At 46.9% G+C, this 144,179-nt stretch overlaps 3 protein-coding genes across 4 annotated transcripts; 2 read left to right on the forward strand and 1 right to left on the reverse strand.

Moving 5' to 3' along the window:
• Positions 1 to 3,643: 3,643 nt before the first annotated feature.
• Positions 3,644 to 4,600, forward strand: LOC135372467 (uncharacterized). Its single transcript, XM_064606075.1, has one exon. The coding sequence runs from the start codon at positions 3,644 to 3,646 to the stop codon at positions 4,598 to 4,600; it is 957 nt and encodes a 318-aa protein (XP_064462145.1).
• An 18,407-nt stretch (positions 4,601 to 23,007) lies between these two features.
• On the forward strand, positions 23,008 to 23,850 carry LOC135372469 (uncharacterized). Its single transcript, XM_064606076.1, has one exon. It carries the CDS (start codon positions 23,008 to 23,010, stop codon positions 23,848 to 23,850), a length of 843 nt encoding a protein of 280 aa, XP_064462146.1.
• A 26,115-nt stretch (positions 23,851 to 49,965) lies between these two features.
• LOC135372413 (phospholipid scramblase 2-like) lies at positions 49,966 to 109,745 on the reverse strand. Of its 2 annotated transcripts, none has more exons than XM_064606027.1 (7): positions 109,617 to 109,745; positions 86,082 to 86,300; positions 84,551 to 84,628; positions 73,720 to 73,871; positions 56,775 to 56,945; positions 54,521 to 54,679; positions 49,966 to 50,204 (listed from the first exon to the last, which is right to left on the reverse strand). In XM_064606027.1, exons 2-7 carry the CDS (start codon positions 86,266 to 86,268, stop codon positions 50,139 to 50,141), a joined length of 813 nt encoding a protein of 270 aa, XP_064462097.1. In that variant the 5' UTR covers positions 86,269 to 86,300; positions 109,617 to 109,745; the 3' UTR covers positions 49,966 to 50,138. The 2 variants fall into 2 exon arrangements, with proteins under 2 accessions (XP_064462097.1, XP_064462098.1); XM_064606028.1 differs by having other exon boundaries at positions 86,082 to 86,349.
• Positions 109,746 to 144,179: the final 34,434 nt, after the last annotated feature.

A 144,179-nucleotide genomic window follows, 5' to 3' on the forward strand; every position in this document is an offset into this window, starting at 1 on the left:
TCATTGTGGGGTCCAGCTGACCATTTTACACATTCTCTGTACATGCCCTTCTTTTGAGGAGCAACGCAAGAAATACTTTCAACAATTTTATAAGTATTGCCTGCCATTCCACCCGACCTTGTTAATCGGTGACGAACCAGTTGTGCCATTCCAAAAAGTCTTGCAATTTGTAGAATACATTAATATTCTCAATAGGCTTTGAAGTTTTAACTTGTCCATTTTAGACTACCACAGCTTGTTTTATTTACAAACCTAGTTTTTGTTTAATTACATCAGTATAGTTTTAACTCAGTTTTATGTACTCACCAGCATTTGGCCCATTATGGCCATAGTTGTCGATGCGCCATAAAAATCCTAATCATCATCAGATACGGCACGTGCTTCCGGAGGTGTGGCCATTCTCACAGCCGGAACACTTCCCACAAATCTTGAGGCCATTGCTGTACAGATCTGCACTCACCGTGTAGTGACGGTATGCTCTTTATACCTACCGCTATCCGTCAGGGCCGAGCAGAGACAGCTTGATGATCTTATTAATCAGCTCCCATCGCCTTTTCTACTACTGGGAGATTTCAATGCGCATCATTTGCTCTGGGGTTGTTCCAAAGTTGACACCCGAGGCAAAATGTCTGAGAAATTATTAGCATCCTTGCCAATCTGCCTGCTCAATGCAGGAAACGCTACTCATGTTAATGCTGCTTCGCAGTCCTTTTCAGCCATAGATATTTCGCTGTGCAGTGCATCTGTATTTCAGGACATTTCATGGACAGTGGACGAAAACCCCCATGGTAGCGATCACTTCCCTGTCGTTTTAGAGATCAATCGACCATCAGCTGCTATTAGAACCCGCCCACCTCGTTGGAAGATACAGTTAGCAGACTGGAACCTCTTTAAACAAGAAGCCACACTTTCTATAGAGTCCCTCCTTGGGCTGAACATTAATGACTCAAATAACTATGTAACAGACACTCTTGTAAAAGCAGCAACCAAGTCCATTCCACAGTCATCAGGTCAACTGCCCAGGCGTTGCAAGCCTTGGTGGTCAGAGGACTGTGGAAACACACGAAAAGAGCAGAACCGTGCTTGGGGCAAGTTCCAGCGGTATCCAACCCCAGCAAATCTACTGGCGTTTAAGAGAGCTCGACCAAAAGCTAGGTGGACACGCCGACAAGCAAAGAGTGAATCGTGGAAGTGTTTTGTCTCCTCCTTGAATAGCAATACCTCAACTAAGGTTGTGTGGGATCGATTAAAGAAAATAAAGGGCAGTTACACAAGCTTCTCTATTCCTCTCTTGGAGAGGAATGGTACGGTGTGCCAAACTTTAGAAGAACAGGCAGATGTGTTGGGAGAACACTTCCAGAGCGTTTCTTCCTCCTCTCACTACACCAGGGATTTCTTAAAAGTCAAAGATGATGCTGAGAAATTCAAAATTACATATGGTACCAATGACAGACATGCTTTTAATAAACCATTTTGTTTGATGGAGCTGCTGCGTGCTCTGTCGTCTCCAAAACAAACAGCACCAGGGCCAGATCGAATCACGTACAGCATGTTGCAGCACTTATCGAAAACATCGCTAGAAGGTCTTCTGCACTTTTTCAATTCAGTTTGGAATCAGGGTGAACTCCCATCTCGTTGGAAAGTGGCGACAGTCGTTCCACTTTTGAAGCCAGGGAAAGATCCTTTCAACGCATGTAGCTACAGCTTACAGGCCTATAGCCCTTATAAGGTGGGTAGAAATTCAGCGAACCGGTAGAATGTAGGAAGGGAGTTGCCTCAGGACAGAAGCCGCCGATATTTCGAACAGAGACTGTTCTTCTTCTGGGCACCGTCCTCATCATTGGCATGTTATTTAAAGGGTTAGGTGTGACGTGTTTAAAGGTTCATGCGAATTGTGGGTCAACAGCCCGGAGGGAAGAAAGGTTCCGTACGGGCTTCTACGGCCGGAGTGAATGGCTGCTTTGTTAGAGTGTGGAGAGGATTGTTGGAGGGGACAACGTTCACATAATCCCCTCCACACTCTAACAAAGCAGCCATTCACTCCGGCCGTAGAAGCCCGTACGGAACCTTTCTTCCCTCCGGGCTGTTGACCCACAATTCGCATGAACCTTTAAACACGTCACACCTAACCCTTTAAATACCATGCCAATGATGAGGACGGTGCCCAGAAGAAGAACAGTCTCTGTTCGAAATATCGGCGGCTTCTGTCCTGAGGCAACTCCCTTCCTATAGCCCTTACAAGTTGTTTAGGCAAAACCTTCGAGCGCATGGTTAACTACCGCCTGATGTACTTCCTCGAAGAAAATGGATGTCTCGACAGGTATCAGTGCGGATTTAGAGCCGCCCACTCAACCACTGATCATCTGCTGCGGCTGGAAACTGTCATCAGGGAAGCGTTTGTCAGAAAACAGCATTGTATTTCCATGTTTTTCGATCTTCAAAAAGCGTACGATACAGCATGGCGATATGGTATCGTTCGTGACTTGTACAATTTCGGTGTACTCGGTCGTATGCTCCGCTGCATCGCAAATTTTCTACAGGACATAACTTTTAGAGTCCAGTTGGGCACATCACTCTCTCGTTCTTTTACACAGGAGAACGGTGTGCCACAGGGTTCCGTTCTGAGTGTCACACTCTTCATAGTCAAAATGAACTCTATTGTGCACGCTATTCCGCCATCCGTCATGTACTCACTATACGTTGACGATGTTCAGATATCTTGTTCGTCTACAAGCATTTCAAGATGTGAGAGACAACTCCAGCTCTGTGTGAACAAATTAGCAAAATGGTCATCTGAGAATGGGTTTAATTTTTCACCTGAGAAAACGGTTTGCGTACCCTTCTCAAGAGTAAGGGGTATGTTTCCTGAGCCAGAATTTAAATTGAATGGCCAAGATATTACGGTCAAATCTGAGCATAAATTCCTGGGTATACTTTTTGACCGCAAGCTCACTTTCAACCCTCACATAAGGAACCTAAAAAGTAAATGTGGGAAATCGCTGAACATTCTGAAAATCTTGTCACATAGATCCTGGGGTGCAGACCGTGAGGTTCTGCGTCGCATCTACACATCTTGCATCCGTTCCAAGCTTGACTATGGATCTGTCGTGTACGGCTCTGCACGAAAGTCCATCTTGAAAGCTGTAGACCCTGTCCACCACCAGGGACTGCGACTGGTCTTGGGAGCGTTTCGCACATCGCCGGTCGAGAGTGGAGTGCAACGAGTGGTCATTAGAAAGGCCCCGCAGGGGGCACCGGCTTCGGCTGGTGTTTGGTGAGTGGCGCCACCACGGACCCCAGCCCCCAGTCCCAATGTGTTAACCGTACCGTGCCGAGGGGATTTAAGGTGAAGGGTGGAAACCTTGAACGGTGGCGGTAGGGGTCTTGGTCAAACCCCGGCCGATGGGTTTTCTTTAAAACTCCGGGACCCTCCCACATGAATGAATGTGAAGTGTGGGTGACCATCTGGAACATTCGTTTACTTAAACTTTATATGGGTAAAAATTCTATTCCTTCCTCGATCGCGGGCGGAAAGCGCCCGCGGACCGAAGTTTTCAAGCAGGCGTTTGACGCCTTTCAAACTAAATACATTGTTGTAAGCAGTGTGAACACAGAGACTGAAAAAAACACTCCACTCGGGAAAATGTCACCGTTCTTCATCGAAAAGGCGGTGGCATCTCTGTCAAAGAACGTGAAAGAAATCAAGCGCCTTAGATCAGGTGACTTACTGCTGCAGTGCACTTCTGAAGCCGACTGCGAGCGTATACTGAACACACAGGAGATGCACGGGATCAAAATACCAGCAACCTTGTATAGGACCCTTAATACCTGCCGTGGTGTCGTGTCACTAGCAGAACTCATTGACGTTCCATCAGAAGAGATACTGGAAAATCTAAAAAGCCAAAAAGTGATTGATGTCAGGAAAATAAAAATCCGGAAAAACAACGAGTATATAATCACGCGCAACACAATCCTCACGTTCGACTGTCCGACTTTACCAGAAAGGCTGAAGGTAGGGTATCTGACCGCAGAGGTGCGGCCATATATCCCTAATCCACTCAGATGCTTCAAGTGTAACCGCTTTGGCCATCCTTCCGATGCTTGCAGAGGTTCTGCGTGCTGTGCCCGCTGCAGCAAGCAGGACCACGACTCTAAGGAGTGCAGAGGGCCGGATCACTGCGTCAACTGCGCGGGTGACCACCCTTCGTACACTAGGTCTTGTCCAAAGTGGAAGTTCGAGAAAGAGGTGATGCACATCAAAGTCACACAGAAACTAAGTTATCCAGAAGCCAGGAAGAAGGCATCTCCGTTCCCGTTCCAGAAATCCTTTTCATCTGTTGTTAAAGAGAAACCAGGGATGATGTCATGTGCAACACAGACAGAGAATACCATACAAAGTGAAGTAACATGTACAACTCTTTCTCAAACACCAACTCCTGTAGCAGTAACCACAGTTTCGCAATCCTCTTCCGCGGCGTCATTTTCACAGACGCCGCCTTCGTCATCGCAAACTGTGGAGGCAAGCTCCATGGAATGCGATGACGACACGAGCTCGCAGCTCTTTTACGAGCGTGAGCTCACAAACACAAAGGAAGCCTAAGAGCAGTATGTCGGGGAGCGGCTCACTCCCCGATATATCACCTAAGGAACTTGCGGCTGCTCGGAAGAAAACTCCGAGGTAGCCCATAATGCCCCCAAAGAAGAAATAATGAAAGGTTCTTTACACAGTACACTCTTTCCAATGACGAAGACGCCTCTTGTGCACACCTTTTTCATTTTCTATACTATGGCGATCCTTCAGTGGAATTGTCGAGGGCTTCTCACTAATCTTGATGATGTCAATGATCTTTCGGACAGGTATGATACACTCTGTTTTGCACTACAAGAGACTTATCTTAATCCACAACAGATACATACACTACGGAGATGGAACTTGTTCCGAAACGATCGGGTTGATGCAACACGTACATCTGGAGGTGTTGCTATCCTTACACCAATAACCCTTCCTACAAAGCACCTTCCACTGAAAACAGCACTTGAGGCAGTTGCCGTTCAAATATGTCTTCAGGGGGTCATAACTGTATGTTCCTTATACCTACCGCCATCAGCTGTGGTAGACCAGAACACACTGGAAACTTTAATTGACGAGCTCCCACCGCCTTTCCTCTTACTGGGAGATTTTAATGCCCATAACTGTTTATGGGGAAGCTCGAGAGTCGACAGGCGAGGAAAAATGTTGGAAAAGATATTACTTTCTAGAGCTATCTGTCTTCTTAACAAAGGAAGTCCCACTTATGTAAGTAGCGCTAGTCAGTCTTTCTCCGCTATCGACCTCTCTTTGTGCAGCCCATCAGTGTTTCAAAGCATTGACTGGGCAGTGGACCAGAATCCTCGGGGTAGCGATCATTTTCCTGTAGTTCTGAAAGTGCATAATGCCCCAACCACCCTAGGTACACGTCCACGTCGGTGGAAACTGTCACAGGCTGATTGGAATCTCTTCAAGGAAGAAGCCAATCTCCTAACACCATCTTTCCAAGGGTTAAGTATAGAATATGTCAATAATCTTATTACGGACACCATTATAAATGCTGCTCAACAGTCCATCCCACAAACATCCGGTCGCCTCCCTCAGCGCTCCAAGCCTTGGTGGACAAGCGACTGCGAGACTACACGCAAAGAACAAAATCGGGCGTGGGGTGTGTTTCGAAGGCACCCCACCACACCAAACTTAGTCGCATTCAGGAAGGCACGTGCAAAAGCACGCTGGACACGAAGACAGGCAAAAAAGAATATTGGAAAAGTTTTGTATCTTCTTTGAATTGTAACACTCCTTCAAAACTTATATGGGACAGGCTAAGGAAAATCAAAGGAGACTACACAAGTTTCTCTGTCCCATTACTGCAGGTAAATGGCGGAGTTTGTCAGAATTTGGAAGAGCAGGCCAATGCCCTTGGGGAACATATGCAACATGTATCCAGCTCAGCTCACTATAGCAGGGATTTTTTGAAAATAAAATCATCTGCTAAGAAACAGACTATTCCAAGTGAGGTCGGTGACAAGTAGCCATACAATTCACTCTTTACAATGACTGAGCTACAAAGGGCTCTGTCATCCAGAAAAGTTACAGCCTCAGGTCCTGATCGCATTACCTACTCCATGATCCAGCATTTATCATCCACATCTTTAGAATCCCTTCTTGATTTCTTTAATCTTGTCTGGCGAGAGGGTTGTCTTCCGTCTGGCTGGAAGGTGGCAACCGTTGTCCCATTGTTAAAACCTGGGAAAGACTGCACAAACCCCTCCAGTTATCGACCCATAGCACTCACAAGTTGCCTAGGGAAAACTTTTGAGCGTATGGTTAATGATCGCCTGATGTATTTCCTTGAGGAAAATAAATGCCTAGATAAATTCCAGAGTGGCTTCAAAGCTGCGTGCTCGACAACAGATCATCTGTTGCGGCTGGAGACTGCCATCAGGGAAGCATTTGTCCGAAGGCAGCATTGTGTGTCCGTATTTTTCGACATTGAAAAGGCCTATGATACCGCCTGGAGGTATGGTATTCTGCAGGATCTGCACACTCTGGGAATAAGCGGCCGCATGTTTCGCTGTATTGCCAATTTCCTTCAAGGACGATTATTCCGGGTCCCGGTTGGATCGACACCTTCTCGCCCATTCATACAAGAGAATGGTGTACCTCAAGGATCCGTCCTAAGTGTAACTCTATTCATCGTAAAGATGAACTCTATAGCAAGTGCCATTCCTCCTTCAGTCAGGTATTCACTCTATGTAGATGATGTTCAGATTTCTTATTCCTCTTCCAGCGTTGCTAGGTGCGAACGTCAACTCCAACTCACAATAAACAAGTTGGTCAAATGGTCGCACGAAAATGGTTTCAAGTTTTCTCCGGAAAAGACAGTATGCGTCTCTTGCTCTAGGATACGGGGAGTGTTTCCCGAACCAACACTTAAAATGGGCAGCCACGACATTAACGTAAAGGCTGAGCATAAATTCCTTTGACTTATATTTGACCGGAAATTGACTTTTCTTCCTCACCTCAAACACCTCAAGGTAAAGGCCATTAAATCTCTAAATCTTCTGAAGGTGCTTTCTCACCGGTCCTGGAGAGCAGATCGTGACACACTCAAGAAGATCTACGTCTCCACTGTTCTTTCCAAATTGGATTATGGGTGTGCTGTGTATGGTTCAGCACGGCCATCTAAACTCAAAATCCTCGATCCAATACACCACCAAGGACTGCGTTTAGTACTCGGAGCATTCAGAACTTCTCCGATACAAAGTCTATACATAGAAGCGAATCAGTGGTCTTTAGAGAGACGTAGGTTTTACCTCGCTGCTTCATATGCACTTAGAATCAGGGGTCACCCCGAGAACCCAGCATATCAATGTGTGAAAGATACACAATTCAGACAGCACTTCTTGAACAGACCTTCAGCTGTGCCTTCTTTTAGCGTTAGAATGTCACAAGCAGTCGAACACTATGGCTTTCCAGAAGGCTCTATGATTCTTGAGACAACTAAGAAAATCTCTCCATGGCAGCCCCATCCAAAATGCAACGTATCCCTTCCCAGATACAACAAGCGTGATACTGCTAACACTGTACTCCAGCAGGAATTTGAGGTGTTAAAGGATAGCTTTGGCAGCCATGTAGAGTTGTACACTGATGGCTCAAAGACCGTTTCTGGGGTATCGTGCGCTATGGTCACTGGCACAGTTACAAGGTCACATCGCTTGAAAGTCACCATGTCTGTTTTCACAGCAGAAGTGTATGCCATCATTTTAGCCCTCAATTATATTTTACAAAATCGTATCAAATCATCGATCATATACACAGATTCTTTGAGTTCCTTACAGACTATCTGTAGCATTCATAGCACAAAAGATCCTATAGTTCATCGTGCAAGGAGCCTAGCAAACACTATAGCTAACAGGGCTTATCGGTTACTGTTCTGCTGGGTGCCCAGCCATGTTGGGATACCCAGAAACGAAAAGGCCGATCGAGCAGCTGCGGCTGCCCCAACAAAAGATATAACGCCATTCGACATTCCATCAAAAGATCTCAGGCTATGTTTAAAAAGCACCATTAGCAGACACTGGCAAAGCTTTTGGGACCAACAGATAAGTAACAAATTACACACTATAAAACCTAAGATAGGTCCTCCTCCATCTACATCCAATCGACTGTATGAGGTGCTATTTTGTCGGCTCCGCTTGGGGCACACCTACTTAACACATGGATATCTCCTACGTGAAGAAGACCCTCCTGAATGCAGTCACTGTGGGGAACTTCTCTCAACCCGCCATATACTCATTGTATGCCCAGCATATCAGCATCTTCGTGAAAGGCATTTTGTTTTATTCTATAGAAACTTCTTACCACTCCACCCGGCGCTTTTGCTGGGCGATGAAAGTTTCGTACCTTTTGAAAAGATCTATATGTTTTTTAGAGATACCGGGTTTTTAAAGGATCTGTGATTTTAATTACTAACCCAGCACTCAACACTGTTTTAGTAAATACACAAATTTTACACAGATAAAACTTACACTGGTATTTGGCGCATTATGGCCTTAGTAGCTAATGCGCCAGAAAAACCCAAATCAAATCAAACCTTGACCAGTACCAGTGTGGGTTCAGATCCTCCCGTTCTACCTCAGATCACCTCCTGCGCTTAGAAACTACCATAAGAGAAACATTTATAAAGAGGCAACACTGTGTTTCCATATTTTTCGATCTCGAAAAAGCCTACGATACAACCTGGCGATACGGCATTCTAAGGGACCTGCACTCCTTGGGAGTACGAGGCCGGTTGTTCCGTTGTATCTCCAACTTCCTTCAAGGACGTATGTTCAGAGTCCAACTGGGAGCTATACTATCTCGCCCATTCGTGCAGGAGAACAGGGTCCCACAAGGCTCCGTTCTCAGCGTTACACTGTTCATAGTGAAAGTGAATTCCGTTGCAAGCGTTATGCCGCCATCAGTCAAGTATACCTTGTACGTTGATGATTTGCAAATGTCCTGCTCAGCTTCAAGTCTTGCTGTTTGTGAGCGACAGCTTCAACTGACTCTTAACAAGTTAGACAGGTGGTCGTGTGAAAACGGCTTTAAGTTTTCACCGAGCAAGACGGTCTGTATTCATTTTACAAGAATTAGGGATGCATTGCCAGAACCCACACTCAAAATGAGTGGTCAGGATATTGCCGTTCGTAATGAACACAAGTTCCTGGGAGTAACTTTTGATAGAACGCTCACCTTCTCAGCGCATATCGAAAACTTAAAAGCGAAAGGCCTCAAGTCTTTAAAGGGACAGTCGCATTCTCCGAGGTCAATTTCGAAACTAATGCGAATTCTAATTCCTTGCCGACCACTGAAATGGGCCCGAAAATACCATTTCGATCCGCGGCGTACTTTTCGCGCAATCCAATGAAAGAGGAACCGGAATCCTTTCGCCCTCGCTCTCTAAAAGTGGGAGCAAACGTCACACGGATAAGGCCAATCAGCGCGCGCCCTGGTCGAATGCGAGCCGCGCGCTTGTTTGGCGATCGCGAAGCGAAGGGAGCGAACATGGAGTCGGAAAACGAGAGTGATGTTTCTCTGCCTGGGGGGAATTCTGACGAACATGTTAGCGGTAGCAGCGACGAGTTAATGCTGGATGATGACCCATACTCTACGGACCCAATGCCTCTGGAACCCGCCGACCATCCACGAGATGTGGCTACGGCTAACCCGCGGGGTGACATTTTTAGGTGACGTATCTCTTTGCATGGTTGCCGTCGGATGTGCGAAACAGTTTAGAATGTTGAAATCGCCAGGTGTCTGTGTGGAGTGTGCGACCCACGGGAGCCCGACGAGCGCCTGTGTTGCCATTCTGTTGCCAGGGTGGTAGGAATGTGCAACAGTGCCGCCGTGCAGTGCACAACACAACACCCATTACTCAGGGACATGCCTCCGTAGAGAACTTCTAGTGGTGTACGCGCCTCAATTCTGCCGCTATGATCAATATTTTAGGCGACTCAATCCCGAGGACCACAGGTAAGCCTGCTGCAGTGCTCTTCCGTTTGCTATATGGTTAGAGTAAGACAGATATCCCACATTGGACACGCTCCGATCTAACCCTGGGAACGAGGCTTTGACGGAAGTGAGCACAGTCTCGAAGAACTGCGGAGGGGGGGATACCCCCCCCCCCGCGCGTGTAATGTGTACTGACGTAACCTAACCTCACTAAGGAATCTGCAAATTACAGCGCAATTTATCACTAGCGTACGCGCGACATCCGGTTAGCCTTGTTCCCAGGAGGGGGGTCCGATACGGGAATTTTGCAATTTTGATATGATTACGACCGTAATGATTTTTTCGGTTTAAATGACCCCCATCAAGATTATGAAGGGTAAACTCGGGTGCTAGTCGGGTGTTGTTGGTAACGCAAATTGTCGCACCTAAAGTGGACAAGGGCTGTATACAAAAGGGCAGTAGTATAGACATAGACTGTATAATTTTGGAGCGGCATAAGAACCGAGCGGCATAAGAACCGAGCGGCACAAGAACCGAGCGCTATAACGGCATCTTTTTTCTAATCCAAGATGGCCGATTCTAAGCCAACACAAGCCAAATCCAAAGCCATCTGATTGGCCGCCATTAGCTCCGCCCACTTCACACGTTGATTGGCCCATGCTAAGCCTACTGATCTTTGATTGGTTGACCGTAGCTCCTTCATGCTAATTAATTGGCTCCGCCCCCACTTCACACGCTGATTGGCTCATGCTAAGCCTTGACTGAGCATTGATTGGTTTACCGTAGCTCCACCCCTTCATGCTAATTACTTGGCTCCGCGCGCGCGCCCCCGTTGATTGGCCACCGCTACTGATCGCGCGTTGATTGGTTCACCATAGCTCCGCCCCCCCAGCCTGTTTATGTTAATTACTTGACTCCGCCCCGCCCCCCGGCTTCACGCTGATTGGCCGGCGCGACCGCTGATTGGTCCAGGCGCGGCGGCAGCGACCCCGCTGCGGCTTTATCTCAGATGTCCAAACTTACCCATCTGATTGGTCAATTCTAAGCCGGTCCGCGCACTCTCCCAGCCCCCTCTGATTGGCCGCCGCCACTGCCTCCACCGGCACACACCAGACGGCCCGTTGCGGCCCTATCTCAGATGTTCAAACTTACCGATTGGCCCGCCACCAGACGGTGCGCGGCGGCGGCGGCGGCTTCAGATGGTTCTAACCCAATGTCTCTATCTCATACATCCAAACTTACCTCGTGCCACCAGACGGCAGCGGCCCCGCTGCGGCTTTATCTCAGATGTTCAAACTTACCCGTGCCCCGGGCTAGCGGGTGGCATAGCCTTCACCGGCGCCCGCCAGATGGCAGCGACTCCACTACGGCTTTATCTAAGATGTTCAAACTTACCTTGTGGTGTGCACCCACTTCATGCTGATTGGTCTGATTCAGACGTCTAAGCCTACTGATCACCCTTCCAATGTAAGCCTGCCGATTGGCCCGTTCTAAGCCCACTGACACCGGACTTTACTGGCTCCGCCCACTTCACGCTGATTGGCCCATTCTAAGCCTACCGATGGCTGGCCCTGATTGGTCCATGCTAAGCCTACTGAACGGTGATTGGCTTACCTGTCGCTCCTAAGCAGCTTCAGATAAGACACACACGACAATTGTTGATTTCAACCTTTATTTGGTACAACAGCCTCTTGGTTCAGCTGTGGGTATAGGTTCAGCTGCATCAGAGAGACCATTGGTCTACGTGAACATCTCTCACGCTCACTCAGCTCCCTCGGTAGATTCCAACTGTTATTGGTTCATCTGACTGCACGTGGCCGCTCACCCAGCTCCTTATTGGTTCTAGTCGGTCACCGCTCCTTCATAGGCTCCAACTCCGATTGGTCCATCTAACAGCAAGTGGTCACTGCTATTGATCCATTGAACCGCAAGCCACTCATTGGTCACTCACACTCATCTCTAGACGAGATAAATTTAACTGTGGAACTTTTACAATAAGATAACTGCTGGTAGGCTCCAACGGCTATTGGCCCGTGCCTCCACCCATTGGTTCACAACGCGCATGCTCTGACGGCGCCGAAGAAGGTTCCCTACGCATTTAATAGAAATTATGCTATTGGTCCAGCTGCGTCATAGGGCACGGCTGTGGCTGGCCCTGATGCTACTTACTTCGTGGCGCAACTCTTTAATGGCTCCACCCACTTCGCATTGATTGGTCCATTTTAAGCCTACTGACTTCTAAGCCAGTCCACGCTAAGCCTACTGATCACTCTACCAGCGCCCTGATTGGCCGCTACCAATTGGCCCTCGTTCTAAGTCCACTGACACCAGATGGCGCAACTCTTCACCAGCTCTGCCTACTTCATGCTGATTGGTCCATTCTAAGCCGAACCACGCTAAGCCTACTGATTGTCCCTTCACACCAAAGCCTACCAGTGTCTGGCCCTGATTGGTCCACGTTAAGCCTACTGAACAGTGATTGGCTAGCCTGTCGCTCCTAAACCACAATGCAGCAGCTTCAGCCAAGACACACGACAATTGTTGATTTCAACCTTTATTTGGTACAACAGCCTGTGGGTAGGTTCAGCTGCATCAGAGAGATCCCGGTCATCCCTTGCGCTCATTGGTCACTCAGCTCCCTCGATAGACACCATATGGCTCATCTAACTGCAAGTGCTCATTGGCCCATCTGACTACAAGCCTCTCATTGGTCACTTATGTCTAGGGCTCCCTAACAGGCTCCAACTGCCCATGCCTCCATCCGCGGCTGCTCACTGGTTCACAATGGAACTTTTTCACATGCTCTACCCTACACAGACAAGAGATGGCGCCGCTTGTCTTTGCAAAGATGGACAGCTGCCATTGCATTGGTGACTCATTTCTATCCAACTGGTTCTAGAGAGCCAGCGTGCTGAACAGCTTACATGCCGCCGCCTGTTCACACAGCCACAGTTGGAAATGGGGAAAAAATTTTTTTTCAGGGTACACATCTCAAAACACACTCTACACGAGTAAAGTTGGCTTCCCCCGGTTGCACGCGGGCGTTAGGTCAAGCCCACCCCATGAGAACACGCTTAGGATCGTTTAGGATGTGTGTGTGTGCTTTGCAGTTCAACCTAAAAATTGTTTCAATCAAGCAGAATGGCAAATGATGCAATGGAGCGCGTTCATTCTTGAGAACGAATTGTGTGACAGAACATAAACAAAACAAAACATTTCAATGTGCAAAAAACTCATCGTGATGCTAATCAGGGAAGCCAGCACGCGTTCGAAATAAGCAAGAAGAAGCACATGATCGAGAAAACAACGATAGTTGGTGCTGTGCAGAGAAGCTGGTTTGAGGGAAAAACAGCTTCTATGATCAATAAACCCTTGGGCCTGTTTTTATTTTAGACAGCGCGCATTCAACACGCGAAATTAAATAAATCGAGCAGAATGACAATAGCATAGTGGCGCTATGTGGTGAAGCTCAAGACGCACTGACACTCCAACGCTTATTAAACAATGCTATGCACGCACGTACTGAAGCTAAAAAAGAAAAAGGCAGGCTCAACCCAAGCTGAGTATGAAGAAACACACTGCTCCCCTCAGAATACCCTGTTCAAACATAGCCAGTGTACACGACACAGCTCGCAGTCCTGGAAGCACTCTTAGAAATATAAGTCCAAGGCACAACGTCGCACTATGAACGAGTTCATCTCGGAAAAAATGCGCGCTCACCTTCGCAGACGGGTCACGAGCACCATACCGCAATATCTGAAACATGCGGCGCGTGGACAGCTCACGTGACTTTAGCCAGCCCGTGCAGTTTTAGACTTCAACATAAGAAATTAACTAAATCAAGCACAGTGATGCTATGTCGTGACTGACGCTTATTAAACAATGCTATGCAGTGAAGCTTCGCACGTACTCAATGTTAAAAACGGACACTCAACCCAAAACTGAGTATGAAGAAACACAATTTCAGATTGCTCTCTCCCCGAACATCCCGTGCACCTCCGCGTTCCTTCTCTATACTGGAAGCAGCAATATTAAGATCGTCGCACTATGAACAAGTCCGGCTCATCAAAAAAAGAAAGGGCTTACCTCATCACACCGGTATTACGCACGTAGACTCTTGTCGCATGGCGCGGTACAGCAGGGTAGGGAAACACGGCCGCGTGGACAGCTCACACGATTTCAGCCTGCCCGCGCACACCTCACAACATGCGCCGACACACCCAACATGTCGACCACTTACCGTGCCAGCCGCACGGAAAACTTGATAGCCGAAACACAGGCGCGTAAACACCCCTCTGGTTGGGACCATCTCTTTTATATCAGTGCTCGCTCGTTTCCGCAAGGTTGCAAGCCCGAGAAATTGGGTCACCTTGAAGATGAGCCATCTGTTTTATATCAAAACGCACTTCATGGCCAAACTCTGCGGCGGACCCTAGCGGAAAAAAATGTTGCGTCAAGGTGATGTAACGAGAAACTGGGTCACCTCGTAAATCATGTTTTCCGAGGCCGCACGTATTAAAACCAGTGATCACACCACGCTATGAGAAGGAAAAAAAATATCCCTATGAGTCCACCTGCTCATTGCCGAAACAAGCACCGAGAACAAAGGGTTCGCTTATGCAGTTTCCAAATGTCCCTCGCAGCTAACGGGCGCGCATCACGGGCACGATTGTGTAAACAAAATCGCACCACCCTCCAAGGGCGCATTTGAGTTCCGTCCGTCGGTCGACTCTGGGTTAAGCGCACAACGAGGAAGATGAGGAAAGTTTTCAGTTCATTCGGCAGTATTTCCTGTTTTTAGGAGGGAAAATTCTGTGTTGTGTGATGGAGACGCTATATAGATAGGTGATAAAGAGAAGGATTATATAGCACGTACTCATCGACTAAGCGAGTATAGTTTGTGGAGAGCGCCACGCTATTTTAAAGTAATTTTATATCATATCCCAAACGTTCTGCGCGATCAAACGGAAAGAAGAAAACCGTTTCACGCATCACGGTGCGTGCGTGTGCTCAAAACAAGTTCTGGCTATTAGTAAAAGAAGTAGTTTTGGGTTCCCAGGCGGGTGTTTCCTGCGCATCAGGCAACAACGTAAACTGTTCTGCGCGATCAAACAAGTCCCGCTCCAACGCGCGTACCATATCATAACTTGTTTCAGCGTGCTCAAACAAGTTCTGGCTTTTGTGGTCGTATGATGGTGCAGATTTGTAAGAAACACTGAAGAGAGTCAAGGATGATCCTCCGACATGAGAAAAGTGATGAGCAGCGACTTGACAACCGCGAAACTGCGAAGCCTCAGTGTGTCGTGTGAGATGGATCAGTTCGTATGCAAACGCATGCTGGCAGATTTACAATGCCTACACAACTTTTTAAATGGACACGGAGAAGAGAGTGATTTTAGTGACATTTTGAGAGCTATTCCCGTGCGGAGTACTCATAAAATGAGACAGTTTGTGAGATACAAGTTGGAACTGCTGGAGCGATATAGAAACGGAGAACCCATCGACGAGACAATCATAAATGCCGGGTTTTCCATCCCCGTGGTGCGCGACTACTGGAAAAAGAACCACACGAGCTTGGACATTACCGTCATCGAGGGAAATGAACGTGTTGTCTCCACGTTAGAAGACATCCTCGCTAAAGTGTTGTGAATACAGTGTTTAGCAGTACCGCGGGATCTCTATGAAGCTTTCATCGGGAAACGATTCACCACCATCGACAGGCTAGATGATGCCATGGACGAGATCCTACGAGTATACCACGAAATTGAGCTAGAAAAAGGAGATGCGAACCTATTCATGATATCACGCGAAGTCCTAAAGAGATACGGCTACAGAGACATCGCGGGCATAGATATTCTTCAAGCTCTTCATCTGCTGCACGTCTTAGTTTACCTCTGGAATGAATGCTGTCGTATCATGTACGAACCGGATGGCTGTCCCCTAAAGATCGAGTGAAACAGAAGAAGAAAAGGCGTCTTTGACGAGCAACCGATTGGAGTGCGGAACAAAATAAATAAATATTTTGTCAACACAGTTGTCCGTTTGTATGACTGGATAGGAAAAGCACGATATTTCTTGCATTTTTCTAAAGATATAGATTAAAAAGTTGTGCATATACTCACACATACTATACAAGATATATGATTGTGGATTAATTGCTACAATTTATCGATCCACATTCAGGAGAAGTGGTGACTACCACGCATCAGTAAGAGTTTAATCACAATTTGAACAAGTGTTGCGATTTATGATCAGTGTTGTAGAATGTGTAATTTCACAATACGCAAGCTTTAATTCGCTCACTTTGACGAGCACTCTTTCACGATGACAGAGAATTTAATCCAATGGATTGATATTTTCTAAATACACTATAACATAATGCGAATTCTTTATGTCGTGGATATTAAAAGTTACGAATATTTTCCGAATGAAATTTACTTAAAACTCGAAGAAAGGGTCACCCGCTTCGACGAAGACGTTTCGGCAACACGCCGGGCCGCGTTTCCCCAATGCCGTACCCGAAACCGAACGCGATTCTGCGCCCGACGCGTTAACGCGGTACCGCACGCGTGCGTGTTGCTTTTTGCCGAAACGTCTTCGTCGAAGCGGGTGACCCTTTCTTCGAGTTTTAAGTAAATTTCATTCGGAAAATATTCGTAACTTTTAATATCCACGACATAAAGAATTCGCATTATGTTATAGTGTATTTAGAAAATATCAATCCATTGGATTAAATTCTCTGTCATCGTGAAAGAGTGCTCGTCAAAGTGAGCGAATTAAAGCTTGCGTATTGTGAAATTACACATTCTACAACACTGATCATAAATCGCAACACTTGTTCAAATTGTGATTAAACTCTTACTGATGCGTGGTAGTCACCACTTCTCCTGAATGTGGATCGATAAATTGTAGCAATTAATCCACAATCATATATCTTGTATAGTATGTGTGAGTATATGCACAACTTTTTAATCTATATCTTTAGAAAAATGCAAGAAATATCGTGCTTTTCCTATCCAGTCATAGAAACGGACAACTGTGTTGACAAAATATTTATTTATTTTGTTCCGCACTCCAATCGGTTGCTGGTCAAAGACGCCTTTTCTTCTTCTGTTTCACTCGATCTTTAGGGGACAGCCATCCGGTTCGTACATGATACGACAGCATTCATTCCAGAGGTAAACTAAGACGTGCAGCAGATGAAGAGCTTGAAGAATATCTATGCCCGCGATGTCTCTGTAGCCGTATCTCTTTAGGACTTCGCGTGATATCATGAATAGGTTCGCATCTCCTTTTTCTAGCTCAATTTCGTGGTATACTCGTAGGATCTCGTCCATGGCATAGTCTACCCTGTCGATGGTGGTGAATCGTTTCCCGATGAAAGCTTCATAGAGATCCCGCGGTACTGCTAAACACTGTATTCACAACACTTTAGCGAGGATGTCTTCTAACGTGGAGACAACACGTTCATTTCCCTCGATGACGGTAATGTCCAAGCTCGTGTGGTTCTTTTTCCAGTAGTCGCGCACCACGGGGATGGAAAACCCGGCATTTATGATTGTCTCGTCGATGGGTTCTCCGTTTCTATATCGCTCCAGCAGTTCCAACTTGTATCTCACAAACTGTCTCATTTTATGAGTACTCCGCACGGGAATAGCTCTCAAAATGTCACTAAAATCACTCTCTTCTCCGTGTCCATTTAAAAAGTTGTGTAGGCATTGTAAATCTGCCAGCATGCGTTTGCATACGAACTGATCCATCTCACACGACACACTGAGGCTTCGCAGTTTCGCGGTTGTCAAGTCGCTGCTCATCACTTTTCTCATGTCGGAGGATCATCCTTGACTCTCTTCAGTGTTTCTTACAAATCTGCACCATCATACGACCACAAAAGCCAGAACTTGTTTGAGCACGCTGAAACAAGTTATGATATGGTACGCGCGTTGGAGCGGGACTTGTTTGATCGCGCAGAACAGTTTACGTTGTTGCCTGATGCGCAGGAAACACCCGCCTGGGAACCCAAAACTACTTCTTTTACTAATAGCCAGAACTTGTTTTGAGCACACGCACGCACCGTGATGCGTGAAACGGTTTTCTTCTTTCCGTTTGATCGCGCAGAACGTTTGGGATATGATATAAAATTACTTTAAAATAGCGTGGCGCTCTCCACAAACTATACTCGCTTAGTCGATGAGTACGTGCTATATAATCCTTCTCTTTATCACCTATCTATATAGCGTCTCCATCACACAACACAGAATTTTCCCTCCTAAAAACAGGAAATACTGCCGAATGAACTGAAAACTTTCCTCATCTTCCTCGTTGTGCGCTTAACCCAGAGTCGACCGACGGACGGAACTCAAATGCGCCCTTGGAGGGTGGTGCGATTTTGTTTACACAATCGTGCCCGTGATGCGCGCCCGTTAGCTGCGAGGGACATTTGGAAACTGCATAAGCGAACCCTTTGTTCTCGGTGCTTGTTTCGGCAATGAGCAGGTGGACTCATAGGGATATTTTTTTTCCTTCTCATAGCGTGGTGTGATCACTGGTTTTAATACGTGCGGCCTCGGAAAACATGATTTACGAGGTGACCCAGTTTCTCGTTACATCACCTTGACGCAACATTTTTTTCCGCTAGGGTCCGCCGCAGAGTTTGGCCATGAAGTGCGTTTTGATATAAAACAGATGGCTCATCTTCAAGGTGACCCAATTTCTCGGGCTTGCAACCTTGCGGAAACGAGCGAGCACTGATATAAAAGAGATGGTCCCAACCAGAGGGGTGTTTACGCGCCTGTGTTTCGGCTATCAAGTTTTCCGTGCGGCTGGCACGGTAAGTGGTCGACATGTTGGGTGTGTCGGCGCATGTTGTGAGGTGTGCGCGGGCAGGCTGAAATCGTGTGAGCTGTCCACGCGGCCGTGTTTCCCTACCCTGCTGTACCGCGCCATGCGACAAGAGTCTACGTGCGTAATACCGGTGTGATGAGGTAAGCCCTTTCTTTTTTTGATGAGCCGGACTTGTTCATAGTGCGACGATCTTAATATTGCTGCTTCCAGTATAGAGAAGGAACGCGGAGGTGCACGGGATGTTCGGGGAGAGAGCAATCTGAAATTGTGTTTCTTCATACTCAGTTTTGGGTTGAGTGTCCGTTTTTAACATTGAGTACGTGCGAAGCTTCACTGCATAGCATTGTTTAATAAGCGTCAGTCACGACATAGCATCACTGTGCTTGATTTAGTTAATTTCTTATGTTGAAGTCTAAAACTGCACGGGCTGGCTAAAGTCACGTGAGCTGTCCACGCGCCGCATGTTTCAGATATTGCGGTATGGTGCTCGTGACCCTTCTGCGAAGGTGAGCGCGCATTTTTTCCGAGATGAACTCGTTCATAGTGCGACGTTGTGCCTTGGACTTATATTTCTAAGAGTGCTTCCAGGACTGCGAGCTGTGTCGTGTACACTGGCTATGTTTGAACAGGGTATTCTGAGGGGAGCAGTGTGTTTCTTCATACTCAGCTTGGGTTGAGCCTGCCTTTTTCTTTTTTAGCTTCAGTACGTGCGTGCATAGCATTGTTTAATAAGCGTTGGAGTGTCAGTGCGTCTTGAGCTTCACCACATAGCGCCACTATGCTATTGTCATTCTGCTCGATTTATTTAATTTCGCGTGTTGAATGCGCGCTGTCTAATATAAAAACAGGCCCAAGAGTTTATTGATCATAGAAGCTGTTTTTCCCTCAAACCAGCTTCTCTGCACAGCACCAACTATCGTTGTTTTCTCGATCATGTGCTTCTTCTTGCTTATTTCGAACGCGTGCTGGCTTCCCTGATTAGCATCACGATGAGTTTTTTGCACATTGAAATGTTTTGTTTTGTTTATGTTCTGTCACAAAATTCGTTCTCAAGTATGAACGCGCTCCATTGCATCATTTGCCATTCTGCTTGATTGAAACAATTTTTAGGTTGAACTGCAAAGCACACACACACATCCTAAACGATCCTAAGCTTGTTCTCATGGGGTGGGCTTGACCTAACGCCCGCGTGCAACCGGGGGAAGCCAACTTTACTCGTGTAGAGTGTGTTTTGAGATGTGTACCCTGAAAAATTTTTTTTTCCCCATTTCCAACTGTGGCTGTGTGAACAGGCGGCGGCATGTAAGCTGTTCAGCACGCTGGCTCTCTAGAACCAGTTGGATAGAAATGAGTCACCAATGCAATGGCAGCTGTCCATCTTTGCAAAGGCAAGCGGCGCCATCTCTTGTCTGTGTAGGGTAGAGCATGTGAAAAAGTTCCATTGTGAACCAGTGAGCAGCCGCGGATGGAGGCATGGGCAGTTGGGGGCCTGTTAGGGAGCCCTAGACATAAGTGACCAATGAGAGGCTTGTAGTCAGATGGGCCAATGAGCACTTGCAGTTAGATGAGCCATATGGTGTCTATCGAGGGAGCTGAGTGACCAATGAGCGCAAGGGATGACCGGGATCTCTCTGATGCAGCTGAACCTACCCACAGGCTGTTGTACCAAATAAAGGTTGAAATCAACAATTGTCGTGTGTCTTGTCTGAAGCTGCTGCATTGTGGTTTAGGAGCGACAGGCTAGCCAATCACTGTTCAGTAGGCTTAACGTGGACCAATCAGGGCCAGACACCGGTAGGCTTTGGTGTGAAGGGACAATCAGTAGGCTTAGCGTGGTTCGGCTTAGAAGTCAGTAGGCTTAGAATGGACCAATCAGCATGAAGTAGGCAGAGCTGGTGAAGAGTTGCGCCATCTGGTGTCAGTGGACTTAGAACGAGGGCCAATTGGTAGCGGCCAATCAGAGCGCTGGTAGAGTGATCAGTAGGCTTAGCGTGGACTGGCTTAGAAGTCAGTAGGCTTAAAATGGTCCAATCAATGCGAAGTGGGTGGAGCCATTAAAGAGTTGCGCCACGAAGTAAGTAGCATCAGGGCCAGCCACAGCCGTGCCCTATGACGCAGCTGGACCAATAGCATAATTTCTATTAAATGTGTAGGGAACCTTCTTCGGCGCCGTCAGAGCATGCGCGTTGTGAACCAATGGGTGGAGGCACGGGCCAATAGCCGTTGGAGCCTACCAGCCCCCGCTAAAGTTATCTTATGGTAAAAGTTCCACAGTTAAATTTATCTCGTCTAGAGATGAGTGTGAGTGACCAATGAGTGGCTTGCGGTTCAATGGATCAATAGCAGTGACCACTTGCTGTTAGATGGACCAATCGGAGTTGGAGCCTATGAGGGAGCGGTGACCGACTAGAACCAATAAGGAGCTGGGTGAGCGGCCACGTGCAGTCAGATGAACCAATAACAGTTGGAATCTACCGAGGGAGCTGAGTGAGCGTGAGAGATGTTCACGTAGACCAATGGTCTCTCTGATGCAGCTGAACCTATACCCACAGCTGAACCAAGAGGCTGTTGTACCAAATAAAGGTTGAAATCAACAATTGTCGTGTGTGTCTTATCTGAAGCTGCTTAGGAGCGACAGGTAAGCCAATCACCGTTCAGTAGGCTTAGCATGGACCAATCAGGGCCAGCCATCGGTAGGCTTAGAATGGGCCAATCAGCGTGAAGTGGGCGGAGCCAGTAAAGTCCGGTGTCAGTGGGCTTAGAACGGGCCAATCGGCAGGCTTACATTGGAAGGGTGATCAGTAGGCTTAGACGTCTGGTGGCACGAGGTAAGTTTGGATGTATGAGATAGAGACATTGGGTTAGAACCATCTGAAGCCGCCGCCGCCGCCGCGCACCATCTGGTGGCGGGCCAATCGGTAAGTTTGAACATCTGAGATAGGGCCGCAACGGGCCGTCTGGTGGGTGCCGGTGAAGGCAGTGACGGCGGCCAATCAGAGGGGGCTGGGAGAGTGCGCGGACCGGCTTAGAATGGACCAATCAGACGGGTAAGTTTGGACATCTGAGATAAAGCCGCAGCGGGGTCGCTGCCGCCGCGCCTGGACCAATCAGCGGTCGCGCCGGCCAATCAGCGTGAAGCCGGGGGGCATGGGTGGAGTCAAGTAATTAACATAAACAGGCTGGGGGGGCGGAGCTATGGTGAACCAATCAACGCGCGATCAGTAGCGGTGGGGGGCGCGGGGCACGGAGCCAAGTAATTAGCATGAAGGGGTGGAGCTACGGTAAACCAATCAATGCTCAGTCAAGGCTTAGCATGAGCCAATCAGCGTGTGAAGTGGGGGCGGAGCCAATTAATTAGCATGAAGGAGCTACGGTCAACCAATCAAAGATCAGTAGGCTTAGCATGGGCCAATCAACGTGTGAAGTGGGCGGAGCTAATGGCGGCCAATCAGATGGCTTTGGATTTGGCTTGTGTTGGCTTAGAACTGGATTGTGTTGGCTTAGAATCGGCCATCTTGGATTAGAAAAAAGATGCCGTTATAGCGCTCGGTTCTTGTGCCGCTCGGTTGTTATGCCGCTCGGTTCTTATGCCGCTCGGTTCTTATGCCGCTCCAAAATTATACAGTCTATCTCTATACTACTAAGGGCGACTATTCTCAGCGGCTTTTTGGCCTAAACAATTTTGTCCCCCATAAATCGTAAGAGTGGACGACAGCCGTGGAACAATCCAGAGCATCCTGGTCCAACAACCCCATTAGGAAAAGTGAGCAACACCGCCGCTTCAGCTTGTCTCGACATGCTCTCAATTATGCCAGTTAGCCATGGCCTGATTGGCAGCACAAAAACCCTAATTGATTGACAGATATCCAGTGGGAATTTTAAACTCTGAATGAAAGTCTTACAAGTCTGGAAACAGAAGCATTTGAGGTGCCAATGAAGGGGGGAAGCATGTTACTGAAGAATGTGTAGCGACCCCGCCAGGCACAGCGTCATCTGCGCACGCCGATCTTCGTCGGCCTCTGCGCACGCTCCCCGCTCGCTGCGCTCTTGCAATTAAACAGTTCTCGTTCCACCCTTCAACTAGAAGGTTCTCTCTCTTCCTTCACTGGTGACCCGAATCGTAGAACACAGCTGCCATGACCTCTCCGGCGCCGACGATGCCGGACCCCGCACCGCTGGCGTCGCAACCTTCCACTCTTGATGCTGTAGCCGTGAAGATTCCGCCTTTCTGGCCAGCGGACCCGGCTCTGTGGTTCGCCAACATCGAAGCGCAGTTTGCCCTCCGAGGCATATCTGCACAGCAAACAAAATTCTTTCACGTCGTTGGAGCGCTTGGCCCTAACGAAGCGTCAGAGGTCAGGGACGTCATCACCAACCCCCCAGCAGCCAACCCTTTCGACGCGTTAAAAGACGCGCTCACGAAGAGAACGACAGCATCTGAACAGGAACGCCTGCGACAACTGCTCACAGCTGAGGTCCTCGGCGACAGGAAGCCTTCGCAGCTGCTGCGTCGGATGCAGCAGTTGTTGGGCGATAGGGCCTCATCCTTGGACGAATCCATCCTGCGCGAATTATTCCTGCAGCGTCTTCCGAACACGGTTCGCATGATACTAACAACGTCGAGCAGCGTTTCGCTCGAGGCTTTAGCGGAGATGGCGGATAAGATGATGGACATTGCGCCGCCAACTGTTTGTGCCATATCTCCACAACCCTCTGCACCATCACCGTCGGACTTCCAGGAGCTGCGTGACGAAGTCAGCCGCCTTTCCGGCTTAGTTGCATCAAGCCTACGCTTCGGCCGATCGCGAAGCCCAAGACACCGCAGCCCTCGTCGCGGCAACTTCCGTCGTCGCACACCATCGCCTCTCCAGCAGTCTGCAAATCCCGATGAGTGCTGGTACCACCAAACTTTCGGAGACCGTGCCCGGCGCTGCCAGCCTCCCTGCTCCAGACAGGGAAACGGGAGCGTCAACAACTGAAGACGGCCAGTTTAGTTGACGCAGCCCCAAGTCGTCCACGCCTCTTTTACATCACTGACCGCGGCTCTGGCGCCCGCTTTTTGGTTGATACGGGCACGGAGGTCTGCGTCATCCCCGCCTCTCGAGACGATCAGAAGCGCACCCCACCTAACGCCAGTCTTCAAGCTGTCAACGGATCCCCTATTACGACTTACGGCGAAAAACTCGTTACACTCAACTTTGGCCTACGCCGCGTTTTTCGGTGGATTTTTGTGATTGCCAAGGTACCCCAAGCCATCATCGGTGCCGACTTCTTGGCTCACTTCGGGCTCCTGGTCGACATGAGTCGAAGAAGGCTAATTGACAGAACCACCAGCCTTTCGGTTCAAGGGGTTGCCGTCACCTCGCCACTTACCCCAACCATCCGTCGACTCGAACCGAAGACTGACTTCGAAGCTATTTTGCACGACTTTCCAGACCTCACTCAACCACCAAACTGGAAGCTCCCGGTCAAACACCACGTCGTGCACCACATTGTGACATCGGGCCCGCCAGTGCACGTTCACCCTCGCAGGCTGGCGCCAGAAAAATTCAAAGTGGCTAAAGAAGAATTCGAGCACATGCTCGAGCTCGGAATTATCAGGCCATCATCTAGCGACTGGTCTTCGGCTCTCCACATGGTCCCAAAAAAAAACAGGTGACTGGCGGCCATGTGGGGACTACAGACAGCTCAACCGGGTTACTGTACCCGATCGCTATCCGATACCACACGTCCAAGACTTCGCGGCAAATCTGCATGGCGCAAGACTATTCTCGAAACTCGACCTAGTACGCGCCTACCACCAGATCCCGGTGGCGCCCGAGGACATTGGTAAGACCGCAATAACCACGCCGTTCGGGCTGTTTGAATTTTTGCGCATGCCCTTTGGACTCCGGAATGCGGCACAAACTTTTCAACGGTTCGTCGACTCAGTCATCAGAGGATTGCCGTTCGCATTTGCTTATATTGACGACCTGCTCATCGCTAGTGCCACCCTGGAAGAACACGCCGACCTTCTTCGCACACTCTTTGCCCGCCTCAACGAGTTTGGTATCATCGTGAACGCTGCCAAGAGCGAGTTTGGAGTGGAAGAACTTGATTTTCTGGGCCACCACATCAGCCGCTCAGGCATCACTCCTCTCGCGTCCAAGGTGAAAGCCATCCAAGAGTTTCCGCAGCCGACTACCTCACGAAAGCTCCGCGAGTTCCTCGGGCTAGTAAATTTTTACAGAAGATTCGTGCCGCACTGCGCATCCACCCTCCAGCCTTTGGAAGCGTTGCTAACGGATTCAAAAGGCCGCAATGCCTCTCTTTCCTGGACATCGCACGCCACAGATGCCTTTGGCCGTATCAAGCAGGCTCTCGCTGAAGCCACCTTGCTGAGGCATCCAGTGCACGATGCGCCCACGGCGCTCATGGTGGACGCCTCGTCGTCGGCCGTTGGCGCTGTGCTTCAGCAACGGATCGACCACGCGTGGCAGCCGCTATCATTTTTCTCTCGGAAATTCAAAGACAGGGAAACTCGATACAGCACCTTTTCCCGTGAACTGCTTGCTGTCTTCCTTTCGGTGAAGCATTTCCGCCCGTTTCTCGAAGGTCGCGTCTTCACTATATACACCGACCACAAGCCGCTGACCCACGCGTTCACTTCATCCGGCAACAGCTACTCACCACGGGAGATTCGCCAACTTACCTTCGTGTCCGAGTTTTCCACGGACATTCGGCACGTCAGCGGTCACGACAACCCCGTGGCCGACGCTCTCAGCCGCATCAGCGCACTGTCACCACGTCTTCCTCAAGACATCAGTATTCCGCTCAGCCTAGAGACATTGGCTGACCTGCAACGCTCAGACGAAGACCTCCGCATGCTCCGCGAAAGCTCTACATCGTCGCTTCGTCTCGAAGCCGTCCTTCTTCCCGGTACCGCCACCACGCTCGTCTGCGACGTATCCCAGGGGCATCCACGACCCTTTGTCCCAGCAGCCCTGCGCAGGCGGGTATTTGATACCCTCCACGCACTATCGCACCCAGGCATACGCGCAACGCAGAAGTTAATCAGTGCGCGCTACGTGTGGCCCGGCATGCAAGCCGAGATCAAGCACTGGACACGTAGCTGCCAGCGGTGCCAGAGAGCTAAGATACAGCGACACACTTTTGCTCCCGTGCACCCCTTCCTTCCACCTGACACCCGCTTCGAAAAGGTCCACTTGGACATCGTGGGCCCCCTCCCGCTTTCTCAAGGTCACCGCTATCTACTCACGGTGGTAGACCGTTTCACGCGGTGGCCTGAGGCGGCCCCCATGCCTGATATCTCCGCCGCAACTGTCGCCGCTACCTTCACGAGCACGTGGGTTGCTCGCTTCGGAGTGCCCTCCACTATCACTACTGACCGTGGGCGGCAGTTTGAGTCGTGTTTATTCAGCGCCCTCACCACCTTACTGGGATCTCAACGCATTCGGACCACTTCCTACCATCCGGCGTCAAACGGCATGGTGGAACGATTCCATCGACAACTCAAAGCCGCCCTCAAGGCACACCCCAACCCCACCTCTTGGACGGAAGTTCTTCCTGTCGTCCTGCTCGGCCTCCGTTCAGTCTTCAAGCCGGACTTGGGGTGCACCGTAGCAGAGCTCGTCTACGGGACAACTCTGCGACTACCTGGAGAATTCCTCGTGTCCCCCAAGGCTACTTCCCCGCCAGATCCAGCGAACTACGTTTCCCGGCTCAAAGCCATATTTGACCAGCTTCGCCCAGCACCCCCTCGTCAGCCATCTTCCTCCAGGCTTTACGTGCACGACGACCTGGACACGTGCACACACGTTTTCGTACGCGTCGACGCTGTCCGAAAGCCACTACAGCCCCCTTATACTGGTCCCTATCAAGTCGTCAGCCGCACTTCCAAATTCTTCTCCCTCATCATCAACGGCAAGCAAGAGCAAGTCTCCATCGACCGATTAAAGCCTGCATACATTGAGGCTCCTGCTGCTGACCTCACGGCTGCTCTGGTCTCCACCCCTCACTCCGCTTACCAGCCTGCCGTTCCCCATGCAGCAAAGTCCGTCCACTGGGCCCCTGTCCTGGTGACGCACCGCTCTTGCGTTTCACCAACGCGCTAAGGGGGGGAGCAGCTGTAGCGACCCCGCCAGGCACAGCGTCATCTGCGCACGCCGATCTTCGTCGGCCTCTGCGCACGCTCCCCGCTCGCTGCGCTCTTGCAATTAAACAGTTCTCGTTCCACCCTTCAACTAGAAGGTTCTCTCTCTTCCTTCAAATGTAAGAGTAACATATTTTGGGAGAAATTGGATTTTGCCGAAATTGGAGGGAAGCTGGTTTGGGAGGGGGTTAGCAGTTGGAACCGGGCTCATCCTGAAGTAGTACAATGTTGCACACCTGCCAACCTTCCATATTCAAAATGCGGGAGACCCTGGAACAAAGGAAAGAATGAATAGGCTTTGAACTCCAAAGTTGGGATAGTGTCTGTTCTGGCCATTGTCATCGCAACACTGCAGGAGATTTGGCAGGTATGCAAATGCCAACAAGGTGTGATGTTAAACAAAAAGAAATGTCATGTGGAGTTGTCTTTTCCAGCTGCCTGAGGTTCACGGCATGCTCGTCATTCACAAGATGGGTCTGGGTATACCTTGGTCCAAGGAACAGACGACAGGTTCCTGGATGCGTTGTCCGAGCAATCAGGTGGGAGTTCCCGTCATCGTCTTATCAAGGCTATCAGCGTTAGGACCATCGAAACAAGGGTGTCTTGACAAGAGAGACAAGCTGGTGCATAGTGATGTCTGGAACTGGAGACATGTAGTGGCAAGATATTCCCACCTTGGGACTAACTTAGTGCAGTACAGTCTGGATTTAATGCCAGAGCTAGTTCCGCCACGTGTAGTAGTTTTTGCTGTACAGACGGGTAGACAGTCTGTTGACTGCAACTGGAGATACAGAATGACAAGACAAAACAGCCCCCACACTGCAATGACGAAAATTGCTGCAAGACGAAAATTTTGCTGGCATAGGCACACTTCGTGTAAATGAACACTTGGTCATCCCCCTTGCCTCCCATCAGAGGTTTTCGAGGATACTTTATCCGTATACCACATACCTATAGTATCCTCGAAAACCTCTGATGGGAGGCAATGGGGATGACCAAGGGCTCACTTACACGAAGTGTGCCTATGTCAGCAAAATTTTCGTCTTGCAGCAATTTTCGTCATTGCAGTGTGGGGGCTGTTTTGTCTTGTCATTCTGTATCTCCAGTTGCAGTCAACAGACAGTCTACCCGTCTGTACAGCAAAAACTACTACACGTGGCAGAATTAGCTCTGGCATCAAATCCAAACTGTACTGCACTAAGTTAGTGCCAAGGCGGGAATATTTTGGAACTCTGTGCACATTGTCAATGCGCTGTGGTGACGGGAATAAAGAATGACCCTATAATTGTATCGATTTATTGTACAGTGGAGTATGACGGAGTGGGAATAACAAAATAGCCTTGGTTTATTTGCCTCCTATTATGTATGGGAGGCAAATAAACCTAAGCAATTTTATTACGTTGTGCTGTGGTTCTAAATTAATGTGGTGTGAAGTCTGGGTGGTTACAGGTACACTGACACAGGGATGTGAGGAGGGTTGATGTTGGCAGATCCATATGTGGTGTACTAATACGCTATGCAAGTCAATGTCCTTTGTGTTCCTCTTCCTGGAATCAGGGAATAACAACCCCCTTGTGAGATGCGCCGTGAAGTGGGTCCCCAGCACTTGCTTCAGCCATGACCCCCGCATCTGAAATATGGCCTTGAGTGTTAACACTCAAAAGAATACGTTGAGGGCCTAGCGGGTACAATAACGAACATAAAAATGACTCTGCAAATAAATCTTCCCCTTTGCGGTCCCTGTTTCACTGGCACAGTTATTTTCCTGTCCACATTACGTTATAAACACTGGCAGCCGCATCACACAAGATTCCTTTCACAGAACTCGACAATTTTCAGGGCTTGTACATATCCATTATTTTGTGGGACGTGCAAAAAGAATTGCAATTTTTTCGTGGCTTGACAAAACATACCAAATCCAGTTGATTCCGTTGACGTGCTTGCTTCCGCCTGAAATAGAGCCAAAAATTAGCAACAAGGCTGCAGTAGAATACTGATGCAACATGAAGTGTCTCGGACGTAGCCAAACACAGATTGCGATGTTTTCACATCCCCGAATGCTGCCATCAGGCTTACACTATGAACTGTAGCAACTTTCACTAGCTGCAATAACATTAGAATAACGCTGTCATGTGGGAGTGTTACGTTACTCCTGCATAATACAGGCGACCATTAGCACAGCAAAAACACACCAATCTTTTTTCTCGAGAGTACGCGTACTATTGCGTCAGGATGCTGCAATCATTGTAATAATTTGTGTACATTAGTAGCCGGTGCGACTGTGACGTTACAATCGGTGGCGAGGCCAGGTGTTCGCGATGACGTTTACTGTGGCAACTGATACTTTTCATCGCAGCGTAGCTGTGACCACGCAGGATTGTCACTTACCTCCGTTACCGGTTCCTGCCCTTCTTCCTGATCGAATATGGTAGGCACGGCGTCAATCTTCAGTCGCTTCTCGTTTCTGCCGTAGCCGAACTTGCAATACATCTTCATCAAAATAGGCGTCGTCGGCGAAAGGACAGGAACAGACGCGTGAAACATTCAATCCTTGGGCCACACCACAGTAGTGGCTGGCGATCGCTGCCTCCCACTTTCGTTTCGTCTCGCCATTGCGAGGTCGGTGAGATGTAAGCTCGGGATTCGCGTTATAAGTCTTTGTGCACCCGGGCACGTAGCACCGGTTTCCTGGCTGTGACATCTCACGTCAACGGCGTGAAATCCTAGGGCACACGCTGTGGTTCAAAGTACTTCAAAGCAAACGCGACAAGACAACAAGAAGGGTCAGACGCACGCTCAGACACACACCGACCTGCGGCGGGAAGGAGCGCCTCCTGATGGTTGGTTTATCCGGGTGACGTCATCCAGTGTCGGCGCCCTGCGGCGATAGGTGGTGTCGGTTTCGCGGATTAGTAACGTCAGCGCTCCGTCGTCTGCTACTTCCGGGTCGAACTGCTGTTGTCAGTCGTAGCACCACGTTGTATTTGGCAGCTGTTATTCATCGTTTGCGGACGCAAAAAGACGCTTCGAAATGGGTGGATGCTGTGCTTTAAGTGTACAAACAGCACTACAAAAGGCCATCGCATGTTCCGCGTTCCCTGGAACGCAGAAATACAGAAGCAATGGGCGGTTGCAATCAACCGACTGGGCAAGGACGGCAAGCTTTGGATGCCATCGCTCAACAGGCGGCTCTGTAGCGAGCACTTCACCAGCGGTAATTGGCATGCTTCAAGATCTGCCTGTGCATGACTTGGCATTGTGGACAGCATATATGTTGTACGTGATACGACTTACACATTAGGATCTAGCAGCGACGACCGTGGACTACGTACCGAGCATTTTCCGCCACAGCCAGAAGCTGAGCGAGAAATGCGAAAAGGCGATTGAGAGGTAAGTTTGCCTTGTTGTCGTGGTGTGCAAAATGGTGTCTTACTGGTATGAATATGACATCCACAAACGCCGATGCCGCGTCGCCGAAAAACGGAGCACCGCTGCGGCGGCCGCCCCTGAACCAACCGCTTTGGAACAACATCCCACAAAGGATGGAACAGAAGTGGACATGGACGTTGGTTAGTTTTCTTCAGTAACTAGTCAAGTGCATTCACTGTATGGTATGGTGTGCGCAATTCCATCACGCTTTTGAACCACTACAGATACGACGCTGTCAGATCTGACGACAAACCACGTTGTGGACGCAGAAGTGCAAACTGCTCTGTGTGGAGCGCTATGCACCTCCTGCAACATTCTGCAAAAGGGTATAAAGGGAACCGTGTGCCCTTGAGCAGCTGTCAGCAGATGTCCTGTTTTCCGTGAGTTATTCTGTAAAGACAACATTCTTCCTCCAGTTTGAGCTCAAGTGGGAGAAGGTTGCTTAGTACTGGGAGTACATAATTTGCAGTTGTCTCATGGGCTCTCGATATGTTCACTAATGGTAGTCTTTCGATAGATCAAAGCTTTCTGAGAATATGACCGCTATTTTTTTCTTTGTACCAGGCTGGAGCTGCGTATGTTATAACTCTTTCAATTACCTTAATATAAAGTTCTCTAAAATTATCACTGTTGATTCGATATGTGTTATCATATATGGATGCTAGTTTAGTGGTTAATTATATAACGCTCCTATGTGTATTGTTTAAATGCGGGAGAAATGTTAATCCTTCGTCTCTTGTGACTCCAAGAATTTTTAATTGGTACCTAATACGTATATTTTCCCCATGGTTTTTACGATTGGTGGCCAATTTTTGTTTTTTTGTTGTTGTTGTTTTTTTCATTTGGATATCCCGGCGTCGGGAAAGTGGCGCCCCCATCGCCCGGCAGCAACCGCAGTAGCCCCCTCCTGCACTCACGGTTGGGTCCCCGCAGGAGGGAGACCCCCACGTATAGCTGTGCGTGGCCGTCCCGTGTCTGGGGAAAGGCAGATCCTGGTGGTTGAGTGGACCCGGAGGTTGTTTTGGACCCTTCGGGGCCCCGCTGGGAAAGCAATACACCACTTTGGCCTCTGCTTCCCATAGACAGGTGGTCCTGGAAGGCCCGGCCAGGACTATTCAGCTAGTCGCCATCTCCTATATTTTCCTTACTTTGTCTTTTCATCTCCTCCTCCCTGCTCTGTTTTTCTTATTCACCTTCTTTGGTGGCAAGGGTCAACCTTGGTCAAGGGTCAACCTTGGGCAGTTCTTTCAATCTCTCGTTGAAGCTGCACTTGGGTATAGTGCAGGGGAAGTGCTAACGTGCAGACCGTACGTTCCCCCGGTTGGTCTCGGTGGTGGGCGGCACCCCACTGCACTGAATTACACACATCTCTTCATGGATTCAGCCAGCACAAAAAATCATGATCGGCCCTTGAAAAGGGGTTGTACTGATAGAGTTAGACTTAATGTCGTAGGTTTGAACCCGGAACCCTGGTTCCCCAAAGTACTTGTGATAAAATCTGACAATGAATCCAGACCTCTTGCGAAAGTATCACCATTTCTAGTAGCAAAGGAACTTGAGAAACTTCTAGGCAAGTATTACAATGCTAAAAAGCTAAACACTGGGGATCTTCAGGTTGAAGTCCACACAAAACAACAGAGTACCGCACTCCAAGCAGTGAAACAGGTTGGTGACATCAAAGTTACGGTCACAACACACCGCACCTTAAACATAGTGAAAGCACGACCATCTCTATAATACACGACCATCACACTCGCACCTAGCCCCAGCGCCACTAATGTAGTTTCGCCAAGCGGCCGCCGCGCGTTTGTGGCGCTGAATACGGGACCCTCGGCAGACGACGCATGCTATGCGGATACCGTTGATGCCGTCATTCGCGATTGGTTTTTGCTATCTTCACGCGGTGGACACTGTTTGTCTCCAGTGCATGGTTTGTGCATGGTGCAAACGTGGTGGTGTACTGCACCGTCCCGCTTTGCAAGCCGAAGAAAGCCGTGTCGAACACAAGTATTTCATTCCACGAGTTCCGTGCTCAAATGCTGTCTTACGGGAGAAGTGGCTCGAAATATATCGCGGCGTCTTGACACAAGTAACTTCATTGCGAATTGCGATTGTTTCATTTCATATAGGGTGCACTTTTTGGATGGCAGTGTGTACCATAAATAGTTTTATCTAATATAGCTGAGTACCTTTTACGCATCTCTCTGAAAAAAAAAAAAAAAAAAACGAATAATGAACCATGGCCTCCGACCAGGGGTGGACATAAATGAATATTTTGAGTATTTAAATATAAATACAAAATACTTTGTTGAAAGGGGTGTTTAAATACTCTTCATAAATACTTTTCGATAGGAGTATATAAATATAAAATATACCGTATTTAAATGCCGTAACTAGTACCATAAATACTGTGGTGAAGATGTCATCTGGGATTACAGAAATAACGATGAACATAACAACAAGTCAGCAAGGAAAAATAGCATTTATTTGTTAGATTATCACGGTAATTTTAATATTAGAAGTTTTTGACTGCGTCACTTAGGATTCTTGTGTTCGGCCGTACAATCAGATTCGCAAAGGAGAACAGCATCTTCACTGGTGCCGATGAGCAAAGGCTTGCATTAAATTTGATGAAGATGCTTCGTACAACAAAGTAATCAGCCGCGACCATTGTCTGCAACAACAGCGAAAAACTCTGCATCTAAAATCGTTTTTCGCCTGCGTGCTAGCTCGAACTCTGCGTGTTCTCGGCATTTCAAGGTCGAAGACTTTAGCATCGGCGCAAAGCGCAACATTCTCAGACGTGGCACCCTGGCTACGGTACCTACGTTTAGTGATCACGAACTTTACACAGCCTTGCATCTCCCAGGAGTGCAAAACGAACACAAAAAAGGCACCAAAAGGTAGCGTCGCAGAAAAGCCACCATCAAGAAAAATTCTCAGAGTGGCTTCTATCCGAACAGCATAATAAAGGTTAGCAGAGCATTGTAATGGCAAACCGCAAAAGAAGGGAAAAAAAAGTGTAAAAGTAAAATAAAAAGGGACCAATAAGTAGGAAAACAAAACAAGCAACTGCTGATTTAAAACTGAAGTGCTTGCTTATACAACAAATTTTGTTGGACGTCGTAACATGTGTCAGTTATCTCTTTGCCAGGAACAGTTTCTTCTTACGGTCGCATTCACCCATTCTCTGTAACTGCCCTGTATGTTAACACGGAACGTCTCTCACGTGAAACGTAAAGTCTGAATGCGCTTGCGTCTGACAATCATAAACGCATGATAACTGGCCCAACACACAAGGTGCTGCTGCCAAGTTTATGTGTACGATGTACGGCACATAGTGCGCGAGTTTCACAGTTTTACATGCCACCTACGCTTCAGAGCACAGCCTATTTCTGAGTATTTAGTTTCAGAACTCTTAGCTCTACATGAACAGAGAACCTGCGACAATAGACAAACGTGTACGCACGAAGAATTAACCACAAGGACCACTCATATTGCACACAGCTGAGCTACAACAGGCGCTCTTCTGGGTCCCGCAAGTGGCGCGACCCTAGCGGGCGCTCCGCGCGTAAATACGGCACTTCCGCTTCTCGAGGCGCGGACGGAAGTCCCATAGGCGAACGGGCGAGTGTTATGGTCGTGTATTATAGAGATGGTCGTGAGTGAAAGGCGTGACCTTCGAGGATGAACTCCTTTCGTGTTCTGAAGCGGAGATCGAGGAAGGATTGAAGGATCAAGGGGTTGTATGTGCAAAGCGCATTGTGATGAGAAGGGATGGTAAGGAAGTCCAAACAAAGCATCTAATACTCTCTTTTCGGTTACACACACTCCCATCCGAGATCAAGGTTGGCTACATTAACTGTCATGTACGAACATTCATTCCGAACCCCCGACGATGCTTTAAATGCCAACGTTTCGGCCACAGCTCCCAGATGTGTCGTGGACAACAAGTTTGCCCAAAGTGTGCCGATAATGACCACACACCGGAGTCATGTGGCAAAGAATTTCACTGTGTTAATTGTCAAGGCAGCCATCCGGCCTCTTCGAGGTCATGCCCACGCTGGAAGGACGAAAAAGATATACTTAGAATCAGGATCGAACAAAAACTGACATATAAGGCAACAAAAGCACAGCTGGACTTTCAAAAACGAATGTTTTCTGAGGCGGTGCGTAGGGGAGTGGCACCACTCAGAGTATCCGTGGAGACCCAGACTCCTGGGCCTCCACTCCACACTTCCCAACCAGAACAGAGAGAGACACAAGTGTCCTGTCTGGTTGCTTCGGTTGGCCTAAATGCCAGCCATCATAATGCAGCCACAACCTCTTCAGAGGCTGGTGGCTCCCTTTCAGTTTGGGATGGGGTTTCCAAGGATCCCTCCCAGACAAACACACTAAACATGTAAGTCGATGATGACGACCACGCATCGCAGAAGCCGACATCGAGTCTTCCAAGCAATAGAAATATTGCGGAGTGCCCTGTACGATAAAACTCTTGTTTTCGGTAAAATCTATTAGGATGACACCTTCTTCAGGAGGGACGGTATCTTTTAGATGCCGTAGGAACCCTGATTGTTGCTTTGCCGTGCAGTGGTAGTATTTCAGTGATTCCAATTTATGCGTCACGTGATCGACAAAGTCGTCCCGACACTTGACAGGGTCTGTCCTGCGAGCCACAGAGCAATAAAACTTAGACACGTATGCTCACGTGTCGTTGGGATTTGCATCCCAGAGAAGAGATTTGTATCTCCCCGAGAGTCGCTATCTCCAAAAGGTTCCCATCTTACCATATATTTGCCTTTTACGAGCGCAATAACCAGGCGGCATATGCAAAGCTGACCAACGTGTAGAGCCTGCGGCATGCTGCCACCTGTACCGCAGGCTACTGTCTCCAAAAGCAGGCAACTGTCAATGGAGGACTAGGAAAACAACGCTTTCCCAGTGATAAATTTTCAACTTTGTAGGCTACGTATATGATCCTCGCAACTACGGGATGTCATATTGGGTTCTTTGCGCATGCTAGGGTACTGAGCATGGCCATTGATTTGCGTTGCAGACGTTTTGTTTTTGTATAACTCGTATGAAAATGATAACAGGAAGGTGTAAGTAAAAGTGCTTTCACGCGGCTAATAGTTTCCGTCGGGTTTGTAATGCAAAGCATGCACTCCCGTTGCTATACTGGTGGCGGCAGTTTCCCTCCCTGTCTCGACATTGGGGTTGACGTTGGGGTTGTGCATGCACTAGACCGGTGCACACAAGTTCAAATTATCGTTTTTGGCATCGTGCGACAAGCAGCAGCGTATCTGAGCTGTCGCGTTGCAGCGCGCATGGCCCGCGATCCTCACCAACGCTCTCCCTCCACCAGAGAGTGCGTGCACCTCCGCGTACTATGTTAATCGAAAAACAATATTTTCTCGCGGTTATCGAAAGGTACCAGTTTAGTGTTTTACATGTTTTGGCTGAGGGTTTCCGTTACCTAATTTGTACCAACTTGCTGTTCTGTGACGACCGCTTCCTTTTCAAAATTGGCCATAAAAATGTCAAACTTTGCGAAAATCGCTAGGTTTGAGGTGTACTATGGCAAAAACTGCTGCATTGAGGGCGATGAAAACCAGCTGGCTCGTAGAATGGGTCCTCGTGAACGGCCACAAAGTTTTCAAGGATTCCAGCTGTTACGTAAAGTATATTTGAAAAATCGCAAACTCGAAAGAAAAAGCGCCTATAGCTGGGGCGTTTTAGGGCACTAAAAGTGGAAATTTCCCAGAAATTGCTCCTTCAGCACATTTTCTGAACCCAGTCATCCGTTTGACCACCATAATTATGCGTGTAACGCGAGCGATGCACCCGTCCGATTATTTCAAGCATACTATGGTTTTCGTGCTTAGCTAAAACTTTGACTCCGCGTAAAATGACAGGGGCTCAATATTCCCCAGTAAAGCTTTGAGAAATGTCTGTTAGTACCATAGGATATCCACGATAATTTTTTGGTCCAGAAGTGCGGGGGGTCGAGCAGGACCTTTGGATCATTTGGCGTGGAATGACCCAGCTTTCATTTTCACCGCAGAAGTCTATGGCATAATCTTGGCACTAAATACATACTACAACTTTCCATCAGGTCATCAGTTATGTAGACTGATTCGCTTAGTTTCCTGCAGGCTATACGTAGCCTGTAACCACCAAAAAACCTGCTCGTTCTGCGAGCAAAACACCTGTCTAGCCGCATAATAAACAGAGGTCTTTCCTTGGCACTTTGCTGGGTGCCCAGCCACGTCGGGATACCCGGTAACGAGCTCGCGGACACAGCGGCTACCAAGGCATTGCAGAGGAAGTCCAGTAGCTCGAAGCTACTGATACATATCGGACCTTACATTCCCCCCAGATGTAACTTGTATGTATGTTTCGCCATGCTGCCAGCAGACAGGCTTTTCAACAATTATGTTGCATCCTGCTCTTCCTGTGCTCTGATGTCTGTATCATCGGCCTCGTAGACAGACCTTTCCTCTTCCTGTATCTCCTCGCTTTCACACTTGGTGCGTTCCTGCACAGAATAAGACAAGGCGTATTGCCTTTTTATGCACTTACAGCATATGCTTACCATCCATTGAATTTTGACCTCCACTGCGTTGTAGGAATCATTACCAGAAGTGAGAGATGAAATATGACCAGATAAAATAATTATAGTACGTGAGATTCAATCAAATCGAGCAGCCGAAGGGAGTCACAAAAATAAGCAATCCAACCATCTAAAGAATGAAAAAATGGCTAGGAAGCAAGCGAGCTGGTGAAGATGATGCATAATGTAAAAAACCCCGAGACTAGGGAACACGAAGGTCACGTTTGTGTCTGTCCCTTCGTGTTCCCTAGTCTCGGGGTTTTTTACATTATGCATCTAAAGAATGATGTGAAAAGAGGGTAGCACCGTGGGCAGGTTTGCTGACATGAATGGAAGTAGCATCATGCTGTGTAAACAAAGGCAAAATCAAACCTACCATTACTTCCATGTGTCGATGGGATTCCTCCCGCTTCTGCCTCTGAAGGAGTCGTAGATGACGCTATTGCTGCAGGTCTGATTTCAACCTCTCCTTTGTGGCATCCGTGGGTGGACAACAGTGGCAGGTTCTCCGAAGGCACTGTCGTCTTTTTCAGCCACCGTTTCTGGCTTTGAAGATCTAAATGTTGCAGAGACACAGGCAGACGAACACTCAACTATCCAAACTGGCGATTCCTTAGCGCTAATGGGCAGTTGAACACATACTACGACAACACGACAGATCGTCACAAACTAATTCAAATCGTAAATAAGTGCCTACCTGGGAGGAAGTAATCACCCTTCTTGAAATGTCTTAAGCAAACCAGCATTGCTTTATTGACCTTCTTCCCGATCCGCAAAACGCGAACCCATTCGTTCCGACGATTGATCGTTTATAGCCAACGATAACAGCGCGCCCACGCCGAATGCGTTTCGCTATGGTTTCAGTGTACCGCTGCACCGGCTGTACTCTTTTCGCTGGTTCCACCCGTTGACGCAAGGGGGACGCGCATACTCTGGAGGGGCGATATTCGCCCCTCCAGAGTATGCGCTTAACTACCCACGAGTAAAGAGTGGAATTTCCACAAGTGACCCTTTCCCTCGTACTCCCATGGCCTGTACTAACCTCTCCTTTGCTTTTCCTTGCTGGTTTTGTGAGCTCGTGTACCCCAATAACGGAGTGGCAGCTGCAGCCTGACAGTGACGAGTTTATAGCGCGCAGTGGCTTAGCCAGGGGGTTTTGGGTGTTCAAAACCCCTCCCCCCGAAAACATACCTTTGGTAGCCAGTTTGGGGGAGGGAAACGACGGGAATCCTCCTCTCCTACGTAAAGTCCCCATAGAACACCTCCCGAAATATTTTTTTTTCCGGCTACGCTGCTGATAGCATGTAATGTGGTGCGACGTGCGCATGCTGTGTGTGTTACGAAACAAGCTATTTATTTGCATCGTGAATGCGACTTGGGTCTTGTTCGAGAATGGCTTTGGCTATCACTTTCCTGTGTCAACCGGAGGTAACCCGGCGACGTCCACCAGTGACACAATGCTGTGAAGGTCGTCAAGGGAAGGAGCATTCCTGGCTACCCGAATCTGAGCGCAGTGTTCAGCTCCACGAAAGCTCTAAGTGTCGCACCGGTCAACAAAAGAAGAAAGAAAAAAAAGCAGACAGCAGTGGGACCCGCACCTGTACGTCATGATTCCCGGTCAAGTACGAATGCCCTGCACAAATACGAGATTGTGCAGGGCTGCTGTCCCGTTCTGTTTGTCCGTCTGTATGTTCCATCATCGGGGCAGCTGCTTTTCAGCAAGTTTTTTCAGATTCTGCACGCATCACTAACCGGCGGCTTGATGAAACCCCCATTCGTCATATTAAAAATGAAATTGTTGTTGTTCTCGTTGCAACCGGCGGGATCTCTCCGTGCTGATGGTGGCTGGTTATTGTGCATAATGTTTTTCCACTAGGACAATCAGGCGATGGAAAAGGCCCTGACAACGCTGAGGGCCTCATAGCGACTGTCACCACATCCAATCGAGGTGTCCCTGCAGCAGCGCTCGTGTCGTCCCCTTTCCGTTTCGCATGATCTGCTGCTTGGCCTTCACCCAGGGGCTTTCGATGCGCTGGGTGTTGGCGCCCGTCGCGGGACACACAAAATTCACGCTGTGGTTAAGAGTAGCGTGCTGCAGATTCATGTGTGCCCCGTTGACCTCACGCAGGTTGCTTAGGCACCTGTAGGCCCGCAATTCGTCTGTCGCTACTTTCGTGCCCGGTGCGACATTCCGCCGAATGAGTGGACCAAGTGTGCTCGCGTCCCTCTGCCCCACGATCTTAATGCGGAGCTCACCCGTGCTGGAGGAAACCATTCCAGCCACCCAGGGGCCCCGATCACCCCGTCCCCGTAGTTTCGCGACCGCGGCTGGCTGTCGCCGCTGAGTGTCCTGCCTCTGTTGGCTTCCCGTCTGCCACGAAGCAGGATTTCGTCCACTTGTACTTCTTTCCTAGGGCCCTCTATGCGTGGCCGTCTGGCCAGTTCGGAGCTGACCAGCTGCCGGACAAAGCAGGCCCAGTCCTCGAGCGCTTTTCGGTGGAGCAGCATTATGGGGTACGCCAATTGTGTAATATCCTTCTGTGCCATGCCTTTGGCAATAGCGTACAGTAGCCAGATAATGGCCTCCCTGGACATCTTAACATTTGGCTGTACAGAATGATCCACATAGCAAGAAAACGACCTTCTCGTCATGCTCTGGTGCTGCGGCAACAAGGCAGCTGAGCTGTTCAGCTGTGAGAGTGTCTTGCGCGGTCTGTACATGATGAAGCACGGTCCACCATTTTGTAGATATAAGTGCATATTAAACTTTAAAACATTCACGTTTTTATCAATCGCTTTTATTAAAGGGACCGAAAAGTGAAAAATAACCCCCATATTTTTGCCCACTGTCGTGCACAACATCATTGTTTGATAAGACACAGAAAGCATTACTTCTCAATTCGGCATATTTTTTACGTATAAATATTTTGAACATTGCCGGAACATGGACGGTGCTGCCAACAAACGGCGAAAAAGAGAAACTTGGGTTTCGGCGGTTTCCGGTCCAAGGCTCCCAGGGATTGGTCAATCTTTACCACGTGAGAGCTAATTTTATAGAGAACAAAGTTGACGCACAGGATCTTACAGCTAAACGACATTTTAAAAATGACGCTCACTTCCATAGTTTCTACGTTAATAAAGCATTCAGCTACTTCGCCGCTACGGGCTACGATCCACCGCGCCATCTGCGAGGCCGTCTGTGTTATCGCGTTTATTGTTTACGTCGAGGGTGGTCATGTTGGTCTCGCGAAATAGTAAGTGGAAGTGGATGACATGTTCGTGGATGCTGTGTCACGTATTCAGGATATCTACATCTGCCTGGTGTAGTTTTGGTGTTCGGGGATGCTAAAATCAAGTTCGTTCATCTTCGTTTTCTGCCACAAGAGGAGTGAGCGGGAGAACGAATGTGGTTCGAAACACTCGGCTATTAGACACAGCAGTGGTGTCGTGTGTGCTGAGCTTATTTTGCTGCCGATGACTACGAAGAAGATGCCGTAGACGGCGAATTGCGAAGGCGTCCGAAGCAAATTGCCGTTCATTAACCAGTGATTTTGCTTCACCGAAGTGACGAGTTCAACACAACTCTTAGGTATGTACAGACGTCACACACGTATAAATTATAATATAACGATGACGTATTCCATTTAACTTATGTTATCCTACTTGTCCCAATATTGTCAACATCAACAAATTTAATTTCAGGGGCCTTCTAGTGTTGGAGTGGCGCCAGACTACTACGTATTGCGTGATTCAGGCACTCAAGTTGACATTACAGAAATAGCTGAAAGCAGGTATGCAAAGTCCAGATATGGAAGCAGTAGATTTGTTAGGTGTTGCAGACTTTGTGACATTTATGGAGTCTTTGGACAGGTGCAGAACGTTAGTACGACGTCAACAGTAGGAGAAGAAACCGATGAGAACTGCTAGCTTGTTTGAATGGTAGAAGAATACTTCCTGTGTGAAGAGGTGTTGTTATATGATTAAGGAACGCGAATTAATTTTCTAGAGATGCATCCTCTACACTTGAATGACCATTGAAACAGTGAAATTTCATTGTCTTTTAAGCCCCACTACTGGAATTGTTCAGTGTGTGTAGTGAGCCATGCAAGGTTACCACATCATATTGGTCCTAAATCTGTAGGATCTACTGTGTAGTCACTGTTGGCTCTGCAGCATTATTGTCCCTGTAATCTTTTCACCAACAGAGAATACAAAACTGCACAAATGGTAAAATATAACTAGCTTGTTGAATTCGAAAGGGAAAGACGAAACTGTTTATACTTCTCTTGTTTATTTTGTTGCAGGTTTTAGAACTCTATCAAGTACGTCAAAACATCAGAGGGCAGGAAGTCCTACTCTGTTTCCTAAATCCCTGGACAATAAAAAAGAGAGATATAGTTTGGGTTGTGACAAAATGTTGCTTCTACTCTTATATTATATTTCAATTAAATGTTACGATGCATTTGTAGTGTACACTGAAGCCAGTTTCAATTTGCATGACTATCAAAAGTACTTTACAAAAGTACATCTCAATTACAGTAACAGAGAACTTATGCTATAAATTATGTAGCCATTTTGGAGTACTATGCACACCAATGGTGTATGATAAACTTTGAACCGAGATCAAGGGTTAATAATACTTGAAGTCAGCCCTCAAGTCCTTTACAAATTTTAGTTGGTGACGTGATAATGAATCAGTTACTCCGTTTACCAAAACAGAGCTAATTAAGTGTTAAATCCCAATCTTGGTTTAAATATTAATTGACATTTGGAAACGTAGTCACTAAGAAGTATACTAAAAGGTTATGAACACAGTTGAGCTGAATGACACGGATGAAAATTATCTTACTTACTCCTCACATATACAATTGAGACTTGAGTATAACCTGAAAATACATCTATGCCCACAGGTTACTTAACCCTCCAGGAACACACTAGTAATTATAATATGCTGTGACAGCAAAGAAAAAGCAATGCGAAAAGTCAGCGCACTGATGGGAAAGCATCCCTAATAGCATGCATGACGCAGATCGAGATCCAGTGGAGTACTTTCTATTGTATTTTCTCGGAGCACCACATATCCATCTTGTGAATGGCCGACAGGTGGTATAACGGAATTTCCTGCAGAAATAAGGGTTTTCCGTCCAGTTTGCCGTTCAGGTAGCGCGTAAAGACAACACGGCGCTGCCGTGTACGTTGCCATGCTCTTCGGCTTCTCGGATGTATGTAAATGACACTTGCAGTACTTCGGTGTCAAGGCACAGTATATCGAAATATACGGTAGTTCTGATGCAATTGTCTGTCTGCTTTTCACACGCATTCTCTACCTCTCGGCAGCAAAAACCGTAGTATCCGTCGGATTGCATTTCACACATGAACACCTCCACGACGAAAAAACAGCGCTTGTTGCGGCTTACACAAGTGCTTTTCCCTGATACATGGAAATTTCACAAAGCAGTCGATGTTCACGGCACGGTGAGCTACTGCTGAGGACGAATGTGACTCCGATTAATCTCTGGACGAGGAATCTTCTGCCGCGAAGAATACACTTTCCAGCACGTTAACGCATGAACCACAGTTCTGTGTGAGCGACAGTTCTCAAATGCGGAATTCCAGCGCACTCATGTTCAAGAGGCTCGACGTTCTTGACGTAGAAATTGGTCACAAATGCCCACTCCCATTTTCGTTTTCGCCGGATTAGTGCCCGGAAGTGCGCGTATTACATGCGTCCTCGACAGATGGCGCGGGGCCATGCAATTGTTGACAGACTGCCCGGTTTCCTACTAGGTCCCTGGACATGCAATTATGGAAAATTCGATTACAGAAAAACTAAAGCGATTTCAGCGGAGTTCTTTGATATTTGAACTTTTGAAGGTTCAAGCTTTTCGCTGAACAGTTTCGATAGGTTTATATTCACTTTTCGGTCCCTTTAAGCAATCACCACTTTTTGTTCTTTTTCAGGGGCTGAAGATGAGCAGTACAGGTATAGAGGTCAACATTAAAGGGGAAGTACCGGCCTTGGTGGTTCAGTCGGTAACGTGTTCGCCTTCTGATCCCAAGGTCGTGGATTCGAACCCTGCCGAGGACGCCAGCGACTTGGTGGCAGGATACAAGTTGCTTAGGCACGCAGTCTTCCGCAAGGGACGTTAAATACCGGGTGCGTGTGATGAGCTTTCATCGCTCGTTAAAGAACCCTCAGTTGGGCAAAAACAATCCACACACCGACCGCTGTGGCGTCGTTCATGTTCTCAGCTGTCTCGCGACGTAAACACCCAATTATTATTATTAATTGAAAAGCAATGCATAAGGCAAGGACAGACATTTAGATAGACATACCTTTGATTCTACAAGGGCTGCAACAACCTTAATACACTTATGCTTAATGACAAACACAGAACACAGTTTATTGTGTACTACATGCAGACAATCATTAACAACACCTATATGCAACTCTAGCCTAAACATAGATACATAAATCATACAAATAGCAGCAGATAACAAATCATACTCCAATCAATAATTCAAGTTGAAATTATATAGAGAAACACACATAGTTGTTTAGGTGCCCTTTCTTGAACAGGCTGCTCCTTTAAAGTGCCACTACGGACAAAATGTCGTATTTTCAGAACCCTACCGAAGTTGTGTCACTGAAATCTTCTTGTCTCACTTTACATTCCTGCAAAATATTTTGGCTCTACGTGACGCGAAAGCTGGAGAAAGTTGATTTTTAATTTTCAGAATTGTGACGTCATATTATTAACCGACTGAGCGCCCGGCTCTCACATGGCAACGTTGTTGCCCTTCAGGTCTTCCGGGGGGCTCACTTTTTGCACTCCGTTAGCGGAGCCCCACGTGATATGTCCTCCGACCTCTCCAACCTTGGAGAAAACACAAAGGAGGGAGAAGACATCTCTCCCATTTTCCCCTCCGTCGGTCAGCATCACGTGACTTATCCACCACGTAAACCTCCCCGGAGGACGCCGGCGTCGTTGGTAGGAACCACGGTCACTCAATACTCTTTCTGGTCAGGAAACTCGCGCGAGAACTTCAGTTCGGCGGCCGAGCGGAGAGTGGTGGCTCGGCGATCGTTCGGGGGGAGACTTTCGTGTCTGCCAGTGCCTGCGCGTATGACTTGCAGAGTGTTTCTATGAGTGTTTGGAAGTGTACGCTCTTGCTTTCTTTGTGCTTGCGTTTTGAGTGCGTAAGCAGAGGTTCTTTTTTAAATATCCTTGACGTTTATTGCGATCTTTGCACTCTGTTCGTATGTAAGAATGATCTGCACATGCTTTGTCTGCATAATACTTTGTGACCTGCTAGCGTGTCGCTCTGAGTAAGGAATGTGGCGGCGAGCGTGTTCCATAAACTTTTGTCCAGCACTGTACTACTAGCAAACGCCTTGGAGGAGGCGTTGGAGTGGCATACACCCGTAGAGTAGCGTACCCAGCCACGGAGCAGGGGCATCGGCAGCTCCTCACACCAGGCATATTATCTAGCCACCATACCATTAAGCTTGGTTGTGTGCAAATCTATGCATGGTTTGGTTATAAGCATAAGCACTTCAGCATTTTTTTCTTCAGCGTCTCTTTAAAGTGTGACCGTTTGCACTCCGTACAGGTATAGTACTTTACGTGTGCCATCTATGAGGGTTGTGACGCGAATGAAATGACGCCAATAAGGCTGCAAAGTCGCGATAAAAAGACAAAGGAGAAGATAAAATGGAAACCAATTCTATGTGGTATACTCTGCCACGACAACCAAGTTAGTGTGAAACAGAGGCAACTTGCCGTAAAGTTTTCGTCCTTCTCGCTGTATCGTCCCGCCGGTTCCCGCCAGTCAAATATTTGAAAAGAGAGAGCGCTTTCACAGCAATCCATCCAACTTCCTGCTCAATCTGTTGTTTCTAACTTAGAACTCATTCCTTGCATTTAGTATATTTGTCAGTGACCAGTTGAGCAGCGCGATGCGGGCGATACTTATAGCGATACTTATAGCACAGCAGCTGGCGTGAAAAAGTGGTGGTGGTGGTGGTGATGGTGAAAGGGCTTGCCGTTGTCGGCCTCACGTATGTGGGCAACGTCACGACTGACACCCTGGGGAAATGTGCGTCCTGGGCCGACTTCTAGGGGAACTGTGCCGACATATGTCTGAAAGCGTCTGAGGAAAACCCAGGAAAAACCCGTGAAAAAGTTCTTGCGAAATACACCAATGAATGACCAATGAACATGGTGGAGCTTGGCTAAATTTAATGTCTGCTATATGTCGTACAGTACTGTAACGTAGGAAAAGACGAGGACGAGGAAAAGCATGGGACATTAGGAAAAACAATAAAGTTATGCCTAGTGTCCGGACCAGGAGGTCGGTTTCGGAGACTGGAACGCTACAAGTATGTATCTCTTTTACTCGGACCCTAATTTTGCGGCGTGTCGTCGAAGAGTGGCTTTTGGACCTGGTCTTCCTTCAATATACAGCTTGCATGCGAACACAGGGGAATATGGGAATTATTTGTCCTCCCCGAGCTGAGTTTCGCAACCCGTCATCATTTTATGTAGGTGCATTATGTCCCTATGATCTTATTATAGTTGCCAAATCTTGCGATCTCGGTTTACAAGTGGTTCTTTGCTCCTTCCTATTCGTCCACACACACACACACACGCGCACAAAAGCAATCACGCGTTTGTCGAACAGCAATTATATGTTTCTTCTCTTCTTCTCTTCTGTCGTGTTTTTCTTTTGTATGGTATTGCTGGCTGCTTCTGTGTTGCAATTTGCGACAATGTGTCTGATGTACACCTATACTAAGGCCGCTGTGGCCGTTCTTTAGCACTAATAAAACGTTATTATTATCATTACATATCCGGTTTCCAACAAACCACTTCCACAAAAGTAGTCTCACGGGTTAATGAGGCCAAAGTATAGTGAGGCCACGTAGCCAAAGCCCCAAAGCCGACATCTAAAATTCGGGAAACCACCCGTATAAGCTTCTAAGCTATATACGCGAAGGCGCCGATGCGGCGTCAGTACCAGACCGTTACGCGCGAAATCGCCACGGGTGGCGATTTCGCGTGCCGATCAAGCGACCGCAGCGTACTCCAGCTAGTGCACGGCGCCCATGAGCGGCGCCCTGTGAGCCATAAAAGCTCCAGTCATCATCATCAGCAGATACCAACAATTAGCCTACGTAAGATTTCTTGCATTCGGTTCCTGTTACATTAATTGGTGATCACAGTTCTCTCGCGAGGATCCAGGACAATTGCTCACCGGACAATTGCTCACCACAGAACCGCTGAAGCCGGACAATTGCTCACCGCTTCTTTCACCGCACGAATGCATCCCTCGAGTTCCACATTGTTAGCCTCCAGCGATGAAGGGTATCTTGGTTACAGGCTACAGGTCACTCATCACGTGTGTTCGGGGAAATAAGACAATTCTTATTTCCATCCCCGCTTCCAAGACTGAAGCAAGGGGGTGGCGATGCATTCGCAGATTGTGCTGTTTTCTAGAAGGACGGAAATCCCCGAACACACGTGATGAGTGACAATTTGGGAAAGATGTGATTCGTAACCCCCTTGCGTCACTTGACAAAGCCTAGTGGCTTTAGGGGCGTTAGGGGCATTCACTGGGAACCCAGGACAATGACTGCAGCGCACAGGACAGTCTTTGACGGGGAGTTTTTCACTGTCGTCGCTGAAGATGGAAAGTCGAAGGAGGCAAGCAAGCTGGTGTGTACGATTGAACGGAAACATCACCTTGAGTCCGAGGAGCAGCCGGGGGGGGGGGGGGGGGTTAGACACGACGGTAACGGGGCAAGAACCGCGGACGACTCAAAACCAGCTAATGAACTCGTTATCATCAAAATGGCAGACTGGGCCTGTTGGTACATGACTGAATAAAACCGGAGCAGAAAACACGGACAAGAACACACATAGACGACACTTGCTCCACTATCAACAGATTCTTTAATGGCAGCAATCCTTAAATAGGGGTTGCCGAGGGGAAAGGGGAAAACAAAACAAGTCACTTTTCATGTTCTACATCTGCCTTCTAGATATTTAAATTCTTCACGTGTCAGTGCCACAGACGGTTCGTTAATCGAGAGATTGCGCAAATGTAATTGTGTCAGCGAACCGTCTGTGGCACTGACACGTGAAGAATTTAAATATCTAGAAGGCAGATGTAGAACATGAAAAGTGACTTGTTTTGTTTTCCCCTTTCCCCTCGGCAACCCCTATTTAAGGATTGCTGCCATTAAAGAATCTGTTGATAGTGGAGCAAGTGTCGTCTATGTGTGTTCTTGTCCGTGTTTTGTGCTCCGGTTTTATTCAGAACTCGTTATCGCTTCTTCCACTTTCTCTATGTTGAATAAAGTGTTCATTTGCTGGTTTTGAGTCGTCCTCGGTTCTTGTCCCGTTACCGTCGTATCTAACCCCCCCTCCCCCCCCCCCCCCCCCCCGGCTGCTCCTGAGACTCAAGGAGACGTTTCCGTTCAATGGAAAGTCGGTCCACGCAAGATGCTGCAATCATCTCACTGCATCACGGAAAAATAAATATGTGGGCATTGTGTGCAGCAGAGTTGCATCCGTAGGCGGCTCCATTTATTATATAATTTAAAAGGATAATGTGCCTCGACGGCTCAAGGTATTTATAGAAGTAGTTACAATATTTAAATAGTGAGTGAGTGATTGAGGGTTTTCTGGCGCATGAGCGACTACGGCTTATTTAAATAGTCTTAATGTATTTATATTTTGTATTTAATTACTTTCATCATAAAGTATTTATAGGCAGTATTTAGGCATGTAGTATTTTGTATTTATATTTAAATACCCGAAAAGTGTGTTTATGCCCATCCCTGCTGCTTCGTCACAAAATATCTGTCGTTGTCCTTTTGCGAGCTGCTGCGTATGTATCGATTCCTAGACCTGTAGACCGGATAGATTCCTATGTGCGTCGCATAATCTCTTCCTACATCGCTGACAATTTGCGTTTCCCCATATTTCTACTGATTTCGGCGGCAGATATACGACGTCGTTGTTGTCCTATCCGAAACCATACACTAGCGTGGTCCCGCAGGGTATGCGCTCCCAGTCGTCCAGAATTGGCTGAGAGGACTGGACGTCGATGACCTAAGTCCGCTTCGAAGGGATGTATCCGGCGGTCACGCCCCGCTATTTTTGCACGGCTAAACGTCGATGTGTGTATGATAATGAAGGATCATGACAACCGCTTCCGGCAGAGTACGCGGTATTCGCAAAAATGATTTCATGGTCCTGTAGAGGAGATGGTGTTCCTCCGCACGAGCCCTGATCGGCGGTGGTGGAATCTCCCAGCGGGTCTCATGCTATGCGCGGCCTCACGCTTAGACTGTGCCGGTAGAACTGGCACCGTCCCGCGCACTCCCGTGCCGACTGCAGCACCCCAGGCCATGACTCCAACGCCCGACAACGACTTCGCCACTTATCGACCTCATCCTGCAACGTGTGCTGCGCCGTACCGTGAACGAATCCAGCTGTGCACGTCCCCCCATCCACGGTCACTCTTGCTCTCTCCCTCCGGTGTAGACGTGGTTCTTCGTTCTTTCTCGCCGCTCGCTTCTGAGGGGGAAACACTGTAGCGGACCTTGGACAACGACGAAGATGGCCACGCGCCTCGAGCACCGGCCTCAGTTCCACCGGCGCCCGGCTATGGAGATAGGCCACCGTCATCACCTCTCCGTGGCGTACCATCATCGCCGGTTGGGACTCATGTTGAGGAACTCCACCTCTTCTACAGTCCCTTGAAAAAGGCCGTTTAACGGAGGCTCCGGAGCGAGAGGGACAGAGTGGATAGAGTGCGCTGGGTACTTAACGCGCCCTAATGCTTAATCATACGGCAATCATACGGCAATCATAGGCAATCGTCCCGCCCCAAAGGGGGCGGGACGATTGCCTCAGGATCTTCCACTGTCATGGCGGGGTACCTTAACTATGCTACGCAGCATATGCTCGTAGCAAACTCCTAAGTGTGCATCTTAGCTGGTCATTTACCTGTCGGTGGTGGTTCTGTAACTGTGCTATTATCTACCAGTTTTTTTTTTTTTTTCACACGTTTCATTTCACTGCACCCCTCTTCCAACACATGTAAAATTGCTTTAAAAACGAGACTGTGCGTATTGCATACGAACCCATTTCGGATCACTTCATATTGTCAGAAATCCTTACTGCGGACTAAATTTCGTGCCTCGAGGATCCTACCAAATTGATATCGTAGTTCAACCGTGCATTCTCCCAAAATATTGTGTGACTCGGAAGTATTATCAAAGTGATTCGATAGTTTTGGAAAGTATCAGGTCATTGAGTGGCCAGTCTGCCGCGCGCATGGCAACATTGCTCCTCGAAGGTCTTTTCCCATCCCCTCAGCGCGGCTACTCGCACTCTTTCGACGTGGTGCGGGGAGCGGAGGTGCGGTGTTGCCTGGAGACATGCTGGAGATCCAGGTGGCGTCTCCCACTCATGGAGGATCCGACACTATTAGGTTTTGGGAGTTCTTTAGAAAACTTGTGAATGCACTAATTATTGACTGACAGATTTCCCGTTCTGAGTCTTTGAACGAGGTTCGTTTAGAACCATTTACAACAAAATAAGTGGCAGTTCAATACGGATCTACGCTTCTGGGCTCTCAGTTCCCTCCGGATACTTTTGATGTGACATGGAGTTCTAGGCGTCATTGTATGGCTCGTTCATGCGATTAGGCAACGTACAAGGCATTCCGTATAGAAGGAAGAATACACTAAAATCCGCGGACGACGCATAGAGTGTAACACGGTGGAGCGCTGAATCGTAATTATTAGACTGAAACGTCCGCGTCGTAGGGAAACAGCTTCGAAAGATATAATATGGACGCGCAATAATGTATTTTAGTAACACGTTATGGCTCCAGAATTAGTTTACGTCCTATGTCGAAGCACACGCGATCATCTATGGCAGCATCTTAACCAGGGAGGGCATTACGCCGAAATAGCGGTCTTTACACTGTGGCCGCTGCGTCAAAGTGCTTGCGACCTCTCTCGACGATGAAGAACACGAGGATGACGGCAGAATTTAAATGGGGTTGAGTCGTCTTCGATATCTTGGAGTATCCGTCGTGTTTTCAAAATACATATAGTCCTGCGGAAGAGCATAGAAAGCAGTACTAAGATACTACAGTAGGCGTGGAGTGTGTAAAATACAGTGAAAACACATTTTGCAACACAAAAAATGAGCGAACAAACAGCATAGTGAGCCTGCAGCTGTGCGATTTTCATTGTCGCGCTTGAAGAATTAAGTTTCCGATCATCCATAATCCAATACCACGTTTGTGTGTTTTAAATGCTTCCAGTAGAAAGTTCTACATTTAACAAGCATTCCGGGAACGTGAAGCTTCTTTTATTTTTTTATTTTTTCAGCGTTCGAGAAGAAAAAAAAAAGGCGTGTGTTTGTTCTCGTTTTTCAAATATTGCCTAGAGCGTACGGTATAATGTCTCAGATGGAAATTTTAGAGACTCGTAAGCGCATCCCAAAACCAGCTGCAACAGGTCTTGCGCGTGGGATACAGAGGGGCCTTCGAAGTGTTCAGTGAAATAACCGTCTCCAGATGGTAGAGCCGTAGCGTTGAAGGGGGCGAGAGAGGCAAAAACTAGCACAACCAAATAGATGCAATTTTGGCAGGTAGGTTATACGGCCGGGCGAACATCCTGTAGGATAGCGTTTATGCAAGTACTCGACGACTAATTAGCTAAAATTCATTATTTACTTATGAATTACATGTTTTATGGGAAATGCGAGATAACAGAATTGGAGCCAATCATTATTCAAATTCACCGTCCTCATTCAACACCCTGTGAAGCGAACGTACCTAGATATAAATTTCCAGATTTTGCTATGCAAATGAGCCGAAACCAGAACTACGCCCCACTCCAGCTCAGAAAGAGCGACAGGCAATCCATGTGAGGGGGCCACATGCTTTGGAGCGATGGAACTGGTTAGAGCAGGCGCTAACCTGTTGGTCCGATAGACCGCTATCAGTCTCAGATAAGGCGAAGGTCGCGTTCCTTCTGCGCTCCAAAAGCGTGTAGTTCTCGTTTTGGCTCATTTGCATAGCGCAATTTGACAATTTTATCTTTACAAAGTACGTTTGCTTCACAGGCCGTTTTATAAGGACTGTGTGTTTGAATAATGGCTGGCTCTAATACTTCTATCTCGCATTTCCCATAAACCATCGAATTAATAATTTAATTAATGAATTTAAGCCGATTAGTCGTCCAATTGTTGCATACGCTGTCCTACAGGATGTTCGCCTCGCCGTATAATCCACCTGCTAATACTGAATCTATTTCGCTCTGCTAGTTTTTTCTAAAAATTCCGTAACGAACAAAAAAAAAGATAAGTGTATATTTATTACACTCGCAAGGTGGATTGCAAACCTGAAAAGGAAAGTACAATGCGAGCAACCTGTTGGCATGAAGGGCGCGACTGAGACGTCGCCGGGCAACAATGATGTATTCCTGTGCATCGCTTGTTTTCATATAACATGGGCGCACTCCCTCTCATGACAGTTAAGGTGAATGAATAAAGTTTGGTTCACACCACTACGTTTCATAGCGTGCAGATGCGTGCCTACTGCCTACGTACGTGCCCAGACAAGCCACCCCCAAACTGTTCACACACATGTGGGCCCTGCAAGTAGCACCAAGTACGCGTCTTTCGCGACCTCCGTCCACGAAGCGGTATAGCAGGAACCTTGTGTTCACGTTTGAGCTGGCGTGACAGACACTGGTGAAAGTTCGAAGAAAATACAATGTATCCTGCATATTTTTTTTACTTACACCCACCACGCGCCAAATGTTTGCAGCCACCATGTATGAATTCGTCTCACGCAGAGAAGACCCGCCTCAACACGCATGCGCGGAATGCGGCGATTGGTTCTTCGTTTGCGGTTCGGTGCGGGCGTCGAAAAAAAGTTCAGCTCAAGCGAACTCCTTGCGCTCTGCTGTAGAAGGCCTGGTACGCGTGTGTTGCCAACTTGCCACTGCAACCAACGTTCGCCCACGTCCGCATGCAAACGCAGTAGTGCTTAAGTGTCACAAAAGACGTATGTCTCCCGTTTGCAACAAATCGGGGGGGAGGGGGAGGAGGAGGAGGAGGAGTGTCGTTGGGAGGAACCCGAGAGGTCTGCCTGCCTGATTAGGCGGCATGTTTCTCGGGAAGGGAAAGGAGGTGGAGAGGAGGAGAGGAAAGGGTGAAGTGGAAGACCGAGCGGAATCCGCTCGGGGGGAGGATAGCTGCGTCCATGGGCCGACTTCAGGGGAACTGTGCCGGCATACGCCTATTACACATCTGAGGGAAACCCAGGAAAAACCGCAGACGGCACAGCCGGCCCGGGGATTCGAACCGCGGACCTCCCAGTCTCCAAGCGCACGCGTTACCGCTGCGCCACCGGAGCTGGTGGGGGGGAGGGGGGGCATTATAACCGAGGATTATGAGCCTGTAGTATAGCATTGTAGGGTCTCGATTAATCTACTCTCGTTTGTCGCTTGGTTCTTCAAATAGAAGTACGTAAGTCCCTTCAAGCGATGTGAATTTCAATCAATGGATTTCCGCCATAGATTGGATAGAATGGATAGAATGGATTTCCGCCGCAATCAAGCGGTGAATTTCAGCGAATCGCAACGTGATCATCTCATGCTGGGCCATTCCAGCCAAAACCAGCCACAGGTATAGCTCGACCCGCTTAAATTTTGCTGAAAAAAAAATTGTGTGCATTCCTTTAGGGGTGTGTATGTAGGATATAAACTTTTTTGCTCAAGATTTTGTTTTCTTGAGCGTTGGGGGAGCCTCGAACTTGGCCCAAACATGAAAAAGTGTTGTCCGTTCCACGCGTCCTTCTGACACATACAGACGACATTTCTGGGCTTTCTTAGATTGGTGTTAGAGGAGAAGGGTCGATCTACCTTACCGAAGTCCATATGGAATAAGAACGAATCTGGTGACATGGTGAGAGTTTAAGAACGGAGCGCGTTTTGGGCCATCTTTACGATTAATTTTCAGCAAGTTAGCATTCTCGCAGGATCCCGAAATTATTTATGCTCAAACTACTGTATGGAGATTAGCTTCACGTAAAAATATGACGCTGATCTATATTCATTGTTGAACTAAGCGACTGTGAATATCCACGATTCGCAAAAAAATCACTTTTCAGGTGAGGTCGTCTAGGAAGTGAAACAAATCGTGCTATTTGCAGAACAAATCGCCTCTTGTAACATAATCAAAATCTACAGGCGTATTGTTTCTTAAACGACAAAAAATATGTTTTCCCTACCCATACTCCGCTGCAGCTCATTCGTTAGTTGAGGTCGTCTAGGAAGTAAAAAGTGATAACTCAGTCATAAGTCACCGGATTTATTCTCGTTCCATATGCTCTTTGGGAAGCTAGATGGACCCTTCCCCTCTAGCACCAGACAAAGAAAGCGCAGAAATGTCGTCTGTATATGTGTCAGAAAGACGTGCGGAACGTACAACACTTTTTAATGTCTGGACCAAGTTCGAGGCGCCCCCAATGCTCAAGAAAGCGAAATCTCGAGAAAAGGAGTTTATATCCTACAAACACATCCATAAGGGAATGCACACAATTTTTTTCAGCGAAATCTAAGAGGGTCTAGCTACACCTCTGGCTGGTTTCGGCTGGAATGGTCCAGCTCTAAAAACCAACCGTGACTGCGTAGTGCGCTCAATAGCATTTGGAACTTATTCCTCTGCCTTCTAATTGCTGGGAACGGCGGCATACTTTCCATATACACGCTGTCTTACAAAACACGCTTACGGTACCCCACCTCGGTAAATCAAATCACGAAGAAAGGCGACATCCTCGACATCCTACGGGATTATCTACAGCTGGGGTTCCGCGTTTCCGGTTTCTATTTTTGGGCGGATTCGGCGGATGTTTTTTTATGTCTATTCGATTTTCACGAAATCGGCTGTTTTCGATGTCTTTCTTGGCGTGTACACGGTTTACCGACAGTTATCGTCGAATAGAAATCACAATGTAATTTCCGCACGACGGTCAATCAATATGGCGTTGTTCGCTGCGGTGGCGTTCTACGGCGAACGAAAAAGTAAACGGACATTTTTCAGAACCATGGTATTTCTGTATGGTTTTCTGATCTGCATCAACAACTTGCTGGACATGTGCAGCAATTTATCTGTGTCGTGTCCTGGAATGTCCTGTATTCCGTGTGTTTCGATTAAAACCGAATGAGGGAAAATTTACCCCGCGTATGTTTTTCGGTGTCCTTCGATTAAAACCGAAAACGCGGAACCTTACCTACAGCGTGTTACGCGGCGAAGGTATCCTTTGACACTCTACATGTTCTCTGTAATGGCAGTCCGTGTTCTACTACCGTTGGTATGAAAGTGAGCTCTACCAGCAGCATAGCACGAGTACGTACGATCAGGATTGCGCATCCAAGGATGCAGGCTTTGACATCAACGTCCATATCAACAGGGAACGTGACGCTGAATGTGTCCGCGTCCGTGAACGCCTCCTTGATAAGTCCTGACCACTCCTTCGCGATGACACCAATCTCTATGTCGTGCAGCGACCTAATCTGCAAACATATGGCGAGGTAAGAGTAGTGCAACGTGAAAAAACGTGGCTCCACCATTTGTAAGTGATACTAAAGCAGGTTTTGTATTATGGGCACCCTTTTTGGAGTTCTGGCCTTGCAACTCTTACACTCTTGTAGAGGAGATGGTAACTCTTCACAGGAGTCCCGGTCCATGGCGATGTAAGGTCCCAGAGAGTCCGATGTAGTGGGGATCTCAGCTAGTTGCTGCCCTGCAAGCTTAGTCTGTAGTGCTAAGTAGCTGACGCGCGATGGTTGTGCCCAAAAAGGACATTCCATCACCATTGATCAGGACTCATGTGGTACACCGTCTAGTCTACGGCTAGTAACCATCGTTTTGATACTGTACAGCAGAGGTGGGCACCCTCATCTCACGTATATTGAGGTGAGAGGAATTTTTTCTAGATGCACGGCTGAGGTGAGGTGAGGAATTTTTTCACAAGGACGTTGAGGTGTGGTGAGCGAGGAAAAATGTTCTCTTCGGGAGAACGTCCAACCTTGGAAAGCATGGCACATAACTAGCCACGGTTAGTTGAGCTCTGTGTAAAGTTGAAATATGGCAGTCGTCGAGAAAGCCAGACAGCGGCGCGGTATGGACCACGCATCCCTCGATTACCGGTCGAGCGCCTTTACCAATTCGACCACGCTGGTATCCGCGCTCCGACAACTTGCCTGTGGGCCACAATTTGACTAAGGGGGCATGCATTTACTCTCACGTTCTCTCCTACAGTTTTCTTTTCATACAGACGTTCTGACCCCCAGGCTCCATGAGGCTTGTGTTGTGTTTGTGTCTTTGTATGGGGGGGGGGGGGGTTCGAGCCTTAGAACAATTAGCACTATGCGATAAATAACATCGGGAATGGGGTTTTGACATCCGGACCTTCTACCTAGATCGGCGCCTGGTTGTATGTACAGTCGACCCCCGTTTATCCGGACGGTGCCGTTCCCGGCGAAATCGTCCGGATACCGGGGCATCCGGATAAATGAAACGGCCGAATAGAAACGTCCTACAGAGCAAGGTTAATTAAAACACAGAAATCTCGTCAATGACAGTTACATAGTAGTGTAGGCACTCGATTCCTGCAAACTTTTGCTAATTGCATGGAGTTGAGCCACGCTGTTGCGCTGCTCGAAGAATGTCAGTGCGGACGCAAAGTGTCAATGTGGGCGCCTTGTTTCTCACTGATGTCATCGGGACCGTCTTGCTGCACATCATCGGAGGCAACAGCAGCAATCACAGCGTCATCAGTCATAGCTGCACACGCGTCATCATCCTTATCAACGTCAACATAGTCAGAAATCGCAGCATCATGTACGGCAGTCGCAGTGAGCCTCTGCATCAGGGATCGCAGCTCAGCTAGGGGAATGTCTTCATCCGCCAACGGGCCGTAAGCAGCAGGCTCTCGGGTTGGAGTTTTCCCCTCTAGAACCGGACAGTTGCTCGAGATATTTCCAAATGACTGGACTGGTCAACGTGACCCAACGCACAAAAAGAGGAAAGGGGGTCATCGTCCACAGTTGTCTCCCCTACGGAGGAATGTAGGTCCCTGACGTGTAACGGGAACAACCCCAACACAGCGAAAAGGGTGACGAAGCGGGGTCAGCGTCTCCTCTTACTCACCGTAGTCCGGATAACTGAAGCTGGATTACAAGAATTTTCGACTTTCGTTCCCTGGAATTCTTGTCCGAGTCCGGAAGCTGAAGTCCGGATAAACGAGAACAAAATACATGGAGGAAAATCCGTTCCTGTGCCTTTTGTCCGGATACCGCGGGATCCGGATAAATGGAGTCCGGATAAACGGGGGTCGACTGTATCTATGTGTACATTTGGACATATATACGAGAGGACGTGAAGGGAGTGGCTGCGTCTCCTGTTCGTTGCCCTTGTCAAGTCGCCGGTAACCTGCGTCAATGTGGCGTGATTGTTAGCTCACTTGAATGGTGATCAACAGATGCGTTTTCAGTTCTTGCCTCTGTCTGACTTCTACGAAGAACGACTGCCATATTTATTTGGATACTCCTAAGATACCCACCGGCTTTCCGCACCAGCGTTTACTGAACATTTCGATATACTCACGGAAAACTTCACGTCCGTGGCGCATGGCGTGCTGCAGGTGAACCATGGTCCTTGCACTCGCATCAGTGGCTTCATTCTTCTGTCACAGATGGAGTACGACGTGCGGAAGATGGTACACTCTTCAAACACAAAACCGACCGTTTGATCCGGCGGCACTTGCACTTCGATTTCCTGGAATACCAGGAAGGCGGTAGCTAATCATTTTTGTTTGTGCTGTCAAACCTGAGAGTCTCGTAATAATCTCTACGTTTTTCGTACTTTATACTAACGAACACCTTTCATCGTCACAGTGTTATTAATGCGTAAGCGTTAGAAGGCTCAATGTCAAAGGAAAAACGGCGGTGTCCATCTGCGTACACGAGAAAGACATGAGACGGAAGGGGATATTATCACAGGAGCAGCTCGAACGCAAAGCAGCGAAGATGGCGAGAGACGACACGCGTGTTATGTTATCTTTAGACTCAGACTGCGTTTGCGACTCTCAGAGACTGCGACGAATCCAAATGGGCCCATCCAGATCAAGGGCTTCTCCTACATCACTGGAGCGAAACGTCCTGGAAACCGAAAGGCCGGAGTTGCCATCTACTCTAAGTATGGCATCAGTGTTACACTTCGAGAGATTCGCAGCAACGTTCACGAATACCGTGAGTCCTGTGCCGTACGCCTTCCCACAGATCTCAGCGTTGTTAGTGTGTACCTCCAGCCAGGGATTACACACAGACAAGCCCCAGTAAACCACCGATGTCCCATGGACGTCCTGGAAAGATCCCAAAGTCCTGATCCGCAAGAAATGTCCCGATGATGTAAATAAGACGTCATTCGAAACGTCCTAGCGATGTCTAGCCAGGACGTATTTTAATGATATATCACTGCGACTTCGAAATTGCGTCCCGATCGGATGTTGATTTAGAAGTAGAATACAAACATATTTTCGATCCTCATTATATTTTTGCATCCTTATGATAACGTTCAACAGCGTGCAGCAAGAAACTAAAACAGTGACACTAATTTTTATCCGTGTTACCGAAGTGGCAACACACAAAAATTATTCATCTGAATTTACAAAGAAACTTCCGAAATGGTCTGAGCTTGGCAGATGTACCACAGTATCTAGCTTCTGTTTCCTTTTACTGTAGTGCCAATAAAGGTAGTTGGGAAGGCCGAGAAGACCTCGATATCTCTTGCAATATCTCCATGTAGAACGGAGCACACAAAACTACATCTCCAGATGTGCTTCCCTGCCGGAACGAGAAGACATATCATCGTTGAATTGTCGCCACAATTCCTACGAGATCCAAAGACAAACCAGACAGTCAATTCGTTCATTATGTAGCCGTCAGGTACAAGTTCCTCACTGACAGAATCAGGGTTTTTGAAGAGAAGCTATACCTTCGCGACATCATGTTCCACTATGCTGTGTGGCGAAGACCGTACCCACGGAATAAAGAAGCAATTCAATGAATTGGCTTAATGGATATGGGTTAATGCTAAACGCTGATTTCCACTTGATTTAATGTCATCCAACATGTTTTCTACACACTACACCAGTTCAAAGAATGCGAAACCAATTGAAGGAATTGGCCTAGAGTATCAATAAAACAACAATAACTTTATTTCTAAGGTTAATAATGGGGAGTTTCGTCGCTAGAGGGGATACCCGAGCCCACTGGCATAAGGGGCGATGAAATGTGCCCCTTCACCACAAGGGTCGAAGTCCTGACGTGTCTAAAAAGACCAAAAAAGGTCTCATCGCAGAGTGTTGATGGGCTGGATTTCACCAGGGGCCAAGCAATTTTCATAGAGAGAAAGGGTCAAATTCCAACTGACTAAGGATCTCAGAGAGCGCGGTTCGGGAAAGTTGGTAGCAAGGACAAATAAGAAGAATGTGCCCAGGTCCCCTACGGCACCGTAGTGACATCATCGGTCAGAATAGATCAGATATGCATAGAGATTCCAACTGAGCACTGCACATGCCACTTGAGGTGGCGTCTTTTAGCCATCCAGTGATGGTTTAACCCCATCAGAGCGACATCGGGTGTTTCGTGATGGGTTCCCCTGTCTAATATCTTGGCCTGCAGCGGCGATATCGGGATGCTGTTTCTTGTGACAAATTCCCCTTCCATCCCCCTACGCGTGCACCTTGCGGCTTGTGAGAAATCCTGGCGGTTGTCCAGATATTTGAAAATTCTAGGCAACCGTCGGTGCTTCCGACACCTTCAAAGTCTTGTAAATCCCGCCCGGATTGTCGGATCGAGACCAAAATTCATGTCCGAACGGGCCTGGAATAGCTCTGTGATCGCGCAAATCACACAGGAACTGATCTGTAGTGGTTTCGAACTCGTAGGCGGAGACGCGTTAGTCAAAGTCGTTTTTCCAAACTTCGGGGCCCTTGTTGGAAAGAAGGTCGCCTCGGACAGGGTTCATACTTGGAGAACCCACTGTTCTCGACACGGAGCACGTGATAAAATTCACCGCGTCTCTCTAAATTTAGCAGTTCTCGAGTTAGAGGATTCCGCGTTCACACTCCTCCCAATACATGGGTCCAGTGGCTTCCCCGTCCCCACCCCCACCCCAAAAAAAGCCTTCCCGTTGCTGCCACATGGTCATGTTTGCCTTCGTTATGAAGGCAAACATGTTGCAATGCAAAGGTTGTTGCCTTCGTTCTCTGATCTTTTGCCGCCTCGTGGGTGGAGCCTATTTTGACGTCAGAGTCATCGTTGCGCCGCCCAAAAAGCCTGAATCCAAGCGGAATCCGCTTATCAGCCATCTAGTCCGCGCCATAATGATGCTTTCCGCCAGCTGGTCGACAGCTTCGTGGTCGCGCTGAATGTAATCTACGGGACTAACCGGCTTGTGACCCACAGGCGCCATTGATAAGGGGGGCTTTGTTGCCAAACAGAAAGACTTCAAGGGTGGAAGGCTTTCGAAGCAAGAAGTACGGACGTGTCTTCTCCCCTTGGAGTGTAAACAACGAACAGCATCAATATGGCGTTGGCGACCGGTTGACGACTGGATAACAATAGAGAACCACCAGGGAGGTCATTCAGCCGTGACGCCACATGACGCACTTTATGTTAGGCTCCTCCTAATGGCCAAACTCTCTCTATAAACGGCTCTGACCAGCGCTATTTCGCGGGTTAAAATTTTTCCAACTTTGTGACCTTGTATCTCTTGAACGAGATGTCCCAATTGCACAGTTTTTTCTTTCTTTTTTTTTTTTTTTTGCTGACAGTGTGGACGTTCCACCGTGGGCTAACAAATTTTTATGGTCAAGAGAAAAGTCTAGGGGAAAAAAATCCCGAAAACGCAACAGAGAGCCCTTTTACCGCAAGTTTAGAAGGTCATGGCCGAGGTCCTGGATCTCCGACTGATGTTCTCCGCATGAGCAGAGAGATCATTCTTTGCTCTTTCATTTGACGTTAAATACATTGCTTTATCTTCAGCCATTATCCCGAAACAATGCCGTCAACACCGGAAGGGTAGGGGAAAGTTCTCATTTTCGCGGGAGTTTTTACCCAAAAAGGATATCTTCGAATTTCCCGATATTTTGTACTAACATAGCTGAGACATAGCACTTTCAGGATATGCAATACAATGTTTGCTTATTTTGGTCCCACAGTGCGCGCAATTTTTTTTCGCACCCCTATTGGGCAGCGCTCGCAGGGGTCAAACACACGTACAAAGAGTTGACTTCTACCCCACCCCTTGTGCTATTGTTTTTTTTTCGGTGAGGGTCATGCCGAATGCCGACTATAGTATGTAATATGCACAGATCACTGTGATGTCCGCAGACAAGCAGAAGTTGGTTGCTTAGGCTTTCCCACCCGGTTAGTCCCTTCAAGGTTACGTGCTTGAAGGAAATCGGACGTGGAAACATGGCATTTGTAAATACTCCGGCTTTGCCGAACCGACGCGCGAGACGTCTGTTCTCTTATAATTTTGTCTTGTTATTTGCAGGTTTCTTCTACTTATGAACAAAGACGGAATTTGAAACACTCAGGTGATGTGCCACGATGCCGAGAGATCGCCCAATGACTAGTCGTCTGGTCTTCCTGGGAATGATAGGACATGTCCGGTCCCTTATTTCTTCAAGGTGAACTCCTTTTAGAAATATTATTTGAAGGAGTTAGCCTTCCAATGGGTGAGAAAGTCATGGCGCTGCGTGAGAAAACACGGTCTTTAGGCGTCTACGGGGTTCCCGCCGCTGTCCACATTTTAAGACAAGGGCCTTGCTTTCCTCGATGTTACTATGGATTTCGTTTTGTCGTTGGCGTAGCGTGTACTTCTGCGCTCCCCATGGCCAGCCGTAGCCACACCAGAAGTCGACTATACTGCCCGGACTACACTCAACGACACAAAAAGAAAACAAAAAAAACCTGGAACAAGAATTTCAGGCCGGTATCGTTGATAAGTTTAGGGCTTTTGAAGACCATCTTGAGCACCTCGGAGGCAGTCCATGTCCACGACACCGACGAAATATGTGTGAACTGCTACAACACGTTTCGACTGCAGTTTGCTGAGGCAGGGCCTTCAAGTGAACAAGATTCTCCGACTTCAAGCTCTGACGACGCTGACTTCAGTGACCCCACCGAAATTGTGCAGACTGAACAGGAGCATATCAAAGCAAGATATTGGTATGATCCCACTGAGGCACCTGTTGTAGGACGAAGTAGAAGAAAGTAGCGGATAACAAAACAAAATTACAAGATAATAGACAACGAGAGGATAGAGAGGTAGCAAGCGAGCTGGTGGTATAGATCCATAACTTAAAACCCGAGACTAGGGGACAGAAAAACGACAAACACAGACAAGATCTCAAACACAGCTGAAAGTTTACTTAACAGCACAAACATGTAAGGGTTCAAGTGGGTGAGAATGAAGGGTGAGGAGAACATAAGAACGTCCCCAAAACCACCGGGAAGGTCAGGGAAGACTTGCTGACAGAGTTCCCAGCAGAGATAATGGACAGCGTTTCCTTCATAAGCCTTTTGTTGAGGTCACTTTCACTGGACATTACAAAGGTTTCATGCCATCTAGGCGCACAACCTCTACAGACTTGTAGGTGTTTTACCAATTCGGAAGAACAATAGTTATTTTTTTACTTCGAGGGCATGCTCCCGCAAACGATCATTTAGGCAGCGTTTACTTTGGCCGATATAACAAAAACCACATTCCAGAGGTATCTGATATACAATATTAGAACAGTTCACATACACAGTTCTGTGGGTTTTACACGAAGTTTCAACTTTTTCAAAAGGTATCAACTGCTCCAAACGAAGCAATAAAAAAGTCAATCAAACGACCGCTGCCGTTTCGATCAAACGGTGTTCGATCAAACGACTATCGAAGAAATGTCCCGCGTTCGATCAAACGGCTTTCGTTCTTGCCGAGACGATTTCTCCGGGGGACATTTTTCCCTGGGGACGGTTCTGCCTGGGGACATTTTTTCCGGGGAAGAAAATCTGGCATCTCGCGCGAGATTTGATTATATGAAACGACTTCTCCGTAATCATTCCTTCATTTGGCAACTAGCGCTCATATTCATCTCTGGAAACCCCAATTTTGTAATTGCATCTGTGTTGCCCTTCAAGAATAGTGATTTTCCTAAAATACGCATAAATTTGGCTCACATGGTGTGCAGTTCTTCAGCTTTTCCACGACCGAATTTCACGTTTTCAGGTTTAGATTGAATTAACTGAGACCTCAGCATTCAACACAACGAAATCTGGAGCAAAAATTTACGCTTCAGAAATTCTTCTAAAAAGAAAGGAATGCATATATTATCCTGTCCCACATAATAAGGAAGCCGAACTGTACTTTTTTGCCACACTCAAACAAGAACCTGTTATGTTGTCAGGTGACCATAGTTATTATTTTTCTCCAATGTGTCCTTTTATTTTTTGTCGGATCGTTCCTCTTGGCGTTCAGAAAAAAAAAAAAAAAGAAAAGACTGTGTAGGGGATATCGCGATTCCCGCTGCGAGGCCTTGCCGCTCGACCTTCCCATATTTTTTTGGTTAGTTTCCGTGTGTCGACCCGAAGCCTTTATCGCCCTTCACCTCCTTTGTACGGTTTTGCAACCTGGTACACCAGAAGAAAAGGGGTCCCCTGTGACTGGGGTTGTCGACTGACATCATTTTTCTGAGTGGGTGTAAGGTAAAAGAAAAAGAAGGGAGAACATGGAGGAAAGGAGCCTTTCAAATATGTTACTGAAGTTTTCGGGTAAGAAGAAGTCTGTTCTACGACGGAAAATTTGAAAAGTGTTTTGCACCAACGCCTTGTAAATGAACTCAGATATTTGATAATGGTTACTTACCAGAAATATACATATCAAAATGTCATTTTTGTATGAATAATCAAGTTATTATCAAGGTAAATTGCATGTTGTAAGAACATTTTTGGGACCCCTCATACACTCTAAATCGTTTTACACCTTAAAGGGTGTAAATCAAAATGTTCATGGCGCACACCTTTTGAGGTGTATTTTAACACCCTCATGGCAATTGGGGTATAAAGGGTGTAACGCTGAATAAAACTGCTGGGTTCGTGGCAATATGCTGGTAACTGTGTATTCACAATTACCAGCATATTGCATATAATCACATTGAGGTTCATATCTGTATGCACATCAAGGTGATTAAATGTGTGTAAACATGCACAGCCGACAATCATGTATGGCATGGCAGCTGTGCATGGCAATGAAGCATGGCAGCTGTATATAGCCTTTAAACACTAGCATTTTAAAGATGTTGCTAGAAAAACTCGAAATTTTAAGAACGTAACCCTTTCATTAGCAAGAAGACATACATTTTATCAAATGTATATGTGGTCGCAACCCTTCATCAGAAATGCCACATCTACTGATGGTTCCAAGGAGATACTACTTCAACATGCCCCAGAAGCAATTCAGAGTTACATTCATGACCGTGATATTCACGCAGAATCTATAGTCTATGTGAAAAGTGCAGTTGATTATGATAACACATTTGCTGTTGGCTGTGTTGTTGCAAAAGAACCTTCCGAGGAGGACTTACCCGTGTTCGTTGAGATTGCAGGCATATATGTTATTAACTCTGATACCATTTTTCTCATACAAACATTAACTGCAGTTGAGTATGATGAGCGCTGTCATGTATTTGTTCTGTCTTGCAATGAGGAGCAACGTGTTTTAAGAAATTTAAGCACTATCTCAACAGGTCTTCTAAATCTGCATATATTATCTGATGGTAGACGTGTTGTAAATCCACGCCATGCACTTTTGTAATGTAATTTCCCTTTCCCTGTTGTTGTATATATTTACTTTTGTTCATGTGAACGAAAATAAACATACTCCCTTTATACACCCAGGCGACACACTTATGACCATATTTCACCTGAGGGTGTAGTACACCATTGTTACACCCTCAGGAACTTCCAAAACAAAGTTGTAGGGTGTGAAAGGGGTGTGATCTTTGTTAATACACCTATTTTACACCTTTAAAGGTGTGAAACGATTTAGAGTGTATAGGACCCCGGTTAGCGAATGCTGCCCTTCTAGACGCAGGCGGGTTAACGTTGTTTTGCATTTCTCACACACAAAATATGGACTTTGTCGCAGGCAATGCTATGTACCCCGTAACTTTAATGAGCTCCCCTTCGACAGTTTTTCTTTAGAATCGAAGTACAAACTAAAAGAAGCGTTACGGAACTTTATTATAGGATGTAGTACCTTTATATGTTCATATACTGTCAAACTCTATGCCGCTGGCTGCTTCAGGGCGAGTGCCACAAGCCTTTCGGCTCAGACGGGCCTATTTTATTGTATTTGTAGTTTGCTTTCTTGTGTAAAATTACTATTATTATTATTATGTAAGCGAGTGCAAACAAAAGGGGTGGGAATACCGTTTCGAGCACTAGATTCTGCAGACTGGCATTGTAAGCGCTGTATGTAGGCAATGTTCATAGCCTAATTTATAGCTGCTGGTAGATCCAATTGAGAGCCTCCGAGATACCGGCATCCGTACTATCCGATCACACTTGTACGTCGACAACTCGGCATACAGTAAGTATGCACTAGTAAAACAATACGAAGAGTAATTTAACATTCCATAATCAGTCAGTACAGGCGGTAGCGGCTTGTGAAAACAATAATTGTAGCATAAATATATAAGAACAAACAAATAAAAATAAAGTTGTCATGTAGCAATAGGAGACAAGCAAAAAGACGTGAATGTCTCGAATCGAACTGCGGACCTTTCGTGGCAAAGTCTGACACTTTACCACTCGAAATAACGCAGAGGGCGCCGGCCGCCTTAAACTTGAGAGGTCAACCGTGCAAAATGGGGATTATTTCGGGAGTCGGAGGCGAACGGTGTGATAAGGACGGCGAGCGTGGCGCCATCTAGAATCGGGAAAATCGTGAATCGGAGTTGCTCCGCGACTGGTATGGCCTCTTAAGTAAACTTTCAGCTGTGTTTGAGACCTTGTCTGTGTTTGTCGTTTTTCTGTCCCCTAGTCTCGGGTTTTTAAGTTATGGAAGAGAATAGACGTCTCGCGCTTCGGTTCGGCAAAGCGGAAGGAGGAGACGAAAGCGTCTTCGGCAGTCAAAAGCTCAGTGTTCTTGGACATCTCGTCGCCAGTAAGGGCACTTCAGAAGCTTCCTCGCCCGGAAAACACCGATAAGCTGCGTTCTTTCTTGGGCCTTTTTTCCTACTTGCAGTGCTTCCTAAAAGAATATGCCCGCAAGTGTTTTGCATGGGATACACAGCACGGGCAGCACAGGACATTTCGGTGCACGGACATTTCGGTGCAGGGACATTTCGGTGCAAAGCGCTACAGCGGCGGGGGATCACTGGAATGTGGGTTCCGGGAAAAATAGTCCCGGAAATGGCTGTCACGGTGCCGACATATCTAATAAAACAAAAGGAACAGGGCGGCTTGACATCAAAAGTAGTGTTGTCAGGAAATTTGGTTTACATCGAGAAGAACGTGCTGTATGTATTTTTTGTCCACTATTATAGATTTAGGACCTGATCTGCATGTGTTCGTGGTCTCTCGTGGATTTTGAACTTCTGGGGCATTTTCTTCTTTAATATTTTGCGCCCCACTCTCTAGTCGGTGCTGTTCATTTTTTTATTTCTTTTTTCAAGGGTAGATGAAGAATTGCTTTGTCATAGTAAGCATTATCTCGAAGAGGGCATCTTCAAGGAACGGATATTATGCAGTTTGAATTCTATTTGTTGAGGACGTGCCGGTTACATCTTTGGTGGACGTATCTGATTAGACGTTATTCCCCTTGTATTCCAAAAAGTTACCAAGTTACCATGTCCTGGTGTTCAGAAGGGCATATAGCAGTTCCTGTGTTCCCGTTTGGATAAAAGCTCTGAACCTTCCCGTGGCTCTTCAAGTTTCCATAAACGAAACACAAGTCTTCAAGCATGAAATAAGCAGTTTATTATGGCCACCCCGTGAGTGATTTGTGATGAACTATGTTAAAAATAAACGAGCAAAAATTGTTGATTTTTAAAATTAAATTTATGACTATCGCATCTTACTTTAGGAATACTTTCCACAACCGCCTCTTCGACATACCTATGAAGCATAAGTGCATTACCTATGAAATCACTGTTTTTACTGTTGAAAAGACGACCAGTTTACGGCTAGCTAGTCTAACGGCTTTTGGAGGGGCACCGCAGTAATATTATAGGCTTGTTTAGGACTTCAAAATACGCGGCCATCACCGAGGAAAAATGATGTAGAAATACAAGGGGAATAACGTTTAATCAAATGCTTCCACCAAAGATGTAACCGGCACGTCCTCAACAAATGAAATTCAACTTGCATAATATCCGTACCTTGAAGATACACCTTCGAGATAATAATCACTACAAAATTAAAAGGCAGTTCATCTACTCTTGAAAAAAGAAATTAAAAATGTACAGCACCGACCAGAACACGGCGCGCAAAATATTAAAAAAGAAAATGACCAAAAGTTTAAAAGTCACGACAGACCACGAACACATGCAGATCAGGTCTTAGTGCATAAGTGCATAAGACAGTGCACAAAAAATACATAGCGCACTTTCTTCTCTATGTAAACCAAATTTCTTGACAACACTACCTTCGATGCCAACCGCCCTCTTCCATTTGTTTTATTACGGTATGTGGACATTGTGACAGCCATTCCCGGGACCATTTTTCCAGGACCCCTCAGCAACGTTTTGCACCAAAATGTCCGTGCACCGAAATGTCCGCACCGAAATGTACTGCACCGAAATGTCCGGATCCCCATGTTCCCACGTCCGATTTCCTTCAAGCACGTAACCTCGAAGGGATTAACCGGGTGGGAAAGCCTAAGCAACGAACTTTTGCTTGTCTGCGGACATCACAGTGATCTGTGCATATTACTATAGTCGGCCTTCGGCATGACGGCACCCTCACCGAAAAAAAAAAGAAAAAAGAAAGGGGGGACAGGGGGGTTGAACTCCACTCGGCGAAAAAAAAAAAATTACGCGCCCTGTGGACCAAAATAAGCAAACATTTTATTGCATATCCTGAAAGAGCTATGTCTCAGCTATGTTAGTACATAATATCAGTGTTGTAGCCAATGCATGTTGGCAACATAGGGGAAGAGAAATAAAAGATGGCGAACCCGTAACTGGCGGGAGTCCGCGAGGTCTATCAAAACCATGTAAAACACTACATTTGGCGACGAGGACGGAACGACAACTCGCAATGGCACGTAGCATAGACCTTCCAAGCATCGAGAAGTTCGTCGTCTCAGGTACGAACGTCGCTCAGCGATGGCAACAGTGGAGGAAGCGTTTTGACTACTACCACAAAGCTGCCGCCATCACCGATGATGGACAGAAAAGAAATTTACTGCTTCATCTCGCCGGCCCTGAAGTTCAAGACATTTTCGAAACTCTCCAGGATACAGAGACAACAACTGAGCAAGCAATCGCCAAGCTCGACGCGTACTTCATCCCAAAGACCAACATTCCGTACGAACGCCATGCGTTTCGAGAATGCAGTTTCGAAAACGGTGAGTCAGTCGACTCCTTTGTCACTCGACTACGGAAACTCGCAAGTTCGTGCGAATTTGGCACGCTCAAACACTAAATGATCAGGGATCAAGCTGTTGAAAAATGCGACTTGAAGTTACGTCAGCGTCTGCTGCAGGAAAGTAACCTGACACTTGATTCCCTCCTGACGATCGCGCGCGCATACGAAGCGAGCAAAAAGCAAGCATCAGACATGACTAGCGCCGACAAGGGAGATGATATTCTATACGCGCGTCGTGGCAAAAACGAGTTGGAGAACAATGGAAAGAAAGAGCCAACAAAGAATAACAGAGCTCCCACCTGTCAAAGATGTGGAGCCAGAGGGCATAAATCTCATGAATGCCGGAGAACCAAAGGAGTTACCTGCAACAAATATGGCAAACAAAACCACTTTGCAAAAATGTGCAGAACCAGAACAGAAGGAGCAACCTCAAAGACCGAGCAGGCAAGACTTGTCAATGTCCAAGAGGAAACAGACATTTCGTTCCATCTCTCCAGTCAGTCAAAAACTGAGAAAATCACGTTGGAAGTCAATGGTGTCCTAGTCCCATTTATCATAGACTCTGGAGCGACCATAAATACTCTCAACGAGACAGACTGGCAGAAGATCAAGTCAGTATCTGAAGCATGTATCAGACCAACAAAGAAACAAATGTTTCCCTATGCTTCGCGCACCCCACTGAAGGTAAAAGGAGAACTTCCGGGAACCATCAAGCTGGATCACAGGGAGCACACTGCAGTGTTCATCATTGTCCCAGGTGAACATCCCCCACTTCTTGGTCGTCGCACTGCTGAAGAACTTGGAATACTCCAGATATGTCACCCAGAAAAACCAACCTGCAACCTGCTCCAAGGTAATACGCTGCGGAACATCCTACACAAGCACAGACATTGCTTTGAAGGACTTGGTAAACTTGTAAAGTTCCAAGCGAAACTACACATCAACGAGTCAGTACGGCCAATTGCGCAGCCTACACGAAGAATACCATTCCATCTACGAATCCAAGTAGATGCTGAAATCCAGAAGTTGCTTCTGATGGATGTAATTGAACCGGTGCAAGGTCCCACACCATGGGTATCACCAGTGGTAGCAGTCCCCAAAGGACAAGACAAGGGCATCAGATTATATGTCGACATGAGACAAGCCAACACTGCCATAGAAAGGCAGAGACACCCAACGCCCACCATTGAAGACATCCTCGAAGAAATGAATGAGGCAAAGATCATCTCAAAAATGGACTTGACCATGGGATACCACCAACTTGAACTCGAAGAGTCATCACGTTCCATAACAACGTTTAGCACTCACCAGGGACTGTTTCGATACAAGCGCTTGCTCTTTGGTGTTAATTCAGTAGCTGAACTCTACCAATGCACTATACAGCAAGTACTCCATGGCTGTGAAGGAACAAGGAACTTGTCGGACGACATTGTCTATGGACGAGATGAGGACGAGCACAACAGACGCTTAGATGCTGTTTTGCACCGTCTCTCAGAGGCTGGACTTAAACTCAACAAGAAAAAGTGTAGCTTTGGGATGACCAAAATAAAATTCCTTGGTCACGTCCTCTCAGCAGATGGACTCAGTCCAGATCAGGACAAAGTACAAGCCATTCAACAAGCTAGGGCCCCTGAAAACACATCAGAGCTGAAGGACTTCCTAGGGCTCGTCAACTTCTGCCGCAAGTTCATCCCACATTTGGCTACCATCAGCAGTCTGCTTCATGACCTTCTCAAGAAGTCAAAGCAATGGTGCTGGACCAGCAAACACCAGGAAGCATTTAACCTGATCAAGAAGGCAATGGGAAAAACCAAAACTCTGGCGTACTTCAACAAAGAAGCAAAAACAAGACTGGTGGTGGATGCCAGCCCAGTTGGTCTTTGTGCAGTGTTACTGCAGCAACCTAACAGTAATTTCCAGCCAGTGTCCTACGCAAGCCGCATACTCACCGATGTGGAGAGACGGTACTCCCAGACGGAACGAGAGGCCTTGGCTGTGATCTGGGGATGTGAGAGATACCACCTCTATCTCCTAGGGACAACCTTTGAGTTAATTACAGAACACAAGCCACTTGACGTGCTGTATCGATCAACAACGCGTCCCTCAGCAAGGATTGAGAGATGGGCCCTACGACTGCAACCTTACGACTTCAAGATAATGTACAGACCAGGATCTGAAAATATTGCGGATCCACTTTCCCGTCTGCTACTACCTACAGCATGCACTACAGAGAAGTACAACTGTGCGGATGAATATGTCAGATTCATCTCAGACAATGCAGTACCATCCTCAATGACCAAAGAGGACCTAGTGAGACATACAAACAAGGATGAAGTCTTGCAGAAGGTGACAGAAGCATGCAAGAACAACCAGTGGCATGACTGCGACCCAAACTACAGAAACATCAAAGATAAAATCACAACATCTGGCGGACTACTACTACGAGGCCGAAACATCATCATGCCCAAAACACTACAGAAGCAGGCTCTTGACCTAGCACATCGAGGCCACTTGGGGCTGACCAAGACGAAGCAAAGACTCCGAGACAAAGTATGGTGGCCAGAGATAAACCAGGATGTAGAGAAGCTACTGCAGAACTGCGTACCCTGTCAACTGACACAACAGAAACCAAAACCGGAACCTTTGCGCACCATCGAGATGCCACACCATCCGTGGGTTAAAGGTGCTAGGAAAGCACTTTAATCACTAGCATTTTTTTAACCAAGTGGTTAATAAGCATATTAAAATGCACCATGCGAAGTAATACTATCAACAGGTGCATTAATATCCCAGAATTCGATTTTGAAAATCGCGACCGTGCGCAACGGTGGCAATACCCGGAACGAGCCGTCGAGCCGCTTGCGTCATTTTGACGTGAGAAAGGTGGAGCCCCTGATTGGTTTCGAAGAACGTCGTCTGCTATTTTTCACTCGGAATCCCGCTGCAACGGTGGAAGACGTTTCTTTTGCTTTTTCTTTGGTTTATCAGATACAGTAAACGAAGACTGGTCTACAGACACTGTTCAAGGTTAGACCGTGAGATTGTAGAGGCCTCCTCATTGAACTCCCCGAGCGAAGTCAACCAAAAATCGGCCAACCTCTCCCCGCTTGACCTTGCTTTCCCTAAAGCGACCTTCCGGAGTAGGTGGATTATGAAAATACACTTCAGGTGCCAGTTGAACTCTGTTCTGTCCGTGTCTGTGTTTTGTATGCTGTTCGTTATCGTGGTGACTGTTTCTTGTTGTGTTGTTGGTGGTAATACGTATAAACACAGTGCGGCACTAAGCGCTGCTTCACTTCACGCCTCGAAATGATCGCTGCATGGCTATGACCACTAATTCCGTCCGCTATGTCATTATATCAATATACGCTATATCACTAATTCGCTATGATCACTAGTGCCTGTCACTTTGACTAGCAACTTTGTTAGCCATTCAGTTAATTCCTTATTCAGCTGGAGGAGTGTTCTGGCCCATACGTTGCCAGATACAATCCAGTGAAATCTATCGCAATATGCCGTCGCCGGCACATCGTGGCATCAGGAGTTGAACATTCATTGCCTGGGTTACACACCAACATAGCCAAGCAGTGTCATAAGACCACCACAATTTATGGTCAACTTACCAACCATCGAGCTAAACGAGAATTTGCCGATGCAGACTACAAATGTGGACGACGCAGATACGCAAGTTTGAATTCATCCGTGCTCGGCGCCATTTGTTTTGTCACCATATAGTGCATCAGTTTTATCCACCATATAGTGACCGACAACGCTGGTTAAGTTTGCGTCCGACGACATATCAGCGTGCACTGAAACAACACGTGACTAGCGTAAATTTTAGCTGACTATAAAATGCACATGTTGCGCGCGGAAAACTGCCAACGGCAAACTGTGACTAACCCACCCATAATATTGCAAGCACACAACTAACCAACCAACATGCCGCCCTGCTAAGCCAAATGGCTTCTAAATGTGTCTTTCGTTCGCTAAGGCGACTTGAACACATATAGAAAATTCCTGAATTTGAGTGGTTAAATAGTGATGTTATGTTCTTAATCGCGGCATAACATCTTACGAGGCAGCATTTCCCCTTTTCCTTGTTTCCAGAACATGAATTTCGAGAACAGGGGTTTCACGACCATGAATATCGAGGTCCTCCCTTATTCATCCCTTGACAAAGAAAAGCAGGGTGAAAGAAAACGGAAAGAAGGAAAAGAAAACCAGTCAGCACTGACCCGGATAGAAGCGCGGTCGCCGCTTTCGCACCACTTTTATTACGTCACCAATGACGCTTTTTTCTTTCTCCTCCTCGTTTGACCCGGAGGAGCGAGTCGAGTGGGAACACGCGCGGCGATGTTCAAGTGTTTTTTTTTCTACGAAAAACATCGCGCACAGAGAAAATTTTCGTGTTAATCATCAACTTAAGTTACCTGCTTCCACAACGCGTTCGGAACGGAAAATTTTTGAGATGGCTTTCAGAGCTCGATTGACATCTGTGGACCCTTCCCTACGGGAGACTTTATCATCGCACTTGTTGACTACCGCTCAAGATGGCTAGAAATCAAAGTGACAAAACAAGCCACTACATCAACAATAATTAAATGGCTCACGAACCTCATCGAAATTGTCACTTTACTGAGTGCTACAAGTACTTTTTATCTCTTCACCGAACTCTTCTACTGGGTGATGAGCCTTTTGTTCCTTTCGAGAACATTTTGAGTTTCGTTAGAGATATAGGAATGCTTAGGAACTTGGTAACTTTCAACTCGATTTTTTAAATCCACCTCTATGTCTATATTTGGTCCTCTCTCTTAATTCCATCAGTTTTGCTTTTACTTCTAAGTTGAGCCGTTTACAACCATAGTTTTTGGCGCTCTATGGTCTAAGTCGCTTTTGCGCCAAAAACCTCCAATTATCATCATCACCATCACCGATTCGATGCCAGGATGGGAAGCATGGAGGAAACGCTGCACAACGGGTGACAACTGTCATATCAACAGCCCCCACAAAGAGATGCAGAGCCGCTGAAATATGGTGATCATATGCCCTGTGCAGTGGCAGATTTACAGTGGTGGGGGCCCCGGGGCACTGTGCTGTGGGGGCTCCCTTGTGTATTCTATGTCTATCCAATGTGTTATTCGGGGTCGATATGCGTGGACGGAGGACAGATTTTTACCAAGTTTCCGTTTCAGGTTTGCGCGTCAGGCATGCAAAACAGATTTCCCTTAGACAAGACTTTTTCTGGTAGGGGCCCCTTTGTGGCGAGGGCCCCGGGGCAAGTGCCCCGTCTGCCTCCCTTAAATCCAGCACTGGCCCTGAGCAGCAAACAGGTCTGCATCCCAGCGAAACTTGTTTCGTAACGAGTTTCAAGCTTGCAAATAGTTTCGCAGCAGCGGCGTCGAGCCACGCCGTTTTGTGTAATCTGTGATATTTTGACTATGTGTAGTTCTTATTCATTTTTATTTTCTCCGAGTCATTTCTCTGTGAACAGGATATTTTGCGTAGTTTGCAAGTCTAGTCAATATTCACTGTATCACTGCCACAATTTCACAACTTTGCCGAAATAATGTGTTCAATCCCCTTTGAAAAAAATTTTGTTGACTGCAAGCCTGCCCTCCGAGCCTGCCTGTCAAGCCTGCGCCGGGCGAGAGGGGAAGCAGGAGCAGGCGGGGAGGGGGAAACGACCGGGAAATAAAGAAACTGTGTGAAGCATAAAACAGACGCCACTTTTGTGGCTTCTACGAGGGAAACCACGTGATGCGACGTCATTCCCGCGCTTTCGCGTGATCTCTACGTAGAAACCCCAAAATTACCGTTTTTCGGCTGTCTGTAGAAGACACGATAGAAGATCCATTTCTAAGAGCGTAGGGTTGAGAAGTGGAAAAAATAACGTGGGTCCTAACCTGCAAAAGGCAACAGCAACAACAATACTGGTAGGTGCTCCTCCATCGTAGTGGCCGGAGAAACCTCATCACAATCCTGTTCTGGGTGTCCCACACGTACATTTCGAAGCATCGAGTTGCATCCATGCAGTTCCGAACACACATCCCGCTCTCTGGAAAGGATCACAGATATACGTTGAAGCGGTATCTCCGGAACCAGGGAGGTCAAACGAGTCCAAAAACGGGTAATTTGTCTGATGATTACAATATGGCGACACGCAAACTTTTATTTTTCGACATTGCATTTTTGTAACAATTGCACAGAAACCTATCGTTATGATTATTGGTTCCTGTAGCAAGCTATATGGAGTCTTCCGCAACGAGTACGATGAGCTCCTGCGAAAGAACGACGGAAGCGCGAGGCCTCTGTTCCGCGCACACCTTTAAAATATCCTCCACTCTCGAAAAAAGCGTACCGAAGAATGAGGGAACGTCGTGACGTAAAGTATTCCCCTCGCATGTGATACGTGACGTAGACCGTAGACGGCGCAGGTCAAGAGGGTATGAGGAGCGTGTGAGCTGAGAAGAAACAAACAAAGAAGGAAAGCACAGAAATATTTCCAGGGACGCCGTCCGCGGCTGCTTGCTCCAACGTGGCCGTGGCTCGATAAATGAGGCAGGGTTATAGTCCACGTTAAATATCACCTCATTGCTCCTTTAAGCATCACTTTAGAGAGTTTGATACATATTTTTAAACTCTTCGCACCTTGCACTATTGCTTGGTGATGAGGCTATCATCCCTCTTAGCAGAGTAATTTCTTAAGAGACATCGATATTGTAAACTTTTTGTAGTTTTGATGATGATGGGGATGATGATTGGGAGTTCAATGGCGCAAGGGCAGCTTAGGCCATAATGCGCCATTTTGTAGTTTGAAACTGATGTTTTATGCATACATTCCTTGCTGTTATTAAAGAATGCAATTATTTTAGACTAGTTACAACCTAACCAATGTTTCAACGCCTTATGACCGTTGCTGCCGATAAACACTCGAATAATCATCATCATTGCTCCTTTAAAGGGACTTTCGCACACAGAAACCCATCTTTGCAAACGATGCCACTATGGTCGCCATCGGCCGACAATATACTTGACTAATTTTTTCGTCCGAAAAGTGCTTAGATGTTAATTAAACAAATTTTAAAGATGAACGCGCCCTCCACAGCTGCAGAGGTGGCGTGATGTCACTCCCTAAGCAGAGGAGTGAGAGGGCGGCGCTCAGAGGAGAAGGGCGATGTCTTGACACTTTTCTTGCTCTTTTTACTTCAAACTAGTTACTTGTATGCCAAGGTGCGGGTTCACAAGCGGAGATAACCACATTATGGAACGCGTATACTTACCAAACACATTTCAGTGAGAGCCGTACGGCAGAGTATTCTTTCAGTGAATCTTCTATCTGCATACTGATATTTTACAGTATATTATATGCTGTTCAGTTCATGATTGATTGAACCGAAAATATTGCATTCCTCGGTATAGCAAAATAGGATGCGAATTATCTACACTTTTTTATATTAACATTTTCTTGTAATTTTTCCCTAATAGTTATCTATATTTCTTTAAAAATGGAAACAGTTTTGAGAGTTACATATTGCATTCACGACAAAACTATTATTATTCAAACGATTAAAACATACAGAAACTTTAGGTGTATTGAATTTGTTACTTCACCCTCCTTTTGTATTTTCTTATCCGTCACTCTAGAAATCTTGCATGGCAAGACGCGTCATCATTTTCCTGTTGCACTCGAAACTCGGGGATCACCCATGCGGCTGCGCAACGTCGTATACCCCTACGTGGAGCGCGAAAGAATGGACGGCACCATTTCTACGCGGGCTGACGCCAGCCTCCTCTGCGTAGCAGCTGGGAGGATGTCTTTTCCAAGGCACAAGCAGCGAATAAAAGTTCGCGCTCGCCCAACACCACCTACATACAGAAGGCCTGTCCATAGCTCCGTGACGTCACCACATACCGTCCGACGGGAATAAAACATGGCGTCCGCTTGTTGTGGTTGTGTTTCGCAGAGATGCGATTTCGATGACGAATTCTCCCGTTCTCTCTCTCTCTTTTTTTTTTTTCCTATGTGAAACAGCGAACTACCGTGTGCTTAAGAAGAATAAGATTCTACTGCAGCATTTGTGCTCATAACTTACGGAATAATTGTGTACACAGTCGCAAGTGGAGCCATGCGCTTACAGCTTCTTTTGTTACGAGTATACGAAAGCAGGAAAGGTGAGTTGAACAGCTTTACTACTCGTTCGCCTCGTGTAGCCTTTAATACTTCGCCCAGAATAGTTCCAGAACCCTCTGTCAGCAACATCCTTCGAAACATGTGCAAACGTTGTACATTGAGGCGTACGATTACAGGTACAGTGAAACCTCCCTATCTGGGACACCTTTGGTTCCCAGTTCAGCTATCCCACTTTTGGAGGTGTCCCACTTACAGAAGATGCCCGAATGAAATACCCTTAAAAGAAAAATAATTACAAAGACAGCAGACTTGACAGCCTAAAAATATTTTATTTGTATTCTTTTCAAACAGAACAGAAACTTGCGATTGTTGGTTGTGTGGAATTTTTTCTGACATAGTTCAGGTGAGCAGTGTTCATCTTTGACCTGAGGGCCACTATGTCTTGGGAGACCTCTGGAAGTGTTTGAAATGCATACTGTTCCAAAAGGATCAAAGCACTCTGAACATCACTAAATGTTCGTTTTGGTGAAGCTCCATTTCTATTGGTTTCCGTCTCGCTGCGTCCACCGAGGTTAACTCGTCGTAGGTCGTACACACACGTGTTTTGTCATCGTCCACTGCAGCATGTTCATCCAACAACGGACACTGCTCCTCATTGATAATCAAGTCTATGCTGAACACAGCTCCCGAAGCTTCCGTTTTGGCATCTTCACTGGCTGGCTGTTATGTCACAGAAGAAATGACCACCACTAGGGAAGATGTCTCCCATGTATTTCCTATGGAAAGGTTCGTGTTCCCTCTCATGCAGTCCCACTTAGGGGAGTGCCCCAGGTACGGAGGTGTCCCAGGTGAGAGGGTTCACTGTACATATGTTTTTAGATGAAACATTGACTAGGTTATGAATGGCGCCCGTAGGACGCTCTGACCAAATGGCACGATAACTATTCACCAATGCGGTCCCTATTGTAGGAGTTAAGTTGTCACTGACTATAGTGATGACGGAAATAACCCTCTTCGGCGCCTCAAGGTCATGCCGATGCGCATAGGCCGTTATGAAAAAGGTAAATTACGGCATACTTTCAACATCCTGCGCTTGTTGTTGTTATGTATTCCGTCGAATAACAGTCAGACTACGCCACTCCTTCGCGTGGGATTTTCGATACCGTGGACTCAGTGGTTCACGACGAATAAAATTACAGTATAGTTTCAGGATCGACTGGAACGGATGTGGCCGTCCATTCAAGCTACCCAAAGAAATGCATCAGAATGGGATCTATGTGCAGCCATAATTTCTGTTCATTTCCTGAGGAAACCAGGGATATCATTGCACACTGTTGTTCGGTTACCTTTCTCCATACACAAGTTTTTAGTGCTACGCTAGGTCGGAGTCCAACACGATACCTTGAACCGGAAGTCTGAGTGGAGGTGGGCACCCTTAGCTGCCCCTCCCTTCACACACACACACACATAATTTCTAGGACTTCAGGCCAGGTTTTCGGTCGAACGTGAACACGATGATTAGGTCCAATGCTGCTTGACAGCAACAGTAGCTCCATCTCCAGAAAAATAAAAAGTCACGTAAAACTCAAGGAGGACTCTGCTATGCCAAACGCTCACGTGAACCTCACGTTCTTTTCTACGCGCGGAACATCATTTTTATCGCTGCGTTGCACGATACACGAGAAATAATGAAACATTGGAACTTGAAAACGAATTTGATCTCCCGCGCGCAACGTGTAGATGCCCAGATGTTATCGAGGTACTAGGTTTGGGATTCTATAGTACAGAATGTGTGTTAAAATGTATATGGGAATAAATTTCAGTTTAAAGTTTTAGCGCTGAAGGTTGCACCACACACACTTTAAGAAAAATCGAGTAAGTTAGGGGACAATTAGCAGCTTCTAGTGCCCTAAACTGCACTTGCTCCACTTCAGCCTATTGCACACAGCCTTCCGTGCATTTTGTTCCGAAAGGGGCTAGTCTCCAAAACGACTAAAATTATTATTTTTATTTTTCTACAAGTACAATCCTTTGAACGTTCTGGAGACCAGAAGCTGCTGTACAGGGAGCAGGATAAATAGCAGAAGCTGTATACCAGGGGTCGGGAACCTTTACAGTCCTTCCTTGCGTTTGCTGACCAAGAGCGAGGGAGGCTCCGCCGTCCGGATGTCGACCAATAGGAACACGCGAAGGGCAGGTACTGGCAGGTAAGGGCAAGAGATGGCGCAGCGTTACCTTTGTTTCGCGTGTCGCAGGGCTTCTGCCATGGCGCACCAATCTAATCAACGGCTTCGCCGCCCGCTAACCAGCAGCTGTCGCTGTTTTGCCTGCCGCAAGGCCTCTGCCATTGCGCAGTAATCTAACCAACGGCTGAACGAGGCTCGCACGGGAGTGTAGCTGCCGTTATTTCGCCTGCCGCAAGGCTTCTGCCATGGCGCACCAATCCAACCAACGGCTTCACCATCTGTCAACAAGGGAACGAGGCCAAGCGGGAGTGGCGTACGCAGGTTAACGGACGGCGAAGCCGTTGGTTAGATTGGTGCGCCATGGCAGAAGCCTTGCGGCAGGCAAAACAGGTTGGTTAGATTGGTGCGACCTGGCAGAAGCCTTGCGACACGCGAAATAACTGGAGTCACTGTATACTGGGAGAGTAGTAGTTTAGACAACCGACATTCTCTCTCTCTCTTCCCCCCCCCCCTTTATGTTGACCAGAGTTGATCCAACGCTCGCTTTCCGCATGCCACGAAACACCTCTCGTCAAGATGCTGCATTAATCCACCGAATGCGCCTCGATGTGGCCTTCACAGCTCAGTGGCGTTACCGCTTGAGACAAGTTGACTCTCCCACCTGCTGCCACTGTGGTGCTCTTGAGGATCTGGAGCATATTCTTCTTCATTGCCCCCACTACCAACCTTCCCGAACCGCACTTTCCGAGTCTCTTCGTCAGCTGGACTCTCGCCTCTTCTCCCTGCCGAAATTGCTTGGTCCCTGGCCCAATCCAGCCCAGCAACGCTCTGTGCTGAATGCTCTTTTGACATTTCAGGACACCATCGGACTTCGATCGTTATTGTGAAGGGGCTCGTTATTTTATTCCCCACATTCCCACCAGCAGTGGGGTAGCGTATCGCCTCTGGCGATGAACCTCGCCACTCTCCAAAGTCAAAATGAAGTTGTTGTTGGGAGAGTACCGCGGCCTTTTTCCTTTCGCTGCTCCGCCATGGATTCGTCGAACGACGTCACGTGGCCAACGGATAATGGTACGGAGGTTGGTGGGATCAATCGAGAGGCACGGAGCAGCCATATTTCACCTTCCCGCTTTGTTGTTCTCTGTTGGAATCGCATGTGGAAGCGGGAGTGTCTTGGTCTGCTGAGGCAATAATACCAAAGCATAGCAGGTGTTGATAATTAGCGTAATGCCTATGTGTTGCGCGTATCAATGCACGAACAGGAAAGAGAAGGGGAAGAGCGTCTTTTTAATTCCGTCCGGAAAAAACGACACTGTAATGCGACAGGTTTGGCTGCATAGGACCAACAGGAAAAACTTTATTCCCACAAGAAGTTCTGTGCTTTGTGAGGTGAGTAGCTATATTATCATTATTTTTGGATCCATTCAAATTGGTTTGCATATCTGTGCTCTCTCAGTCTTTCGTGGTACATGTGGTGTCAGTGCGTCGTCGGTTGCACCAAACAAAAAGGGGGTAGACGTGATAAAGAAGTTGCTGAGCGGAACTGGTAAAGGGGTTTTTGGAAGAAAAAAAGGGATGCGTACATGTCTCTGTTCTCAGGTCGATGTTTTTCTAGTATCTTAGCAGCACTCAACGTAAAAAAATTTGGAGTGGACATCAGAACTAACGAAGAACGAGAAGCTTTGCGGTTTGGGATATTTTTGGCATACATCTGGGTACATGTCCTTCAAGAGCAACTGTCAATCGTGAAATCTTACTTAATGTGATACGAACTCAATGTAACATGAACTATCATTATCAGGATCATTTTGAAGCTGACCAATTTGAAGACCACCGTGCTGATGGGAAAAGAAAGCGAAACGAAATCTGCAGTGCCAAGTATCTTTTCTCATCGACAACCCGCAAACAAGAGGGGGGCACCACACGCTCGGTCTGCCGAGCCTTTGAGCAAATTGCTACGGAACGACGCCTTGCCACAGTCTAAGAACAACGTTCTTCATACCGTGGAAGCCTACACTGGCAATTGCCAACGAACAGGTTAGTTTACATGTTATGGTATGTGCTCGTTACCACAATAGCTAGCTTCTTTTCATAGCTGATATTTTGAGGGAGAGCACATTTAGGAGGCATAACGGATATTTCAACAACAGGAACAGAGAAGGCCCAGAGCATGCAATATTCCCGAGGGAGGCAGTGAACCTGTTCCGGCCGTTCGAAGTAGCATAGCTGACACTGCGCATATTCAGCCTCCAGGTGCACCAATTGACAGCACATCTGGCCGAGAGGTGGTTTTGGTACCTGCTTCTGAAGCTGCAAGTTGTGCAGTTGATACAGAGTGCCGTTGTCTTCTGAAAACGTCACTGAGTGCAAAACATATTGATGTTCCGGAGCCCACATCATCTGCCATAGTAGCACAATGGTTCGAACCCAAGCAAGACATGAACATGCATCGCCTTCTTAACCAGCGCATTCTCGAACTGGAAAGACAATTGAAGCTTGAACAGAAAAAGAGAAGAGCTGCGGAGAGAGAAAGGAACAACCTGAAGAAGACTTCTTTCTCCTGCTTGTTTGCACCAGACCAAAGTCGAGCCCTTGAAAAATCCAGAATGCGCGGGAGGACGTGGTCACCAGCAACGATACAAAAAGGTCTCAAGGTAAGAGTGGCATGTGGGTCCATGGGCCACAACAGCCTAAGGGATGGAGGTTATCCTGTTCCTGCTGAACGGGCGCTTCAAGCACATATAGAAAACAAAGTTTCGTCCAAGTACAGTCGTATGTCTGATGTGAGCGTAACATGTGTTGATTGCACTTTCCACAGTAGGTGTCCTGAATGAGGTTTTTGCTGCTCTTGCACCTAAGGTGGCTACCCTTCGTGGTGAAGAACGTCATGCAGTGCTAATGCTTGATGAAATGGAACTTAGCCCAGGTCCGAACCATGACAATACCACCAAATCTATAATAGGTAAGCCGACTGCAAACAATTGGAAACAATGGACCATTCCCATATTCGCGTCGCCCCTGGCGACGGAATGTCGAACGTCGTGTCTTTTCCCCCAATAATGGTGACGCGCTTTTCGGACTGGCACGTTGCGTAGGAAAGTAGCAAGAGAAGATTGGAAGAAGAATGCGGAAAGAGTGAAAGCGCATTGTACTCGTTACCACACCTCAAACGTCCGCATAACCTTGAAACCGATTATCTCCCCACAATGAACATGACAGTCTCCCGCAGGTGGGTCCATAGCGATGTTTTCCACTCAAAGATGGTGGACTTAGGGGATGGGCATGCGCATACGCGTTGTCGGAAAGGGTCCATTGTGACAGTAGAACCACATGGCATGATCACTTTCATTATTCAGGCAGGCCCACAATACCACCATCAAACCCTACAGCAGAAAACTATCTGGCCACACATGCTTTAGTTTATATGTTGGGAGGTGTCACTTCCCGTTGGAAGCAAACAGTCGCATACCACCTGTGCTGTGAGCATTGTCCCTGTTTTTATACCAGTATTGCTAGGTTTATCATGCTAATATGTATATGTGCTTATATCTCCCGTTTCTGTAATTTTCAGCCGATTCATTTGATGTTTCAGTCGTTAAAGTAATCTTTGATATCGTTAAGAGGAGTGAATTGCTTGGAATATCTGTGGATGCTGTAGTTAGCGACATGGGACGTGGGAACCAAGCTCTTTGGAGGCTCTGCGGAATTACAGCAACAAAGTACGGAAAGCCGAATGTTTCGTGCCCTCATCCGTGTGACAGCGGCCGAAAGCTGTATTTCCTTGCAGATACACCACACCTTCTGAAAACCCTGACGGGTCATCTTGTCCGTAAGCAGCCTTTGTTGTTGGATGACAAGACCGTGAAGGAGCATAACCTGCCTACAGATGAGGTAGTAGTTCTTGTTCATTTTGTGATTTCAGTTACCGAGTTCCAATGTTTTCTCTTTCCTAGGTGTCTATCAAGTATGTGGAAGAGTTCTGTAGGTTTGATGAGACACACTGCTTGAAGCTTGCTCCCCGTTTGAAAATGAAGCACTTGAGCCCAAGCCACTATTCCAAAATGAACGTTGGACCAGTTTGTGCAATATTCAGCCATGCTGTGGCTGCTGCCATAAGATACCTTGTCGAACAGAACAAAATGGACACCAAAGCTATAACGACGGCGTGGTTCATCGAACAGGAGTTCCACTGGTTTTCCTTGATGACCTCGAGAACCCGAACTATGGCACTGAGTGACCTATCTCCAACAAAGGCAGAAGGAGCCAAGGTGTTTCTTCAGGAGTTCCGCGAGCTCTTCACAAGCCTACTAATTCAAAACCAAGGCAGTGCGACGGCATACTGGAAACCTGTCCAGTGTGGAGTGGCCATTGCAACTACAACAGCACTTGAACTAAGGAATTACCACATTGGACATAAAGGGTTTAAGCATGGCATGTTAAGTAGGTTTTCGCAGGATGTACTGAAGAGCTTGCTAGTGTTGTACGGTATAAGTCGCCTGTTCCGCGTGCCAGGGAGTTTAAAGGGACGGTCTCGTACACCTTTGCCCGTTTATAAAGTGTACCATTCGATTCTCCGTTGCTGAAAATGAAACACTGCAAATTTGCTGGACCAGAATCGTCACGGTTATTAAATCAACGAATTAAGTTGATAAGAACGGCATAGCATATCGGGATCTGTACTGGCAAGAACAATATCCGGTACATCTCGTTGCGGTGGAAAGGGCGGAAAGTAGACGTGATTGGATGCAGAAATCGTCTGCTCGCGCGCGGTTTTACACTTGCGAGCTGCGAGAGCAGACTACGTAGTTTCTGAATCATTCTTGCTCCGTTTTTTCAACCTAGCAAGCATGCATCCTACGAGGCTGAGGACTGCGAGCAGTTGACAGATTACCCATAAACCCACAAACGCATGTGTGATGTTAACTACGCCAGACGAACTGGAACTCTGCGATGAGGAGCAGGAGAGCGTTCTCTACCTCTCTGGATACGTGGTGCTGGAAACATGCATTGTGTGACATTTGCTCCTCCTGCTTGGAAGACGACAGCACATCTACTCCACGAAGCAAACTGACTTCACTGAAATCTTACACAAAAGAAAACCTTGTCTGCCTTCCTTCAGAGAGTGCATGTGAACTATTTGAAGTGTGTGAGCGCTACTTCAGAGAGCATGAAGATGCACTCATCCGTGACAAGATAGAGCTTGTCCATTTAGCCGAGACAATTGAGGCATGTGAAGAATCATAATATTTTCCCAAAGTGCCATAACGTTGCCAGAGAACTGATGAACGAATTTTTACTGTGCAGCTTGAGGTTTGCACTACGACAGGTGAGTGCACGTCTCATTGAAAAACGGAAATCAACACCAAAGTGTGGATCAAAATCTGTTGGGATGAGGGTACTAGCGCAGAAGATCAAATAAATGGACACTCCAAGAGGTGTGCTCCCAATACCAACTTCTGAAAGCACTCTCATGATGTTCGCATATGACTATGCAAAAATTAAGTTCTCCAAGGAACAAGCAAAATTATCTGGACGGCATACCACCCCTTAATGAATCTTTCCGCGGAGGTTCAAGTTAACCTTATTAGTTTGTGTGTTCTCCATCTAGAACGCAGAAACTCAAGATCATCCTGCTTGTATTTCTATCAACACTGCTGACTGTCAGAAATACTCTGGGATTGCAGATAATCAGATGACTTGAAGAATAAAGGTCTCCGCTTGAAATATCGGTGGCCCCGATACCCTTACTCTGCCTCATGTGGTTACTTTTAATTCGCAGACCGATCACTGTGCCGTCACTTATGATGATAGCGGTGTCACGAAGTGAGCCTCAGTTATCGACCTCGGATTGTTAAATTTGGCATTTTCAGACTGTTGTGCCGCAAAATGTTTTGCGTTCGAAACACGCACTAAAACTCAATTAAAACAGCCGTTTGTTTGAAACTCCGATTATTCTGTACCCGCTTCCGTAGCGCCGCTCTGGGTAGGTGGTGAAAAATGGCACCGTAGCAGACGACGCGAGCGATTTGCGGTACTCTCCCAGGCCAGTATACAGTGAGTCTAGAAATAACGGTAAAGCTGCGCCATCTCTTAGGCGATAGCAGAAGCTTGGGAAGTGCCTGCTTCCGCATCCTTCTATTGCATGTTCTATTGGCTCGCATCCAGGAGACGGAGCCTCCCTCGCTCTTGGTCAGCAAACGCAAAGATAGTCCCGCGCTTTCTGTGAGACAGCTATAAGCACTGGGATTTTGTCACGGGCTTGTTCCGCGCGGGCCCGCAGGTCCCGACCCCTGTTATGGGCAATATGATAGCCAGGATCGGCGTGGGCTCGCTGTACTCCTGCGTATTGCCTCTGCAAGCCCAAGTTATGCCGACCTTTCGCGCCTCTACCATGTGGTGATGTCTGAGAAGACTTACCTTCAGCTAGATAGTATACGTTCTGACCCTGGTTGTTACAAGCGATGTATTTGTTTCTCGTCTCGAAGTGGAGAAGAGCTGCAAGGCACAAAGTAATATTAACGTGTTTCCCATAAAATTTCAGTGCGCGTTTTCAAGCACTTGACGGACTTTTAGTTGTATCAATGCAATATGCGGAAACAAATGCTCGGCTCGCTGAGACCATGACACCCAAGCCGTCGCGGCACGTCACATCAAGATATCACCTGAGTGAGAAAGAGTGGATCGTTGACAAAACAAGCGCAGATTGGTTTTGCCCCCGTACTTCGGGGTTTTAGCGTTTCGCGAGGTGAGATGAGGGTACTCTATGCCTGGACACGAAGTTTTCCTTCGCTCAGTGACATCCATAATCGGCAACAACCATCAAAACAACTCATGTGATCGACGGCTGCCAACCCACGAGGCTTTCTTTTGCTAACGACGTGTCGCGACACTTGGCTTTGTGACGTAGATTATTTGCAAACATCCAGTCGTCTATAACAGAACCTGAGTGGGAAAAATGCCCAAGTCCACAGCTGTGACGGCCGTGGTACGGTGCAACATGTTTTTTCCGACTGAGAGGGAGGGACGTGTAGAGCCCTGTCGGTCATAGAAGGCCGCTGGTGAGCAAACATACGCCGCGGGTGAGCATAGCATAGTACAAGACCACGCACTCATGCTTTCAAGTCCGGTGGTTTCCACCTCACATGGCCAAACGGTGCCGCTGTCTTCTGTTCTCGTAACGTAGAAGTAGCCATAATGCGGACTGCCTGGCTGTAGAACTCAGGTTGATGGTCTTCTTATACTTTGCTGTAACCAGTAGGATGTCCAGTAGGAAGGAAGGTCTGACAGTAACCGTGTTCCACATTAATATCTGAGGATTGTGGTGCAACAGAATCCTCCACGGGCTGAAGAGAGTGGACATCATCATCAGGCGGAACAATCATCAGGCCGGGGGGGGGGGGGGGGGTTCAGCCACAGAAATGACAAGCTGGTAACGTCAGCGAAAGGTCACAAAAAGTATTACGACGACGAAAAATATTAGTGATTGTGACGTAACGGCAGCAACATGTCTTACTCTTTTCTTTTACTATGTTGTTTGTAATTGTAATTTGCTCCGGGCCTCAGATGTTGCCTGACGCCGACGAACGTCCAGAGGAATTACTTCAGCTTCGTTCCCGGACCTGAAACTTTCGGACATTAACAGTTCCTGACACTGACCTTAGCCTCGAGCTTTCTTCGGAAGGCTATGTCTTGAGACGTCACCGCACCAGATTCAACAAAATATGTTTCAAGCTGAACACTTCATTCGATACACAATACACTGTGCTTGTGTATCTACCTAGTTCTCTGGCGCCCTGTCTTCCGCGAAGGGTTACTCGGCGCCCATGGAACGTGAGCGGGAGTGCCCTCTAGTGCATGTCGTCAACAAAAACAAAAATCGTAGTGCTAGCTTGCATATGATGTTGAAAGGTAAACAGTGAACCCATAATAATCGAGTAACAAAATATACCTTCAGCCAGTTCTACGCGTTGTTTGATGACCAGCTGGTTCAGGTGTGACAAGTACTCCAAGCCCGGTGTACAAACACTACCCGGCGGCAGGATCGGTTTCGGCATTGACACTGCTGGAGGCGGAGGCGGAGGCTGTCTTTGGGGAATCGGTGCCTGTTGTCCCGGTTGCTGTTGCATATTGATCATCTTCTAGCTCCTTGTCACCTTCTGTTCGAAACCTGAGAAAATATTGACAAGGCCTACAGCTGGTGTCCGGACGTAGTACGCCTGTCAGACGGAATAATTTAGTGTCACTTTCAACGAGTGACACTTTCACTTAGTGTCATTTGTGCTGTCATGTCATGCTGTCAGTGTCATGTGTGCTGTCACGCAACATATTTTAGTGACACTCGGCATAAGGTGCACTAACGACTTAGTGGGTTCCCCAAACTCAGTTCACTTCTCTTCAGTTATCTGTACAGTTATCTGTTAAGTATGTGTGGGAACAGTGGGGACAGCAGTGGAGCTTATTAGGGTCTTCAAACCTGTTCATTGTAGATGCCATTGTTTTCCTTGTCTATCCTGAAATAAATATTCTGGCATTTGTGAGTAAGCAGCCGTGGCGTCAACTTCGTGTCTTCCCTGTGTTGTTTGTTGCTGCATTCAACAATATGTCACTTCTCTTCGGCTGACCGAGAGTGACCTATACGCGGCAGGCTTTGTGGTACAGGTAAAAATATCGAGAAAAAGCGAACCCCCCCCCCACCTGAATACTTTTATACCAGTATTTTCAACAGCGTGTTCATTTTATTTTAGTACAGTGTGGCATTGTGCCGGAAAACTTTGTCATTACTCTCGTTAACAGCCTGTGAGAACTTGGCGGTATCGGCGATCCGGTGGCGGCCATTTTTGTTGTGGCATATGTTTGAGACCCGTTTGTTTAATGCTGGAAGAAGATTTGCAGGATATGTTTCTAAACGAAAGAAAAACATTGCCACGCGCACGCCTAAAGAATTTGCCGCCGTTTATTCTTATCTGTCGTAATTGCCATCATCAGCTCTCCGTCCCAATGTATTTCCTATGGAACAGTTTTTATGCTTTTTCTCGGTAACCACCGCTGATTTTGACGCGGGTGGTTTCATCATAAAGAGGAAGACGAGATGAAGATAATGTTAGTAGATTTCTCATACATGCCGCATGTATTTTACAGCGAAGTCACGAATGTGAAAAAATACACAATTTTTCTCCTGCCTCTTTGAACAGGTTTTTATTAAACTTCTATAGCCATTTCGAAAAAAAAAAAAAACTTTCCATTTACTTTCTCTCGAAATATTTCAGGAGTCGATAGACACCAAATTTATATGTCTACCACTTTTAGTTTTTATAAAAAAAAAGCATGAAATGTGAGTACGCGTAAACACCCACCGAAACCCAGCGAAACACGTCTGAAACACGTCATTCTGCGTTGCCATCTGGTGACGCGAAAGCAAAACCGCGCGGACCGTATCCTTCCGCGGATTAAGCTTGCGCGTGCGCACCGTACTGCCTGGTTCCTCTCTCCTCTTTACTTTCATGGACCGCTGACTTAGGGCATGGCCTGGGAGACCAGAACAAAAGCTTACTTAGCTGCTCATAAAGGGATTATAGTCTGAGACAGCATTGTCGTGTCAGAGCGTGTTCAGCGTGTCAGAGCGTGTGTTCAGAGTCGTGTTCGAGCTGTCTCATAAGGCTAACGAGAATCTCTCGTATTTCCGGTTAGTGCAAGCCGGGCTTTACAGTTATTCTTTACAGTAACTTTCAACAGGACTGTGCTGTAATGTTCGTAATGCTGAAAAAAATGCTAGAAATTCTACCGTCGCCTCCCATAATAATAATTCGACGTTTCCTTTTCGTTTCGCTAAGAGTGCACGGCTCAGTCAGTTCCAAACTTCTGAAGTTTTCGGGAGGATCTCGATATTCCCGGTTGCGAAACCCACGGTCCAAAAAAAAAAAAAGGTCCCTGGTTCTGTGGACGGAAAAAATGGTCCCGCAAGCACCTGTGCTGCCAAAAGTACAGGGGCGTAGTTGCAGATAGCCGATGGAGCACATAACAGCCGACCAAGTGCTACCATTCGCTCTCCTGATTTGAAATTCCATTGAATGGGTAACAAAGTCGATATAACTCGCTACACTAGTTCGCTAGTGATATCGTTCTCTAGATGCTAGTATTTTTCTACAGTTGGCCAGCGAGTTTTGCAGTTGTCGCCTGCATCTTTTCTGTGTTGATGTTTATGTTCTATGAAAGCTGTACACTCATTTATTCACTGTTTCATGGCCCGTATAACTCCCCTTCTGCTGAAGATACGGTTCATGGACATCGAAAGTATGAGAGAACAACTGCAAGGTCTCTGTCTGACCTACAATAAAAAATACCATATTGGAGCGTAATCCAAAGATGTCATTTATTCATTTGACTGACTTATTTGTCAAGAAAGTTTATTATTTGACATCAATGGCTACTTGAAAAAAGGGTTGGGTATTAGGGATGAAAGACAAGACGTTTACGAGCAAGCGGATCACACAGAGATAAATGTTCCTTGGGATAACTGCATTTACAACTGCAGCTTTCTTTATTCTTCTATTTCTTTCTTTTATTGATTTTTAATTTTTATTTTACTTTATATTTTCATCAACGCTCCAGGTGAACAAATAAGAAAAATCGATCAAACGACAGCTGCACCATTATTTCTGCCCACGCAATGAGGAACCATCGTCCCCGGACAAAATGTCCCTAGCTGACTGCGGAATGAAAGTTAAATTTTGAGTTCTTGTCACACTGCCGTTGCTAGCTTCCGTGACGATACATGTCTGTTTTCATGCTGTCCCGTGGAGATTGTGCGCCCTGGGCCGACATCTCTCTCAAGGAAATTTTTCGCAAAGTCGCACTTTGCTACTCCGGCAATGAGGGTTCGCAGGTTATAATAGGGTGTAGAGACTCACCAATTTACACATAATTATGAGCATACGCACAAAGCCACAAGTTTTTTCACGTAAAGTCATAGATAGCAGAACTGCAGATAGTAATCAGCATGCCAGATCTAGCGCTGCAATCTGTTAGTTTACATGCGCGTATTACAATGTTGACAGCAATGTTGGAAGCACATATATTCCACCACCACATTCTCTCTCTCTCTCTCTCTCGCTATGTGTGTGTGTCAAAGTTCATTTCCTCACTCACGATAAACAACAATTAAGAAACCACACCCAGTTACCCTGGGAGGAAAAGGTCACCGGGGAAAAGGCCCCTGAAGTAAACGCCGCACGAAACCTAGCGATCGGCACGAATATCAAACGCGTGCATTATGCAAGATGTTCGGATTCTAGCCTCAGTATCTCAGTCTCAGTTGTATGGAGCGCAGTAATGTGATGTATCACTCGTGAGAAATAATAATAAGCATTTTCCAGTGCCTGATACGCCTAAGCTTGCTGATCATTATTATTTTATTACTGTATATCATTTTACTGTTTGTTGCATCTTAGCGTTGAATTTTCCAATGAGCAACCGTCCGCACCCCCACTGACGATCCCACGTTCTTTTACGATCCACACTTCTGGATTAGAAATTAATCTTCCAACTTGGGAATGTGTTACTATGCACAATACAGTACAAAATGTCGATTATGCCTTTTATGCATGTTGATTATGCCTTTCGATTCTGCGCGAACTCAGTCCGCTAACAAAGAAAAAGGGCGGAAATGTTAGCCTCTGAATAAGGGACAAACACACAAAGCCCTGGACCGATAACCCAGATAATGTGGGTTCGAGTCCTACAGCTGGCTAACCTTCTCAGTGACGGGAGGCAATCACAAGGCCGAACTCTCAGAAGGCCGAAGTTCAAAAGGTCGAAAATTCAGAAGGCCGAAAATTCAGAAAGCCGAAATTTCAGAAGGCCGAAAGCTAAAAAAGCCGAAGTCTCAAAAGACCGAAAAATTGCAGGACCGATACAAAGAAAGGTAAAATAAAAAATAAATAATAATAAAAAGAAAAATACGTTTTTTTTGTGTGTGTTTTGTTCTTTCATTTTTTCACCTTGTGGCGTTCTTTCAGTTCGTGTATGTTCACGTGAATGCACGTCATACTGCCGAAAATAAAGGTAGGGGCCGAGTGTACGGGGGCATAAAAACTGAGCCGCAGCAGTGAAAGAATGACATATTTTCCGAAAAGGGCACAAAACTTATGAAGGAAGCTAATTGTAGCTGGTACAGAACACATACTGCGAATGGATAACGAAGGATTAGTCGGTCGTTAACAGGTCGTTGGCCGTATCCTTCTTGAACACTACGGGATGTTAACCCCAGGCGAGTCCAAGTTTGGGACACATGTGCAAGTGTTCCAGCAAAGAACAGAAAAGCCCATTTTGGAGTGGTACAGGCCATGGACGTGGGACAGAAAGGGGAGAAGGTTCACGTCCCATAAATGGTCGTGAGCTTCATGGTTAGATCACCATAGTTCCAGCAAGGAATGGTCATGGATGTTACGATGTCAATGCGCCAGTTGTCCTCGCAAAAGGGAAAAACGAAGATTGGCTGCCAAGATGGGTATGTGTACATTCTCGACCGAAAAGCTGGGGACAGGCATTACTGGCGTTGTGAACTGAAGACCGAATGCAACGGCCGCGTTATTACGGAATTCCTCAACGGCCAGCACGTGCTGGTAAAGAAGACAAAGTGTCACCTCCACTCCCCAGCCATATGCAGAGGAGACGTCATGGACGTGAGGACCTCTATACGGAACCTAGCGCCAACTTCTCGAGAACCGCCAGCGAGGATTGTGCAGCAGGCATCGAACGCAATATCAGCTCTGCAAGACAACTACTGCCGACTGAGAACGCGCTGAAGCAGCTGCTCCGGAGGACAAGAAACGTTGGCCGTCCACGTGAACCGGAGTCGCTTGATGGCCTAGAGCTCGCGGAGGACTGCAAGTTTACACTTCAATGCAAGTTATTCCTTCGGTGCAACGTCACTTGTAACGACGGCGCAAGGGTCATTGTATTTACCACAGACGAAAACATACGCCATCTCGCATCCTCACGGACTTGGCTGATGGACGGAACATTCAAGACAGTGTCGAGGTTATTCGAGCAGCTCTACACCGTTCACGGTTACGTTCAGGGATCCCTCTTCCCACTTGTATTTTGCCTGATGTCACGCAGGACTCAACTGGCCTACCCATGGCCTTCCCATGTTTGTTGGTCCTATAACCCCAGGTCTGTAAAGGGCGTTTTGCCCTTTTGCTCTTCGCATTCAAAAATTGTAAAACGTGGGAGTGCTTCCGCCAAGCTGGGGGAGGCTTTAAGGAAGTCATGCGAACACAAGATGCAGGAGAGTTTTTGTGCCCAGATAAAACAGTTGGTAGAAGGAGGTTACCCTGTGTGTTTGCTGTCCAGCATAGCCGAGAGCCTGCTACGGAAAGTAAAAGGGACCGAAAAGCACAGCAGAGAGCGACCTGATGGAAGACCTGTGAATATCCCATACTTGCATACCATATCGCACATCAAACATGTAGCAAGTAGGTATAGCGTTCCGGTCGTCCTTTCTGCACCTGTTAAGCTTAGGTCTTTGTGCAGAAAAATCAATAACCCCTCTAAGGCTGGTTGTAAAATCAAACATAGACAGAACTTGGTCCCATCTATGCAGCATGTTGTATACAAAATTCCCCTCACATGCGGGCGAGCGTATACGTTGGCCAAAGTGGCCGTTGTGTTAATACTCGGCTTCTAGAACACAGATGCAGAGCTGTACGTAACGCGTTACTCGGTAACGCGTTACTGTTTTTGTAACTAAGTAACGACTTAGTTACTTGCTAAAAAATATGACTAGGAACGTACTTAGTTACAAAAATTGGTAACGCGTTACTGCAAGTTACTCGTTCCTTTTCTTTTCCTTTTTGCTCACTGTCACCAACCACGGCCGCCAGTTGTGGTTTTTCCCGCGCGCATGGCGGTATTCCACGAGTCTCAAGCATGCGGAAAAATCTCCAGCGAAGAGAAAAGGATACCAGAGAGCAACGCCCTTCTCATTGCTCTATAGTGTCCACAGTGTTTCAGCACACTCAATGTGTTCCTTCTTTCAAATATTCACTGAGCACAGGGCGTCTAGTGCTTTGTCTCTCTGTCCCGTACTCGGAACTCATGTCAATGATCATGTGAAGGCCTCCTTGTGAATGAACTCCGTTTTTTTCTCCTGCAAATCCCTCTTACGTATCATCGCCTCCAACTCTGTTCTTCGTATGGTGTACATTTAGTCTTGGGCTTATTAGAGGCAAGCCTGAGTCGACAGTATACATGAGACAATACAACGTACAAGACAACATATGTAGGCGATATAGATAGGCGATGCTTTCGTATTTCTGCTGTCTGGTATGCAAATGTAACGTATTTAGTTACTATTTTTTCGAAGGAACGAGTAACGTATTTAGTTCCTTTTTTTGGGTAACGTGTACAGCTCTGGTTCCGTTAACGTTGTTCCAGTTGACATCGTTGAAGTTGATACTGCGAATTCGCACTGGTTAATGGCCTGACTCTCTCAACTATTATAGCGTTAATTCGTTAAGATAATAGAGGCCATGTGCCCTTTTCCAAGTCGTACCCATCAAGAATTGAAAATTCACGCTTTTGCAACCCAAAACTGAAAGTAGCCTAACGAATTATTGCAGTCCCGATCTCTAGGGGAATCAACCAATAACCATACAAAACCACAGTCCATAGTCTTATTTGCGTTGTCGCTATATTCTATTTTCGAAAATCACGACCATCAAGCAGGTACTCATTTCTTGAACAGAAGAGTAAGTTACAAAGAGACAGCTCTATTGGTTAGGTTCCAGGAGGATGTCTTTCACGGACATTAATAGCTTAGCGGATATTAATAGCAATGAGCTTAAATATCAAGAAAGACGATCTGAATCAGATAGAGTCCAGTCTCATGACGCAGCGGCTTTCTTCGACAGCGGTTTCAAGCGTGGGTTTCACATGCACCCTTTGGAACATGGTGAACCGGTGTAAAAACAGTGACATCTTCGTTTCTGTTACCAACTGTCACCACAAGAGCTTTATTCTGATTTGTTAACAGGCTTTATCCGGCCAACGTTTGATCTGGTAGCGCTGGAAAGTCACGTAGAAAGTATAGCTGTCTCCTGTGAACCTGAGACATACATGAAATTCCTATCGCGCTGACCAAGACAATGGCGTCGCCTCTGCTATATTCAACAACCGATTTCCCTTGTTTGTAGAGACATGTATGTCAGTCTCAGTTTGCTTCTGTACATATACTTATACACAGGGGCGAATGTAGACCCTCGGTTTCGGAGCGGCGGTTTCTTTGTCGCAGCGCGTAGCGGGCGAGGGAAGAAAGGAAAATCCAAGGTATAAACTGGCGTTTTGGAGGGAAATCCTCCATCACCCCCCTTCCCCGCATCCGCCACTGTACTTACAAGGCTGTCTGCTTGTTGGACGGCTGCATGTGGCCTTCGTGCATCCTCCTCAGGGAATGAATGCTGACGCTTCCCTAACAGCTACCGTGGAGAACGCATGAGAAACCACAGTCCTACATGTTTTGAGTCTCGCACCAGTTCATATCGTGGTCAGTGGTTCTGTCAAAATCTGAATTTGCTGTTTTATTTCTCAGGCATAGCCTCCGCAAAGACCGTACCCCAAGAAAATGGCATCGACAGAAAGGATGTCGATGCAGCTGTTGTGCCCGTGACAGCAGTGCCAAGACCTCCACCCTTGTCGCTAAGTCCTGGCACAGAAGGCACTGCCGAAGACCACGCGATCGGACTGGGTCACGATGAGTCAACCTACAGGAGACTGTGGTATCCGCCTGGCTTCGTCATAAGGCCTGGTCCAAGACGTCCATGTTGGAGACGTAGATTTGGGTGTCGTGTATAACATAAAGAACACTGGCGCTGGTGACTTCAGAACACGGTACTAGCCACCACTAGTATAGTTATCCGTAATCCGTAATCATTATTTATGCTCACCAACAGCTCATACCTTGGACTGTGTTGCACAGGTACAATTTACACAAATACGCATAAACAGCCAAATAATATCACATTTTGTCATCAAACTGCGTTCAAGTAAAGCCCTAAACAAGAACCAAAGCCACGAACTAGTAAAAGTCGTCATAATAATAAAATTATAATTGCAGCACATATCGTACTGATTGTTATGTTAAGTGAGACAATTTTATGTAAAATAACTCGTTATATGTCCCAAACATTTTCGCACATTGCCCTGTTCGTGCGATGTGACTGAAAAATTTGAGTTTGTCCGTAGAACACGAATAAAGTATTATGCACGCCATAAATGTCCGTCCTAGTCTCTGTTACTGAGAAAGAGCAGCGCGTGAAACATACCACGTGTACTACGTATGTATTTGTCCCTTCTATGTTGTTCCAGCCTCAGAACATCAGTTCTTTCATGTACTACGGACTCCACGAGAAAGGCAGAATGACTTGAACATATTCGTGACTAGCAGTGCTGTAGCCCAGAACGCACGAATACGTCATTATTGGCTAATATCAATGAAAAATCAACAGTGTTTGTTCGAGGCAAAGCTTTGTTTGAAGGTTTCTGTTTTCTTGAAACGTGCACATTCTTCAGAGCTAAGAAATGAGAAACAAACAGACCGGGCAATAGCAGGAAGCACGACGAGCAACTAAGGACCGAAACCAGAGTTGAACCTGAACCGAAACTGAACTGCATTGAACCCATACCATCTTTCTTTTTTTTCTACTGCTAAACCGAACCGGAACAGGACCGAAATAAATCTAACGCGGTTGTTTGTTTGTTACGAGGCGTATAGAAGTTAGCCTTACTAAACTGCTTGCTACTGGCTCGCGAAACGGTTCAGAACAAATGTTTGCTCTATTAACAAGCCAGCCCCCACTGTTTCCATAGCAAAAAAAAAGTAACGGAGCTTCGATTGTTGTTCCACTTCGTTTTGAAAACCTTATTTCGAGACAAATTAAGTGCTCTCACGAATTAACGAGCCGAAACGCATATGAACGAGGGCTAAATACGGTACTGAAATCCTAAAATCCTTCCGTTCCTCTAGTCTGAAGAAGAGCCTTCGCTCGAAACGACACTCTCGAAACGACACTCATTGCTCCCCTCTTCGGTACATCAGTACCCCCACCCCCACCCTCTTTTTTTTCGGTGTTTCAATGTGGCACTGTTTTTCTTACAGCGTACCTAGATCTAGAAGAACGTAGTGGGTTGAGTCAAGATCCACTTTGCAAAAGTAACAACAAAAATATATAACACTGAATCCTTCCTTTAATTGATACAAGCTCCTAAAATTAAAGAACAGCTTCAGTAATTTATATTTTTGTTCTTACGCATACTAGATCTCATAGGAATTCCTTTCTTTTTTTTTTTTTTTTCTGGCAAACTTCAAATTCCGTAGATCTAGGGAAATTTTCCTAGAGTTGGCAACACTGATTTTGTGTCATAACCGTTGTCGTCTATGTTGATTCGGTAGTTGGCTATTTCGACGTACGGTGGCGTCCTTATGACGGTACCTGCAGGCAATTCCCCGGACTCCGCCATGTTGACACCTGTGTACACCATCCTGGTGTACGGAAGCCCAATTTGCGTGGCGATGTTTATCTTGATACGCAAGGTTTGATTTCCACGATTCGTCTGCAGCTTCAAATCCCGTGTAAAGGCGTTGTCGTGTACCACTTATATGTACTAATAATGATAATGTAGCACTCTATAGCAGAATCGCATTTTGTCAGACGCAATTCTATCTTCATACTCGAAAAGTAGATATGAACCGATAGGGGCACCACCGTTCTGGTGAAGCGATTATTAATATACAGCACTGGGCGAAGCGATAACAATGCCTCCGTGCGTCGAAACAGCCAACTACTGAATCACCATAGACAATGAAGGTGACGACACGAAATGGAACACGGGATTGCCAAACAAGCGTTGCTTTGCAACTGTCTTGCCTTGCTGTCTTGTCAGCTTACTGTGCTTGTCAGCTCTCTTGCTCTATCGCACGTAGTTGATACTTGTGCTTGATTGTACTTTGCTCTTTAGCAATGGATAGCTTCCTAGGCCGTGTCTACCGGATCGTATGCTTAACGCTAGCTACGTTCATTATCATCTGTGCTATATACGAAACTAACGTCGTATACCTCGTAGTATGGTGTACTTGCGCTATCGCTCTAGTGCTACTAGCCATATTGGACTACTGTTGTAGAGATAACGAGCTCTCCGAGGATCTTATCCCGCAGCTAACTGTAGATCACAGTGCGTCAGCGTATCCACCTAGTGGATGGGAGTCTTCTAACGCTAGCACTAGCATCACGATAGACTAATGTCAAGTATTACTGCATAATACTACTGATACTACCATACTACTAATACTACCATAATAATGATATATAATACTATATGCTATATTATTACTATATGATATATATTGCTATATATTCTCTACTATGCTATATATTATAGAATAATGTCTGATACTATAGGATATACGACTATATAATATGATAATTATGATAATATGCTAACATATCCTCTGTGATAGTAATTATCACGACGGGCTCTTGTCTGATACTACAGGATACTGCAATGTAGTACTACAGGCATGTTGAGTCTAAGAACGGCATTGTCAGTGCATCCTTTTTTCCCCATATTTAACTAACAGTATAAACATAGGTTTTGAAGTGATATATATAAATACATCCTTTAGCACCCGAGATGCCGTTCTTAGGTTCAAGACGACTATGCATATGCCAATTCCCTATTCCTATTTCTTGGTGGGTAAAGAGAACAACGAAACGCATATTTGCAGCATATACGCTGCTTGAGCTTATGGCTCAAATGCTGCTCTTGTTCTCTTCCACCAAGCCCCTTGAACACTGAATTTGGAACACTAAACTGAACACCTATGCAATATGAATAAGATACCATGATGGCGTATTCGACATAAATATATATATATAAAATAATAAATAAATAATTGGGTGTTTACGTCGCGAGACAACTGAGATCATATATATATATATATACAAAGCAACAAATATATAAAAACATATATGAATAATATGAATAAATAAAATATATATATCATAAACAACAACAACAAATAAATCGTGACTATGACCTGATGGGGTGAGTCGCCACTACAGAGCAGTACACTACCCCATTACACGCGAAACATTAGATGTGAGATATGAGAATGAAGTTATGCTTATGTGCAAATACATGAGCTCTCCTCCACTGGCTGAGCCGCGCTACGCCACAAAAAGAAAGGAATAATAATTAAAAAAACACACACACACATGAAAGAAGCACCAATGGTCATTGAGATGCAGAGGAGTACACTCTACAGAGTCCGGAGCAAAAGTGTAGAAACGAGGAACTCCATCATCAATCATCAGCAAGAACATCAGAAGACATGGACGGTGTTTCACATGGCTCTGACATGGGCCAAGAATTGCAGCCAGGTTGAACGTCTGTCGGCTAGCAGTATTCAGCTGAGCACAGAGTTGCCGCCCGTCTGTCAGGGCTCACATTCTGTAACGACTTGCTCTATGTTCGCTACGACGCCACATTTGGAGCATAGGCTGCTGTTACGGTATCCGATCCGGTACTTGAATTGCGGAGCGAAGGCTACGTTGAGACGAAGCCTGTGCAGGGGGGACGTAAAATAGCGTGGTAAACGGTCTGGGACTGAGAAAGACAAAGTTGGATCCACCGAATACATGAGAGACCTGTCAGTGATGTCCCGACTCCACTGCTGGCGAGCTAGTGGCTGGATAACCTCAATCAAAAGTGATCTCCTGTCTCCTCTTGATAACAGTATTGGTACAGCCGTCCGAGACTGTCGGGCAGCCGTTGCCGCTCTGTCGGCCTCTTCGTTTTCGCTCAAACAGCAGTGACACGGGACCCACTGCAGGTATATATGATGACCGTGATCGCATAGACGCTGAACTTGCGAGCTGTCCACGTATCCCCATGTTGATTATACATTGAAGAGCAGCCTTTTTATCTGAGTATACGACTCAGGTCCGCGAATCGTCACACGATGTCTTACGCTGAAACAACAGGATAGCATAGTAGCTCAGCCGAAGTTGATGATGTGCGGTGTGAGAGACTCTGTCCATGCGACACATCGTCCGTTGGGATAACAAACGCAGACGATGAACATTCATGACTGGTGGATCCGTCATTGAAAACTGCAGCCAAACTGTTTCCTTGCTGAGTATGAAATGTTGCTTCAGCTAGAGAAAGTTTCGTCTTGTTGGCCAGCCTCGGTCACGTTCGAATTTCATTGTCAGTAAATTAAAAATTTTCACCTTCAGTGACTCGGTTTGAAAGTGTACCACACAGAAGGAAGAAAATCAAAAGACCGAAAAGTCGTAAAACCGAACTATCGAAAGGCCGAATTAGCAACCAGGCGAGCCACCGATAAATGAAAAGTTACAACCTACGTGTGACAATTCCACAAATTCGAGGTCAGGACAGGTAATGGGCAAATACAGTCAAACTCCTTTATAGCGAACACCTTTTTAACGAAAATACCACTACAGCAAATTTTTTTGCGGTCCCGCTGGATCCCTATAGGTCCAATAATGGACATCCTTTTTAACGAAAATACCTTTACTGCAAAATTTTTTTGCTGTCCCCCGAGTTTCGTTGTAAAGGAGTTTGACTGTATTCAGAAAAAGACCGAAATCACGGAGCCCGCGCTATGGGGTTATGCGGTTGTTGAATGTATTCGTATACCCCAATAAACCAGCAAGCAGGAATCGTCACCACTATCACTTCAATTAATTAGAATGTAAATTATCGACAACCCGCCTGCATCACGCAGTCGCATGTTATAACAACAACAACAAATACGACGAGGTACGCAGACAAACAGGAGACGGGTGAACGTTCGACGTTCACCTGTCCCTTGTTCGTCTGTGTACCTCGTCGCTGAGTTCTGCATAGTCATGTACCATCCGGCTCCTATGGTGCCTTAGTGTAATCCTTAGCTTGTTTGATGCAAGACCGCGTACTTTCCACTATAGCAAGAACGTGTAGGGGTTGAAGACGTTCAAATAATTGAGACTGCACTTCCACTTGTAGGACAATTTGTAGCATCATCTTCTAAACTTCAGCGCTCGCTCGCGGCGCTAGACAGTCGCCTTTATTGCTTACCTACGGTTTTGGGTACGCGACCCCCGCATCAAAGCCAGTTTGGTCTCGTTCCTGCGTGAAATTGGTGATGACGACAAGTTTTGACTTTTCTGCCTCTGTTTCTGCTGTTTCCTTGTTTCTTTCATATGGGAATATGCATTAAACATGTTCTCCGTGTTTCTTTCTTTGACTTCTTCTAATTTCTTTTTCCTTTTTTTGTGCGTGTGTGACTGCCGTGACTCTGTGACTCTTCGTACCTGAGTGTGTGCACTCCAAGTGTCTATGTACGTTCATGTGCTCAGAGTTGTTCACGTGGTATGGAGTAGCCGACAATTTCTCCATGTTTTCCTTTTTTTTACTCACTAACTCCCGCACTTCCACTTGTAGGTCAATTTGTGACATCATATACGTCAGCCATGTCGTCATCAGTTGATGAATAAAGTGGGAAAAACAACGCATGAAGTCTGACGCGAAGAAATAGCGTATGCTACGTAAATCTCTTTTCCCAAGCTTCTGCAGCGATATGACAGGCACCTAATGCGGTCTTAGCGTGATCTCTTTATAGAAGGTATCAGCTGTATTTCAGACAAGTAAACGTTTTGAGAACACACGAGCAATATTGACGGTAAATTGCAAAAAAAAAATCTCTTCGCGGAATGAACGGTGCCGTTACCTTGACATCAACACAGAGGAACGGGAGACATCCGTTGCGTCGTTTGTGATTTAGGATCAATAGAAAAAACGCGAAGCACGCTTTCCCTCCCATTCTCATGAAGGCCAACAGTGCGAAGCGCCCTCTCATTGGTCCGCCGCAAACAATTCGTCCAATCATCGCCGTAGGTTGTTTGAGGAGACCAATCCGAAGCCTCTCCGCATTGCAGGAGCAGGAACGCCTACAATGCGGTTCCTTTCGCTCACAGGTCACGGATGACGCAACATCCCGTTCCTGTCAAGGCAGCGGCGTCTTTCATTCGACAAGAATATTTATTTATTTATACTTATATATTTATTTATATATTTTGTTCTTGAGTGCCCCTTTAAGAGATCATCATGAAGCAAATGCACGGTGAAACTTTTAGGCCAAGTCTTCCACCAGCTCGGATGGCGCAGCGGTAACGCGTGCGCTTGGAGACTGGGATGTCCGCGGTTCGAATCCGCGGGCCGGCTGTGCCGTCTGGGGTTTTTCCTGGGTTTCCCTCAGATGTGTAATAGGCGTATGCCGGCACAGTTCCCCTGAAGTCGGCCCATGGACGCAGCTATCCACTTCATCTTCCACTTCACCCTTTCCTCTCCTCCTCTCCACCACCTTTCCCTTCCCGAGAAACATGCCGCCTAATCAGGCAGGCAGACCTCTCGAGTTCCTCCCAACGACACTCCTCCTCCTCCTCCTCCGCCAAGTCTTCCTTTCTACTGAAAACTGTAGAGAGACCAAAAAATCAAGTCTTCCTGTCATTTCATAAAAGTGAACACCATCTTCCCCTCCATTTCAGATTCGTGTTCGGTGTGTCCGGTTCTTTCATCGAAGACTGGAGGATGCGATAATACAGAAAATAGAAAGACTGGTGTACTAAAGTGGGGAGGAAAGGATAAAGGATGACGTTTCGAGAGAAGCATTCTCTCGAAACGTCATCCTTTATCCTTTCCTTCTTCAGGTGTGTGTTGTGTTCTCCGTATTTTCTTTGTTTTTGTTTCGTGTTTCTTTGTTTTTGTTTGTTTTGTGTTTGTTTCTATGTTTCTTCGTTTGGGGTCTGGATAAATCACTGCTGTGCGGCGTTCGACCCCTGCCCAAGAATTTAATAACTTTATATATATTATTTATAAAATTATAGATGGCGTTGGCTGTACTTTACATGCTGTTGGGGCTACCAGTTCTTCGTCCCTTGTTGGAATGCAGAGGGATGTTCAACAAAACTTGTGACCCCGTAGAGTGACAAAGTTCAGAAACGAGGTTACGTATTCAGGGATATCCCCCATACTTTCTCATGGCGGAGTCCACTGGTCGTTTGTAGGGCAGAAAACCTTACTCATGGTTTGAGTGTGCATGTATAGTGCTGCTCGTTCATTTCTTCACTTAACTCACTGATATGCACTGCGCTGCACAAAAACGACCGTGGGAACTCGCCATCAGTAATTATTGTTCCGTATGTTGACCGATGGAGGACAACAGGCAGAGTTGGAAGACAGGGGTGGTGTCAACGTTGTATACTACGACGATTTCAGGGGAAACTCCGCTGACAAACAGTCTGTTGAAAAACATATGATAGAAAACCTCAAGCAAGGCAGCCGCCGATGGGATTCGAACCCAATACCTCTCAGACTTCAGCATGACCTTTGGACGCATGCTGTATGACTAATGTATAGAGAAACGGGGTAGTTGGTAAGTCATACTTTTTTAGTTTTTAGTTTGGTTTTTAGTTTTACGCAGCAGAGAGGCAAGGACAGAGAACAAGACGGAAAGGCTGCGTACTCACAACTAAAAGAAATTTTTATTGTTGACACACTTAAACAGCTGAATTCCATGGCGTATAGGCATATCACAAACACGTGAACACTAGAAATCATTATCGAGAAACATATAATGTACCAGATATGGTGCAAGCACATTAAGTGCTTGCACATGGTGTAAGCACACATACATATGGTGGAACCACACCATCCACCGATCTCAACCAAGCTGAGATAATGTTTATCGATACTAATTTCTAGTGTTCACTGGTTTGCGATATGCCTACGCCATGGAATTTTGCTATTTAAGTGTGTCAACAATAAAAAATTTCTTCAGTTGTGAGTACGCAGCCTTCCCGTCAGGTTCTCTGTCCTTGACTCTATGCTGCGTAAAACTAAAAAAAAGCATGCTGTAAAGCATGCTGTATGAACACACGCGTTCAACACGGCCACCGCCGTTGCTAATATGTCAGTAAAACTGGGAAACATTCTCCTGAGCAAACGTGCCACAATGTTTCTCAAAGAACCCAGTTACGCTGCAACATGTATTTCCAGCGCGTTTCTAGCTACACCAACACAGACTTCAACGTCACGTAGCGGTTCTTACATGCTTCAGAGCGACGTCTAGGCGAAACAAAGTGTCAATCACCACCGTTATCTGATACGAATTGCCACGGTATGTCTCTTTCGTTTCTGAACCGAGAAATCCCCTCCCCCCCGCTGAAACGCGCACGCCGAAGCCACTCCATAAATACCATAGGCTCTTCCCCTGGGAACCATATCGTGCCACCGCCATGAAGACCTTGTGCCTTCTGCTGCTTGCAGTTTGGGGTAGGTTCCGTTAACTTTTTTTTTGATTACGTGTTAGCGCTGCGAAGCAACTGTGGCTATGAGCGGCGTACAGATGTGGACAGACGGAGAGAGGACAGCAGGAAGGAGTGGGGGACAGGAGGGTTAGTATGCGTCCTGGGCCGACTTCAGGGGGAACTGTGCCGACATTCGTCTGGAAAGTCTTCGGAAAACCCAGGGAAAACCTCAGACAGCACAGCCGGTGGTAGGATTGGTTCCGTACAGATGCAAGGTTGATGCCTCCACCCCTTCTGGGCACCTTGCGGTGCACTGTCGCACTTGCAAATGTAAACCACTGTTCGAAGCTACAACCATTTGTGCTCGCTTCAAAGAAAAGAATGTTCAAGAGATTGTGGAGGCCTCCCTAATCTCCTCACTGGGAGATAAGTGTGTTAGTCAAACTTCTTTGTCCCTCTTACCAGTCGAGATTGACTATCTTCCAGGAGACTAACTTTTGTTGGAACATGTTTATCCTCACCTTTATCACTATCTGTGTCCTACTTTCTTGCGCCTTTTAACTGACGTATTGTCAATAAATCCTTTAGTTGAGAGTCTGCAGTTCCGCTGTTGTGTGTTTCTACCGTTGTGTCTCCGTCCTCTCTTTGGCTGCAAGATTTTACTCATGGCTATGTACCAACTACCCCAAATTTCTACCTTGGTGAAGGGTGCAGAACCTGGGACTCACCAGGCCGTACGCGGACAACGTTGACGACTTCGCCATCAAAGTCAGGTAGCTTGCTGCGTTGGCATTTCTACCCGTGGACGATGTTCGGGAAACCTATTCAAGCTTGAAAACACAATATACTGCGGACGCATCAGCACTACTGGAGTGGTGAGAGACGAACTACATCCTGGGCAGACCCGTACAGCGCAGTACTGCTGATGGACGGACGGTTGTAATCAGTACCACACCGACGTTTCCGCCTTCCCTGTGGAACGTCTCCGATCTCGTCGACGCTGGACAACTCGGACAATCAACGGGGTGGAGGCTTGGCATCGCCGGTAGAATGCGCTGGTGGGTACGCAACACGTCAGCGTGTTCACCATGATCCAATCCATGGTACAAGAACAGGAGAGGACCGAGACATGCATAGAGCGGCTTATTCGTGGAGATGCACCCCGCCTTCCGCGAGAAGAACAGCGCCTCAGCGAAGATCGCCTTCGAAGAATTTTGGACGATAGAGAAGACAGGGATGTACAACAATTTCTGCGAGCTGTTGCTCATAACTTTTCCTTGTAGTAATAATGTGACTATAAAGTGCTCAATAAATGCTTGGTTGTATGTTTGACCGTGAATCATTGTCATCTTCTCACATTTTACCTTTCTATGTAAGGCTATAAGCGGGTACACATCGAAATATATATGTTCAAGACAGACACAGAGAATACGTAAGTCCAGGTCGATTGTAGACAGCAAACTAGAGCGCAGCACAGAGTTCCAAGCAGGTGAGACCGGGACAGAGTTCATGTCGAAGGGAACAAATCACCCGGAAAGGAGGGACGAGCTGCGGGGTCATGCACACAGCTGTGGGTAATGTGATGCCGACATGAGCAGTTAATGTGTTGGCTATAATATAGTGCTAACGGGGTATAAAAATGCCCCCCTCCTCTCAAAGACGAAAGGAAACGCGAGAAGAACGCTCTGACATGCCGTTGCATCGTATTTCGACCATTTGATTCTTCGGCCTTTTGAGCCTTCGGCTTTCTGACTGTTCTGCCTTCTGATTTTTCGGCCTTTTGAATTTTCGGCCTTTGAACTCAGCCTTTTGATAGTGACCCTTCAGTGACTCCCTTCTCTCAAAGGTTAGCCTGCGCTACAGCGGCTTGCCATTCCCGGCTAAACAACAATTAAAAAAAGGAAGAAACAAATCAAAATAAGAAAACAAAAACGTAACAAACACAAAAGGAAAATAAACACGAAATTTATCACGGTTCACCGAGAAGGCCACAGACTCGCAGGAACTGAACAAGTGCCTTTGTCACTTCACTATGTTGTGTAGGGTCTAGCAACGTCGCTGTTGTTTCAACGCTGTTTGAACGCAATGTTGAAACAGTGAGCAAGCAGATTACACACAGATAAATGTTCCTTAGGATAACGCCATTTAGAACTGCAGCTTTCTTTGTTCTTCTCTTTCTTTCTTTTATTGATCGATTTATTTTTACCTTTATTGTTTTCTTCTTTTTTTTCATTAACGCTCCACGAGAACCAATAAGAAAAGTTGATAAAGCGACCGCTGCACAATTATTTCCGCCCACGCAATGGGCAACTGTCTTTTCCGGAACCCAAATTCACGTCCGCAAAACGAGGAAAACCAACGACAATGCTAGATTGCTTCGTACGATGATATGCCGTGGTTAAAAGTCCGACATCACTATTTATCACACAAACTCAACAAATTTCGATGTGTGTCCAAGTCATTTTAGCGAACGAAGTCCACATTTTTGTAGGCTTAGGCTTAGCGAGGCGGACGCGAGGGAACAGCGTGAGGGAACGTGCACAGACTAAAGGTGGCGCTTTGCGCGGCCACGTAGCGGTGGGAAAGCGAACTTTTTGTGTGAGTCGTCCGATATCGAAACCAGTCAAAAGTGTATGTGGCGGGCGTCATGAACATCGAAATTGTGTGAATCGGTTGTGTAACTTTGTGGATTTCAATCGCTTTGAACTCCGAACGACTACTTTCGGTCCTCAGCGGAGACTACTATAAGGCATAAGACTATATGCAGAAGCAGGCATGTGAGCGTTTTTACAATTTGTTTAGCTTTTCTTCGTGAGCACCGCACTTGCGTATGTTTTCTTTTATACTTTTCCCAGCAACCTTGCAAAGGTTGCACCTACAGCGGATGCAGAATTCTCATTAGCTGAGTTGGAAAAAGCGACAAGGTCCAAGCTAGTTGGAAGTTCTTGTCTGAATGGAGAACACACATCACAACAAAACTCAACACAACACGAACGATATACGGTCTGATTATGGCAACCAATTAGGCTCATTGGCATAAACGAAGACAGATAGAATCCACGGAGTAGCTTATTTTGTGACGCATACGTTTGACGGCCGACATTCATCTTCTTCTCATGTCCACTTCATGTGGATTTTGCGGGAAACTCTAGAGTGTGGAAACTCTAGTATGTCTCCCGATTTGTTAAAATTGGGAGACATAGTTTTTTTAAAATCAACATTGACGTTAATGAACAATAAAATCTGCACGCCATTCAATGAGGAACATAAAAGCGATTACATTCGCTGCAGCGGTTGTACTGAGCGCAATGCGTCTGTTCCTCTCTCTCTTTTTTATGCAGTACAGACAAAGCGATGTCTTGCAGATATGTCGGGAAAATGGTACCCGCATTCTGCTATAACAGGACAGATTACAGAGGCGTAAGCAAAGAGGCACTTTACCTTCTCTATTCGTACCAATAAAATAAAGCACACATAAACGCTTTACACCGTGAGCTCACTAGCCTGGCTCCGACCTTACACTCTCTGTACGGGGGGGGGGGGGGGGGGTCGTTGGGTGCAATTCCCAATTCAACCTGGATGCTAGTGCTGGATGCTGGCTAGCCTTTTCAGTGACTTTCATCTTTCATCATGTTCTTGTTTTCCTATTGTTGGTCACACAGATTTTACAGTTGTTCTGTCATACTTTCTATGTCGATGAACAGTATCTCTAGCAGGAGTGGAGTTGTAAAGCCAATGAAACAACGAATGAGAAGGCGACAGCTTTTATTGTCCATAAACATCACCGCGGAAAAGATGCAGGGGACAACTGTAAAGCTCGTGCCTCCTTTTTCTTTTTACAATCAAGCACGCGTGTCTGACCACCAGTAGAAAAATACTAACATCTAGCGAACGATATCGCTAGCGATCTAGTGCAGCGAATGATGTCGCTTTTATGTTACTCATTGAATGTCGTGTAGATTTTATTATCTACTAACAGATGAAAAAGGTCTATGCCTCATTTTTCAACAAATGGGGAGAGCGAATGGTAACACTCGGTCGGCTGTGATGCTTCGTCAGTTACCCCATCCGCACCCCTGTATTTTTGGGCGCGCAGGAGCCTGGGGGACCATTTTTCTGCCTACACAACCAGGGACCTTGTTTTTTCATACCCCGCATTATACTGTAATACGTTTTTGTGCACCCAACGACGCAACAGTTTGTGCGGTACGGCATTACCTTTAGCAGCTATCAATTCAGGCGCGGCGTCACCGAAGCAAGGTGACGATTGAACGCGTACGAATAGCCCTCGAAAACGGAGCGGACTCACACAACAAGTTCCTATGGCTGCCGCCAGGATTTTCCGTGGCGCGGCGGACACTTTGCACGGAGCGTAATACGCTCCGTGCAAAGTGTCCGTAAAAGTTTGGTGTTTGCATTTTCATGTTCAGGTTAGTCTAAGTGGGCTTTGGCAGTTTCCGCGCACAAATAGCCAGATAACATTTATTTACAGTAGTTTATTTTTTCAGCGGGGACGTCGATCACTTTATTTTGAGATACGCCTAATTTTTCGATACCGGTTCCCTGGATTTTCCATCTTTCGACACTCCTTGCCGGCTGACCAGCTCCGGTGGCGCAGCGGTAACGCGTGCGCTTGGAGACTGGGAGGTCCGCGGTTCGAATCCGCGGGCCGGCTGTGCCGTCTGGGGTTTTTCCTGGGTTTCCCTCAGATGTGTAATAGGCGTATGCCGGCACAGTTCCCCTGAAGTCGGCCCATGGACGCAGCTATCCTCCCCCCGAGCGGATACCGCTCGGTCTTCCACTTCACCCTTTCCTCCTCTCCACCATCTTTCCCTTCCCGAGAAACATGCCGCCTAATCAGGCAGGCAGACCTCTCGGGTTCCTCCCAACGACACTCCTCCTCCTCCTTGCCGGCTGCGCGTTGGATGACCCCAAACCTCTACCTGTCTGTCATTGAACCGCGAACAAAGGGAGGTCTTCTAACGAAGATAAGGAAAAGCTCGGGGTCACTGGGGGTTCTCCGCTTAACTAGTGACTCTACGCTGAACGAAAGGTCTGGCGTAATGTGAAGTACCCTGTGAAAACCAAGGAGTGTCTAAAAATATAGTATTGAAGTTTCCGGGTAATAATCAACGCATTATGTGACGGAATTTGTGCTCCGAGACGACCTCGCGCGTCAAGTTGCTTTCGTTTTATCGTGTTCATTCATACATAAAGACGGAGTTCAAGGTCTTTTAGGAGCTTCCTTCTCCTTTATTTTTCTTTTTTGAATAGCTATTGCTAAATGCAATGCATTTATTTAGGCTGATAGAGTGTAAGTATTGAGCCTATCAAAAGGCCGAGAATCATAACACCGAACTATCAGAATGCCGAAAGCCAAAAGACCGAAAAATCATAACGCCGAACTGTCAGAAGGTCGAAAATAAGAAGGCTGAAAATGGAAAGGCCAAAGAGACACAGGGTGAGCACTCCAGTGAATGACCACTGTATGGGATGGTGTAGATTACGAAAAAGTTGTGGCTATTGTATTAGAAATCAAATAACTGGAATGCATAGCATTTTGTGCTCGCAAATAGACTAGCCAGTGAAGATGAAAAACGATAATCTACAACATGTTTACTACGAAAAGAAAGTGTGTTGTGGGTAAAGTGCGGATAATTGTGCACTAAAAGCTTTGATAGCATATGAAGTTACCTGTCCTTAGCCATTTCCTGATTTCTTAATTGGCAATCGCCTTGTGCTCAGACTCACTGCTGGCAACATTCGTTTATAATACTATCTGTGTGTGTACTGCCCATATTGCCATCCGAACTATCCGATCACACTTGTACGTCGGCATACTGTAAGTATGCACTAGTAAAACAATACGAAGAGCAACTAAACATTCCATAATCAGTCAGCACAGACGCGAGTGACTCGTGGAAACAATAATTGTAGCATAAATATATAACAACAAAATAAAAATAAAATATTCATATAGCAATAGGAGACAAGCAAAAAGACGTGAATGTCTCGAATCGAACTGCGGACCTTTCGTGTCAAAGTCCGACACTTTACCTCTCGACAAAGGGTGCGAGCCGCCTTAAACTCGCGACGCCAACCATGCACAATGGGGATTATTTCAGAGTCGGAGGCGAACGGCGTGATAAGGACGGCGACCGTGGCGCCATCTAGAATCGGGAAAATCGTGAATCGGAGTTGCTCCCCGACTGGTATGGCACGCTGTAAATGTGACATTGACTTGGTTGGGCTTCACTTCACAGAAATGACACTAAAGTAGCCTGTGTGATACATGTATTAACCACGCCTAAAAAATATTGCATGCTTTATGATACTCGGAGTCACCCTACAAAACATTGCAATTAATTTTTCAACCCATCATCTAGAATTGTGTTTTATAACAGTTGCGTCACTGGGAGTAGATTCCGGTTTCCGGTTTCTCTAGCGATCAGAGCACCTGTTCCAAAACTCACCAATTACATTCTATCATATCTCAAAACGGTCTGCAATCATCTTTATCTAGGTCTCGCAGGCCCGTGACTTTATGAAGGGCAGGGGGAGCTCATGTTGACGTCATGCTCAGACCAGAACCGGATGTGAATATGGCGTTCGTTTTTTTTTTTTTCTTCATCTGGAAAAGTATTATAACGGTGCTCTGCTGGATGAATTTGTGGCAGGCGTAATCTACACGCAGCTCACAGTCAAATACAACCACTCCAATCTCAAAATTAGTCGACGGCTGCAGACTGTTCCCTTCAAGGATAGTCGACACCCCGAACCGAAGCTAAGAAAATGCACACGCATGCTTTCGTGTCACTCACACCCAGACGTGATCGTGCGACAAAGTTCGTGCAGTGCTAACATTGCAATCGAACACAGATTCCTTTCTGGCTGCGCAACAGAAGGCAACGTGAAGGCTACAAATAGAACGGCAAACAGGAATGTATCGGATTTGTTCATTCCAAGCCATGTCACACGATGCATTTCTGCACAACGTAGCTTGCGAAATACGGTACGCGACGTTGCTTGCACGAGGGTTCACATGTTTGACGTTACACATTCTAAAGACATTCAGAAAGCTACCAACCTAGTCCGAATCATACAAGCGCACTTACTTTGGGAAAGGTGAAATTCACGAATCAGGAAATGTAGACTAGCTGTAAATTAATGCCGGCTTTAGATGTTCCTCCACACGCGGGTCTTCTTCTTCCACACCCGTTCTGGTCTTCTGGAAGATTAGCCTGGCAGGCCAACTTCGTCCGTTTGTTCGTGGTTCCTTCCTGCACGAGCAAATCGACAGCACAGGATAGCGGAACAAGAACAATAATCAGGAGTAGGTTTACACGTAAGTCCGCGCACACATTTACGAAATACGTATATTTCGTATATTTGATACGAAAGAGTAACCAAGCGATGAATTAGCGTCGTCTCATAATGACACAAAATGGGCCAATCAGTTATTTCCCTTATTTGGGTACTTCAGTTCGTACCCTTTGTTTTGCACATTTTCCTTTGCCTTTTTTGTTTGTTTGTTTTCCTTTCGGTTTGTATATATTTGCAATGTCTATGCACGTATTTCCAAAATGCAAACAAGTTACAGGAGAACTGCCTGAAATGTAACTCTGATACTTGCCAATGGAATGAATTGAATAATTCCTCGACTACTCAAGCGACTCAAGTATAAAGTGGCCGCACGTACAAACAGCTTTACCTCATTTATTTACAACAGCTTTCCGCGTCCCCACTCGTCAGTTTGCGCATTATCAGTGCATGTTTACTTACTTCCCATACGTTTGCGCTCGACCTATCCGGCGACAGCATCGACATGCGCATCACGACCCCAGGATAGTGGCGTCATCACAGAGACGGCCGCCGTTAATACATTCCGGGCTGGGCTAGAGGTGTGCCCCCCCCCTTTCTGCCGCAGTCTCCCACAGTTGTGTGATCAGTAGTGAAACGGAAACATTGCGCACAAAAATGGAAGACCAGCAACCACGAAGTGCATTCACAAACCATTGTTGTCAGGAAAACACTTTCTGGAATGTTCCAGAAATTAATAAAGTATACCCGTGCTTTCAAAGAATTGTATTTATTAAACATGACAGCTTGGCAAGATTTTCATAAGTGTCACGAGAACGAGGCAGCGTTTGACCTGTGCTGTCAATGCGCCATTAAACTCCGAATCATCATCATCATCATCATCATCATCGAGGCAGCGTTTTCGAAAAGTGAAGTATTTTGATTGAACAATAAAATATACTTGTAGTGTGAAACGTAATAACGTTAATAATGGTATCTAAATGCGCACTCCGTACGCTGAGCTAGGTGTCATTAAATGCTTTCGAAATGACTCGAAAAATGGCGTATGTCTGACGGGGCGCGGATAGTTTCGGTTTCGCTGTGTCGACTCGTTTACCTTCCAAAATGGTAGTGTTAATTCCCACAAAAAAATACTCATGTTTTTGAGCATATCGCCACTAAAGAAGGCTCCAGTAGTTAATGCAAAATCCCTGTAAAAATGGAGAAAGCAATGTCTTCACGGGAAAAATATTGCGGCTTCCTGTGACGATAAGTCGGAAAAGTTAGTCAGAGGTGGGGAGTAATGCATTACTGGTGATGCCTTACTTTTGAGTAATGAGTAATGGTAATGAATTTCATTTTACCAGCAAGTAATGAGTAATGGTAATGCATTACATTTCGACTAAGTAATGCAGGGTGGCATTACTCATTACTTTCGTCAAATGTTCATTGTGCCCCATAAGGTTGGCAACATTCAGGTTTTTTCAGACTCCGGGAGAAATCGAAACTATCGTAGTAACTGTGCATATGAGTCCGGAATATGCTTTAGAAACCAGAAACAAAGTTGGTTTTGCGGTCGGAGACGTATTAGTTTCATGAAAAGCCGAAAATTGTATACCGAAACTGAAACTCCAGACGGCAGTAGTATAGTTTAATACGGCTTAATAACGGTGCCGGCATAAGAACCGAGCGGCACAAGAACCGAGCGCTATAACGGCATCTTTTTTCTAATCCAAGATGGCCGATTCTAAGCCAACACAATCCAGTTCTAAGCCAACACAAGCCAAATCCAAAGCCATCTGATTGGCCACCATTAGCTCCGCCCACTTCACACGTTGATTGGCCCATGCTAAGCCTACTGATCTTTGATTGGTTGACCGTAGCTCCTTCATGCTAATTAATTGGCTCCGCCCCCACTTCACACGCTGATTGGCTCATGCTAAGCCTTGACTGAGCAGTGATTGGTTTACCGTAGCTCCACCCCTTCATGCTAATTACTTGGCTCCGCGCGCGCGCCCGCCACCGCTACTGATCGCGCGTTGATTGGTTCACCATAGCTCCGCCCCCGCCCGTTTATGTTAATTACTTGACTTCGCCCCGCCCCCCGGCTTCACGCTGATTGGCCGGCGCGACCGCTGATTGGTCCAGGCGCGGCGGCAGCGACCCCGCTGCGGCTTTATCTCAGATGTCCAAACTTACCCATCTGATTGGTCCATTCTAAGCCGGTCCGCGCACTCTCCCAGCCCCCCTCTGATTGGCCGCCGCCACTGCCTTCACCGGCACCCACCAGACGGCCCGTTGCGGCCCTATCTCAGATGTTCAAACTTATACCAATTGGCCCGCCACCAGACAGTGCGCGGCGGCGGCGGCTTCAGATGGTTCTAACCTATCTCAGATAGCTCTATGAGATCGAACAGACAGGGAAAAAAATACCTTTCAACGTTTATTGAGTACATGTTTGAGGAAAAGCATGGCAGTTTTGGAGAGGTTGATTCCCTTGATGCTGGGCATGGTTCCACGGAAGTGACGGATCATGTAGACGTCTCCGGGACAGCGGCTGAGAAAAATTTCGTCCTCCGTGAGTTGGCACTTCCGCGTGCACTGGATATCTTCGTAGCTGTCGCTCACGTCCAGCGAGTGAAGGCACGTACGCAACGATCCAGTAGCGTTCCTGTCCAGGTTAATGCCGGACCGCATAGGTACCACGTGCCACTCTCTGATGGCCAAGATGTCGCCGGGGCATTCGTGCGCGTACGTGTGCTTATCCTTCTCCAGCTTGATGCTCGCCGTACAGTTGCCGGCGTCCAACGCCAGTGCGCACGAGACGAGCGAGAAGAGAACGAGGTACCACATCCTTCCAGTGACGCAGGTCAAATGACGCTACTCCTACTCATCCACCGCATTATCTGTGCGGCGGCGGGGGAAAGAACGCCAGGTGAAATCTCGCTATCTACGTCATCCACTCGAGCTTACCATATTCGCAGCTTCCGTACGGGTAGGAGTCCACGTCATTGTAGAGATATCGTTTGTCGTCGTACGCCATCAGACTTCTTTTCACGTTTCGGATGGTGTACATGCACTGTTTCTTTCCCACTATTGACACCTGTTCGTGCGATACGCTAGCGTGCTTGAATAGGGTATCGCGGTACGTATCATGGAGGAGGTGTTTGCGCACAATGTTCTTTTTGACCCCTTTAGCTCTTGCAATTTGTTTTCCCCCGGCTAATTTGATAGAATACATTTTGGCTTTCAGGCATATTACTTCCTCGATGGGTACGCTACCCGTTTCAGTTTTGAACGCACCAAGTCTACCGCGATTCCTCTCGCTGTACAGTGGATGATCACGATCGAAGGAAGACAAGTCTAAATGGTCGTCGGCGATCGCGCGTAACTGATCTTCGTAGTCCTTGCAGAATAGGCCGAGGATCAGAGAATCCGCGTCAAAGTAGCAGGTAATCACCGGACAGGTGAGCTTGCTCAGCAGGGTTTCATAGTAGAACGAGTACATGGTTAACTTACTCAGTTCTAAAATCGTGAAGCCAATCTGCAGGGGGAAATCGCATCGCACTTTTCTCTTGCGCATTTCGTACATGACACAATCGGGGGACAAAATTTCAATTCGCGCGCATTCCGCCTGACTCCCGAGGATACCACGTACAGTCTATCAACTACGGCACTGGAATGCTTCGTGGGTTGGAGCGGTTGGAGAGTGAAGAACGCGTTCGGGCGCCGTTGGATTTTGAGGGCTGACAACAAAGACAGGATTACGATTACGTGCCACACAAGTGCCTTCCGCTCTGCAAGCAACGAAAGAAGACACTCATCATAAAATCGGCCGGCACGGCGTCCTCTTGTGTTCCGTGTTTCAGTGATGTCAATCGGCAGAACAGTTTGTAGAAGTGTTCGCTGGTTTGTTCATGCGTCGATGTGATTCAACGTGTGTTGTGCTGTTTCTGGACACGGCTATTATCCCACAAACAGTCTATCAACTCCGGAACTGGAATGCTTCGTGAGTTGGAACAGTTGGAGAGTGAAGAACACGCTCGGGCCGTATCGGATTTCGAGGGCTGTGTTCGTTTTGCTTCAAGTTCGAACTTAGTTACAGTGCGTCAACAACGCAGTGGACTTTGTATTCACAGTGCACCCATGTATCAGATCTTTGAATCAGTGCTTTGTGTCAAATAAATATTTCTTTTAGCCAAAAGAAGCTTCAGTTATTTTGAATATCGGGTAACGGCGGTAGGAGTGAAATCCGGTAAAAGTCGATGGTAGCCAGAACCGACCGAAAGCTCAGCCAAAGTTAAGGCTCCTGATTGGCCGACTGGCATTGCATAATATCTACAACGTTGCACTCTCATTGGTCGTGTGCCCAGTGTTGTGTGGATTATCTCAAACTATGGGCTCTATGGGGAGCTGTTGGAGCCTGTTAGAACCATCTGAAGCCGCCGCGCACCGTATGGTGGCAGGCCAATCGGTATAAGTTTGAACATCTGAGATAGGGCCGCAACGGGCCGTCTGGTGGGTGCCGGTGAAGGCAGTGGCGGCGGCCAATCAGAGGGGGGCTGGGAGAGTGCGCGGACCGGCTTAGAATGGACCAATCAGATGGGTAAGTTTGGACATCTGAGATAAAGCCGCAGCGGGGTCGCTGCCGCCGCGCCTGGACCAACCAGCCATACTTAAAAAAGACGGCTGTTGCGGCCGCTAAGCGCGTGGCCAAAAATCTGTCGGAGGGAGACTCTTTCCGAAGTGCGCTTAAGAGATCGGCGAAAGATACGGGCCGTGAAATTCTCCGCGACCTCGGAGGGGCTGGCGGGCGAAGAAAGAGGAGAAAACCGGACGTCTTCGACGGCATAAATCACGCTGGTTGCGCGGCCACAATTTAGTTGCGAGATGGACACGATTAACGTCGTACATCCCGACACTCCTCTGTTGGATAAGTCGGAAACACAGTTATTTTCCGTGCCGGGAACGCAGTGGCATATACTGAAAGGGGAATATGAGGTATTCTACCCGGTCGCTGACATATCCTCCGTCATAGAGTTCCAGCTTTCGAATTTGGGGCACCACTATCTCGATTTGAACTCCGCGTACATAGTGACGAAAGTCCGCATCGTACGTGACGATGGTTCGCTACCGGAAACACAGGCTGGCGATCGGACGACCTACGACGAGGTCTACCCCGTCAACGCGTTCGCCAGCTCGCTTTTCAAGAACGTAGCCGTCTTCTTGAATCAGACCATGATTACGAATAATGATTTGTATAGCTATAGAAGCTACTTGGATATTTTGCTTCACGCTAGCACCACGGAGCAAAATACCGTGCATAAAGCAGGTCTGTACACGCAAGAAGAAGCGCGTCAAACGGAAAACAACATTCGCGCTCGTGGACCGGCCGAACGATACAACCTCACACGTGGCGGCAAGACCATCGACCTGGTTTCCAAGATCAACTCGGACATTTTCCTGCAGCCTAAGCTACTCATATCGGGAGTGGAAATTAGGCTTGTTTTTTATCAAGGCTCCGACGCGTTCCGCATTATGAAGACCGACCAGGAGCAGCACACGCATAGAGTGGAAATCATGAGTGCCACTTTGTACATAAAGAAAATCACCGTGTCTCCCAGCCTATTCCTCGGACACGAAACGGAATTGCAGAAGCGCAAGGCTCTCTACACACTGGCCGGAAGTGAATCGCGTATTCGTTCGCTACCAGTTGGCAACCTGGATGCATGCCTGGAAGATTTATTTCCTGAGAAGATACCGTCTAAGGTGGTGGTCGCATTCGTGCCCACCCTAGCCTACCAGGGAGCATTCAATCGGGACCCGTACCGATTCGTGAACTGCGACATTGAGTCGGCGACGCTCACCGTGAACGGGACGCAGCGAATAGACACGTTCGACTTCAACAATAACCTGAACCACCGAAGCTACTTCAACCTCCTGGAGCAGCTGTGTGAGAAGCACGTCTCCTACGAATACGACCACTACGTTGGAAACAAGTTCCTACTGTACTACGACCTGGATCCCGATCAATCCTCCGTCCACCTGTCACCGATCAGGCGTGGAAACGTTCGTCTGCAACTCAAGTTCCGACGTGCCTTGGCCGAACCCACGACCGTATTGATACTGTCCGAGAGTGTGCGAATTATGTCCATCGATAAGAACAGGAACGTCACACTGGATTAGCAATGTTCGAGCAAGATATCGAGAGACTCCTGAAGTACAACGATTACACTTCGGCGCTCTTTCGCGGTGTATACGCTCGAGACGATCGTCTGCCCGCACTGGATAGACCGGGTATAATCGTGGTGAACACCGATCGGCGACAGCAAGCTGGGGAGCACTTGATTTTGTACGCGAAAATGAAGGATGACCTCATCTACTTTGATTCCTTCGGATTGCCGCCCATCGAACCCGAGCTGAAACGCCTCACCGTCGACGAATATAATGATGTCTGTATCCAAAGCCTGTATTCTCCAATGTGTGGTGTGTACTGTTGTATCGCGGCGACATTGTTGGCGAAAGGGAAATCACTGAAGAGCATTGTATCCCTGTTTTCCGATAATCTCGCTGCTAATGACCTAAAATCAATAAAGCTGCTAGAAAAGTTGTTTGTCGCTTAAAAACGCCTGGTGTCCTTTATTCTCCCCCACGCGAACGCATAGAACACACTGTTTTTACCGACGTGTTTTATTAACTTTTTGTTTACATGGCGCGTCGCTGGCCTCGACCAGCGACGGCAAATGGTTGCTGTTGGTCGTTCGTTTGCGGCGTGACAGACAGCAACCCACGTCCGCGACCCCTTCCGCGCTGCTCTTCAAAATAGCTAGGTGGAGGCGGTTGTGGTTCACTATAGGGAGGTGGTAATGGAGCCTCCTGGCCTCCCACCACGAGAACGCGGATATGCGACCCTTCCGGCAAACGGTGACCACAGGTTGGGCATTGCATCTGAAATATGCGCGCAAGTCTATAGCTATTGGAGTGAAAATAAGTTGGTACTCACGGTTGCTCTTTCGGTGGTGAGACTGCGGCGGGTAACGCGAACCACCCCCACCGAGTATAAAGATTTACAACTTCGCGAGGGGAATTTCTTTTTTCTTCTTTTTCTTCCAGATAAAGCGCGTCGTTTCACTTAGCGTGAACCCCTCCTCAACAGACAACTACGATTTATAGGCATTGGCTGGAAGCGTTTATTAAGCGGTAGATAATAGCGCGAAAAAAAAAAAAAAAAAAACATACATGGCTTCGAAGCGGTGCTCCTCATATGCGGCGTGAGCAAAGCTGTTGGCTGTGATGGCACCCAGTAGAACAAAGAGGAAGGCGTAGAAGCGATGTTATGACCGGTCTATAGTCCAGCTATGGTTGAGCACAGAAGAAGAAGGTAGCACGTGCACTTGATGGCTCAGCTGTCGGGCGGTGTTGGTGGCAGCATCGGCGAGAGCGCATTCAAATCAATGCATATATATTCCGGCTCCGGCGAGGGCTGCAGTGGTGGCTGTGGTGGTGGTGATGTTGCGTCCCGTACCTTAGGTCCGATGACCAAAACGCGGAAGTGCGATCCTTCCGCTAAAGGCCGAGAGCAGGTTGGACAGTTCATCTAAAACACGTGAAAAAAAGCTATACCCATTGAATGACGTGTAATCTATTCAGTACTTACGATTTCAGTCTGGGGTGGTTGCAATCGGGTGAGCAGTGGATGAGGTCTGGGCTCACGAGATCGTTTTTGTAGGCAACCCCTCCTTTCCACGCTCGCGCAACCTTGTTTCGTCTGAATGCGCAAACTTGTTTTGAACACGCTGAACGCACAAAGTTCGTGATGGTTGTTTATGTGGTGCCGTGATATAAAAATGTGGATCGTCTGCCGGCCTTCTAGGTTTTGAAACCGAAATCTGTTTACACCGTCTTGACAACATTTTCTGCGACTGAGCTCGCCACGGAGTTTGGTCGTGAAGTGCGTTTTGATATTGGACAGGTGGCCCCATGGCGACCCAGTTCCTCGGAGAAACCTTGAAATATTTTGTTTGTTTTTTTCGCTTGGGTCCGATGCGCGCGCGCGAAGGACATTTGGAAACTGCATAAGCGAACCCTTTGTTTTTGGTGCTTGTTTCGGCAATGAGCGGGTGGGCTCGTAGGGATATTTTCCTTCAGATAGACTTGTCTCATCAAGCACAACAGTTTACTTTTGGTTTTAATACGTGTGGCCTCGGAAAACATGATTTACGAGGTGACCCAGTTTCTCGCCTATTTACATCACCTTGACGCAACATTTTTTCGCTAGGGCCCGCCAGGATGGGTGGAAGTGCGTTTTTGATATTAAACAGATGGCACCGTCGTGTTGGGGCTTGTCTCAAGGTGACCCAATTTCTCGTTACATTACCTTGACGCAACTTCCCCGAGAATAAAACAAAGCTCACCATTCTATAGTATAAACTCATTTCGGCCATGAAGCGCATTTTGATATAAAACAGGCGACCCCAACGTGTTGGAACATGCAACCGACTCAAGGTGACCCAATTTCTCGGAGAAGACCTATTTACATTACCTTGACGCAACATTTTCTTCGACGGTGAATGCTCACCATTGCGGCCGCGCGCGCGTTCTGATATTAAACAGATGGCCCCAACGCGGCCTCATCCTCGAGGTGCCACATGATTTACGACCGCGTGGAAAAAAGCGAGCCCCGACGTGTTGGCGCATGTAGCGTGGATGCCGGTTTATAAGCCGCGCGATCGCCTCAGGGGGGGAACAGTCTGCTTTCACTCGCTTCACAAGTAAGTTATTCCCTCCTTTACTTGTTGCACGTTTCTTACTGATGCGCGTTTATTTTCAGTGCCTCGGTGTGTGTTCTGCTTTTTTGATCCTCACGATATCGAGGATGAATCGGACGACGACGACGACGATTCTCGGGACGGCGCACCTCCTACACTGTCTGCTCACGTGATGCGATCGCACCCCGACGTGGATACATCCTTCCTGCCCTTCTTCCAGACTGACGCCGCATTTAGAGGTATCGTCAAAAGATTCACGCTATTGGCATCTGTTCACGATCAGGGAGTAGAGGATTTGCGACAATATTTAATGAGTCACTTTCACGATATGCTCGCCATATTGAGAGCGCAAAGAATACCCTTTAGGTTTTGCATTTGTTCCGATGTTTTAATGGTGAGGGAAACTCGGGGGGAGATAACCGCGCACATAGCCCACTTTATGGCGTTTGCTCGCGAAGTCCACAGCGACGGAGCCGTCGCGAATACCCTAATGGACGCGATTCAGGAGTCCACGGGACGCGTAGAAAATTATCAGCGGGAAGGGAGCGGGTTCGTGTCCACCGACGTCCAAAAGGTTCAAATATGCATTTCCGCGGTGAAAACTAAAAAATTCGGATGCAAAGGGGCACTTCCCGATCATTTGGCTAAACGCAGGAACGTGCTGACGAATATTCATTTACCGGCACATAAGGAGGGTGAGTGTTTTAAATACAATACGCTTGCCCTCCTGCACCCGCAGGAAAGTAATTCGTGGAAAAAATGTGAAAACTATGCCGTGGAGTACTGGTGGCCTAGTCGCTTCCCCGTTTCCTACTCTGATCTGGACGAATTCGAAGATAAAAACAAGATATCCGTGTACGTATACGAGTACGTCGATCAGGGAGTGCACGTGTCGCGATCCCCAAAACTCGAGTATGAAAAGAAAATTCACTTATTAGCTGTAGATGAACATTTTTTCGGAATCAAGTCTCTCGAGCGCTTACTGATGAGAGACAACAGGCGTTTCGTATGCGAGCGTTGCACGCGCTCTTTTAACAAGGAAGAGAGCATGGCGAAACATCGTCGCCTGTGCGCGGACGTAAACGAAATCATATTGGAATTTTGCGAACCGGGCAAAAACTTTGTAGAGTTTACTAAAATACAGTACAAGCAGCAGTACAACTACGTCGTCGCGTTGGACACGGAGAGCGTGCTCGCGCCCAGCGGTGTTGGCATACAGCGTCACGTCACCTCGAGCTTCTGTGCCGTGCTCGTGCGCACCCACGACTCGAAGGTGATGCGCATCAGGACGCACCACGGTGAAGATTCCGCGAGGCAGTGCGTCAGAGCTTTGATGGAAATGCGGGACGAGATGATCGCCCTGAACGCCTGCCCCGCGGAAATGGTGTTGAATGATGAGCAACGAGCGCGGCACAGAGCTGCCACCCACTGCGCGTACTGCGGGCGGGAGTTCGCGCAAGATGTATCCCGTGTCCGGCACCACGACCATTCCAAGCGTTGTACCGCTGGCGAGACAAATTACATCGCAACGCTGTGCAACCCCTGTAACGTGGCGTGCACGACGCGGGAAAAACTACCCATCATGGTGCACAATCTGGCCTACGATTTGGCCGGACTACTGCGGGAATTTCACCTTCTCGGGTGGAAGCGAGCTCCCTTCATCGTGGCCAGTTCCATGGAAAAAATCCGATCGTTCGAAATTGGCACCTTCCTATTCAGAGATACCATGCAGTACCTAAATTCGTCGCTGGGAGAGCTCGTGGAAACCGTCAAATCCATGGGGGGCGCAGAGGCGTTCCAATGCCTGAAGCAGGTATTTGGAGACGACTACGAAATTTTGCTTCGTAAAGGTGTATTCCCGTACAGCCACGTTAGCTCGTTCGCGGTCTACGACGAATTGGCTCTGCCGGCAAAATCCGCCTTCCGAAACGATCTGACGGGGGAGGATATAAGCGACGAAGACTATCAGTACGCGCTGCACGTATTTGAACGTTTTGGATGCTCGAATCTGAGGGATTATAATGCATTGTACCTGAAAACGGATGCCCTGTTACATGCTGACGTAATGCAGCACTTCCGGCGCCTGTGCTACGACGCGCGCGGATTGGAATTGCTTCATTGTGTTTCGCTGGCATCCTATTCGTGGCAATGCGCTCTAAATTACACGCGGGCAAAATTGGAGCTGATCATCGCCGAGGACATGTACCGGACCATCGAATCGGGTGTTAGAGGTGGACTCTGTCAGGCGAGCAGGCGTCATTTACGGGCTAACAACCCGCTGTGCAGTGGCTACGATCCCGATAAAGAGGAGGTGTACATATCGTACATAGATTGCAACAATCTTTACGGATTCAGTATGATAAAGCACCTCCCAGTCGGCGATTTCGAATGGGTCGAGGATTTTAGCTCTGTGGATTTTATGCGTCATCCCACAGATTCGGACGTGGGATACGTGTACGTGTGCGATTTGGAGTATCCAAAATCTATCCACGCGCTGACGCGGTACTTCCCCCTGGCTCCCGAGAAGGCGGTCGTCCCGAAGGAATGGCTCTCACTATTCCAGCGAGGGCTCCTCGAAGAGTTAATGTATCAGCCGGCGAACAGCAAAAAGCTGCTGCTCACGTGCAAGGACAAGGTCGAGTACGTTGTTCATTACGCGCTGCTCGCGCTCTATTGTAGACTGGGCATGCGGGTGACAAAAATTCACCGAATTCTAAAATTTCGTCAGGCACCATTCCTGCGTCCCTACATCGAGGACAATGTTGCCAGACGCGTCGCATCGAGCACGACGTTCGAGAAAAATTTCTATAAAATCTCAAATAATGCGGTCTTCGGGCGTACGTTGCTAAATAAATTTAATATGCGAGACATTCGAGTAGCCTTCGATGAGGAGACGGCGAGTCGCCTCGGGAGTCAGGCGGAATGCGCGCGAATGGAAATTATGTCCCCCGATTGTGTCATGTACGAAATGCGCAAGAGAAAAGTGCGATGCGATTTCCCCCTGCAGATTGGCTTCACGATTTTAGAACTGAGTAAGTTAACCATGTACTCATTCTGCTATGAAACCCTGCTGAGCAAGCTCACCTGTCCGGTGATTACCTGCTACTTTGACGCGGATTCTCTGATCCTCGGCCTATTCTGCAAGGACTACGAAGATCAGTTACGCGCGATCGCCGACGACCATTTAGACTTGTCTTCCTTCGATCGTGATCATCCACTGTACAGCGAGAGGAATCTCGGTAGACTTGGTGCGTTCAAAAGTGAAACGGGTAGCGTACCCATCGAGGAAGTAATATGCCTGAAAGCCAAAATGTATTCTATCAAATTAGCCGGGGGAAAACAAATTGCAAGAGCTAAAGGGGTCAAAAAGAACATTGTGCGCAAACACCTCCTCCATGATACGTACCGCGATACCCTATTCAAGCACGCTAGCGTATCGCACGAACAGGTGTCAATAGTGGGAAAGAAACAGTGCATGTACACCATCCGAAACGTGAAAAGAAGTCTGATGGCGTACGACGACAAACGATATCTCTACAATGACGTGGACTCCTACCCGTACGGAAGCTGCGAATATGGTAAGCTCGAGTGGATGACGTAGATAGCGAGATTTCACCTGGCGTTCTTTCCCCCGCCGCCGCACAGATAATGCGGTGGATGAGTAGGAGTAGCGTCATTTGACCTGCGTCACTGGAAGGATGTGGTACCTCGTTCTCTTCTCGCTCGTCTCGTGCGCACTGGCGTTGGACGCCGGCAACTGTACGGCGAGCATCAAGCTGGAGAAGGATAAGCACACGTACGCGCACGAATGCCCCGGCGACATCTTGGCCATCAGAGAGTGGCACGTGGTACCTATGCGGTCCGGCATTAACCTGGACGGGAACGCTACTGGATCGTTGCGTACGTGCCTTCACTCGCTGGACGTGAGCGACAGCTACGAATATATCCAGTGCACGCGGAAGTGCCAACTCACGGAGGACGAAATTTTTCTCAGCCGCTGTCCCGGAGACGTCTACATGATCCGTCACTTCCGTGGAACCATGCCCAGCATCAAGGGAATCAACCTCTCCAAAACTGCCATGCTTTTCCTCAAACATGTACTCAATAAACGTTGAAAGGTATTTTTTTCCCTGTCTGTTCGATCTCATAGAGCTATCTGAGATAGGTTAGAACCATCTGAAGCCGCCGCCGCCGCCGCCGCCGCGCACCGTCTGGTGGCGGGCCAATCGGTATAAGTTTGAACATCTGAGATAGGGCCGCAACGGGCCGTCTGGTGGGTGCCGGTGAAGGCAGTGGCGGCGGCCAATCAGAGGGGGGCTGGGAGAGTGCGCGGACCGGCTTAGAATGGACCAATCAGATGGGTAAGTTTGAACATCTGAGATAAAGCCGCAGCGGGGTCACTGCCGCCGCGCCTGGACCAATCAGCGGTCGCGCCGGCCAATCAGCGTGAAGCCGGGGGGCGGGGCGAAGTCAAGTAATTAACATAAACGGGCGGGGGCGGAGCTATGGTGAACCAATCAACGCGCGATCAGTAGCGGTGGCGGGCGCGCGCGCGGAGCCAAGTAATTAGCATGAAGGGGTGGAGCTACGGTAAACCAATCACTGCTCAGTCAAGGCTTAGCATGAGCCAATCAGCGTGTGAAGTGGGGCGGAGCCAATTAATTAGCATGAAGGAGCTACGGTCAACCAATCAAAGATCAGTAGGCTTAGCATGGGCCAATCAACGTGTGAAGTGGGCGGAGCTAATGGTGGCCAATCAGATGGCTTTGGATTTGGCTTGTGTTGGCTTAGAACTGGATTGTGTTGGCTTAGAATCGGCCATCTTGGATTAGAAAAAAGATGCCGTTATAGCGCTCGGTTCTTGTGCCGCTCGGTTCTTATGCCGCTCGGTTCTTATGCCGCTCGGTTCTTATGCCGGCACCGTTATTAAGCCGTATTAAACTATACTACTGACGGCTTCCTCTTCGCCCTCCCGTACCCTGTGTGACGTCACCGGTAGTCTCCCGCGAGCCGCAGGCTGCCGTCTGCATCTGTTTCGGGTACGCGCGCGTTATAGATTCTCGGTGGAACATGGATAACGAATCATCTGCTTCCTCCATTTCTTCATCTGACTGTGACTACAGTTCAGACGAATAAATTCATTTCAACGACAAAACGTATGCAAAGACGATGAGGAATCGCCGTTCGTGACTGATCCCATGCCAAGCCAACGAGTCCGCAGCGAGGAAAGCGAAAGCAATTGTGATCGTGTGGATGCTAGTCTGTGGTGAGTAACAGCTTGTATATTTCTGCCATATCAGTACCGTTTGACATTTCTTTTGTTGTGGGCGACGTTAATAAAACTGAAACTATAGTGTAGTGTGAGGGTACGTGAATTCGTACGAATATTGCACGATACTTGGTACGGCTGCACGCTGCAATCCTAGCCCATCCACCAGTGCAGTCTTTCAGCCGAGACACACACACATTAACAAGCGCACAGTGGCATGCTGACTGCACGTGGGGCGTGCTTCCGCCAAGATTTTGAATTCGGTGTATTTTGGAAGTCCATTGCATAACCAGACAGCGGCACCGTTTGGGCGATTATGTGAGTTGATGCTCTGCAGCATACATGCTTACTTAGCAAGTAGTGCTTAGCAGTATGATGTACATTTTAAAAGTTTACTTCAAGAATATTTTGCAATCTACAAGGACATATATATGTGACGGGGGAGACAACAGACGATAGAGTCACTCGGAGAATACGTGTTTTTTCTGTCGCACAAAACAAGCAACTACACTTCCCATATCCGTTCTTGGGGTCCCCGAGCTTCAGTTTGTGACCCTGTCCCCCTTCGGGGTTAGACGGGGTGCAGGAGGGGCCACCCAGTCGGCAACACATCTGGAAGGGAGCCTCGGGCGTTACGCATGTAGTTATTTATTTGGCAGTGCTCACAAACTTGCTTGGAGAAATGGGACACACGGTAACATACTATCAATTTGCTGGGCAAAACTCTTGTTAAAAACATTCACACAAACAATTGTAGTGCATATGTTACACATGTTATTACCTATGATTGCATAGCTATTATATTTTGTAAAAAGCTTTACAACACAACCAATAAGTCACTCAGTAAGCGTATGCACTGTGTGTTTGCATGCACTGCATTTTTAGGTGCTCATGTGGCCGCTGCCGTCCAATGGAAGACGATGAGCACCTGTGCTGTCAAGAAATAGATGAAGTTTCAGCCGTGTGTTATGAAGAAGTGATTGAATGCATCAGAGCACACATCATCAGAGCATCTGCACAGAAAGCAGCTCGAAATGCGCTCACGAGTGCTGAGGGCGGACTGCCCTATCAATGTGGAGAGATGTGGAGACGACGATAGCAGCAATGACTATATGCATCGGTATGTAGGGTTTGCAGTTATTTAGCATGATGCATGGGAACTATGAGAGAATAATGTAGAGAAGTACCAATATGTATAGTTTTTTTTTTTTTTGTCCATGCAGTGTCCTTCGGTTTACAGCATACAGGGAATTTGTGTACTGCATTTGGGGTGGCCCCGGTAGCGTAATTCCAAAATACTACCCAGTGCAACAGACAGTGCTTTCTCTACTCTTAGCGGATGAGAGGTGATGCTCTGGCAACCTATGTTGCCATGGCGACGCCGAGACGCCACTGCCTTCCGAGTGGTTTCAAATATCGTTGGAGGAAAGACTGCAGGGATCTTTCGTCAGCGTACCCTTCCACTTATGCGGCCGAACTCTCTATAAGCTGTGTTAAATTGCAGATGTTGGCAGCGTGGTGTTTTCCAAGTGGACTGATTGTGTTAAATCAGGACCTGTGATTCACGATGGAAAGAAGGATACTTCATCTTGGTATGGGGAGAGAGTGGTCAGCCAGTTTTAATGGCTTTGTATTCCTAAGGTAGAATACAAGGCAGCCTTTTCATGTTCATTATTTGAATTGAACTGTGAGAAAAATGTGTCGTGCGTTTGGCACGCTAGCAGAGCCAGCAGAGCTGCGAAGACTCGTGGTGCTTGTAGTGTAGATGATTTCCATCGAACTGAGATGATGGCGACATTTCGGGAATCGTGAATACATTCCTCAATGTTATAGGCGTGAAATGCACAGAAGACTGTGATATCATTCAGGCAAACTGCTAGTGTAAATGGGAGGTACATGCGTGGGCAGAAAAACAGAATCAAAACGCAAAGAGGATGCTTTCTTTAGTTATGAAAATAATTTCATATCACACAAAGGGCACATATGTGGCAGTTATAATTTCCAGTTGAGAATGGTGCACCATATAAAGGTGTCAAGTCAATTTAATCTTGTGGTACTGTAATTTGGTTTGGCGTTCATTTTTACCGTACTTCGAGAGGTCTCAAACATTGTAAACACCGAAAACCGAAAGGCGGCTGTTCGTGCTGACGTAACAGCAAAAATATAGTAAATAAAAAGACCATAAAAGTTCACAAGCTCTAAGCCAGAAGTTGTGGACCATTGCTCGTCATTTTACGCCACCACTACGTCTCTTGATACGATATATGTCTGGCTGATATCTTGCATGGTTCACAGTTCAACATATCGCACGACAGGAAATCGAGCCATGAAATTACAAATTACAAATTTTTCCCACTGAGTGCTCCGCTTTGTTTCTGATGTTAATGTAATCGTACGTACTAAATAAAAACGAAACAAAAACAAAGCAGACTCAAAAAGTATCGCTGACGAGACATCAACTGGAAAAGATATCTGCTTTCTTTTCCTCCATCGATATTTGAAACCGGTGGAAATGCAGTAGCGTCTCGGCGTGGCCATGGTAACGCAGGTTGCCAGACGATCGGCTATCGCCCGCTAAAGCTAGACACTGCGCGATCCGTTGTACAGGGTAGTGTTTTGGAATTACGCGCCCCGGTAAGGGCAACAGACGCCGAATTCCAGGCTGTGCCCTCAGGCGGATACGAGAAGCCTTCCCGTCAACTGCATACACCCACTTTGCTTGGGTATAGAGGTATGCATCACATTGTATCACGTTGAGGTTTAGGCTGTGCATCTGCATTTGTCTATACAAATGTCGTCCCATGTGGAGCAAAGTTTTGCAACATTTCTTAACATTATTATAATATTGCCGAAAGTGGGCCAACGTTACTATCCATTTCACGTTATTCTCGAAATTTGACAGCTCCATATTTCTCTAGTGTTACTAGGGAACAGTGTTTCAATATTCCTCAGTCACCTTCGAGCAACATTACCCATGCGTACCCTATAGTAGCGCAATATTTTGCAAGACCGTTGTGGAACTGTTAGCGCAAATATTGTGCGATCTTGGATAATGTCCCATTGAATATTTATTCCAGTAACGATGCTGGAGAACATCTCCGTAACATTGGGACAGTGGTGTCCCTGCCACATCCCTTCAATGTTAATAACATAAGGAGGTGTAGAGGAGGTGGAGTTCCTCTACATGAGCCCCGACCGGCGATGATGGTATGCCACGGAGAGGCGATGACGGTGGGCTATCTCCATGGCCGCGCCGGTGGAACTGAGGCCGGTGCTCCAGGCGCGGTGCCATCTTCGTCGTTGTCCACGGCCCGCTACAGTGCTCCCCCCCTCAGACGCGGAGCGGCGATAAGAAAGATCCAAGAATCACGTCTATACCGGAGGGAGGGAGCAAGAGTGACCGTGGATGACGCGCACTGCTGGACATGTCCACGGGCGGCACAGCACACGTTGCAGGCAGAGGTTGATGAGTGGGGCGGGAGCGGCCGAGATGAGGCTTGCGAGAGATGAACGTTGACGTCGTCGAAGTCGTGATCTGGCGTTGGAGTCGTGGCCTGGGGTGCCGCAACCGACACAGGAGCGAGAGCTCGTAGGGTCCCAGGAAGTGACGCCAGGTGAGGCTGCGTAGCCGTGAGGACTGCCGAGACGCCGGCTGATGCGTGCCGTGGCGTCGGCTGCCGCGACTGCCGAAACCGGCAGGCGAGCATGTTGCTCAGGTGTCGCGGCCGGCAGTGGGTGCGAGTTGAGATGCAGAAATGAAGAGGGTGGTGAGTGTGCCGGGGGCCGTGGACAGCGCAGGTCGGTCCCTGGAAGCCGTGGAGCGGGTCGGTGGGCGCATGGGATGATGAGTCTGGACGTTGCGTGGTCGGTCGGATCGGTATCGTGGACGGAAGCGGGACGGATGCGGTCGGCGTGTCGGTCGTGATGCGTCGGGTAATGGTGGTGGCTTCCAGGGATAGCTTGCCTTGGTAGTGCTAGTCGATTTTGTCAAAAATTTGGGATGGAGAAGGGCCGAATTGCTCCGAACTTGATGTTCATCGTTCGGGTCACCAAATGTAGAGGAGGTGGAGTTCCTCTACATGAGCCCCGACCGGCGATGATGGTATGCCACGGAGAGGCGATGACGGTGGGCTATCTCCATGGCCGCGCCGGTGGAACTGAGGCCGGTGCTCCAGGCGCGGTGCCATCTTCGTCGTTGTCCACGGCCCGCTACAGAGGCATCATTTGTGTTACGTTGCTGCAACATTGAGAATGCGTCGCAACCATATTCCGTCAATGCAAATAAAATATGGAAGCAATGCTTGCGTTATGTCTCTCCAACGTAGAGACAGTGTTACCCCTATATTTCTCCATCACACAAATACAATGTGGACGCAACAGATGTGTTGTATTTCTGCAACATCGAAACGGTATTACGGCCACATTAGTTCAATGCAAATGCAATATGAAGGCAATATTTGTCTTTTGTTTCTGCAACATAGAGACAGCGTTACACCAAATATGATGTGGAGGCAGCATCTGCTGTTGTATTTCTGCAACATTTGGACAATGTTACAACAATGTCTCTTGGAACAAAAATACAACATTTCGGGAAACATATTCATACTGTGTTTTGAGAGGGGGTCGTGTGCATTCCTCTCAGTTAATATATCCTATATAGCACAAGCATGACTTAAAAACATGGTACCTAGCTGACAGGAAGGGATGTCAGGAATGTTGTTTGGTATGCTTGATTCATTGTAGATACATGGGTTAATTGCAAGGATGCATCATTGTCACTGCTACAAATATTTTACACCTCGCTACACTTAAAATTATCCAAACAGTGTGTTTAAGTATATGCTTCATCTGGTGATATGCTCAATCGGTCCCCTAAGTGGAGTCTACCCCCATAGGTTGCTCTCCTGCTTGATGACAATACAGATCTCCAAAGTCGGGCTTCCCACGCATTGAAAAATGTGTACACATGGTGCATGAATGTTGTTGCAGTGGAGTTCAAACATTAGCACGACATCTTTCTACAATCCAACAAAACATAAGCACAGTAAACAAACGCTCTTGACCTTCGCATCGCAGAGTCTGATCGTAATATAGCCAACCGAGAAACTCTAGTACAAACAACTAAATATCCCTAGTAGCACACATTGTTGACATCAGTGTACACATTGTGGACAATGCTGTTTCGTATGTGAGCTGACTGCTGCATTATTTTGTTGTCCTGTGCCGAAGTTCTTTTCTAGATGCAACACTTCCTAAACTTCTACAGTATCTGAACTATTAAACTACTTCTGTACAATAAATCTGCTTTTCAGGCCCCTGCCACAGGTGTGCCATGAGCTTAAGTCTGCGTGTTTTTCTATGCAACACGTGCTGCAAAGATGGGAAGCGCTGCAAAACCACTCTCTTTTTATTGTGCCTCTTACTGCAATGTATCTGAACAGCTTACCTCAACTTAAAATTTATTCTCCTGTGCGCCGAGCAGACATACAAACACTGTCATGCATGAACAACATCAAGTCTCAAAGTACACTACGAAGTATGTATAAAATATCACAGGAATTATTAAAGCACTGCAGGCCACGTCCCCTCAGGCCAGGACAACATGAAGTCTCATAAAGTACACTACGAAGTACGTATAAAATATCACAGGAATTATTAAACCACGTCCCTTCAAGCCAGAACAACATGAAGTTTCATAAAGTGCACTAAGAAGTACGTATAAAACATCACAGGAATTATTATTAAAGCATTGTAGGCCACGTCCTTCCAGGCCAGGACAACATGAAGTCTCAAAGCACACCACGAAGTATGTATACACCGGAATTATTAAAGCACTGCAGGGCACATCCCTCAAGCAGGAACAACACGAAGTCTCATAAAGAACACTACAAAGTATGTTTAAAATATCACAGGAATTTCCCACTGCACAAACCACTAGCTACTTGTGGTGTTGGTGTCGTGGCCATTCGCCTCAACTATCACAGTCTAATAGATTATGTAAATAGTGCAAAAATTAAGATAAATTATAAAAACATTAAAATAAAGCACTGCACGCTACAATCTCTCCAATGCTGTTACCTGCCATTACATGTTCAACAGCCTTGGCAGCGCATGAGAAAAATGGACTTCTTTTAGCTTTACTAGGGGTTCACTACAATCCCACATTTCTCCATCTGGTGTGAGGTGGCAAAAATGTATTCCTCGCGTGCTTCGTCTTCGCACTAGACTGTACAAGCGCTCAATGTGACACGTCTTTTGTGACTTACAGACCAAGCAAAAAGAGCAAAATCAGGTCTAATGCATGCATCTTTTATGCAAAGTTGTGCCCGTTACCGAAAAAAGTAACTGAACACCTTACCCGTTTTTTCACAGAGGTAACTAAATACGTTACTCGTACCATTTTCCGAAAAGTAACGGAATCGTTACTTCGTTACCTAAAAAAGTAACGAATTACTTGTAACGAGCTCAGCACAACTCTGCTTTTATGCTGCTACTTTTATGAGAACCGTGTTGTGACTAAGAACACAACCACGAGTTATCTGTCACTGTCAAATTCAGGTTCGCAGCAGTTTACGAAACGCACGATCACCTGCAAATGAAAACCATACGTCCCAGCCTTTCGCTTACCTGTTCATCCATAAAAGGGTGGCCACTATGTGTTTGCATCGAGGGGACCCTGCCTTGCACGAACAAGTGGGGGCCTTCTGCAAGAATGTACAATAATCAGACTCAAGAAAAGAAAAAGAAAGGGAACGCTGCTGGGTTTTGAATATCGCATACGTGACGGCATGCTCTCGAATTTTGCTTACCGCAATTCCATTTGGACCGCCAAGTTCCACAGTTATTCTATGCGGTTTACCACGAAGGTCACTGGTCTGCAGGCACAAAGCGACCACTTTTAGTCCTTCGTTGCGTTGGGATTCCTTCCCCGTCGTTCCACAACAGATGATATGATGCGCTTCAAGTACAGCTTCACACTCCGTCAGACAACGGACACCGTCGCCGATGTATGCCATGATTGTGGTCAGCTGCAGTGACTTTATGTTCTCCATTTCTTGTGTCCCCTATCTCGCTGACGCACAAACAAATGATGTACGGCGGCACACACATGGAAATCCACAGGGGTGACACAAACCCGCCATTGTTGTAACTACCCTCAAGCGGGTGCTTTTGGCAAAACTGCCATCTTGTCCTGGTCGCACGTCATAGAAAACGTCATTTTGCGGTCATGTGACTTTGTTTACATGTCGTTTTGCCGCTTACCGACATATTTTCGCCGTCAAAACACCAAGGGATAAACGTATTTTGCCAGCGTAAACTATGCGGTGCTTCTTCCGCAACATGGTAGCCCGTTTCACTTAGTTTAAGTACATCGCATCGGTTCGGTAAGTCTTAACGCGCGGTCGTCATCTTTGGAGGTTGTCAACAATACGAGGCTTTATGTGTAAAACTGCCCGTTTTATTGCGAGATTATCGGATAAAAATAATCACCGTGATCGAAAAACATCCAAAACGTCGTCCAGAAACAACAACCGCATTGTTTACAAACGGTTTGGCCACCGATCACGGGCGCCGCCATCTTTAAGGTCACGTGCGCCTTGACGTTTGCTGTGACGTGCGACCAGGACCTGTCCAGGATGCATTGCGTTCGCCCAGCACGCTTTCGTCTACGGAGCAATACATTGGATGCCACCCCTGTGTGGAAATCGCACTGCGTCCAGCGTTCAGATCACCCTCGCTGCCGCCATAACACTGTACGCAGCGCCACCTGCGCGCCGTGAAATGTGCGTATTGGTGGAACAAACGCGTAGAGCGGGGTAGAAGGGGTTGAACGCGTTGAACGGGTTGAAGGTATATGCAGGTGAATGAACGTATAGTATATTTCTATTGTTGGGAAAACCTCACGTGACCTCTGACGTCGGGCCAATCGTTTGGCCTCGGTATAGTATTTTTTAACTTTGTTTTATTTTGTCTCCCTAGGTGACGGGTGACGTAAGCGACGCTGCCGAGGCGTTCTTTTTCCCTTTCTCCTCTGTTCTCTCCCCCGCTTTGGCGGTTCTGGTTCTGGTTGGGTTTTCGTTCGCATCCAGTGAAATAAATAAAACGCGGAAGCGTTGGCTCTTTCTGTTGCACAAGGTGCTTTATTTTTCGGGATTGGTATTTCCAAATCACACATATGCAGTCTTCTGTACCTGCGCCAAACACGAACTTGACATGAACCTCGTTTCTGAAGTTCGAGTAATATGCCGAAGCAACTTCGCATTCACTGTTAGCCGATGTCTCACGTGGAAGATGTCACAGTAGATCAGTAAATTCACTGCGCAGGCACACACATTCACAAATCCAGCATGACAGGAAAAATATCCCTTTGCTGCTTGTGTAGCGTCACATGTCAAGACTGACCCGTCACTAAAGGAACCTGTGCAGCTGCTAAGCCGAAAGATAATGTTCCAGCCACTCAGAGTGTCTTATCCATTCTACTGCATCCACGCAGATGCTTTTCTGAAGCAGATATGAGTTGAGCGGTACCTTGTTGATACCTGAGCAAGAAAGACCAGAACAGGGATCAGAAAACGTGAAAACTAAAAATTCTACCGGCCGAAATGTTGCGTATATGCCACAGGTGTGGTGCTATGCTATGCTACGCCAAGGTGAGGGCGTCTGTACAAAATTGTTCAATGGGCCGCTCTGTTGCTACGGATGCAACAAGTGCGAGTCCACTTTTTCTCAGCTGCACCCTCTCAGTCCAGGCAGCAGCAGTACCAGGTGTATGTACATAACTCCCAAGTGAATTAAGACGCACGAGTGCAATTCTGAAGCTGGTAAGTACGTCTCATGCTCTGTTACACTAGTACACACATTCGCGTTCAACGCACTTATTTTGCATGTGTTGTAGCAAATGATTCAGTGGCATAAACCGGCAAACTGGTGCGTAATGCACACCCATAGTGCCCAGTTGGACTAATGCTGGTGGCGTGTTCGTACAATCTGTGTAATCGGACTGTCTAATTGTCACCTGTTCTATCTTAACACCGAAGTCGGTATATGAGCAAGAAATATCGTGGTTTCGGCAATTATCAGTAATCTTTCGTTGTGCTTAATGATTCCTATTATTTTGTAGTTGTGCTTTTACTCAGAATTATCATACTGTATTCTTAACTGGAGCAACAAAATTACGAAACCCATGACGATTGTGTTAAAACTGAGGACATTGCTTATTTTTACTGATTTCAGATTTTCAGGCATGGAGAGAAGAAATGCAGGATGCAGCCAAGAGTCATTTTACTAAAGGCACAGGGGCAAAAAGATTGAAAGATGGAGGTTTAAAGTGTTATTATATTTGTAACTGATCAGGTGCTTTTACAGAGAGGACACATCAAAGGAAAAAGTCCATCAAAAGGTTCCGTCAGGCGTGGGGTACACCTGCCTTGCTGATATGTCTGCAACATTCCAAACTGGCAAGGTCTCATTTGTCTTCCAAGCTTCCTATTATGCACATGATTTTGGGCTGACCCACACCCCACTGACAAAAACAGAGGAAGATGCAATAGATGCGGCCTGTGCAGGCAGTTGTAAAACACTATGTTGTACTGGAATGTCCCTTTTTTTACCTTCAAGAAACTATTTGTTTATGTTAGGGAAACTACGTGACTGCATTGCACTCAGCGTACTATGCAGCTCAGTATTCGGAGTGTGCTGGATGACACGTTTCAAAGGATCCAATTCGCCTCACTACATGGCAGCACCATGGGGGGCTATAATATATGTTACGGTGAGAGGAAACACGACGACAATCAAAGCAGTGCTGCCCTGTTGGTCAGTTCTATCAGAGCCCAAACAGTTCAGTGCTTTCCCTCACACACAAAGGCAAGAAGAATGATCCTACTGTCTTTCAACAAGGAAATACTGACGTTTGCAAGATGAGGATTTCTTGCTAGTAGTAGGCATATGTACTGTATAAGAACCATACTGTATAACAACCACTTTTTTCTAATCCAAGATGGCCTATTCTAATCCAATTCTAAGCCAACACAATCCATGTGTAATCCAACACAAGCCAATCCAAAGCCATATGATTGGCCGCCATTAGCCCCGCCCACTTCACGTTGATTGGTCCACGCCAAGCCTACTGATCATTGATTGGTTAATCGTAACTCTGCTCCGTTATGCTAATTAGTTGGCTTGGCTCCGCCCACTTCACGTTGATTGGCTGATGGCCTACTGATCATTGATTGCTCAATCGTAGCTCCACCCCTTTATGCTAATTACTTTGCTTCGCCCGCTTCAAGTTGATTGGCCCATGGCAGCTGATCGTAGATTGGTTGCCCATAGCTCTGCCCCTTTATGCTAATTACTTGACTCCGCCCACTTCACGCTGATTGGTGCACGCTGACCCTTTATGCTAATTAACCAGCTGCGCTGATTGGTCGTACTGGTCACTCTCCCAGCGCTCTGATTGGTCAGCCTTCACCACCACGGTGGCAGCCCCGCTGCGGCTTTATCTCAGATGTTCAAACGTACCTCGTGCCACCAGATGGCGCGACTCAGGTGCATCAACTCCGCGCGGTTCCGCTTTGAGGTGTCACACGAGCGAGAGAACTTCGTTGACATGAGAACTTCGTCGACAGGAAGAAATAAGAGTCCTGGAGACGATCATCAATCGCGCTAGGAGCTATGGATGAAAATAAAGATGCATCACACCTCGCTACACAGTGTGCTCAAGTTATTCCACGATGCGCATGCAGTTCCAGCACCCCGCTCGAATTCTCATCTCCGGCGCGTCCATGTGTGGCAAGACGGTGCTCAAGCAGAATATAATGAGACACCCCGAGTTATTTAGCATTCCACCGCAGAAGGTGCTCTACATACAAAAGTATGCAGCTGGATGGGAAAAGGATTTCAACGGCGTGGAGTTTATGGATAGGATACCCGCACATTGGGATGAACAATATCCCACTCTCATAGTTATTGACGATCAAATCACGGAAAAGGGGGTTCTATCGGAGCTAGAGTAGCTGTTTGTGCGTGGTAGCCACCATAAGAATGCGTCCGTGATCCTGATCACACAAGCCTTGTTCTATCACAATGCCGCTTTTCGAACAATATCCCTGAGCGCCAGTTATATCGTATTGTTCCGGAACGCTCAGTCCGTACAACAGATCGAAACCTTCGGACGTCAAGTATTCGGGAAACAGGGGCTCTCCTATTTTCTCGGCGCATATAACCAGGCTACGGAGAAGGCGCACGGTTATTTAGTTGTAGATCTTCACTCGCAAACACCTCCCTCTCGTAGCCTGCGAACGGGTATTTTACCGCACGACCGGCAGTTTCTGTTTACGCCCGCGAAATGACCGCCGATCTTAGTAGACATTCACGCGCCTCAAAGTATTGGCCACCACCAAACCGGCACACCGCGCAGAGTTACTTAAAGGTCAGCTCCGGAGGTATCGTAAATTGTTGAAACTGTTGCGATATTCTCAAAGGTCACGCCTAACTACGTCGGAAATGACTGAGAGTTTTCAGATAAAGCCCTCCGTATTTCGAAAAACACAAAAACTGCATTCCGAAACAAACATGGGGGCCGCCATTTTTATGACGGCAGCTGTTCACGATGTTTCAATCACTGACGTCACCGATATCAGTGTTCTTCTTTGCCTTCTCCTCTTCCCTTGCTGTGGAGGCCGTGGAGGCAGACGACACATGTATCCTGCCATCGAAATAGCAGATAGCGAGGATTTTGAACGACTTACTATGTTTCGGCCAATGCACTATTGTTTTCCTCGAACGTCAACGATGCAGTACAGTATCGAATGCATCACGTACACCCTTAGCGTTGCCAGCAACCGATACATGTAGTCTTAATTGACGTGCGTTCACGAACGGTAGGTGCATATCTTGGAACTCCGAGGTTTCTGCACTGTGCTTCCGTATAAATGGGATTCACATAATTTCGTGGTTTCTTTTTGTAGCACATTGTTGACACCGGAGCTGCCCTGCCTGTGCGCAGAATCTGTAAGTAGCTCATCATTTCCTCGACTTCATTGTTCGACAGCAATAATGAAAGCTGCATTCGGGAATGTCGCACGCGCTTTCTTTGCATTGTTGACAAAGCTAAGGCCGCTGTGGCACCTGTTTCTAAAGCGGCTCGAGGCATGCCATAATGAGATTACTTGGCAGCCTGCGCTGCAAATAAAACGCATTACTGCGGGAGACAACATGGCACAAGCTGACTTGGTAGCAATAAAGATAACAATCAGATTTACAAACAGATACAATGTCACATTTAATGGCAGCGTACCTAAAAAACAACCAAATGTGACTGCTATCATAGCAATAGCACATTGTTTTGGAAGCTTTGGAAGTGTACATGAACGGTGCTGTTTTGCTCTTCTTTCTACATACCTTCTTTCTACAAGTAGCGATGGTGTAGTGGTGTTTCATTCGATGTGGCAGCTGAAGTAAAATGAGGGTAAACATGCAACAGAGAAGGCTCAACAGTTTCCTAGATTAACAAGTGATTTAATTATGTCTCTCTTTTCAACAACCAAGGATATGATACCCTCACCTCACCCTTTTGTCTAACAGATCAGTCTGACTGAACCAGTGCAGTCGTGTGCACGGCTGTATCATTAACACATGAACACCTGTGGCACACTAAACAGTGAAAGTCCTGAAAGGCATAGGATGTTTGTCATTGATTGCTACATGTCGAACTTTCCTTTGCTTCTTTTGATGAAAGCTTTCTGGATATTGTTACCTGCGAACACCAGTGTGACAGAGGTACTGCTTACTCGTTCCTAACATATTTCCTTTGAGACATTCACAGCTAACGTATAAACACTGTTTCCTTCACAGAAAAGTACAATATCCAGCAATGTGTGACCCAACAAAATGTACAGCACTCGTAAAATCAATTAAAGGGACTATGAAATTTCCCGAACCCCCATACCTTTTTTCGATGGAAACTGTTCTTCCCGCAGAGAAAATAATATGCCACAAATTTTTCCGGACGAAATCCTCCACTCTGCGAGGAGCGCGCGCTGGAAATGTCTCTTCCGCGTTCCTCCTCTCCCGCACATATTTCCCTGCCGATGGTGTAACTGTACGGACCGCACTTCGGTTCCCCGTTACGTCACCGGTGTTGCACAATGGCAAGTAATGCCGCGAGCTCGCGCTGTGGCTGCCGCCACTGCCGAAATCTGCCGATCACGCGAAAGCTGCTGTCGTGGAGATTTCCACTCCCGATGAACGCATACGCGGGATCCTACGGCGCATGCTCCTGGCGGGATTCCTCAGCTCGGCGACACGTCACGATGACGTGTTGCTGAGCCGGCCGTGGTCGCGTCAAGTTGCCCGTTGTGTCTCCGCTCGGGAGCTCGCCACGGCGCGGCGCTAGCTGTCCTCCCTTCGCCGCTCCGTTTAAATTCGCTCCCGAGAAATCCGCTTGCGCGACGAAAGTAAAATTTCGGTTCTAGGGCCCTATCCTCGTCAAAAGTAATCGACCTCGATTACTTTACGTCACAAGCTGTAGGGCGGGGCTGCCACGAAATACTCCGCCCTTAAATCCCGCCCATTTCAATTGAAATTTATACCTAGTTTTCCTTTGCAGCCTCTCGGCCCTAGTCTCGGACCGTGACCTTACGTCATTTTGACGTAACAATGACGTAAAAGATTAGTTTCAAAGCTGAAAAGTAATCTAGCGAAAGAGGGTCGATTACTTTGAGCGTCGATGGGTTTCGTGATGGGTCCGCATGTGCATTTCCGTTTATTGTGTTGTATAAAGTCTGTATGTGCTCGTCACAACAACAAATTCATGTCTTTCTTCGTTTGTGTTTAATATAGTGAGAAAAAAGCACCGTGTAACACCGTTTCTCCGCGCCGATCGCGGCGTCGTATGCGTGAAAGCGGCGGGCTTTTCGAAGCGTCGTCCGAGCCGTACGTCGTACAATCAATGTTATTGCAACGTAGCGGTGTGCACACAAAAAACTCATCGATCAAAGTTCACTGTTTCATGAGTAAAACTATCAAAGTTCATTTGCGGTATCATTACCACCTCCACAGCTCACGAGCAAAAGAAGCATATTGAAATGCGAATTATCATTTCGCATATCGAGCACACGAACACGCAGAAAAATATAAAGAAAAACTCATAAATAAAGCTCAAGATTTAAAGCACGAACCGATTTCTCATATACGCTTTTACGGCTCGCGCCACACTGTCCGTTCGACCCTTTGCGATGATCCTTCGCGCTTTTATCGTTTTGTTGCCTGCCATCAGCGCCATCTCACGGGCACATACCGAATTATAAATGCAAAGTACAATCACGGTGTCACACAAACATTGCCGTCTTGCACACCTGTACGTCAAGAAAAATGACAGACAGCAAAAAAGGAAATTACGAGCGTGCTTTTCCACGCATTTTCCACGAAATTTAGTTTTACGCCGGTAGAGTTTTCTGTTTCCGACACCTAAGAACCGAAGCAACAAACAGGGCAGGCAGATCACAGGTGTGGTCTTCGGATTCTCAGGAGGAAACACCGATAAGGCGGGTCGCTTTCCAAGATAACACGTGGGGCGATTGGTTGATAGAAGGTGTCAACCACTTTTAATATTCACGCCTTTTTCGATTGTGCACCAATGACAGAAGAAATTTCAAGTAATCGAGGTAGATTACTTTGACCAGGATAGGGCCCCTAGACTCAGAAAAATGTCTTCTTTCGAACGAAACGAAGAAAAAAATCGTTTCATAGTCCCTTTAAAGCTCATCACATGCAAACCCAACAAACACATGACGTTTTTCCTTCCTCCCCATTATTCACAAAGTAAACGCAAACATATTCTACATGTGCTGCCATCCCCGTCGTGCCGATTGGTTTTATGCACCAAAAGTCCTCAAACTAGCAGATGTAGTAAACTAACGGTGAGTTAAACTGAGAACATTATACAAGTGCGCTGTACAAGTAACTAGTAATAGTAGCAAGTAATACAGCGAAAGGTGTGTGTAACACACCAGTTGCAGACACATATGCAAATATATCCTCACGGGGTCCTGAGAAGACAAGGTCATCAGCACACTCACATTAAAACTTCCTGTCTGCTTTCGATACATAAATGACGTGCTATGGGAACACATCTGGGGACATTAATATCAAAATTTTCTAGGTGTACTAAAAACAAACTTCAATGAAGATGAATTTGTCGCCAGGGGTGATACCCTACCCCATTGGTTGCTGTAACACGGTGAAATGCGACAACAAATCACCTCACAGGCGGGACCGAAGGCCTACAAGTGCTTTTCTTGCAGAGCGCCGGTGGGCTGTCGTACAGCTGCTAAGGGTGGAGGGGGACTTGATCTACTAAATGCTGCACATATGACATGATAAGGCTCACTACACAACACTTAACAGGCTCAATCAACTTACTTGACACTAGAACGACTAGAACATAGTGATTTCACCACAACCCTTTCCAAAAACAGCAGTACCTTCACTTAGGAGTCACCCACCAACCACACCACTGTAAGGTTGGAATTTGAAATGGAGAAAACGTAAGACACTGCAGAATTTGTTCACACGACTCAGATTATGACGAGAAGCTTAGAAATCTATGCAGTACACTTCCCCAAAGGGACTACTGTGGTCCCTTCTAACCTAATTCTGCTGTAAGACCCTCGCATTGGACTGAAACAAGGTTATTCAGTGCTGAAAAAATCCTGACACGTCACATTAGGTAACTTAGTCTGTAGGTATTCTAATGGACTTCAAATATCAAAGCCATCCTGCGCAAACACTAATACAGTCGACCCCCGTTTATCCGGATCCCGCGGTATCCGGACAAAAGGCACGGGAACGGATTTTCCTCCATGTATTTTGTTCTCTTTTATCCGGACTTCAGCTTCCGGACTCGGACAAGAATTCCAGGGAACGAAAGTCGAAAATTCTTGTAATCCAGCTTCAGTTATCCGGACTACCGTGAGTAAGAGGAGACACTGACCCCGCTTCGTCACCCCTTTCGCTGTGTTGGGGTTATTCCCGTCACACGTTAGGGACCTACATTCCTCTGTAGGGGAGACAACCGTGCACGATGACCCGCTTTTCTATTTGCGTGCGTTGGGTCACGTTGACCAGTGGAGTCATTTGGAAATATCTCGAGTAACTGTCCGGTTCTAGAGGGGATAACTCCAACCCGAGGGCCTGCTGCTTACGGCCCGTTGGCCGATGAAGACATTCTCCTAAGTGAGCTGCGATCCCTGATGCAGAGGCTCACTGTGACTGCCGTAGATGATGCTGCGGTTTCTGACTACGTTGACGTTGATAAGGATGATAACGCGTGCGCAGCTACGACTGATGACGGTGTGATTGCTGCTGTTGCCTCCGATGATGTGTAGCAAGACGGTGCCGATGACGCCAGTGAGAAACAAGGCTTCGACATTGACACTTTGCGTCCGCACTGACATTCTTCGAGCAGCGCAACAGCGTGGCTCAACTCTATGCAATTAGCAAACGTTTGCAGGAATCGAGTGCATACACTACTATGTAACAGCTGTCATTGACGAGATTTCTGTGTTTTAATTAAACCTTGCTCTGTAGGACGTTTCTATTCGGCCGTTTCATTTATCCGGATGCCCCGGTATCCGGACGATTTCGCCAGGAACGGCATCGTCCGGATAAACGGGGGTCGACTGTATATCCTACAAAGCGTGTTTATCCATCCCATACACGTTGCATAGCAGCTCACACAAAACCTAACAGACTTGATGGTCAATGCTAAAATCATAAAGAATACGACTTAGTACAATGGTACACTCCCATGTCGCTTCCCATGCTGCAAACCATCCAGGCATAATCAACACGCTACTTCCATCAAAAGTGCAGCGAGAAGTTCACCCACTTTGTTAACCACGCATTCACTTGTGCAAGCTCTAATGTCATACACTGCATTTAATGCAGCAATTGCTCAATGCAATACATAGGAGAGACCGGACAGCAAATGAACAACCGCCATACTGTTCACAGAACTGACACCTCCAACAAACTCCCCAAAGCTGAGTAATGGACACAGTTTTGACAACAATCATCTATACTACTGGAAACTTATACGCAAGTGCAATACTATTCACCCACTTGGTATCACCAGGTCACAGGGCACCCTAGAAAGGCTCCACAAATAAAACTCCTCTAGACCTTTCCTTTTTGTTATTATTTATCTCCTCTTTATTTTATATGGACACTGTAAATTTTTACATGGCCAGTATTCTCTTCATTTACAGTATGACATAATTATGATACATTATGACATAATATGATATGACATGATATGACATAATTTATGATATATTATGAATACATACACACACGCACACACACACACAAAAGGAAGAGAACATCTATCATTTGGAAACCTTACCACATCAATGCTAATAGTCTTATCTCTCAGTCCGCTTGCTGGCCTGAGTTGAGAAAACCTATTTGGATTTTCCCGATTCACACATGCTATTAATGTGTAACATGCATGGACCTTTTGGCATGTCATTCGTAGCTCTTTAAATAACGTGACAAATAGAAGAGGACAGAGCCCAGAGGAACAGTTGCTGTTCGAAATATCGGTAGCTCTCGTCCTTAGGCTCTTGTCTTAATGTTTCCTTTATAGTTACTTGAGGAGCTCCAGAATACAACCATGCATGAAACACTATTTGCACACAGCCCACTCTGCACACTCAGGTGCCTTGTGGTTTTTTTCTGTGCTGCAAGACACAAGGATACATTGAAAAATAATCTCTAACAGTGCAGGAGTAGTGTTCGTAAAGAAGTGCTGGGGATAAAAATAGGGATGAGTGCCCCACATGTAACTCAACCTTACTATATTTACTGCACTGTATACTCTAATGTTGTTTCTGATCGCAGGTTGAGTTTGCATTCCGCATCATGTTGCTGATAGAACCGTCTGGCTCGTGCCATGGCACATGGTAGTAGGGGTGCGTCGTCATCTTCCATAAGCTGCTACGGTGTGATGCCGCTGTGCAATAATAATAATAATAAAAAGAAATGAAGTAATGTTAGTGTCAAAGCTGCTAATGTAGGAGACTGCACAGCTGCTGTTAACATTACTTTAAATGTTGTAGTGGTTCATATCTGCTTCACACAATTCAGGGTTGCCACTACCTTGCTGTTGATCTCATTCACTGAATCTCTTCTGGTGAGCTCGTTGAGCCTCTTCCAACTGGGGGCTTTGGGCCACATCTGCTGCTCAGTGTGTCATGAACCGTTTCTTCTACGTTCTTCCTTGCAACAGCAAAGGAAGGCCACCGTACACACAGATCGAGAACTGCGCCAGTAAGCTTCTGGACATAGTCTGACGTGAAAATGAAGATGATCAGGAAGCATGTTGTGGTAAAATGGTATCTGAATGTGCCTCTCTGTGCAGTAAACATAGTAATGGAACAGTGCAGCCTTACATTTCAGTGTTACTCCTGCATTGCTCAGAATCATTAGTTGAACATTGTTTGTGTTCACTTTTCAATTATTTTTTTCTCCCACAGAGAGGCACATTCATAAACCTCGGTAAATATGCAAACAGGTCACACTAACCATATGAAGCCTTTGTTTTCACGCCACTCACTGTCCAGCGCTTGCGAGCTTTGGAGCACCTCACAACGTGCTTAGCTACTGCCCTGTCAGCATTGTGGTTGAAGTGTAAACCTGCGATGTACGTGCTGAAAACAAAGAAAAGAAAGGTGTTGAGCTGCTTCCATGACATGTGGCATCACACACCGGGGCATCACATACATCTCAGTAACAAAATAATTTGAAACATGAAAACGACTTTATCTTTGCAGAGTATGTTAACTGACTGCAACGGCAAGACAATGTTCTGGAATATGTAGCTTCCACTAACACATATCTTTATTAAGTAATGACGTTTCTGATATCATTATCTCATTTACTTAAAACAGAAAGCATTCTTTTAACATATGGTATGAGATACAAATCAACCAATAATGATACTATCTCAAGGAGTGTAATATTTCTGCAACGAAACAATACCTCCAGCTGTGAAATCAGTAGCACTCTCTTTTTCATTCTACCTAATCTGAATGTGTGACACATTTTGTTGTTTACATGATTTTGCAACTACGCTATTCATTTAATCGGGTACCTCTGATCAATGGTGACATTCAAACAGGTTTCCTCAATAAAGCATGGCTCAATCATCATGTCATCAATGGCTCCTACATTCTCTTCCATTACTGGTGTTGAAGACCTGCGAATGTGCTGCGGCAGATCCTCTGACTGTTGATTAGCTACTATTGTTGGCTCTGCAATTAAAAGAACAAAAAGAAACATATATTTAGCAATGGTTATTACTGCTGATGCACGGATATTGAGAACTCTGTTTTTCACAAAAAGGGACAAAGCGGGGTAGTTGGTACAAGTTCATAACTGCAGCAATAGACGTGGTTTGTCCCATTTACGTTCTAACTTACCTTGTCCGCATCTATTGCTGTAGTCAAACTGATATGAACCGATATGAACTCTGTTTTTGTTATGACTTGGCGCTTTATCTGTATGTAGAAATTTTACTGAAGTAGTGGGACGTACCGACAGCTACACCAATAGGTGTTGGCAATTCTTGGGTACTAGACGAAACAATGTTGAATGATGCTGGTAACGCTTGGTGGCAGTGAGGACACCGTATATTTTGTCCCTGTGACACTACCCCTGAGGCTACCAACTGATGCTCCACTGAAAAGAACATTAACATGGGCATTTGTGTTATTTACTGCCCTTCACCCAACTTGCAAACTCCCCATGACAAAATAAGCTGTATATTACCTGTGTCACCTGATGCTGTTTCCTGTGCAACTATTGTTTCTGCTGCAGTGCTTGCAGTTGGTAAAGGATCAAGGAACTGCAGCTGTGTGCTGCATGAGGTACCTTCACCCGGGTCTTCCTATATATTTGCGAGGGGATTATTAACGAACAACTGCGCTGACCACGAACAGTAACAAATACGACAGCTACCACTTCCTGACATTTCTTATATGCACGTCTCTAGCGCACATGATTAACAAATATCCAACGTAGCCTCATGTATGCAAAGTGTGAGTACGTACCTGTAACCTGGGTCTCTTGGAGCTATCCTCTTCCTCATTGTAAATAGCGTAGGTACCGCATCCCCTTTCAGAGTTTTTCGACTCTGTATCCCGAATTCTGCCATTAGATTAAGTTCGTAGCACTCTGGCGCAAAATGTTCCGAGCACACACGACTGTTCTTCCCGGGCGTCCACATTGTCAAGTTCACAGCTCTCAACCAGAGGTTTCGTACCGCCAGATCTGCTGGG

This window comes from Ornithodoros turicata, unplaced genomic scaffold (assembly GCF_037126465.1).
Source record: "Ornithodoros turicata isolate Travis unplaced genomic scaffold, ASM3712646v1 Chromosome15, whole genome shotgun sequence".
NCBI lineage: Eukaryota > Metazoa > Arthropoda > Arachnida > Ixodida > Argasidae > Ornithodoros > Ornithodoros turicata.

Excerpts from the sequence above, each read along its gene's own strand:
- LOC135372467 (XM_064606075.1), top strand. The coding sequence starts at position 3,644 with ATGTCACCGTTCTTCATCGAAAAGGCGGTGGCATCTCTGTCAAAGAAC.
- LOC135372413 (XM_064606027.1), bottom strand. The coding sequence starts at position 86,268 with ATGATCAATATGCAACAGCAACCGGGACAACAGGCACCGATTCCCCAA. Across the intron at positions 84,629-86,081 it reads ACGCGTAGAACTGGCTGAAG|CTCTTCTCCACTTCGAGACG; the intron begins GTATATTTTGTT and ends TGTGCCTTGCAG. Across the intron at positions 73,872-84,550 it reads CGTATACTATCTAGCTGAAG|AGAGCGGGATGTGTGTTCGG; the intron begins GTAAGTCTTCTC and ends GATCCTTTCCAG.
- LOC135372469 (XM_064606076.1), top strand. The coding sequence starts at position 23,008 with ATGACCTCTCCGGCGCCGACGATGCCGGACCCCGCACCGCTGGCGTCG.